Source organism: Vitis riparia, chromosome 11 (assembly GCF_004353265.1).
Source record: "Vitis riparia cultivar Riparia Gloire de Montpellier isolate 1030 chromosome 11, EGFV_Vit.rip_1.0, whole genome shotgun sequence".
NCBI lineage: Eukaryota > Viridiplantae > Streptophyta > Magnoliopsida > Vitales > Vitaceae > Vitis > Vitis riparia.
In genome coordinates, this window is record NC_048441.1 from 11,181,632 (window position 1) to 11,325,810 (window position 144,179).

The 144,179-nt window shown below is 33.9% G+C and overlaps 10 protein-coding genes across 19 annotated transcripts; 5 read left to right on the forward strand and 5 right to left on the reverse strand.

Moving 5' to 3' along the window:
* The first annotated feature begins 8,309 nt into the window (after window positions 1-8,309).
* On the forward strand, window positions 8,310-23,571 carry LOC117925238. Its single transcript, XM_034844192.1, has 3 exons — window positions 8,310-8,506; window positions 8,799-9,241; window positions 22,506-23,571. The coding sequence occupies exons 1-3, from the start codon at window positions 8,413-8,415 to the stop codon at window positions 23,322-23,324; spliced, it is 1,356 nt and encodes a 451-aa protein (XP_034700083.1). The 5' UTR covers window positions 8,310-8,412; the 3' UTR covers window positions 23,325-23,571.
* A 1,686-nt stretch (window positions 23,572-25,257) lies between these two features.
* Window positions 25,258-27,896, reverse strand: LOC117925240. Of its 2 annotated transcripts, XM_034844194.1 has the most exons (5): window positions 27,101-27,896; window positions 26,341-26,411; window positions 25,858-26,176; window positions 25,780-25,788; window positions 25,258-25,676 (listed from the first exon to the last, which is right to left on the reverse strand). In XM_034844194.1, the coding sequence occupies exons 1-5, from the start codon at window positions 27,215-27,217 to the stop codon at window positions 25,482-25,484; spliced, it is 711 nt and encodes a 236-aa protein (XP_034700085.1). In that variant the 5' UTR covers window positions 27,218-27,896; the 3' UTR covers window positions 25,258-25,481. The 2 variants fall into 2 exon arrangements, with proteins under 2 accessions (XP_034700085.1, XP_034700084.1); XM_034844193.1 differs by having other exon boundaries at window positions 25,780-26,176.
* A 5,299-nt stretch (window positions 27,897-33,195) lies between these two features.
* On the reverse strand, window positions 33,196-61,878 carry LOC117924995 (homoserine kinase). Of its 7 annotated transcripts, none has more exons than XR_004652924.1 (4): window positions 60,610-61,878; window positions 55,598-56,154; window positions 54,735-54,877; window positions 33,196-33,563 (listed from the first exon to the last, which is right to left on the reverse strand). XR_004652924.1 is itself a non-coding variant. In XM_034843765.1 (2 exons), exon 1 carries the CDS (start codon window positions 61,781-61,783, stop codon window positions 60,623-60,625), a length of 1,161 nt encoding a protein of 386 aa, XP_034699656.1. In that variant the 5' UTR covers window positions 61,784-61,878; the 3' UTR covers window positions 33,196-33,563; window positions 60,610-60,622. The 7 variants fall into 7 exon arrangements, 2 of the variants coding, with proteins under 2 accessions (XP_034699656.1, XP_034699657.1); XR_004652925.1 differs by having other exon boundaries at window positions 54,735-54,894; XR_004652926.1 differs by lacking the exon at window positions 55,598-56,154.
* Window positions 42,172-42,918, forward strand: LOC117924756 (transcription factor Pur-alpha 1-like). Its single transcript, XM_034843473.1, has one exon. It carries the CDS (start codon window positions 42,172-42,174, stop codon window positions 42,916-42,918), a length of 747 nt encoding a protein of 248 aa, XP_034699364.1.
* A 2,859-nt stretch (window positions 61,879-64,737) lies between the features above and the next one.
* On the reverse strand, window positions 64,738-65,634 carry LOC117924758 (uncharacterized mitochondrial protein AtMg00810-like). Its single transcript, XM_034843474.1, has one exon. It carries the CDS (start codon window positions 65,632-65,634, stop codon window positions 64,738-64,740), a length of 897 nt encoding a protein of 298 aa, XP_034699365.1.
* A 16,093-nt stretch (window positions 65,635-81,727) lies between these two features.
* LOC117925106 (nucleoid-associated protein At4g30620, chloroplastic) lies at window positions 81,728-91,074 on the forward strand. The gene is made up of 7 exons (XM_034843968.1): window positions 81,728-81,880; window positions 83,161-83,315; window positions 87,454-87,554; window positions 87,652-87,691; window positions 88,177-88,248; window positions 90,450-90,506; window positions 90,602-91,074. Exons 1-7 carry the CDS (start codon window positions 81,790-81,792, stop codon window positions 90,674-90,676), a joined length of 591 nt encoding a protein of 196 aa, XP_034699859.1. The 5' UTR covers window positions 81,728-81,789; the 3' UTR covers window positions 90,677-91,074.
* A 122-nt stretch (window positions 91,075-91,196) lies between these two features.
* LOC117925105 (serine carboxypeptidase 24) lies at window positions 91,197-98,047 on the reverse strand. The gene is made up of 9 exons (XM_034843967.1): window positions 97,445-98,047; window positions 94,951-95,058; window positions 94,672-94,767; window positions 94,480-94,572; window positions 94,288-94,373; window positions 93,791-94,194; window positions 93,584-93,679; window positions 91,635-91,740; window positions 91,197-91,539 (listed from the first exon to the last, which is right to left on the reverse strand). Exons 1-9 carry the CDS (start codon window positions 97,698-97,700, stop codon window positions 91,396-91,398), a joined length of 1,389 nt encoding a protein of 462 aa, XP_034699858.1. The 5' UTR covers window positions 97,701-98,047; the 3' UTR covers window positions 91,197-91,395.
* Window positions 98,048-105,915: 7,868 nt separating this feature from the next.
* On the forward strand, window positions 105,916-107,518 carry LOC117925253 (protein YIF1B-like). Its single transcript, XM_034844211.1, has 4 exons — window positions 105,916-106,140; window positions 106,439-106,537; window positions 106,653-106,804; window positions 106,902-107,518. The coding sequence occupies exons 1-4, from the start codon at window positions 105,940-105,942 to the stop codon at window positions 107,281-107,283; spliced, it is 834 nt and encodes a 277-aa protein (XP_034700102.1). The 5' UTR covers window positions 105,916-105,939; the 3' UTR covers window positions 107,284-107,518.
* A 49-nt stretch (window positions 107,519-107,567) lies between these two features.
* On the reverse strand, window positions 107,568-112,225 carry LOC117925252 (signal recognition particle receptor subunit alpha homolog). Of its 3 annotated transcripts, none has more exons than XM_034844208.1 (10): window positions 112,122-112,225; window positions 110,651-111,624; window positions 109,696-109,780; window positions 109,513-109,608; window positions 109,249-109,401; window positions 109,044-109,151; window positions 108,771-108,890; window positions 108,150-108,275; window positions 107,968-108,051; window positions 107,720-107,845 (listed from the first exon to the last, which is right to left on the reverse strand). In XM_034844208.1, the coding sequence occupies exons 2-10, from the start codon at window positions 111,601-111,603 to the stop codon at window positions 107,720-107,722; spliced, it is 1,851 nt and encodes a 616-aa protein (XP_034700099.1). In that variant the 5' UTR covers window positions 111,604-111,624; window positions 112,122-112,225. The 3 variants fall into 3 exon arrangements, with proteins under 3 accessions (XP_034700101.1, XP_034700099.1, XP_034700100.1); XM_034844209.1 differs by having other exon boundaries at window positions 110,651-111,660; window positions 112,122-112,209; XM_034844210.1 differs by lacking the exon at window positions 112,122-112,225 and having other exon boundaries at window positions 107,568-107,845; window positions 110,651-111,603.
* Window positions 112,226-141,850: 29,625 nt separating this feature from the next.
* Window positions 141,851-142,955, forward strand: LOC117925362 (early nodulin-like protein 1). Its single transcript, XM_034844362.1, has 2 exons — window positions 141,851-142,079; window positions 142,400-142,955. The coding sequence occupies exons 1-2, from the start codon at window positions 141,899-141,901 to the stop codon at window positions 142,741-142,743; spliced, it is 525 nt and encodes a 174-aa protein (XP_034700253.1). The 5' UTR covers window positions 141,851-141,898; the 3' UTR covers window positions 142,744-142,955.
* Window positions 142,956-144,179: the final 1,224 nt, after the last annotated feature.

The following is a 144,179-nucleotide window of genomic DNA, read 5'->3' on the forward strand; positions in this document are numbered from 1 at the left end:
TATTTATTAAATTTTAAAATTAAATTTAAAAAAAATAGTTTGAATTATAAGAGTTACTAGTTATAAATTACAAATTCGAAAGGTTGATTTTAATTTAAAAATATTTTTGGAAAGAAATTATGTGTTTGATAATATTTAAAAGACACTTTTAAAAATCTAAAAAATGCTTTCTTTTACAAAAATCATATTATATAAAAATACTGTCAAATATACTCTAATAAAAGTTTAAAAAAATATCATCTTTTTATTTCTACATACCAAATTTAATTCAACTATACCTTAATGGAAAAACTAAAAAAAAAAATTTACAAATTTTACTATGCTTTTGCCTATGATACTATAAAGCTCTATTAGCGAAATGTTTTCTAAAAAGTAGTATATTTGAAAATTTTTTAAGTGATTTAAAAAAAAAAGAAAAACCACCTCTCCAATGCCTTTTTAAAAAACACTTCAAGTGTTTTTCTAAAATTTTAAAAATATTTTTTAAAATATTTCTAAAGTGTTTTTAGGAGTAGAAACACTTTCAAAAACTATCAATCAAACTCTAAAAAGTATTTCTAATTTTTCTAATATTTGAAAATTTTTATCTTTCAGGTATTAAAAAAGTTAAAAACACATCGTAAAATCACTATCAAACATACTTGAGACCAGTGATTTTAAAAAACATTTTTAAGTTAAAAAGTTTTTTTTTTAAAAAAAAATAGATATTAGATAAATTTTAAGAAACACTTTTAAAAGTATAATTTTTTAGAAAAACATTTGATAAATAATTCTCTCAAAAATATTTAATATATATATATATATATATTCACTATAAACACTTAAAATAGAAACATTACCAAACATACTAATCTTGTACTCATGACATAGTTTAAATATTCTTAATCATAAGCTAGCAACCAAAAAATCCTATTGGTTAAATTTCCATAATTGAAATTGATTTTTTTAATATTGGACATTCCATATTTTGGAAGCTTAGAACCTCTATGGTACCACCAAGAAATCAATCATTTTGAAAAAATTTCTTAACGGTTGTCATCATTTATAAGTTCAAGAGACCATTATAGACTTATAATTATTAGTATAAAGGTTGAAGGTCAGAGGTTATATTCATTTAGTACTTGACTACATACCCCCACATGGCATATGTGGGACATATGATCACCCTAAAGAAACTTATGAAAGTTGAAATTATGAAAACGGTTTAAAAACATCATAACTTTTAAGATTAAGATAATATGATGTCGTGAATAATGTTGAAGTGACTTTGCTCATCATTGATTTAAAGGCACATATTTTGTGTCAAGAAATTTAAATATTGTGTATTAATTTGATATTTGATAAGTTCACCAAATTTTCACTTAATATTTGTTTCAATCATCAATTTCACGACTCTTCTAAAGAATTTTGACGAAATATGATTTTTTTTTTCAATACATTTAATATAATCTTTTAGTCAATAAAAATGTCTATAATATTAGTTTCATTTAATATTGTTGAGTTTAAATAGACTTTTACCAAAATTTTAAAATTTTAAAAATTTTCATTACAAGTGATTTTAAATAGCTTATTTTTTTAATTTTAAATAGTTTATTTTTTTTTCTTAACTTAATTATTTATTTTTTTTAAATCACTTACGAAGAATCCCTTGGAGGCTTTTTTTTTTTTTTTTTCAAATTTTCATCACTTTCAACTATGTAAATTGAAAATTTAAAAAGTGTTTTTATAATATTTTACTTTGAAGTCTTTTCAATAAAAATATTTTATAAGTATTTTTGGAAGAATTATTTATCAAGTGTTTCACTATAAGTGAGTTTTTAATTTTTTTTAAATGTTTTTAAACTTTATCAAACTCCTCATTTTTCTTCAAAAATAATTTTTAGGCTAGAAATATTTTTTAAGAACACTATCAAACTTCCATTAGAAGAGTCTGTTTGGTAGTGATTCTGGGTAGTGTTTTTAACCTTTCTAATATTTGAAATTTTTTATTTTTTAAGTATTATAAATATTATAAACACTTCTAAAAATTATTATCAAACGCACTTAAAGTGTTTTTGCAAAAATCCCTTTTAAAGTGTTTTTTTAAAAATCATCTATCAAATGTTTTTCTAATATGCATTACAAGTAATTTTTCAACGTTTTAAAAACATTTTCACTTGAAGTATTGTTGTAAGAATCGTCTATCAAATGTTTCATCAAGAAACATTATAAGTAATTTTAAAATTTTTAAAAAGTATTTTCTAAATTTCATTAAATGTTCAATTTTATTTTTATTTTAAAAAACACTTTTTAAGCTAAAAATATGTTTTAAAAACGCTATCAAATGAGCTCTAAATCATTTCACACTATCTTATAGCTTCGAGTCTCGTTCACTTTCAACAAGTGATTTCAATGTCCAAATTCCTAGATCGATTTTTCATACTTCAAATTTCCTTATATGCCATGTCATTGCTTTTTTTTCTTTTTCTTTTTCTTTTTTGTGTGTTACCTAAAGTTTAAGTTCTTGGATTAGTCGACATTGGGTACATCATTTGGTAGCAGTTCAGCTCAGAGCACTTTTCATTTTTTATTATGGTCATCATCAGAGTCATTTCCATTTTGTTGAGTTCAGTTTTTGATTCATCAGAGTTGTTTTTGTTTTGTTGAGTCTAGTTTTGGTTTAAGGTCATTGTTTATAGTTTCATGTTGAGAGTCCAGTCATTTGTAGTCTTTTTTCGTTTCACACATGATGTACTCATTGGTTCATTTAGTGATATGATCTTTTATGCTGAGTATGTGTCATTTTTCTCATGAGCGTGCCTTACATATCTTGTGTTGATGTGTGTTGTACTTTTGATTTGAGACATATTTTCACTTATACATCATGATCACTCTGGCTTGACCTATCATGGAGGATATTGAGTCTTTTGACCTAGGATCAAGAGATTGACCTAGGGAGCTCGGGATTGTGACCCATTTCACCTTTTGATCAGAGCAGTACCATATCTATATCCATACCCTAACTCTGTGGACTTGATGACCTACCCATTTTGAGTCTGACATGACACCACCCTTTGGTACTACTGTATGACTTTACCATCCATTGTTCACCTTAGCATATTACAGTACCATTGTCTTTCCTTTCCATCATTTCCTTGATCTGACCAAGTAGAGTCTGAGATGGTTTGACCTAAGGTGAGCTCTACACGATGATAGATGGATCACGATGAGAGAGTGGTTTGACTGCTTGATGATATTGTTGAGACAGAGGGGTGATCATGGAACATCCAGTTTTGAGCCATTGCACATGACTTCAGAGAGTCAAGATGATTAGAGATGGTGATTTTATGAGACGATGGCGAGTGGATTATGATGATGGAGTGAGGTGATTGTTAAAGGACATTGATGGTTATCATAAAGCATCAGTGGGAGCTTTCACACGATTTCAAAGAGGTTGATATGACTGTGTTTGATAGATGCCAATCTTTAGTATTGACCATGTGAGATCTTGAAAGCATGATGTTCGAGGTTGTGGTCAAAGGATGGGTGGCCATCATTTCAGGAGCCTATTTACTTTATCACCCTCGCATATAGAGTTACCCATTGCTAGCCCTTTGAGCCTCACACGAGCACATAACTTTTTCTTTCATCACCTCATTTACCTATTACATCAGGTTGGGGACCTTGTAGTGTTTGCATGCTATGATTGGATACGTCATGAGTTCTAGACCTGACATATATATTCAGGCCTCATTCCTCACTCTTCATTGTGATATTTTCCACTTTTACATCATTTCATCACTATTTTCCGATATCACATATCACCACTTGTGATATTCGTTATCTATCTTTTCTTTCTTCAGTGCTTACTCGACATTTTGAGTGGTAGTTTCTCACACGTCACTGCATGGAGGACCATCACGTTATTTTCCACCCGGTTCGCCTTATGAGCAGTGGTTCAAAGATCTTATTTTGAGAGGTTGTCTTATTAGTGAGGATTCATGTTACATCAGTATATGAGGAGAGTTTATTCATTTGGCTATGTATTTCATATGAGATCATTCACTGATCAGAGTATGCGCAAAAAAAACAAAAAAACAAAAAAAAAAAAAAAAAAAATGATGATAACGTATTATTCATTATATCATTCTTCATTAACCATGTGTATGGACGTGTCAGGTTGCTTCATTGAGTTCATGTGTTAGAGAGAGTTCGTATGAGAGCTTCTTTCTAAGATTCTATCTTGGTATATTTTGGGTGAGAGTATGAGTCGTCCATTCGTTTTTGTGAGAGAGGAGGAACAACTTTTCTTTAGTATCTTTGGATCCTTGCTCTATCCATCATCCCATTTGTTTCGGATATGACTACTTTCCATGCTTTGATGCAGGCTGTCCATCACTCACTTTTCTATCTCTTCGTCTTCTTCTATCTTTATTTTATTCCTCCGTTTCACCCTACCTCATCTGATCTCATTCTTTTCTCATTCTGCTTGATGTTTGACTTGGGTTTGGTACACACACATCATACTTGTTTATTCGATGTGTCCATTCATTTATTGTCACTTTTCATGTGGGGACCCCTAGGTCCGGGACTCATGACGTTTTTTTATGCATTGCATCTCATGCATGAGGGGTATGGGGATTATATCATTGAGATCTTTAAGCCTAGTTTCCTTTCATTTCTTTCACCCTATTACTTTAGCCTACGTTACGTCTCGTGTCTGAAGACCACCCTGAGACCATTACTTCACATTGTGTTTGACAGCTCACACATGGGCAATACTCGAGCTTGGTCGGAGATTATTTCCCGAAGCATGATGGATGGAGAGTTGAGATGATGATTTACACTGGGGCATACCTTTTTTATTAGTGATGGATTTTCAAAGGCGACATTATATACACTGGGGCATATCCCGCTCATCGATGACGTTTTCTTTCGGGATGATGCTTTGCACTAAGGCATAGTCAGTTTGCTTCTTCACTTGAGTTATGATGGATTAGGAGTTGTGGGATGACCTTCCATTAGGGCATAGTCATTTCAAAGAACACTTTTATTAGAGATACAGTCACTTCACTCGGTATTCTACATTGGGACACACTCTACTCACTGATGATTGATTTTGAGATGACGATTTATTTTGAGGCATAGCCCTCTCATCGGTGATAGACTTCGATTTATCTTGGAGCATAATCATTTCAGATGGTTTATACTGGGACATAACCAACTCATTCGTACTCATAGAGCTCGAGGATTTTGATTCATATGGACTATGATGAGATGTTTCCATTTTTGGCATCAGGAGTAGAGATCGATTGATTTTTTGATGTGCACTACATGTGGTCATTTTCAGCAGTTGTTGACTCGGATGCACTACTTTACACGGGGGTATAGACGAGATGGAGAGTATTTTTCATTGGAGCATAGTCACCCTATCGGATCATGTACACTGGGGCATATCCGTCTTTTGGAGAGAGATCATATTGATTCTTAACGTTGGAGTATCTGACGAGTGATATGGAGATCATTGGATTATTTCATGTTGTCCTCATTGCATACTGGGACATAGCCACCTTGTTGGAGGTTTTGACATCGAGACTTGATTTTCTGTTTATGATTGCTACTTTCGATGGATTATGGAGCTATTGATGCCTTGGGTCTAGTCTTCTCGGCATACTTAGATGATCTCGGATACTTACATACCTTTCATCTCTTACTCAGACATTTCACCCTGGATACTCTCATGCCTTCTATCATACCAGAGCTTGATCATCACCTTCTTTTATCCTACACATCCCATTGTGACACATGACCTTACCCCTCTCTCGATTTGGAGGAGATATAGATTAGTCCTCGATCACATTGGTTGTGTTTTCATGCATATTTCGAACTTTAGGTTCAACATCTTCCATGATGGTAGGACTTGACAGATTGTTGATTTATTAGTGATGATGCTTTCATTTTGACAGTTAACATGTTGAGTGTTGATTTGCTTGCTCCTTGGGTTTTAAGCACTGGTCATCATTGTTCTTATCCATTAGTTAGTTTTGTTTTGTCGACATGGTATCATGATACATGGTCCTGTTTGGCATTACTTATATGAGGTTGGACATTTTCATTACATGATGATTGAGCATATTTCAAAGCACAATAGTTTTGAGACATTGTGTATCCCAATTCGTTCATCGTCATATACTGGGGCATACCCCCTTCCCTAGGATCATCACACCTTCCATAGGTTTCATTCACTTTTTGATCTAATTGTTGACCCCTCCAAGTTGTCATACAGGGGCATACCCTACATCATTGGGATCATCAGATCTTCCATAGGTTTCATCCACTTTTTTATCTAGTTGTTGACCCCTCCGAGTTGTCATACTGGGGCATACCTACATCTTTGGGATCGTTGGACCTTCCACAGACTTCATTCACTTTTTGATTTAATTGTTGACTCCCGCGAGTCGCATACTGGGGCATACCCTCATTCCTTAGGATCATCAGACATTTCCTAGGTTTTGGTATCCTTCGACCTAGTTGTCGGTCCTCATGAGTTGTCATACTAGCGCATATACCCTCCGGCCGAGTTTGTTTGCATCATTATCTGAGTTATCCTTTGGATTTGGGCCACTTGATCAGGTCATTCATCATCTTATCAGTTCAGTTAGAGTTTGGGGTCGCACCAATATCGATCGACCATTTTTCTATCATTTCCCATGAGTTTGAGTTTTGAGTTGGGACCACACCTATATCGATCTGTCAGTCATCTTGTTAGTTTCAGTTTAGTTTGAGTCAGGGCCGCACTTATATCAATCGACCATGTTCCTATCACTTTTCGTGTTCAGTTTGAGTCGGGACCGCACCTATATCGATCAGTCATTCATCCTATCAGTTTCAGTTTAGTTTGAGTTGGGGCCGCACATATATTGATCGACCGTGTTCTTATCACTTTTCGTGTTCAGTTCGAGTTGGGACCGTACCTATATCGATCGGTCATTCATCCTATCAGTTTTAGTTTAGTTTGAGTCAGGGTCGCACCTATATCGATCGACCATCTTTTTATCATTTTCCGTGTCAGTTTGAGTTTTTCGAGACCGCACCTATATCGATCGGTCATCTTTCTATCATTTTCCGTGTTAGTTTGAGTTTTTCAGGACCCCACCTATATCGATTGGTCATTTTCCATGTCAGTTTGAGTCGGGGCCGCACCTATATCGATCGATCATATTCCTATCATTTTCCGTGTCAATTTGAGTTTTTCAGGACTGCACCTATATCGATCGGTCATTTTCCATGTCAGTTTGAGTCGGGGTTGCACCTATATCGATCGACCATCTTCCTATTATTTTCCGTGTCAGTTTGAGTTTTTCAGGACCGCACCTATATCGATTGGTCATTTTCGTGTCAATTAGAGTTTGGGGTCACACCTATATCGATCGACCATCTCATTGTCATGTTAGTTCAGTTTCTAGGACCGCATCTATATCGATCGGTCATTTATCTCATCAGTTTGAGTTTAGTTTGTGTCGGAACCGTACCTATATCGATCAGTCATTCATCGTCTTGTCATATATTTTGTTAAGCTTAACTTTAAACATTAAAATAAAAAATATGATTTGTGGAAAAAAAAACTCATATATAATCAATCAATAATACAATATAATCTTACTATTTTATTTATTTATTTATTTATTATTAATATTATTATTTGGTATATTATTGTTAGTAACTCAGTATTATTAAAAATATTTTTTTATTGTTAAAAAGTAATGGAAATAATATTTATATCACATTTTAATATTAAATTTATAAATAATAAAGGTAATAAAATAAAATTACAAGAAAAAGGTGAAAGAAAAAAAAAGACAAAAAAAAAAAGAGGAAGATAATTTTCATTTTTTTAAAACTCATAGACTCAAACGGTCAAATATTCTTTAGACCAATTATATACCCAAAATCACAATTCCTCTTATAAAAAGCCAAAATTATTTATTTTTATGGAATTAAAGGTATTTTTTATTATGGAGGATATTTACCTAAAAACCTATGGATGCAAGGTAAGACCCACCTGCCTGAACTAAATTTATATTACGTGTCAGTACACAAGGCATGGTGGGTGTCGTACGTTTGTGCAGAAACGAACCCGACAACAATGAAACCCAGGTTTATACGTGGCAACGTGTGTGGTGAATACTGTGTGACTTCATCAGCACACACTGCACGAGGCATTTGACACATCTGACAGCAATTCCTATGCTCGAGAGGAAACCCAAGGCCACGCTCTCTCAAGGCGCGTGGCATCTATGTTTCCTCGTTATGCTCCATTCTCCCACTCTATTAAAAAATCTCACCCATTCTCCACAGTAGCCATAGTCAAGCACCGAACCCTAAATTTTTTACTGCAGATCACTCTTCTACTTCTCCTTCTGATATCTCTCTATGGAATTCAAATTTCGAGCGGTCGATGATCGGCCGCCGTATCTGTCCTCTTCGCCGAGCATGATCAACTACTTTACCGAACAAGCACTGAGAGGTTTGTGCAGGGTCGTAGATATTTTTGTTTGTTTTCTGAGAAAATTATGAAATGGACGGGAAGAAATTTTTTTACCTGATGTGGTATGTTCTTTTGGTTTCCGAAAATGAAAAACTGAGTTAGTCGAAGCCAGGTAATTGTATTGGCATTGTGGAGTTGACGTTTGTGATTTCTCATGTTACAAACAATCACGACCTAGGACACTGACTGTAATTTCGTACATTTTCCCTAAGTTTCTGACCAAACAAACAAAGTTTTTTCTTTAATTTGATTTGATGATTTACTGTTTTAGCGGGGTATTCGAACAATGGCATCCTATTAAACGAGCTACTGAGTAATCCCTCTGACATGCGAGAAGCGATCCAGCGGGAACTCGAAAAAGAGCGGATCCGAGAAGAGATCATCGCACGGGAGATCGCGCGGAGACGATTACTCGAAGCTGAAGTTCGAAGGGAACTATTGATGGAGCAAGAATTGATGCTGACCAAAACTGAATTCAAATCGCCGGTTTCTTCGGCAATGCGGTTGGACCGGTTTCCGTTGTTTCACCAATCCGATAGTCGAGCACTTGAGGAACGACTGAGTAGATCGCTTGCGCAACGATTGGCACTGCAGGCTCGCCAGGAAATGCTCGCCGCCCTTGAGACTGGGACGTCTTTTCAGCGGGGTGTAGAAGCTGCAGGGCCTGAGGTTAAGCCTTTTCCAGAGGTTAACAAGGACAGGGTGATTTTACTGGTCAGTTATCGGTCTTATATGCTCGCATTTTTTCAAAATTAATTTATTTTGACATTTTTTTTTATCATTTGCTTCCCTGCAAATTTGATGAATTTTCTTTATTCAGGTTCTAAATTGGGAAGTGATAGATGGTTGTCCTTTTCATATTTTGAGCTTTTGTGATGATGGGTTCTGTCGTTGGGTCTAGAGTATATATGCATTATCGGACTTGTTTATTATCTCTGATTTTGGTTGTACTTGTGTCATTTTCAGTTTCAGAGGCAGTCTGTTGGCTAACAAAAGGTTTCTCTCATTACTATCTATAGCTTGAAAATTATCAACAACTTGTAATGTGTGGAAGGGAAAGAAGAGGATGGTTTTATGACTATATAGTTTCAAGCATTGATGTCTTGTGTTGAACTTATGCTTGTTACACACGCACATTTATTCGTTTGTAGATATGCATTGTCTTCTTTCTTCATACACAAAGCTTATACACATAGGTGCACTGATGCATGTGTATAGATAAAGTAAGTTTACCTTCTACTTTTCCACCTTGCTGGTAACTTGCCTTGTTTTCTATGAATTAACAAATTCATATCTCAAATAACCATAGAAACCTTTCCTTCCCACCCAATAACTGATTCCGCCATAGCAATCTTGTTGTAAGTAAAGCCTTGCCTACGTTCTTTTTGGTCTTCCTCTTGCTTCCTCAACTTGAATCAGGTTTTGGTTGCCTACATTCATTGGTTTTATTTCTACATTGTAGGGTCATTTTATCTGTCTTCCTCTCATCTCATCTGAACCCTACATAACTTTAAGGAATACATCCATTGTTTATTATAATTTTTTGTGTCTTGCCTCTCTTCCATCTTAACATCTTCATTTTAGTTGTGCACATTTCCCTGGCAGATTTATTGATTCAAATTCAATAAGGTCATACAAATAGAACATTTTCAGCATCCAATATGATAAAGCTTCATAAGATCTATGGTATAGAGTTTGAATTTTCTTTTTGGTATTTTGGATGGATGGAAAATTTATTAAGAAAGCGGTAAGGAAGAAAATAAGGAAGAAAATATGGGAGGTGACATAAAAGAAGAAGGAAGAAAATGACAGAAAAAATAAAAAAAATAGAAATAAAAAGGCGCAAAAATGAACAAGGAACAACTAACAATTATACCAAAGTGCTCCACTACAACCGTATGAACATGATTGTAAAGGGATCATATCTAGATTGATTCAAAGAACATTTGAAAATGAAAACGTGGTATTGTATATATTAATTTTTTTAGTTTCAAGATATGATAAATGATAGCCATTATATTGGCAATAAGGCATCTTATTGCAGCGGGATACTATTTTAATCTGCAAGGACTTTTTGGAGTCCTTAAGTTTCAATTGGATGACAAATTTAGTTTCAATTCTAAATAGGCATTCCCAAACATACATTTCTCATCAAACTCTGTTTTCTGGCCCAGTCTAACTTTATCTTTGACCCCAATCATAGTCAATGAAATAATTTTTTGCCCATGCTGTGGTTCAATCTTAATGCTTGAGACTATAAAACTATAATATTTATTAATGAAAGCATCATGTTTCACATTGTTTGTTTTGCCTTTTCTAGATAAGAGAATCCTAATTTAGCCCTAGTTTTAATATCAGAAATGGAAAAACTGCTGGCAAATCCATGGTTGTTGAGGTAGACGCTAACTTATATTATTAGGTGATTTTCCCTATGCATAGAACCATAGGCTTGTGACACATGCAGGTGGTTTAGCCTTTTCACTTGTGGACTGCATGTCAGAAGTCAGCCCTAAAGGGGCATCATAGTCATTGATTCATGAGATTATGTGTAGATCATTTTTGCTATAGCATTGTTTGCCATTATAGCAATCTGAGCACAGAATAATCTTACATTAATGGCTTTGCTGCTCCTCTGGTACTGTTTTTTAATTTGCAGAACTACTTGGAGAAGGCTAAGTGTCGTATGTGCAGCAGGCCCATATACTTACCTGTTGTCTGTTTATGTTCTTTCATGTAGAACTGTCCATCACAACGAGTGTGTCATTCTCATGCTAACTTTTTTATATATGCATTCTTGCAAGCATACTGTGCCTACCCACCCTGCCAAACATATATTCTTGCTTATAATGTGACAACAATATGATATTTTGACAAGGCTGCTCATGAGCAGTCTTTATGCCGACTGCTTTTTTGCTACTTGATCAAACTTTTTCAAGTATATTCTTTTGTTGCTGATGTAAGCTTGGACTCTTCATGTCCAAGAAAAGATAAAATATTCCTCGTGTAGTTTTGGTTTTAAAATTAGGAGCTTCCAATGTCTTAATAAGATCATCTGATAAGCTTAGGCAAGTGACAGTTTTCATCAATCTCAAACTTTTTTGAGTGTATACTTTTGTTGCTTATACATCTTGATTTTCATCTTCCAAAAATGATGAAAACACATGACTGAAAGCTTTTATCAATTCAAACTTTGTCAATTATATTTTGTGTTGCTACTATAATCATGATTTTCTTCTCCAAAAAATATGAAGCATTCTTCATGTGGTTATGGTTTTAAAAGATTTTCAATGTCTTAATAAGGTTATCCTGATGTCATCTTGAAGTTGATTAGGAGTGACAGCTGTTATCAATCTCAAAACTTTTTCAAGTTTATTCTTTGTTGCCACTATAATCTTGTTTTCTTCTTCAAAAAATGATGAAACATATGACTGAAAGCTGCTATCAACCTCAAGATTTTCCAAGTATATTTTTTGTTACTAATATACTTGATTTTTTTTCTCCAAGACATGATGTAGCATTCTTCATATGTGGTTATGATTTTAAAAGAAAGGAATGTCTTGAGAAATCTGATTTGGAATAGTCTTTTACCCCACGGCATAACTTTTAACCATGCATTTCATATTCACTTGCAGTTTGGTCTCAGAAATAGTCACCCCTCCCCCATAGGTCAATCATGAGCCTCCTCTCATACCCATGTATTTCTTGTCCACATGAAATTTGCTCTGACAAATATAGTCATCCCTACCCCTCATGTATATCCCACCAGCCTCCTCTTATATGCATGCATTTCATGTTCACTAGGAGTTTGTTCCTAGAACTATAGTCTACCATTTAAGGTCTTTAAAGAGAGGGGGGTGGGGGGAGAGAATGTCTTGATAAGGCTAAGTCTTGAGAGTGAATGTGCTCATCAATAAGGTTATCCAACAGAAGAAAATGTCAAGATCGATACCATTTAGGCAAGAGAATTCTTGAGAGTGTGTGTGTGAAAACCTCCTGGTAAGGGTAAGTGAGACACAATCTCATCACTAAGACCAGTAGGAAACTTAGAAGGTCAAGCATTTTTAGGTCTTTGATGTGTTTGATTATCTGAGTTTTTAGGTAAAGATATTTTTGAGAGAGAGACATGGGGAGAATGTCTTAATAAGACCAGGCAAGAGACTGGTCTCATTAATCTTAATCACGATTGGGACCACATTGGCAACTTGGAAGGTTTAAAATTTAAGGTCTTACAGATGTTGCTCACTTTGGTTGCTAGGTATAGAGAGAATTATTGATGTCCACACTGGCAACTTAGAAAGTCTAGCATTTATGGTTTAGTTGCTAGGTATAGAGGCATAATCATTGTTGTCCATGAGCAATATGAGAGAAATGATGACGAATAAAAAAGAGTGATGGAGAGTTCAATTTCTGATGTTACATCAATTTACAGAGTGATGCATGATTTTTGTGGCGTGCCTTTCAAAAAAAAAAGTGAATTCAAAGATCTTAGACATTTTATGTTGAGAATGTTTTTTACTATTTAGTTCCAAAGGTAATTCATGTCACTTTGTAAAACTCTGATTTGGCATGTTTGAAGAGTCAATACCTTAGCTATCTACTTACTGGCATTGGTCATTCATTTCTGAATTAATCTTTTGGCTTTCACCTCATTGAATTTAAAAGTTTTATAAAATATTTTCTTCATGAACTTGATCACAATCAGAGCATTCCACTGAAGCATCTTTACTCCTTAAATTGACTTCTATAACTGACAATAAAGCTTAAAAATAAGTTTATAAGGAAATGGGTTAGAATTTTATTCGTGAATTATGGGATGGGATTACAATCAACATGATTATTCAACTGAATCTTTACCAAAGCTATTAGAATGGTAGCTATGAATATATATATTTTTTAAGAGAAGATTCCTATTATTCTATTTTGGATTTTGTGATGTATAAATTAGTCATAGGTCATGTCCAGACCTACTATTTTAGTTAAAACCAAGTGTCTGTATTTCAATTGAAATTATGAACCTTTATTCCAGCCTATTTTTAATTTTGGCTTTTGGAATAGTGAGAACTAGCATCATTTGGATTGTGACAAAGATGAAAAATGAATAAAAAGTATGATCACTCAAAAAAAAGAAAAACAACCCTGGAAATTGATGGCTCCATTGTGTTTTATATAGCATTCCAAGGTAGCAATCAACATCTTGAATGGGGCCACTACAGAAAATGATAGCCATCTCACAAGTGATTATAAAAATTACAGCAATGTCTTTTGAGAAAAACTGAAAAAAGTGTCCTATATCATCAATTGTAGTTATGGCTTCCATTTTCCTCACTGGTCTCATTTTGGGTGATGAATATTTTTTGCCTTTAAATGCTACTAACACGATGGGCACATTGAAATTCTATGGGATCCCAATTAGTCATGGAAACTGGTGTATTTTTACTCCTTTATCCATTGGATCTGTTCCTAATTAAAAGGGCCTGGGTCAAGGACATCTCATTTTGGTTGGTTGGAATCTGGTCTGCTTTAATGAGACAGGTTAATGATTGGGTTTGATTCAGGGATGAATCAGGGAATAAGTGATGTATAGGATATATAACTTTTCCCTATAATTAAAATTATTTTTAGTTCTGATTTTCTTCTCTTATTTTGGATGCAGAAAAAAAAATAGCATCACTCAATATCTTTTAATTTAAAGTTTAAAATGAAAATACCCATGCATGTACTGGATCTAGGACTATCTATTTCATACATAGTCTTGTATCCATACCCCAAACCATTTAGGCTCTCAGGTAGGAGTACTTTATTGCCTCTCCTGGACCTGGCTGGCCCTTCAACCACAAGGGTTGCCATAACTGATTTACTCAGATCTTTTTTTTTTTTGTTTGTTTGTTTGTGCAAATATTTGCAACACTTTAGTTGCTAAAAAAGAATTTTGCTTGTTATTGGGCCTAGCGGGGGTAACTATTTTGATGGTTACCTAGACTACATTCTTCTAGGTGTCTTTGTCAGTAATATTTTTACTCCTCAAGTTCAAGTGTGTGTTTTCTTGGAATTGTGGGATTAGGAGTCAGGAAGTAGCTTAGGGGTTTGGTTTTGGCGAGGTAGGCTCTTGGTGCTTGTTTTTCTTGATTGGTTTGGTAGTCTTGTACTCCTTAGCTTTTTAGGGCTTGGTTTTGTCAGTTTGGGGGCCCTTTGGCTTGGGTTGTGGTTTGTTTATTTTCTCCTTTCACCTACTTTTTAGCACTCTTTGTATACTCCGTGTGTACTTGGTGCGTCTTTCTTTGTGCTTTTAATATACTTGCTTATTTACCTATAAAAAAAAATAGACATTGTGAGTTCAAATCCTAACAACTTAAGCATTTAGGAAATTTGGTTGTCCAACAAGTATGATTACATCAAAAAAATGTTTGACAGTCTTTTTGTCTTAAAAAAAGCCAATTATGATAACATCATAAGATGCTAGTAATATTCTATGTCAATATTGTCGTGGAGGTACAGTTGTTTGGCAAAGTTTTGTCTTTGTTTGGGAATGCCCACTGAGGGTTTTGAAAGTGAGATTTTGAAACTTCTTAATAGAATAAGGGAAAGAAGAGACCGATTTGAGAGGGTAAGCGGAAAAAAGAGGAGAAGATAGAGACCCTCGAGATTTGACTGCGAGCTGAAGAAACTTGAATGGTCGGTAAATTACGGTGGGTCAGGAGGGGATCGGGGTTATCAGGAGTGTGTTAGATGAGGCTTCGAATCCTTTCGTGGAATGTAAGGGGGGTAAATGATAGAGACAAGAGAAAATTGATAAAGGATGTGATTAAATCCCAGAAGGTGAACTTAGTGTCTCTAGGAAACAAAAATACAGGAGATGACTAGTGGAATTGTGAGAAGTCTTGGGGTAGGAAGATATTTGGAGTGGTGGGCTTTGAATTCAAGGGGTCCGGGGGGGTTTGTGGTGTTCTGGGATAATAGGGTGCTGCGAGATGGAAGTGGGTAAATATTCAGTCTCTTGTCGCTTTAAGAATTGTGAGGATGATTTTTGTTGGATTTTTTTAGGAGTGTATGGGCCCACTGTGAAGGTGGAGAGAGAAGATTTTTTGAGTGAGCTGGGGGCCATTAGAGGTTTGTGGAATGAGCCGTGGTGTGTAGCAGGATATTTCAACATGATAAGATTCCCTTCTGAGCGTAGTAGAGTAGGCCGTTTGTCCCCGACAATGAGGAGATTCTCAGAGGTGGTTGAGGATTTAGAACTAAGGGACTTGCCTCTTCAAGGGGGGCTGTTTACGTGGAGTGGAGGTTTTAATAATCGGTTTCGGTTCCTCATTTCTGAAGATTGGGAAGTTCATTTTCAAGGGGCCATTCAAGTTGTTCTGGCTAAGCCGGTTTCGGATCACTCTTCAATTCTTCTTGATGGGGGAGGAATGAGGAGAGGGCCTACGCCTTTTAGATCTGAGAATATGTGGCTGAAGGAGGAGGGCTTTAAAGAGGTGTTGAAAAAGTGGTGGGAGGGGATTCAAGTTAGTGGGTCAACCAGCTTCATTTTGACTGAAAAATTGAAGGCATTAAAACCGATTATGAGAAGTTAGACTAAAGAGGTTTTTGGGCAGATTGATTCTAAGAAGTAAAGTGCTTGGAATTTAATGGATTTTTGGGATAAGAAAGAGTGTGTTTGCTCTTTGTCTTTGGAAGAAGAAAAGGCTAGGAAGGGGGCAAGAGAGATGTATAAAAAGTGGGTTCTTTTGGAAGAAGTGTCGTGGATTGGTCGTTTTTTTTAGCGGTGTTGGAGAAGCTGGGGTTTGAGGAAAGGTGGTGTAGATGGATAAAGTGATGTTTATCCACTGTTAGGTTTTCAGTTATGGTAAATGGAAGCCCTATTGGATTTTTCCAGAACTCAAGGGTTTAAGGCAAGGAGACCCCCTTTCGCCTTACTTATTCGTAGTTGTGATGGAAACTTTTAGTTGTTTGCTGAAGAGAGCAATTTCTAGAGGTTTTTTGTCGCCTTGTTCGATTCAGGGAAGAAGGGGTGAAGGGGTCTAGGTCTCTCATTTGTTGTTTGCCGATGACACGTTGATTTTTTGTGAGGCAAAGGAGGAGCAATTGATGTATTTGTGCTGGTTGTTAATGTGGTTTGAGGCAATTTCAGGGTTAAGAGCGAATCTCGAAAAAACTGAACTGATTCCAATTGGTAAAGTTGAGAATGTGGAAGAGTTGGCTAATGAGTTCGGTTATAAGGTGGGAAAATTGCCCTCCACCTACTTAGGAATGTCGGTGGGTGCTCCTTTTAAATCTGTTGCCACTTGGGATGGAATAGAAGAAAGATTCCAAAACAGATTGACTATGTGGAAACGTCAGTACATCTCAAAGGGGGGAGGATTACCTTAATTCGAAGTACCTTGTCTAATTTGCCGATCTATTTTATGTCTATTTTCCAGCTGCCTAGGGTGGTTAGAATGAGATTGGAGTAGATTCAAAGGGATTTTCTGTGGGGTGGTGGGGCTCTTGAGCAAAAACCGCATTTAGTAAGGTGGCCAATTGTGTGTGTAGACAAAAGAAAAGGAGGGTTGGGGGTTAAGAGCCTTGGGACTTTCAATGGGGCTCTCCTTGGTAAGTGGGTTTGGCGCTTTGCAATTGAAAGAAAGGCCATTTGGAACCAAGTGATTAGAAGGAAATACGGGGAGGAAAGAGGAGGGTGGAGATCTTGTGAGGCTAGGAGGCTTATGGAGTCGGGTTGTGGAAAACAAGTAAGATGGGACATCTAGTAACCCCTTCTTTTGGCTTTGTGGTGGGTGATGGTAAGAAGGTGAGGTTTTGGAAAGACAAGTGGTGTGGAACCACCTCTTTGTGCGAGGTTTTCCCTTCATTATTTGCTCTAGCAACTTCCAAAGAAGCTTGGGTAAATGAGGTTTGGACAACTGAGGAGAAGAGAGGGGGAGGTTGGACTCCTCGTTTCAATAGACCTTTCAATGATTGGGAGTTGGAAGAAGTGGAAAGGTTGCTTTGTTGCTTAGATGGGAAGAAGGTTAGGGTGGATGAGGAGGATAGGGTGAGGTGGATGGACTCAAAGGATGGGGTTTTTTCGGTAAAATCTTTGTATAGGGCTTTGCAGCCGGTGTTTCTTGCTTCTTTCCCTTCGAAGATTATTTGGAACTCTTGTGTGCAGCCCAAATTAAGCTTCTTTGCGTGGGAGGCTTCATGGGGAAGAGTTCTAACCTTGGACCGTTTGCAAAAGAGGGGTTGGGCATCGGCAAATAGATGCTTTCTGTGCTAAACGTGTGAGGAGTCGATTGACCACCTCCTTCTTCATTGTGAAAAAACAAGGGAAGTGTGGATGTTGCTCCTTTATTTTTTTGGAGTATCTTGGGTTTTTCCTTTTTCAGTAAAGGAAACCCTTTTAGGATGAAGGAGCTCTTTTGTGGGTAAGAAAAGGAAGGTGGCGTGGCAAGTGGGACCGTTATGCTTGTTTTGGGTCATTTGGAAGGCTAGGAATACAATTGCTTTTGAGGATTGCGTGTTGTCCATTCAAAGGCTGAAAGCTTTTTTTGTGTATTTACTTTGGTTGGAAACCAAATTGTGGATAAAAGATGGTCCTTCGACCTTAATAGATTTTATAGATTGGGTATGTTTGCGATGAGGGAGAAGGTTTTTTGTTTTTTTCTTGTTGTTTGGGTCCTTTTGTGAGGGGGTGAGTTTCTCTATACTGTAATTCTGTGGGTCTCTATTTTAGCGCCTCTTTGCAATACAATTTTTTGTTTATTGATAAATATATATATATATATGTATATTGATGGTAGGAAATGAACCATGTTATGTCTACCTGCCTTTAGATATTTAATGCTTCTCTTCTTTATGTACATTTTTGTATTTTTTATGATAGAATAACAAATTGTGATACATAGAGAATGGAGGAAGTTAGGATTTGAATCCTACTTTAGTCGCAATTACTTTCTCATGTCATTTCTGTTTTATCCATGATATGCACTTCAATGTGTGCGAATTGATCTATCAAAATTGAAAGTCAAATTGTAAGGTAAAAATTCAATTTGTAGATGTAACGACCTATACTCAACCGTGTAGATATTATTCACTCTGGGTCTAAAAGGGTCTTTACAACTTTAAAACGCATCTATAAGGTTAAGAGGAGTTCATACTTATATGGTGTTAGAAACTTTCTCCCTTATCCAATGTGGGACATCATAAACACCCCATCATGCAAACATAACGTCTTTGTTGTGTCCCACAAGATTACGAAGTCAAACAGACAAACATCTCCTACGAGGCCAAACAAACCCTTTCACTGGGGTTGGGGATTAACTGTGATACCTTTTATAACAATCTGCACCCAATCGTATAAATATTGTCCGTTTTGGGTCCAAAGGAGCTCTCATAGCTTTAAAACGCATCTATAAAGTTAAGAGAAGTCCATACATATATAGCCACAGTAACTTTCTACCTTATCTGATGTGAGATATCACAAACACCCCCTCATGTAGACACAACGAGGATGTTATGTCTCATGAGATTACAGGGTCAAATAGACAAACATCCCCTATAAGGCCAAACAAACCTCCACACCCGTGTTGGGGATCTGCTTTGATACCATTTATAACGACTCGCATCCAATCGTGTAGATATTATCCGTTTTGGGGGCTCTCACGACTTTAAAACGCGTTTATAAGGTTAAGATGAGTCTATACATATATAGTATAAAAAACTTTCTCCTATTTAATGTGAGATACACAAACACCCTCTCATACACACACAACATCCTTGTTGTGTTCCACAAGATTGTGGGGTTAACCAAACATACACCTTTCATAGGACTAAACAAACTTCCACATTGGGGTGAGAGATTAGCTCTGATGCCATTTATAACGATTTGCATCCAACTGTATAGATATTGTCCGCTTTAGACCCAAAAGGACCCTCATGGTTTTAAAACACATCTATAGGGTTAAGAGGAACCCATACATATATAGCCCGGTAACTTTCTCCCCTATCTGATGTAGGATATCACAATAGACTTATATGATGTAGGTTATCAGGGTTCTAATCTTGTTATGGTATAGATATTTGTCATTTTTCTTTTCAGAAACATTCAAGTTGGATTTGGTGACTTATCATGTGGGTCCCATATCCCAATTCAATTCTAGCATTACTAAAGATAATTAGGCTAGTATCAATAAACTGGCCACCAGTAGTGAATGTTCTGGTACTGTCTTATGAACTTTGTGTAGGACAGCAGATAGTTTGAAACAAAACAACTCAAGTCTTTGCATATTTCAGTTAAAATTCCAGCACTCTAACATTTGCTTCCCTTATTCTTTCCCCACAAAAAAGGAGGAAGAGAAAAAAGAGTTCTTCCCTTGTTTTAAGGTACGGAAAATCAGTAGTAACAATCCATATCCTTGTTTTTCTTGCATAAAAGCATCCTTATGCTTGATGAACTTAATTGATTAGAGGACCTATGTCTGAAGATTGTCTTTTTTTTTCCCTTTTCTTCATACGACAGTGTTTTTTCCATTTTTCCTTCTCTTACATGTGTGATTTTCTTTATATGTATATAGGCAATTTCTTTTATGCTATTACACATTTTAAGGTTTTTTTTTTAAATTTAAAAATATAGTTTATTTATTTATTTATTTATTTTTCCTGCTTTTACATGTTTGAAGGTTTTTGAGTCTTAGAGTCATCTTCAATTCGTGTCTTTCTTCTCTTTTATAAATAAGTTTAAGATATATAAAAGTATGGATTTGAAGTTAACATCATCACTTTATATTTAAACTGAAAATATTGTTTCTGTTTCCCAAAAATAAATGTTCTTTTGTTAATAATTTATTTATTTATATTTTGAACTTATAAAATAAGAATAATATTAATACCCAAGAATAGTGATAATGTGCTGTCACTTGGGTTCTGATGTCAAAACTGACATCACTTAGTTCTAAGTTTTTTATTTTATAAGTTCAATATAAAAACATATAATTGTTTAAAAAATTGAGCATTTTATTTTTTACCAAACAAAAAATGACACTTCCACTTTAATTATAAATTTATGAAGTTAATTTTATGTCATATATATATATATCCTAATCTTATTTCAAAAAAAGAAGAAGAGCATACAAACTGAAGATGGCTTGTAAGACTCAAAAACCTTCAAACATGTAGGAGCAGGAAAAAAACAAAGAAAAAAAAAGTGAAAAGAACCTTTGCACATGTAAGAGCAGAAAGAACATAGTAAATCATACAAGGAAGAGACTGAGAGAGGAAGCAACACACATGTACACACAAAGCTAAGAAGTCTATGTTTTGACGGGTGACATCCTTCTACCCCACAGGGAATCAAACCTGGAACATGTAATCCTGTTTTTCACTCTAAGCTATAGTCTTATGTTAGATGTCCTTTCTGTAAATAAGTGGATGCATTCAAATTTCCTGATATGCTGCCTCATGCCTTTGCCTTTTAAAACATTGGTGCAAATTGTATAGGTTTATCTCCAATTCAATGTTAACTTAAAAAATATGAGTAGATAAGGAAAAATCAAGACCTAAGTGATTGATCATAAAACCCACTGCTTCTATGTTGTTTATGGGGCCCCTAGAAACTGTGAGTTTTAGGACCATGAATGACATACACTTAAAATGGTACTTTTTTTTTCTCTACTGATCAATCCTTTTCCTTTCATGAAAGGCCATGTAGAATTATACATCCAGAACATTCCTTTGCTGTCAATAATATTCTCATTTGCCTATATATATGTCCAGATCATTCCTTGGATGCTATTTAAGATCTAGTGTTGATGATTAACTCACTCTAAATATGAAAATCAATTTTTCTTTGACTGGATTTCAAATGCTTGCGTGCTGAAAGTTCAATACATGGACCATGTGATCAAGGGTTTACAAATGATACATGATTTAGCAGTTCAGAAATGGGAGAATTTCCATGTTTTTTTTTTCTCCTTTTGCATTACTGAATGAATTTCTCTGGTTGATATGGGGAATTTTTACACTTTTTTATCCCTATCTTGGGTATCAAGTCTTGTTAGCAAGGTAGGTTTCCAACATTTTAAACATTCTGAAATGGTTTTTTTTTAATGAATATTTTTTGGGCATGGGTTAGAGTACACATAGATGATCACTCATTGACTACGATGGACTTTGTTGACTGCCTCCTCTCCAAGTAAGGAGGGAGATGGGTTCTCTCTCTCTCTCTTCTTTTTGCTTGCCTGTTGGTGTCTATTGTATACATTGTGTGTACTTCGATACACTCTTTGCTTAATATTCTTATTACATATCCACCTTTTTCCCATAAAAAAAAAAATCTAAAATGGGATTATGTTCTACATGTTAAGGCAAGGAAAATAAATTTAAAAGTTCATTAGGAAGGAGTTGAAAAGATGATATGGTCTCTAAGAGCTCAGTAATTGTGTTAATTTTGTTCAACGCGTGATTGTGCTTATGTAACTCATTGTTTTAATTTTTTCAAAGATGGTGCTGATGATGATGATGATTATTATTATAACTAGCTTGTGACACAGCAGTGCCTTTTGGTTTACATGATTCCAGTTCAATGTGCCTTTCAGTTCATATGATTCCTTTCAGCTTTGTCCTATTTATATCCATGATTGATTTGTCTATTCTTGAAAAACTATTCCTTGGACCTTGCTTTCCAGTATGTCCATATGAGATTCTGTTAATGGGACATGTATGCATGAAATATATATCTATTCTTAAAAAACTGGACCTTGGACCTTGTTTTCCAGTACATCAGTATGATATTCTGTTTAGGAACCATATATGCATGAAATATATACTGCACTTGTTGTATTCAAACTAATGCTAGTGAATATTATCTTCCTCCATGCTTGTAAAAGCGGAGGGTGGAGTTTACATGGGAAAATGCCCTTGAAGCTTTCACAATTTATGAGGTGGTCATTAATTTATTGTTACATGTGTGACTGGTTATGGACTGTGTTTGAGTATTCTGTTGCAGCCTAAACCTGGGCAAAACCTTTCTGGAGCAAAGCGGAAAGCTACAACACCACCCACAGTGGGTGTTAATGAGCTGTCTTCAGTTGGTTCAAAGAAGAAACTTAAAGAGGAATGGAGTTGCGCTCTGTGTCAGGTTACTGCCACAAGTGAGCGAGGTTTGAATGAGCACCTTCAGGGAAAGAAGCACAAGGCCAAGGAGGCAGGACTGGTAGCTCAAAGGGCAGGCAAGAACCCTGCTCCTTTGCAGAAGAAATTCAGAAAGGCTAGTAAGCTAGCAGAGATCACTGATGCACCAGGTACAGGGCAGGTGGAAAAAATAGTTGGAGAAACACTTCAAACTGATATTGTTGGGGAGGCATCAACATCAATTCTCAAAAAGCACAATGCAGAAGATGGAGATAAGAAAAATGATGAATTACTGTTGCAGAAAAATGAGGTGGGAGAAGATATGACGAAAAATGTGGAGGCAACAAAGCCAAAAGGTCAGAAGCCAGTGGATCCCAAACTCAAGAAGAAGAAATTTAAATTTTGGTGCGAATTGTGTCATGTTGGGGCCTACTGCGAAGTAGTGATGTCTACCCATAAAAATGGAAAGAAGCATGTGGCCCGACTTCAGGAAATTAGTCAGCATGGTTTACCTGTTCCAGTCTCATCCACAACCATGACACCATCACCAGAGGTTATTCAAAATACTGAAACTGCAGAAGTGATAGCTAAAGAAGTAAATGCAGAGGTGATAGCTGTGGAAGCAGATGAGAAACCACTGGAAAATAATGAAGCAAATGAAGATGGATCAGGCCCATCCCCCAGTGTGAAATGACTATAGGGAAGATGCTGAAGGATGAACAAACTCTCTGGTTTTCCACAAAAGGTATTGCTCTCCTCCAGATTTAGACCTAGAGTCAGGTAGACGTCTATGTTCCTAATTTTTGGTTTGGCTTTTATTTAGGACTCTTGGATTTTCCTTGAAAGTTTTTAAATGTTATGGACTGATGCAAAAACCAACCAATCCTCCAAAAATCTATAAGGTAGACTGGTTTCCAGACAATGATTCAATTTGTCTTGTTGATTGGTTTGAAGGACTGATTGATTGCAGGGAATAAGGAGGAAACGGTAGAATAACAAATAACAGAATAAGCCTTAAATTAACAGAAGAATTGGTTGCATAGAAACCATTAAAACCATAGATTATTCTATAAAACAGATTTGCCTTCTAAATTAGGTGTTTGAAACAGAAATTGGAAATGGTTTAATCTAGTTTGAATGTGAATGTATCACAGTTTTGAAAATGAGTACTTTCCGGTTTGACTTCGGAGATGAGGTTGTGATCAAAATAAATAAATAAATAGCATTTTCTAATATGAGCTTATTGGATTCATATTCTAATCTGGAATTACTGTATTCCCAAATTTTCCGTGTGAGAAACGATGCGCAGGGAGACATAAAAAGGGGTAAAGGTGGTAGCCATGGAATTGAATTTAGAAGGGTGCGGTGTGGGTGGGCGGCATTGAAGAGCGATTGATCTAGTGGTTGTAGTTGTGGTTGAGTAATAATGAAGTGGTGTTCACTGTGAAGGAAAGGTGGAAGTATTGGGCATGGCTAATGATGGGGAAGGTGGTCCAGGTCGAAAATGGAGAGAGCAGAATTGAGCCGGGTTTCATGTTTGAGACCCGAAATATTGAGATTTAATATCGGGAATGATGCAGTGAAGGAGATAATATTGGTAACCCACCCATCAAATACAATACCGAAGAGGAATTAGGAAGCGATAAGAGGCCCACTAGGTTTGTTGCAATCTAGAAAATCCTAATGGCTGTTCATTGTTGTTGCTGCCCTGTCCATGTAAAAGGCTCCACTCACCCACCACAGGCCACAAAATTCTTCTTTATCATTTCTTCTTCTTTTCTCTTTTGGGTGCGTGGTTTCTGCTCCCAGTCTCAAAAGCTTCATTTTCAAGCTTGTATCATTCATTTGTTGCCATTCTTTTCTTGGGACGGAATTTCCAATTTGGTGTGCTCTTCCGCCGGTTAAAATACAAATCCTAACCCACCAATTCTGCCGCACCCCCATTGTTAAATTCGCTCCCAGTACCGTAATATGATCCCTTTCATTTAGCTCTCAGAAGGGGTTTGGGTAAAAACCTAAAGGGAAAAAGCGAAAAAGGCTTTATATCTCAGCAATTTTTGTTTCAAAATTCAGATCTCTTACTGTTAGTGCTCATCAACATTTCCTATCAAATGACTTTCTTCAATTAAGCATTTCTTTTGAAAAGGTACCTTTTTCCCCAACAAGAACAAGTCCTTAGCCCGAGAAAAGAGAAGAATAATTTTAACACGATGGGTGGGTATTCTCCATGCTCAACAATGGCATAGAAAAGTATGAGACATCAAAAAGACATCTTCACCCATTAGAGACCCCACCCGCCCTCTGCCTCTCTCAATATCAATCCCTTTCACCACATACCTCTCACTCCAATTAAAACAGCATCAACTCCAGCTCCTCCTTCCTGTTACAAGATTCCCCAAGTTTCCCTTTTACCCCCCCACCTCCAGCTGAGCCTTCCTCATTAAACAAACTCTCATCCTTTTCCCTTCTTTCCTCAACTAAAAGTTAAAGGAAAACAAACAAAAATCTAGAATTTTATAACCCGAATTCCAACCCCAAGTGAATGGCAAGATTCCAAATGCCTTCTGCTGTGGTCTCCTCCATGCCCACCGCCCCAACCACAAAATTTTAAAATTTGAGCGACCATGAGAAAGAAACACCCAGCAGAATCTAATTCCTAAGCATCATTTCCACCATTCCATGTTATATGCAAATATATGAAGCTATTTTTCCTTTACAAAGAAAATTGGAAACAAGAGAAGGGAAAGGAGAAGCTACAAAGAAAGGGGAAGAGAATCAGAATTGACCATAACTTCCAAGCCCCTCCACTGAAATTTGCATCATCCTCCACTCCAATTGTGGTGACAATGACTCAAACCCGCAAAGCTACCTGATCCTGCCATGATATCTTTCTCTTTCCCGCCCGGTTTGGCCCATTCCCAATGTTTCTACAAACAGATAATTTCATATCACTGTGCTGATCATCATTCCCACCTCTAATCACACTCTTCTTCTGCTCCTCTACCCCCACACTCTCAACATTAACCTGGACTTCCTCTTCCTCTCTCTGCAAAACATCAGCATTGAGGCATAAACAATTAGCCCACTAACACAAAGTAACTCCGAAAATTTTAGGTTTTTAATCCACCAAAGTTCTTCCACTTGCTTACCGAAATCTTATTCAAGTCAAAACAAGGAACTGGATTTCTCCCTGCAGCTTCCTTTCCACTGTAAACCCTGTCTTTCTGGTTCAAGTCAAAAACAGGAACCGGGTTCCTCAAAGCAGCTTCCTTTCCACTGTAACCCCTAGTTTTCTGGTTTAATTCATAACCGGGATCTGGGTTGGGCAAAGCAGCCACTTTCCCCTTGTGAATCCTTTCCTTCATATTCCCGCCAAAAACCGGAGCTGGGTTCCTCATGGCAGCAGCCTGTTTTCCACTGTGATTCTTTTCCCTTGTGATGTTCTTGAGTTGAGTTACTGAATTTTGTGGTTGCTTAAGCTCTGGTTCAGGTGGGGTTTTAGGAGCCATGTTTTTCAATAGGTATTTGTACCTCCGTCTCAAAAATCTGCCAAGACATAATCCAAGTTACAGTTTTCTATTGAAATTTGATCCACCAAATACATGAAGATACAATATTCTACACAATTCTCAATTTGCAACTACTGAGCATTGCAAAGAGATTTCCAAAATATAGAAATTAATCCAATACATGTAGAAAAATTATCATACCTAACTTCAGCCAATAGGGTCAGCTTGTTCTGGTTCACACTCTGCAATTTCTTATTCATGGCCTCTGTTTCCTGCAAAATACTTAATGATATAAATCCATCTGTTGCTTTATCTAGAAAATTAGACCCTTATCTTACAAATTGATCAATGATCATTCCATGTAGATCAGAATGAAAAAGAGAAGGGAAAAAAAAAAACCCATCTAACATCGCACAATAAGAGTAACAAAAATAAGGGAATTATTTAAAAGGAATATAGCAAGAAAATCATATAGACCATAGGAAGCAGGGGAAAAATAACTATATATTTCTCAAACCCAGCCAAGGAAAAATAAACAAAAACTATTAAGGGCACAGATTAGGAGGAGAAAAAGAGAATTATGTTTATCCAAAAATAGTAATATTCCATTTTAAACCCATGACGACGATTTACTACACAGGCTATCATCGGGATAACTGTTTCTAAAATAAAGAAATTGAAAAAACTTTTGAATCTTGTTTGGGATCCAAGAAAACAAAGACTCCCCCCTCAACTAAGACTAAATACAACTATTCCGCCTAGTTTATACAAGATTTTTCAATTTGTGGAAACAAAAGAGCGTAGAACATAAGATCCAAAACTTTCCTTTTCTTTTCCTCGGTTTTCTCAGCAACCAAACAAGGGTAGGGAGCAAACAAGAAATATCAGGGAAATCTAGAGAACCCCACAAAGGAAATTCAAAGGAATACCCAGATCTCCCAAACCCACAAAGAGAAATTACCTTCTGCAACTCATGGAAGTCCTGCAGAAGACTCTGGTGCTTAAACCTTGACTTTGCGTCCTCGTACACAGCATGAGGAGAAGACTCCATAACCATCCGCTTCATCTTTTTCGACATGAGATCACAAAGAAGAACCACAACCCTCAAGCCAAGATTGATGAATCTCTAGACGGAAGGAGAGGAGATGAGAGATGAGGATAGGGAGAAAAAGGCAGGGGAAGAAACAATAATAAAGGAAGGGCAAGGAAGGTATAGCGATAGAGATAGAGACAGAGATAGAGAGAGATATAGAAGAAGAAAAAGGAGAGGGGGGAGAGAGAGGGAAAGTTCTTGTTTCCTGTTTTCTCTGTGAAAGTCTGACCAAGACAAACCCAAAAAAGCCCACATAAATCGGGAAAAATGGTCTTTAGAGACATTGATGAAGATGTGATTTTTTTTGGGGGGTTGCAGAAGGGCAGTTTGGGCAGAGAGTGGGCTTATTATTTTGGTATTGTGAGGTGGGTTTGGTTGGAGGACATTTGAAGACATCTTCTCTATCTTTCCCTTCTCTTTCTCTTTCCCCCTTTCTCTCTCTCTCCCCCCCTCCCTCTCTCTCCTTTGGTTTTTCTTCTACATAAATCTTGGTCCAGCTGGGCCATTTCTAGAGAGAGAGAGAGAGATGATGTGTGGACTGTTGCCAGTTTTAGAGAGAAGGGGGTTGTAGGAGTAGTTTCTCCGTTTCTTCTACCTTCCCTTTTTATTCTTCTCTGAAGGCGCTGCTGAAAAAAAAAGGCTGGAGGTAAAATGGCTTCTGTTTTTGCAGCTCTTCTTCTTCTTGGCGGTACCCCCTTATATTTTATGCCCTTCCCCCCAACCCCAACCCCACTCCTCTTAATTAATTTTCCTTTTCTATTTTGGCCTTAAATATCTTAATTTACCTAAACACCCCTCTCTTTATCTTCTCTCCCATCAACCATTTCTTTTCATCTCTTTCCAAACACAACCCATTTTCCCATCCAAAATTATTTATTTTCTTTTTTTTTTTCCAAGAAAATTATGGTATTTTATGCACGTGTAAGATTGGAGCACTACTTGAAATTGGGTAAGGGTTGGTTGTTTTGTTTTTCAAATCAAAAAAATTAGGCCGAAGTTTGGTTTTGCATGTGATGATATGCATTATGATCATATCAACGATGTAACAACGTCTTTTTTGAATTTATACAAAAAGTCGTTATAACTAATCTGAAAAACACGTAATTTTATCCACAAAATTATTTCATATCTCTTATATAAAAATTAAAAATTAAAAAAAAATAAAAATAAAAATTAAACTCAATCAAATCTTACTTTCTCTACAAAAACAATGGGAGTAAGATGAGTAAAGAGAGTTGAAAGAGACATTGTGACTGCCACCGACAATTGCAGCAACTCCAGAATACATAGGGAGATTTGAAGGTTGCTTTCATTCTTTTTCACTTACATTGTTACATTTCAATCTCCTTGTGGATATGGGTTTGCTTGATTACTGTTTTTTAAACAGATTCGGAATAGACAAATATTTTATAATAAAAATTGTTCTTTATTTTTTAGTTTTAAAAATATTTTTAATTATTTTATATTATTTTTATTTATTTTTAAAAAAATGATAAAAATTAAAACATTACGTATAAAAATTATTTTTTAAATATTAAAATAAAATTAAAAATATTTTAGATTTTTAAATAGACTTTTATTAGACACAAATCATATAATAATTTTTAAAAACTATTCTCAAAAATATTTTTTTTTTAAATATTATCAAATAATTCCTATTATTTCCAAAAAAAAATTAAAATAATTTTTAAAAAACAATTTAACAATAGTATCATGATATTTTATTAAAGTAAAAGTTTATTTGGAATAGAACATTCTTCCCATATTTTTTAGATTTTAAAATATATTTATTTAATATATTTTTTTAATTATTATATTTGTATAATTATTTTTTAAAATAATTAAAAAAATAAAACAATTTAAAAAAATTCTTAAAAGCGTTTTTGAGTTAAAAAAAAAAATTTTAAAAACAAAATTAAATATTTTTTAAAATAATTCCCGTTCATAAATGGTGGAGGAAAACCCTTTCTCTCTCTTTGTTCTTTTTTTTAAAATAATAATAATAATAATTTTTTAAAAATAAAAATAAAATAAAATTGGGGGTATTGAGTAAAAGAGACTAAGAGAGATGGTGTGTGTCTACTTGACATGGACACGTGATCCTGATGCTTCTCTTTCTCTCTCCACGTCTTGCAGCTTGCTAGTACTACCCCTCGCTGTACGTCAATTCCGTACACTCTGCCCCTGTTTTCGATACCTCCCCCACAGTAGACCTAAATGATATCTATGCCATAAAATTGATTATCCTATATATCAAAATATCTCTTTTGATTTTATCACATTTTAAGTTTTTATTTTAAAAAAAATTAAGTTGAAATCATATTTTCAAAATAATTAAAAAAGAAAAAGAAAAGATAAAATGATTATATATAACTATTTTCTATTTTGTTTTTTAATTAGTATTATAATTTTTAAAATTAAATTTTATTTTTATATCTCACATCTAAGCAAAAAAATAAAAAATAAATTAGAAGCATATGTAGACACTTTTATATTAATTTTTATTAAAATTTTAAACAAATTGTAACATATTTAAACTTATAATATATATAAAAACAATTAAAGTTTTGTTAGAGGATTGTTTTTAAAAACAGTTTTAAAATTTTTTTTGTAAAGAAGATGTTTGTTTGGAAATTTAAAATATTTTTAATTTTTCTTAAAAAAGTAACTTATTTTTAATCATTTTCGGTATTGGTATATATTCAAACATAATATGTAAAAAAATTAAGGTTTTATTTAAGAATTGTTTGGAAAACAGTTTTACAAAATAGTTGTTAAGAACTATTTTTAAAAATTGTTTCTAATATTTTGTAAAGTAAAATTTTGTTTGAAAATTTAAAATATTCTTAACCTATTTTTATGGTTTTAAATAATTGTAAAAATAACTTATTTTTAATTATATTTCATATTTTTATAATTATTTTTAAAGCTATCCTTAGAGAGTAGATAAAAATAGTTAAAATATGTTTTCAGAAAATATCTTATTTTATGTTTTTAAAAACAAAAAATTATTTGAACATTATCAAATTTATAGTAACAAAAAAAAATTATGATTTTGTTTGAGAGTTGTTTTTAAAGATTATTTTAAAAAATAGTTTTTAAGAACTATTTAAAAAAAAAATCAAATATTTTGTGAAGTAAAAGCTTATTTGATAATTTAAAGCATTTTGAATCTTTTTTTATGTTTTTAAAACTTATTTTTAATTATTTTCAATATTTATATAATTATTTTTTAAAACCATCCTTAAGAAACAAATAAAAATAGTTAAAATATATTCTCAAAAAGTATTTTATGTTATGTTTTTAATGACAAAAATTGTTCTTTATTTGTTTGTTTTTTTAAACATATTTTCTTATTTTTTATTTTTAAAAACAAAAAAGTGGCCTTCAAAATAGTTTACAAACACACCCTAATTTATGTGCAGTAAGATCATAAGTCCCATGGCAATGATTTGATCTCTTTCTTCTCCCTCAAATTTCATAACTTTTTACATCAAGAATGATATTATGATAAATTTTTTTTTCCTCATTTGTCTGAGATCCCAAACACAACCTTTCATTTATGTCTTGTCAAATAATTCAAACAATATCTAAGATTGGAGCTACATTTTTTGGAAGTTAAATTTCATTCCCTTAAATATTTTGCATAAATTGATGATTTAATATGAAATTAATTTAATTTAATTTTCAATTTATTTTATTATTGTAATAGTTGTACTTTTGTTTTCTAAAATAATTATGAAAATTGTATTTTCCTAAGGTGATTTTATTTTTGCTTTTAAAATTTAATAGTAATTTTTTTTTAAAAAAATAAAATATTAAAAAAATATTTCAAAATTTTAAATAAAGACTAAAATAAAAAAAATTAATAGGTAGGATGAACCTGCAATTATTTTACCAAACCAACAACATGCGATATGTTTTCATTTTTATATTTCAATTGAAGAAATAAAATTACAACCACCAAACATATTTAATATTTATAAAAATTAAAAGTATAATTGAAAACATTTTTTCCCTTTAAAACATAATAAAAATGTGTATCCAAATGGTATCTTAAAAAGATATATGAAAAAATATGTTTTCATACACTCGTATAAAAATAATCATAAAATATTTATCAATCAAAAGTAGTAGTACTCTTTGAACGGTGAAAGGTAACACTTATATCATTTAAAGATGGTACCCGAATGATGAAAGGTAGTATAATTGAACAAAAAATTATATGAAATGTTAATTAATTTTAAATGATAGCTTAAATTTTGTATTTTATAAATTTAGGTTCTATTTTATAGTTTTTTTTTTCATATGGGTGTATGAAAACATATTTTTCCCGAAACATGAAAAAACCCTAAAATTTATAAAATTCAAACTTAATATATTTAATTAAAAATAATCAAGATTTTAGGATTATTTTTTAAATATTTCCTTTCCTTTCAAAAATATGTAAACTCTTTCATTTTTTGTTATAAAATTTCTCAATAATTACTTACTTTCATTTCAAAGGATAAAACCCATCATTTATCATAATCAATACCAATGTTTCTTAATCTTATTGATAAATGATATTGCTAAATTTATTTATTAAAAAAAAATAAAAAGGGATGTAGTGAGGGCAAGGCATCTTGGGAAAGATGGTGGGAAGGAAGATCACACCATGCCATCACCCTCTTCATTTCAGAGTGCAAAAAGTAAAAACATGTCATGAGGAATTTTGTGGGGGGGTATGTGGAGGGGTTCAGACATACCCAAATACAGAAAACCATATGAACCATCACATTTCATAAATAAAAGAAATGGAAAGAAGACAAACTTCCCAATGGAGGGTGAAACTTCATTTCAAATGTCTCTCAATACTTGCTTTTTCGTTCTCTTTTTCTTCCTCCTTGCCTCCTGTCTTAATTCTTACGACTCCCATCATTTCCCAAGACCAAAGGTTTGTGTGATGAAGATTCATAGAATGTAACTCTGTTGTTGGGGTGGGTGTCTAGGGTTTCATGTTTCAGTGGTTTAAGCCTTTTATCAAAGATTTGACCCCAATGCCTAATATGCAGCTGAATCCCACTCCCAACTCCCTTGAAGGGGCCATACCAAAGACTGAAAAAGACGTGAAATAACTCAAAGCCATTTGTAGCCCATGAACATGTGCCATGCCTGCACCCATTCTATCCCATAGAAAAATAGAATTTTGAAAGACAAAAAAGGACTATAATATCAAAGCCCCATACCTTGTGAAAGACCTTGAACAAGCTTAAGATCCCAGAAAAAGCTCCAAAGATGTAGCTATAAGATGTCTTCATCCAAGCTCTCAACAGTTTTGGAAAACATGACAAAATGAAATATCAGCACTTGCAAATAAGGCACTTCTGGAAGGAAACTACACATGGTAGGTAAGTGCAGGCAGCTCTCTTTCCAAAACAGCAAAGTTCCTTGAAACAAAAGCAACCCTTTGCCCAGAACCCCTTAATCTAAAATGGGTTGTTGAGTTTGCATGAAAGAAATTCTGATATCAGAAGAGAAGTCCAACTTGTATACAATAAATGTCAATCTTTTCGTATAGTGATGCTCCTGGATGCATCTTTTGTTGGGAGATTTGGATAGGAAAACCAATGGAATATCCTCCATTCAAATTCTTACTGGCTCTAGAATCTCCAAAGTGATCATTCAGATCACCATAGAAGAAAGTAGATAATCCAACTCAAAGCCCACAATAATAAGCAAAGAATGATACAAAGTTTATGTTGCCTATACAGGTTCGAAGAAACTTGCTACAAGACACGATCAATAAACATCATCAATTTTAATATATGTATTTCATTGTATACATTCAAAGAGCACTTTGAACATTGTTAAGTCCTTTGAAATAAGATAATCTCCGCATATAATCATCATCCAGTGATTTATGGGTATGTGTATGTATATATGTTTCATTGTATACGCTCAAAAGATCACTTTCAACAGTATCAAGTCCTTCAAAAGAAGCTAATTTCTACATATAGTCATCATTCAATAAATTTAAACATTCTGTACAATTAACTCATTTCAAAGAATTTCATAGAGACACCAACAAGGGGGAAATGGATGTGAGCAACACTAGTAGTGTCCAGGTACAAATGAAGTTACTCACCAAAAATGTAAGGGCACAAATAGGTATGCAGGGGCCTCAAACCCAGGTGGTGGAGATCATTGAAAAGAGTATGTCTGACATAATTCCCATGACAAAGAAGCAGAAATTCCCGCTTGCAGAACAGTGCACATATTCACAACACTTCCAAGGACTAGAATGATGAGGGATATTAACAAGACCCAGATTGTGCTGAGTAGCAGACTCCTGTAATGGGGGAAAAGAGGTAAGCAGTAAGAGAAAAGAACTAAAAAGACAAACGCAAATGAGGTAGAAGGCACATGAATTTGCACTTCAAACCCAAACTTCCTTAACCTTAGATTAGCAGAACTAAGTAGACATGCTTTTATTAACATGCCCTTACCTACATATGGTGGTGTTTCACATTTTGACTCTAGAGGAATTAGTGACACAAGGTTGCTGTCAACATTCTTCGCAAAAGGGCATTACTGGGGAATGAAGGTCAATTGATGAAAGGTCGTGGAGGTTACCAATTCAAATACTTAACAAATTATGTCAATATAAAAAATGGTTAAAATATCAATAAAAGAATCAGTCTATAAAAGGCTACTTGCAACTTTTACAATAGAACTGATCAATAGCCACCCACAAAAAACCCTTTTTCAGGAATAAAAAACTTGCTTTATCACCAATATATGCATGCATACATGCACTATTGGGTATGTACTCTTTCACCATATACTACAGTGTCCTAGGTATTTATGGTATCAGAGCCATGGGTATGGCTATTAGGTTTGTTTTATAGCTTCCTCTATCTCAGGAGAAATGGTTTGCCTAGAGGCAATCCAGAGGAGCCCGTGTTGGCCATTGAAGGAGGTGTTTTAGGGCAGGATTTCCAGTGATTACTCAGTTAGGTTTGTAAACCCATAAATAGGCTTTAGATTAAGACCTAAAATGAATTCAAGCTTCATATCCATGTCTAGGAGATCCACTTATCCCCAAGAAGCTATAGTAAACAGTGAAGAAGCAAATTATCCTAAGATTCAAAATAACTTGGAAAATTGGAAATTACCTAAGGTTTCCAACCAAGAAATGAAGAAGAAAGGATCTTTTAAGTTTTCCTCAAATTACATGGTTAAGACAACTGAACAAACCATAAGCTTGGAATAAGATGATCAAGTAATAAGACTTCTAGATAGCAAATCCATAAAAAGACATAAGAAAGATTTACACATTTAGGAATGGTGAAGTAGTTGCTAAGGCATTGGTTAGAGTAAGCTTAAATACGTCAATTGTTATGTGTCTAAGAGATAATAAGCATCTTGATTACAAAGATTCTACCATCGAAGCAATTCAAGCAAGATTAAATGATGGACCTGTTTATTTTCAGTGTTATCCTAATTTCATGGTAAGATTAAGAGATGCTTACATCTTAGATTTAGTTTTCCTTCATGTTAAGACTCGTGGATTTAGATTTAAGAAAGGAAACAGTTCAGTTTCCATAATTACCAGGTTCGCTTATAAGAGTATGACCACCCATGTAAGATCCAGAGTTTTATGCACTAGTCATAAGGGAGAGACAATTCTCTTTCAATCAAATTTAATGAGTAAATCTAACTATATCATTCCTAGGAAAATCTTGTGGAATGAAGTTGAATTCCTAAATCATGGCATTTCTCCCATGTTGTTCCACCCACAAAACAAAGAACAGAAAAAATTGAACAAATAGTTCAATAATCTTGTGGATGAGGAGATTTGATCTTCTCTAATTCCTTTAGACATTCTAAAACTCCTAGAATTTTAGAATATGAACTTTCTAGAGCATCATGCTCATCTGTTCCAACTAGAACCACTAAGATGAAGGATCCACATCTTCAAACCTTAAGAATATTAAGTTATCAAGAGTTAAAAGTCACACAAATGTAGCAAAAACCTACTATTCCAAAGATAGGGAGTCTACTCAAGAATCATTGGATGTGTCACCCACATATTCTTAGATGATTAATATGATAGATCAAGAATTTGTGATTAACAAGGAATTATTAAGACAATATTTTTTCTTAGAAGAAAACAAAGAAAAAGGAATACAAATTTTAGTTATGTGTCCTAAGTGTCTAGGACCATATATCAAGAAGAATTTTATGATTATCTAAGAAAAAACCAAACCCATGTTAAGTTCTAGAAATGGTTTGAAACTTTTAAAGAAAATGAATTCCTTAGTTATCCATTCAAAGATATCAATAATAATTAAAAAAAATAATAGACAATGGAAAACTAGTGACAATAGGATCATAAAATTCAATCCTCCAAAAGCTAAGATAGATCAAAATATTAATGGAACATTAGTAAGAGCATCACCTTTTAAGATTAGGATTGATGATAAAGGAACTGTTAGTGTAACAAATATTAAGAAAATTATTGGACAAAATAATTATACTAATGACACGAAATATGGGATGAAAAATAGTAAGTTTTGTATATTAGATTGACTAAACACACAGTTTATATAGGAGATTACAAGAGGAGAAATAGGAAACAAGAGACATAATAGGAAACTAACTTAGTCCTAAATCAGAAAACTATCTAACTGAATCCCTCAATTTAGGGGATTTTAAAATAATTCTCCTATTCTATTTACAGCTCAATTATAGCCTATTTACAACTCGACACTCCCCCTCAAGCTGAGGAATAGATGTCTTCCATTCCCAGCTTGAATACAAGATCGTGAAACATTGAACTGTTCAGCCCTTTTGTTAGGATATCAGCTAATTGATGTTCTAATGGAACATAAGACATACACACTACTCCTTCCTCCAATTTTTCTTTGATGAAATGCCTATTAATCTCAATATGTTTTGTCCTATCGTGTTGCATAGGGTTATGAGCAATATTGATAGCTGACTTGTTGTCACAATAGAGCTTCATAGGACCATCCTATTTGATTCTCAAATCATCTAGAATAATCTTCAGCTAAAGTAGTTCACACAACTCCTGAGTAATGGCCCTAAACTCTGATTCTGCAGACGACTTTGCTACCATATTCTGCTTTTTACTTCTTCATGTTACCAGATTACCTCCAAGAAAAGTACAATACCCTGTAGTTGATCTTCGATCCACTAGGGAACCTGCATAGTCAGCGTCGGTGTATGTTTCTAGAGCAAGAGTATTGTTCTTCTTGAACAAAATTCCTTTCCCGGGGTTGCCTTTCAAGTAATGCAGCACCCTGTAAGCAGCTTGAAGATGAGGTTCTCTTGGATCATGCATGAATTGACTGATCACACTCATCGAGTAGCCGATGTCTAGCCAAGTGTGAGCAAGGTATATGAGTCTACCAACCAACTCCTGGTACATTCTTTTATCCACCACTGGTTCTTCTTTAGCTTCTCCCAACTTGTATTTTGGATCCCTTGGGGTAGAGACTGGTTTACACCCAATCTTCTATGTTTCTGCCAATAAATCAGTCACATACTTTTGTTGAGAGATGAAGATCCCTTGTGTGGAATATGCCACCTCAATACCGAGGAAGTACTTCAGTTTCCCTAATTCCTTTATCTCAAACTCTGTTGCTAATCTCTACTTCACTTCATGCTTTTCTCTCTCATCATTTCCAGTCACTATGATGTCGTCAACATAGACTAGAAGAGCAATTACTCCTCCCTATAGCTGAGTGCTTAATGAAGAGAGTGTAGTCACCTTGGCTTTGTTTGTACCCAGACTCTTTCATGACTTTTGCAAATCTCCCAAACCAAGCCCTAGGAGATTGTTTTAGCCCATAAAGAGCCTTTTTCAGCTTGCACACCTTGTTACCTGTGTTTTCCTCAAATCCCGATGGGATGTTCATGTAAATCTCTTCATCTAAATCACCATGAAAAAATGCATTCTTAACATCATACTGTAAGAGTTGCCAATTGTAGTGGGCAACCAATGACAGTAGGATTCTTACAATATTCATTTTTGCAACTGGAGCAAAAGTCTCTTGATAATCAACTCCATAAGTTTGAGTATATCCTTTGACTACCAATCTTGCTTATGTCTCTCAAGAGATCCATCAGCCTTATATTTCAGTGTAAAAATCCACTTGCAATCAACAATGTTTTTCCCTTTCGGTCTTTTAACAATCTCCCATGTTTTATTCTTTTCTAATGCACTAATCTCCTCTCTCATAGCATCCTTCCATTCCCTTTTTGTCAATGCCTCAAAAACAATGTTAGGGATGATAGTGGTGTTTAGACTCACAATGAAATTCTTGTGGGCTAGTGATAGGTGCTTAAGAGACACATAGTGTGATAGTGGATAGAGTGGTCGGTTAGTGCATTCTTTGGTGCCTTTTCTGACAGTAATGGGAAGGTCTAGGTCTAGGTTGTCTGTTGAGTCAGTGGAAGTTTCACCAGATTGTGTATGTAAAGGTGGGCTTGATCTTACCGTGATTTCATTCCCAAGGTCTGAGTTGGATTCTTGGACCTACTTTTGTTCTAGAATGGCTTTTTCCCTTGAATAAACCTTAGGAAACTGTGGAAAATTGCGAGTGACACTGGCTAGAACAGGGGATGACACGAGTTCAATGGTAAAATTGGGTGACTCAAGTGTGATTGGCTCGGATGACTTAGGTTCTTCATCACCATGGGTTGAGACATGAGGAAGGTCAAGAGGTTTAAAAGACTCACAAGGACTATCTTCCATCATTGAAATCTCCCCTTGAAGAGAGGACTTGGGGAAAAAAAAATTATTTTCTGTGAAGATGGCATCTGCAGAGATGTAAAATTTTCTGGCTGAGGGATTGTAATACTTGTATCCTTTTTTAGTGGATGAGTAACCAAGGAAGACACATTTTATGGCTCAAGGGTCTAGTTTGTCTTTATGTTGGTTGTGGACATGAACAAATGCAATGCACCCAAATACCCTAGGAGTGAGCCCATTTGAGGTTCTAAAGTGTGGATAGAAACTCTTAAGTATCTCTACAGGGCTTTTGTTGTCTAACACTCATGAGGGAATTCTATTTATCATATATGTGGCAGTAAGAACAACTTCCCCTAAATAGGACTTAGGAACATTCCCTTGAAAGAGTAAGGCTCAGGTTGTGTTGAGTAAATGCCCATTTTTCCTTTCGGTTACCCCATTTTGTTGAGGTGTGTTAACACATGATGAGTCATGAAGAATGCCCTGTGATTGAAAATAGGGTAACAAAATCTGGTTGAGGTAATCTCTAACATTGTCTATCCTAAAGCTTTTTATTTTAACCCCAAATTGGTTTTGAACCATTGAGTGGAAATTAGGTATAACAATGCTAACATCAAATTTTTGTTTAAGAAGAAAGATCCATGTAACCCGAGTGCAGACATCAATTAAGGATACAAACCAACGAGCCCTAGAAACATTAGGTATAGTCGAAGAACCCCATATGTCACTATGGATCAAATGAAAAGAATCAGAACTTCTTTTATTGCTAATAGGAAAAGATACACGAGTATGTTTTGTCAATTCACAAGTTTCTCAATAAAACTCAGAAATATCTAATCCTTGAACCAAATGAGGAAACATGATCTTTAAAACCTTAAAAGATGGATGACCTAGATGTAGGTGATACAACTAAATGGTATCTTTATTTGAGAAACTGAGAAAAGACAACGACAAATTATTACTAGTTTTCTGAGATAATTCAAGGTGGTAAAGACCGCTCCTTTCCTTAGCAAGTCCAATCCTCCTCCCCGAGCCTTATTCTTGACAAACACAATAAAAAGGGAAAAAAAATAGCATAACATTTAAGATCATGGGTAAGCTTTTGAATGGAAACAAGGTTGGCCGACAATTTTGGTACATGGAGGACATTTTTAAGAATAAGGGTAGGTGTGATGTATATGTCTCCGAAACCTGCAACGGTAGCTAAAGAGCCATTGGCCACTGCAATTTTCTTGTTACTTGGACTTGGGGTATAGGTATGGAAAAGATGAGATTTTGAGGTCATATGGTCTATGGCATCGGAGTCTATTATCCAAGAGTCATCATAAACCCTGTGTGAGACATTTATGCAAAAAGAGAATGAAGGTGTACCTGAAAGAGCCAAAGAATAAGTTCCAGTAGGTTTGTCAAGGGATCCTAACAAGCTTCTCAGCTTCTCCATTTCTTCACTATTAAACCCGCTTGTTGCTGAATTTTGCTCAGTTTTGGGCTGCTCTGCCATGTGTGCTTGAGGCCTTTGCTGCCCTCCACGGTTTTCCCATTCACGACTTGGTGGCTTACCATTCAGCTTCCAACACTTCTCTTTTGTGTGTCTTGGTTTCTTGCAATAGGTGCACCAGAGACTGTCCTTATTCTCCTTCCAGTGATTGTCTATACCTAAGAGTTTAGGCAGATCATTCTTTCCTTGCTTTGAATATTCTGTTTTTGCAATTAGGGCTGATCCATCCAAGGTTTGTAGTTCAAGCATAACACTCCTTCGGCTTTCCTCGCCTCGAATAAATGCCACCACCTCATTAAAGCACGGAACCTCCTACTTGCCAAGAATCTGGATTCTCACTTGATCAAATTCTGGGTTAAGCCCAACAAGAAAATCATAGACTCTATCTTGTTCAATGAAATCCTTTAGAACAGCGACATCCTCAAGACATTTGGTTTTTATCACCCTATAATGATCAAGTTCTTGCCATAAAGCTTTCAATTGATTGGCATACTCAGTAACTGTTTTACTTCCCTATTTTGCAGCAATCGTCTTCACCTTAACCTCACATACTTGAGCTGCATCTCTAGCTTTTGAATACGTCTGTTGGATTGCGTCCCAAATATCCTTAGCCGTAGCCAAGAACATACATGTGTCGCTAATCTCAGGAGTCATAGAATTCCACGGCCACGCCATAATCATAGAATCTTCTTCATCCCATGCTTCAAAACGGGGATCTCCTGGTTTTGGCCCTATACCCATAAGATGGTTGATCTTCCATTTCCCTTTCAACATAGTGCAAACAAGTTAAGACCATTTAAGGTAATTTTTTCCATCCAGCCTATATGCAGCCTGAATGTTTTGCAATTCCCCAGGTTGTTGAGATCGAACAATCTCCTCCAATTGTGTTGCAGTAGTTGTCTCTGCAATCTTCGACATCTTCCACGAAAAACCTTCTCTTGGGAATTAAGGCAGATCGCGAAACAAAAAACTAGCAGCAATGAAGGCTGGTAAAAGAACACGAGAAATACTCTGTTTTGCCTTTAGAAAACAGAGCAAAACAAAGCAAAGAAAGAAAACGTGAATAAAAAAAAAATTAGCTATGAAGGCCAGAAAAAATGGCGATGAAGGCCAGAATGATGCCCAAGTTTTAAAAACCTACTGCTTTGCTACCATGACACAAAATATGGGATGAAAAATAATAAGTTTTGTATATTAGATTGACTATACACACGGTTTATCTAGGAGATTACAAGAGGAGAAATAGGAAACAAGAGACATAATAGAAAACTAACTTATTCTTAAATCAGAAAACTATCTAACTAAATCCCTCAATTTAAGGGATTTTAAAATAATTCTCCTATTCTATTTACAACTCAATATTAACTTATTTATAGCTCGACAACTAGTATGTTTCTTAAGATCCTAGGAGATCAACTCAATAGGGTAGAAGAAGTCATCTAAAATCAACAACACATTAAGACAACCTTTATTAAAAAAAGATGATAAACCTTTATTTAAAATCTTTGAAAAAAGATGAAAAACTAAGAGTAACTAGTTATGTTTTCAAGCAAAATACCAAGGTTAAAACCCATGGCTATGGACCTAACCTTTAGCCATGAGATTGGCCATCAAAGTGAGCTTCAAGTTCAATTAAAAATATGTTGAAAACAAGAGTTAACAATCAGTTTTGAAATGGAAGCAAAGATTAAGGAAAAGGGCTATAAAGAGCATTCTCAAGGAAAAATGATTTTGGCAAAACAACAAACACATGTAGCTCTTTATCTTCCTTATCAAAATCAGTTAAAAACGTTTCCAAAAGGCATTGGAACAAGAGAAAATCGAAATCCACAGTGGATAAACAAGAGAAAATCAGTAAATGACAAGTCATAATGAGCCCCATATCATACTCTTAAACTTAATGGACTCCAAAAAGGTAAATCAATCCAAGAAATGAACAAATCAAGGTCAAGCAAAGCTTGAAGAACATCTAAACATTAATTCAGGCATATAAATAAACATCTAATAAAGTACCCAAAGTGAGAAAAATGAAGAAAATCACATTAGATCCAAAGATGAAGAGAAATAACCCAAAACCAATCATATGATCTTTCAATATCCACAGCCCATATAACCATCATCCAAAGATCCAATATAAAAAATAAAAAAATAAAAATAAAAACAAACAAACAAACTAAAAGCAAACACAAAAACTCAAAATTAAGGATTTACCAAAGAAACCCATTCCTAAGTATGAGACTTAACTTATAGTATGTAAAAATCTTCTTCTGTAATCCAGGTTCACCTTCAAACTTCAAGCATTCTCTTCTCTTTCTTCTCTATCTCAAAATGGTTAGAGTTCCCCCTTAGAAGTCAAATAGAGTCCTAAAAAATTGAGCTCTAAGGCTCATATTTTTAAGCCAAGGAAAGGTAGGGATTTTGACACATCTCATCATTTACACCCAAGCTCTTTCTCTTTAAAACTCTCTCAAATTTAAACCTAACTAAGGAGACCCAAAGCCCCAAGTTTAGGCTCACAAAAAACTCCCCCAAAACCAACCTAACCCTTTCCTCCCCCAACCGAGAAAAAAATAAAAAGAAGGATAAAAAGTGTTGGGCAAAAAAAAGAAAGATATGCCATCCTCCATGCTTTCTTGCAACCCTTACCCATAAAGTTACCATGCCAACCAAAGGTCGAGGATGTCGGTGAAGGTTTTCGTGGAGAGGAAGACCTTCTTGGTTAAGTATGAAGGCGAGCAAGGAGGAACGTGGTGTTCGATCACAGAGCACAGTAGAGGCTCTGATTTCGTCTTAGGTTTTGAAAAGGAAGCAGTGGGGTGGATGATCAAACATTTGACGAATGCCATAGAAAGGGAGGGTCATCTAGGTTTTAACAGAAAGATCAGGGGAAAACGTTGTGTCCACTTGATGGAAGTTGGTTTCAACGACCATGGAAGGTTCATAAGGATATCAGAGTTTGCTACCAAGAGAAGATATTGCTGTTTGATTATTCCAGAGGGCAAGGAGGGCAGAGGGTGGGAGAATATTAGAAGTGCGCTGTCTTCAATGTTGGTGGTCCCCTCGTCGAAAACAGCTGAGAAAGGAAGGCAACACAGAGGAGAAGGTTTCCCACAAAATCAGGTGGGTCCCTTGCAAAGGTCTTTTGCGAAAGTGGTCAGTGGCGAAGGAACAAGAGAAGGCGGCCTTATTTCTATCGGGAGATGGGCGCGTGCAGTGGTGTGTGAATGCAATGAGGATAGGGTCAACTGGGTTGAGGTTGGCCGAGTGGTGGCGAGAAAATTAGGGAAGAAAGGCGTAGTCACGATTGTACCATTCTCAGGCGGAAAAGGAGTTTTCTTCGTCGAAACAACAGAGGAAGCTATATTTCTCCAAGACTTGAGGAAGTTACGGGTTGAGGGAAGGATTTCAGTACAGATGAGAAGATGATCGCCAAAGGAAAATGCGGAAATTGAGGGGAAGTTCAGAAGAGGCTGGATCGAACTACGGGGGTTACCATTTCACCTCTGGACTGAGATACACCTGAAGAAAGTAGTGGAGCAATGGGGGACAGTGACTGAAATTGATTGGCGCACGTTAAAATTGTTCGATCTTAGCAAGGCGAGGGTAAGAATAGCAATGAAAGACAGGTCAGTCCTCCCAGCTTTACTCGAGGTGACAGATGGCGACTGGGTGTTTACAGTTGCCGTCGTAGTGGTCGGAGAAGAAGACTGTCGAGGAGGTAGCGCAAAGGGCGAGTCGACTCGGGAGGCCTATGCATCTAACTCGGGGACAGGTGGAGGAAGGTGGGTGGAGAAATTCAGATCAACGGCTGGAGATAGATGCCGTGTCGAGGAGGACAATAGAACGAGGAAGGGGGAAGAAAGGGGTATGGCTGTGGCTGTTGCAGAGGGGACACGTAGCAAAAGAGAGCAGGCACAGTCGTCGCCCAATTCGAATTCAAATAAAAAGGACGATGGGACTGTTGAGAAGATGGAAGGGGGCGGGGAAAGGGCCGGAGGGGACGAGGCCTCTGCTGTTGAGGACAGCCGGGCCTATGAGAGGAAGGCCCAGAATCCATATAAGTTTGGATCAAAAATTGAAAAAGTGGACTGCTTTTATAAAGGCCCGTCGGGGATGGGCCTGAGCCCAAGAGGAAAAGATACAGTGGAGGTGGAGACGTCGTCAGGAAATGGAGATGATTCACCCGCAGCGGGAAAGGGGAGAAAAGATTCTGGATATGGTCTTGAGGCTCAGACCAGTAGTCCCGCGAAGAAGAAAACGACGATCGGTTCAAAGAAGCTGTGGTCTACCCTTCTCCCTCCAAGCTCTGAGCGCCGACAAGGTCTTCGATGTCGCAGCGAGACCATTTTGAGCGAGAAGGACAAGGTCGGCATCGAAGAGCAACCAGAAGGTGCGGCTTTAGGGGCCGATTACCTGGCGGTAAGAGGATTCAGCGCGAGTCCTCTCGTCTCTCGCCGTTATTCAAAGATTTGGAAGCTTCGCTGTGGGGAAGGGGCTTCGACATCAAAAAACGAAGCGATCATGCACAATTTCCACTCCGACGAACAAAAGGAAGGATTTTTGGGCCGAGTGGGGTCCGATCCTCGCGGCGCAACAGTCATGGTGTTGCCTTCTACGCCAAAAATCAGAGGTAAAGGGCTAAGAATTTTGGGGAATTGTGGATTATTGGCTGCGGAAAATCTGGAGGTAACCCCGTCTTCAACTTTTCAGTCTCCCTCGTCTCATTTCCCCCCTTCTTATGGATCTTTTTCTCCCCTCTTGAGTCCTGCTGCCCCCACTCTTCCCAGTTCAGACATTCAGCCCCTGAATTCTTTGGAAAACCGAGAGAACTCAAAATTTCTTTTCAAAAAAGATGACGATGGTACTGTGGGTCAAATTAGTGTTGGTTTCCCTAATCTCGGTTTGGAGGTGAACCAGACTAATTATCCTAGCCAGGTGACCGACAGAGTTAGCCCAGTGATGCCTAATACAAATCCATCTCCCAATCAAGCTATAGTCAGTCCGGGTGTTTGTGCGGGTTCCCCATCAGGTGAGTTTCAAATAGAAGGAATTTCTCCTAGAAAAATGGCAAAAGTGTGCGATGTCTTAAAGACTCTGGATATAAAAGTATATTCCAGGAGGAAAAGCAGATGTACCAAAGGTTTGTGAGATGAGCTGAAGCTGGTTTGGAGGATTAGGGTCCGTGTGTTTAATCCATGAAGATAATCAGTTGGAATACCAGGGGGTTGGGTTCAAGGAAAAAGAGAAAGGTAGTTAAAGACTTTTTGAGATCGGAAAAACCGGATATAGTGATGATTCAGGAAACAAAAAAGGCAGAGTGTGACAGGAGGTTTGTGGGTAGTGTGTGGACATCCAGAAATAAGGAATGGGCAGTCCTTCCGGCGTGTGGGGCTTCGGGGGGGATTTTGGTTATGTGGGACTCTAAAAAGTTGCACAACGAGGAGGTGGTATTAGGTTCCTTTTCGGTCTCAGTCAAGTTTGCAGTGGATGGAAGCGAACAATTTTGGTTATCAGCCGTCTATGGCCCAAATAGCACAGCTCTTAGGAAGGATTTTTGGGTGGAGCTTTCAGACATTTATGGACTTTCGTACCCATGTTGGTGCGTGGGTGGAGATTTCAATGTCATAAGGAGATGTTCAGAAAAATTGGGTGGCGCTAGATTGACCCCAAGCATGAAGGACTTGGATGACTTTATAAGAGAAAACGAGCTGATTGATCCTCCTTTAAGGAGTGCTTCATTCACTTGGTCAAACATGCAAGAGAATCCCGTTTGCAAGAGATTAGACCGTTTTCTCTACTCAAATGAGTGGGAACAATTATTCCTGCAAAGTCTCCAAGAAGTTCTTCCGAGATGGACGTCGGATCATTGGCCGATTGTCTTGGAATCCAACCCGTTCAAGTGGGGTCCAACACCATTCAGGTTTGAGAATATGTGGTTACATCATCCAAGTTTTAAGGAGAGCTTCGGAAGATGGTGGAAGGAGTTTCAAGGAGATGGGTGGGAAGGTCACAAGTTCATGAAGAAACTCCAATTCCTTAAGGCCAAATTGAAAGAGTGGAATAAGAATTCTTTTGGTGACCTAATTGAAAGGAAAAAAAGCATTTTGTTAGATATAGCTAACTTTGACTACATGGAGCAAGAAGGGGGTCTTCCCCCTGAACTTTTAATCCATAGAGCCGTAAGGAAAGGGGAGTTAGAGGAGTTGATATTGAGGGAAGAAATTCATTGGAGACAAAAAGCTAGGGTGAAATGGGTTAAGGAAGGGGATTGTAATTCAAAATTTTTCCATAAAGTGGCTAATGGCAGGAGAAATAGAAAATTTATCAAGGTGTTGGAGAATGAAAGAGGCTTGGTGATGGATAATTCAGAGAGCATCAAAGAGGAGATCTTAAGGTATTTTGAAAAGCTCTATGCTAGTCCTTCTGGAGAATCTTGGAGAGTTGAAGGCTTAGATTGGTCTCCTATATCTAGAAAGAGTGCGTCTAGGTTGGAATCCCCTTTTACTGAAGAAGAGATCTATAAGGCCATTTTTCAGATGGATAGGGATAAAGCACCGGGGCCTGATGGTTTTACTATTGCAGTGTTTCAAGATTGTTGGGATGTGATTAAGGAGGACTTAGTGAAAGTGTTTGATGAGTTTCACAGGAGCGGGGTAATTAATCAGAGCACTAATGCGTCCTTCATAGTTCTGCTACCTAAAAAAAGTATAGCAAAGAAGATATCAGACTATAGACCCATTAGCTTGATCACAAGTCTTTACAAGATTATAGCCAAAGTGTTAGCAGGGCGATTAAGAGGGATACTTCATGAAACCATCCATTCCACTCAAGGAGCTTTTGTTCAAGGGAGACAAATTTTGGACGCAGTCCTCATAGCCAATGAGATAGTGGATGAGAAAAAACGATCAGGGGAGGAAGGAGTTGTCTTTAAAATTGACTTCGAAAAGGCTTATGACCATGTGAGTTGGGATTTTTTGGACCATGTGATGGAGGAAAAGGGTTCAATCCTAGATGGAGGAAATGGATAAGAGGTTGTCTGTCATCGGTGTCTTTTGCAATTCTAGTGAATGGAAACGCTAAAGGGTGGGTTAAGGCATCTAGAGGTTTAAGACAAGGAGACCCTTTATCCCCTTTTTTGTTCACCATAGTAGCAGATGTTTTGAGCAGGATGTTATTGAGAGCAGAGGAAAGAAATGCTCTAGAGGGTTTCAGGGTGGGTAGGAACAGAACAAGGGTGTCCCATTTACAATTTGCAGATGACACCATTTTCTTCTCTAGTACTCGAGAAGAGGACTTGCTAACTCTCAAGAGCGTTTTGCTTGTGTTTGGGCATATTTCTGGCCTGAAGGTTAACCTTGACAAAAGTAATATTTATGGCATCAACCTTGGTCAGGATCATCTTCATAGGTTGGCCGAGCTGCTTGATTGCAAGGCATCTGGGTGGCCCATACTCTACCTGGGTCTTCCTCTGGGTGGGAATCCCAAGTCGGGTAGTTTCTGGGATCCTGTAATTGAGAGGATCTTGAGCAGATTAGATGGGTGGCAAAAGGCATATTTATCGTTTGGAGGTAGGATAACTCTCATTCAATCTTGTCTCACTCATATGCCTTGTTACTTCCTTTCATTGTTTAAGATTCCCGCCTCCGTGGCAGTAAGAATTGAGAGGTTGCAAAGAGACTTTTTATGGTCCGGGGTTGGGGAAGGAAAAAGAGATCATCTAGTCAGTTGGGATGTAGTGTGTAATCCGAAGGCGAAAGGGGGTTTGGGTCTCGGAAGGATTTCCTTGCGGAATTCCGCTCTCTTAGGGAAATGGTTGTGGAGGTATCCCAGGGAGGGTTCAGCATTGTGGCATCAGGTCATTTTAAGCATTTATGGATCACACTCTAATGGTTGGGACGCCAACACTGTTGTTAGATGGTCACATCGTTGTCCTTGGAAGGCTATTGCACAAGTTTTCCAAGATTTTTCCAAGTTTACTCGGTTCTTGGTAGGAGATGGGGAAAGAATTCGATTATGGGAAGACTTGTGGTGGGGGGATCAACCTATGGGGGTCCGTTATCCAAGACTACTTAGAGTAGTATTGGATAAAAATATTCCTATTTCTTCTATTCTCGGATCCACTCGACCCTTCTCTTGGAACTTTAACTTCCGCCGTAACCTTTCCGATTCCGAGATAGAAGATTTAGAGAGTCTCATGCGGTCTCTTGATCTTATACATTTATCACCTTCGGTTCCAGATAAGAGATCTTGGTCTTTATCTTCTTCAGGACTTTTCACAGTCAAATCTTTCTTTCTTGCCTTATCCCAAAGATCTGGTTTGCCTTCAGATTTCCCTTCCAAATTAGTCTGGAATTCTCAAGTCCCCTTCAAAATCAGGTCCTTTGTCTGGTTAGTGGCTCACAAGAAGGTTAATACTAATGACATGCTACAGTTGAGAAGACCCTACAAAGCACTTAGTCCCGACATTTGTATGTTGTGCATGAAGCAGGGAGAAACAGTAGATCATCTTTTTCTTCATTACCCTCTGACGATGGGGTTGTGGTACAGGCTATTTCAGTTAACAAAGATAGATTGGGTCCCTCCTAGGAGCATCCGAGACATGCTTTCTACCAATTTTAATGGGTTTGGATCTTCTAAGAGAGGAATTGTATTATGGCAAGCTGCGTGCATCGCTTTATTATGGGTGGTGTGGCGGGAAAGAAATGCAAGGATCTTTGAGGATAAAACAAGGAATTCAGAGAACCTTTGGGACATGATTCACTTCCTTGCTTCTCTATGGGCTTTTTGTTCTAAGGTTTTTAAGGGGATTCCCCTTAATGTGATACTCCTTGATTGGTTAGCGGCGTGCAACTCCATTGGGGTGGCCTAATTCATAGCAGTTGCCTGTATCTACCTTGTATTTTCTCGCTTTTGTTTCATTGTAGACTTGTTTTTCTTTGGTGGGAGGATTCCTCATCCTTCTCTTGTACTTTCCTTTTTATCAATATATGCCTTTGTCGTTTCCAATCAAAAAAAAAAGTGTTGGGCAAGGAAAAGGGGGCTAAAGGGCTTGTTTCATGCAGATGAAGCCCAACTTAAGCTCCAAATGCGCTAAAACTTTGAGGACTCCTAGGGTGTCATTAAAGTCACACTATAGATGCTAAACTCCCTCCAAAAGGTCTCCAAAAATAGCTCAAAAATCAGTACCAAGGCCAAGTATTGTTCAAACCACTAAGGAGTACGAGAACAAACATGCAAAAGGTGACTTGTATGCATACTATGCAAGGGTGCAAAGCAAGGGGCACCATGTGCGATCAAAACATGTACTACAAGGAAAAAATGGAGGGTCTACAGGTTCACCTCACGAACTTGGAATCAAGCCCAACTAAATTATAACACTATCAAAAAAGAGATTTTAAGCATTGTTTTATGAATTTCAAAATTTCAAGATGATTGTTTAAACCAAAAGTTTTTAGTCTGTGTTGATTGCAAATTAGCAAAATCAATTATGTAAAAAAATGGTAAAAATATAGCTTCTAAACATATTTTTACTAGATGACAAGCTATTTTAAGTATTTTTATTTTCAAAATGAATATATTAAAGGAGAAAACAACCCGATATCTGATTTTCTCAATCATGAAGTTTTGCAGAATTCATAGGATCATGGCCCCTAAGAAAGCCACTCAACCTTCTAAGTCCTCTTTTCAATCTTCTAAGAAACCTCAAGAACCTAAAGACTCAAAGAATTCCCATGAAATTTCCAGCAGTTTAAGCACTAGAAAACTCCTTTGAAGCATTCAAGTAGAACAAGAAGAAGATGAGAGATAACTTTTTCTTCCTTGTTCCATTCCCACACCATTTAACCCTATTCAAACTCAATTCTCGAATAGGTTTCTATCCCTATATCATGACCCTTTGCATCATTCAAAAACCTTTAAGACTGCCCACTTTCCAATAATCTCAGGGTCTCAAACCTTTAAGAAAGTAACTCGGTTTTCTTCCTCCCAAAAGAGAGTGGTTTCAAATTCTGATTTAAGAAAACAAGTTGTGGAGGTTATCAACCACACACCAATTTCTAAAAAGTCACAATACTGAAAAAGAATCTTAATCAACCTAATATGGTTATGGAGAGAATTTTTCACTGAAAACCCAAGAGCAATTGACAAGAAAACTTTTCATGATAATTTTCATTATCCTTCTGGCGATCTTTTAAAAAAAAGAGAATTTTATGAACTTATTCTTGTGGATATGGGATCTGTCAAGATTAAGCACAATTCGGATAAGTTTAAATAGTCCACTTGCCACATCCTTAAGATCCTCATAGTTGCACAATGGGGAGGTAATCCTAACTTTCGAAGGGAATTTTCTAAACCCTTTAAGCCTAGATTCTTTTATTATTAGGATTATCAAAGGGCATGTTTATGCTTTCCTCTTTTAGAATAAAAATGTTTATCATTCATAGATGTTCTATTTCTAGTCTAAGCGCTCCTTTCCATTCTAGTTCCACAGTTGGTGGAATTATTTTGGTCCAACCATCAAGATCCTCCCAAAACCCTTTCTCCAAGGTTTCAAAATTTTTCAAAAACTTTCATTCCTCCCAAGGAACTATCAGTTTTTCACAAACTTTAAATTTTCTTTAGTGCGTTTGCATTGGTTTGGATAATCCAATGGGATCACATCATTGTTGAGGATACTTCAACAATCTTTCTCTCTTTAGGAAGGACTTTCAAGACTAAATGGTGGGACGGCTTGAAGAATGATGGTTCATCCCTTGGTGTTCGAAAGTATTTTCAAGATCATCCTCAAGTTCCATCCATATCAGAAGAAATGTCTTAGTGTTTTCTTAAGAAGCAACAACCTCTTCATCCTCTCTCAAGATAATGATGAAGTTGTTGATTCAAAATTTGAAGCTCAGTCAGAGGCTTCATCAACATTCTACCTACAAGAGAATGAAGATGATTACAAAGGAATTCTTCCTTCTATAAGAAGATCAAGATAAAAAATGATAAGCAATGACCTGGTTCAATCATTAAGATTTTAAGATACAAAAAGAAATAAGAAAAACTAAGCTTCATACAAAAGTAGGCAAAAGTTAAAGTATCTGAAATCTTCATATGGCTACTGTAAGTTCACATGCCTTCAGAAAAGTCTCACATGGTGACATTAGATTCTTCAAACTTCACATAGTTATAGTAAATTCATATGCCTTTAAAAAAAAAAGACCCTCCACAAGACCACATTAAGATTCTTCAGACAAAAACTGAAGACTCCACATGGCTACAAGAAAGATTAAGACTCTTCAAGAAAAAAGTTAAAACCATTTCAAATGGCTACAAAAGACTTTAGGCAAAAGCTAAGACCTCTTCATATGGCTACAAAAGACTTCATACAAAAGTTAAGACCTCTTTACGTGGCTACAAAAGACTCTTTAGAAAAACATTTGAAGAGTTCACATGCCTACAAGAAGATTCATTCACAAGGACCCTTTAGTCTTCTATTTAAAGCTATTATAAAGGAAAGAAGAGGCATCTCTTCCTCCCGCTCCTACTTCTCTCATTTCTTTCTACTCCATTTCCTTTGATATAAAACCTCATGAATTTTTAGAATTTCCATTGTAAGTTATTTTTCTTTGTAAGTTTGTTATGCTATATTATGATGTTTTCATGTTCAAGTATTTTCATATTGATGTTTTAAATTTTGTTTTCACTATCCTCACATGATGTGTTCATTTACCTAGCCACATTTACTCTTTCACTACATATTACAATGTCTTGAATATCTTAGACTTAATTAGTCTTTGGAGAAGATCCTTTTTGTTATGAATAGGATATCTAATCTATCTTAATGCACCATTAAGAGGTTTATAGTTAATTACAAGCCTAGGTGTTCCTCTTTTTAGTTCTACTTATCTTTTTAGTTTGGATTTTCTTATCAGTTTCTTATTAAGGAGGTTTTGAATTTCATTTTTACAGTATTTTAATAACTCCTTATTCATTTGAATTGGTCTTGCCTTAGTGGGAATATCTTTTTCCCTAAATTCTAGATTATAAAGTAACTCTACCTCATGCTCATTCCTATGTCAAAATGCATTAGGGAATTCTAAACAAACTTCTTAGATCAATTTTTCTTCAACCCTTTGAATAGCTTCTTAAGTCTTCTTAATATTTAACTGATCTTCAATTCCCTTTTAACTAACTTCTTGGATTAGAAAGTTAATATGGTTTTCTTTAGTCTTGATTCTCCTAGAAATAGTTGCGGATCTTAATTCATTTAAGTTTCAGTTTGTCTATATTCCATATGTTCCTCTCTTATTATGGTGTAAGAAAACCAACTAAGGAAACCTCCATTTTATCTGGATTGTGCTTAATCTTGACAGATCTTGTATCCACAAGAATAAGTTTGTAAGATTCTCTTGATATATGGTCCTAAACACTTGGGACACCTTACTATAATGCCATATTCTTTTTTCTTTGTTTTATTCTAAGAAGAAATCTTGTCTTAATATTCCCTTATTAATCACAAATCATTAATCTATCACATCAATCATCTAAGAATACATGGGTAACATATCCAATGATTCTTGGGTAGACTCCCTATCTTTAGAATGATGCTACATTTTTGTGACTTTTGACTCTTGAGAACTCAATATTCTTAGGGTTTGAAGATGCAGATCCTTCCTCCATCTTAGTGGTTTTCGATGGAACAATTGAGCATGATGCTCTGTAAGGTTCATATTCTTAAATTCTAGGACTTCTAGAATGTTTAAAGGAATCAGAGAAGATCAAATCTCCTCCACCACAAGGATATTGAACTATTTGTTCAATTTTTTCTACTCTTTGTTCTATGGGTAGAACAGCATGGGAGAAATGCCATGATTTAGGAAAATCAATTTCATCCCACAAGATTTTCTTAGAAATGATTTAGTTAGATTTACTTATTAAATCCAATTGAAAGAGAATAGCCTCTCTCATAGGACAAGTGCATAAAGCTCCAAATTCTACATTGGTGCCCATACTCTTATAAACAAACCTTGTAATTATGGAAACTGAACTCATTCCTTCTTTAAATCTAAGTCCATGAGTCTTAACTGAAGAACAATTGAATCTAAGATCAGCATCTCTTAATCTTAATGTGAAATTAGTATGACACTAAAAATAAATTGGTCCATCATTTAATCGTACCTAACCTGCTTGGATAATAGAATCTTTGTATTCAAGATGTTTATTATCTTTTCGACAAATAACAATTGAGGTATTTAAGCCTAGACCAATGGCTTAGCAACTATTTGAACCATTCCTAAATGTACTATAATCTTTCTTACGTCTTTCTATGGATTTGTTATCTAAAACAAACCCAATATCCATACCCATGGCTCTGATACCATAAACACCTAAGACATAGTAGTATATGGTGAACGAGTAAAAGTGACTAAGTAAATGAAAACATCATGTAAGGAGAGTGAAAACAAAATTTAAAACTTGAATATGAAAATACTTGAACATGAAAACATCTTAATATATCATAACAAACTTACAATGAGAAATAACTTACAATGGAAATTCTGAAAATTCTTGAGCTTTTATATCAAAGGAAATGGAGAGGAAAGAAATGAGAGAAGTCGAAACAAGAGGAAGAGATGCCTCTTCTTTCCCTTACAAGAGCTTTACAAGGGTCCTTGTGAATGAATCTTCCTATAGGCATGTGAACTCTTCAACTTTTTTATGAAGAGTCCTCTATAGCCATGTGAAAAGATCTTAACTTTTGTCTGAAGTCTTCTATAGCCATGTGAAGAGTAACCATGTGAAAAGGTCTTAACTTTTGTCTTGAAGAGTCTTATCTTTCTTTTAGGCATGCGGAATCTTCAGCTTTTGTCTAAAGAATCTCAATGTGACCATATGAAGTCTTATTTTTTTGAAGGCATGTGAACTTACCGTAGTCCTGTGAAGTTTGAAGAATCTTAATGTGGCCATGTGAAGAGTCTTACTTTTTTGAAGGCATGTGAACTTATTGTAGCCATGTGAAGACTTTAGATACTTTAACTTTTGTTTGCTTTTGTTTGAAGCTTAGCTTTTTTTAATTGTTTTGGTATCTTAAAATCTTAATGGTTGAACCAAGTCATTGCTTATCATTTTTTATTTTGATCTTCTTATAGAAGGAAGAATTCCTTCACAATCATTTTTTTTTTATCAGAATTCCTTCACAATCATCTTCATTCACTTGCAAGTAAAATATTGATGAATCCTCTAACTTAGCTTCAAATTCTGCATCAACAGCTTCATTGTCATCTTAAGAGAGGATGGAGAGGTCTTTGAGGAGCTTTCAATATTCCTTTATGGTCTTAGCTACAACAAGTTCTGCTTAGATCCGCTGCTTAAGAAGAAATTAAGACATTTCTTCTAATATGGATGGAACTTAAGGATGAACTTGAAAATACTTTTTGAACAGCAAGGGCTGAATTATCATTCTTCAAGTCATCCCACCATTTAGTCTTGAAAGTGCTTCCTACAGAGGGAAAGACCGCTGAAGCATCCTCAACAATGATAGCCAAAATATTTTGTTTTATCACCAAAATATAAGACGACTACATCTTCACAACCCCATCAGATGTCAAAAATATTGTCTCATTGGAGTTGAGGTTGGATGGATAAGAGCAGATTACTTGATTAAGTTGATTAAATATGAATATCCACATAACATTGGTGTCTTGGTCCAGTGTTAAGAGTTGACCACCATAAAACTGATGCTATGGGTTCAACCACACCTAGTGAAAGAAAAAAAAGTTATGAATATCTACATCTAAAATGTATTGATGCATGTACTTAAGTATTAAATCTGAGGTGAAATTACTAAACAGCACAAGACATCTACCCAAAAACTGACCCAAACACATCTGGGTATCTAAACAGAACATATTCTTGTGTTAAATACAATGAGCCATCAAATCTATACCCCAATCCAAACTTGCTACATGGATCCCAAAACACACCCAGATTGTGATGGGATGGATAGAGGTCAGTTGCCTGGTTAACTCATCTTGCTTGTTATCATTTCTAACCAACTAGGCATGAAAAATCAACAAAAGCCATTATAAAAGGCAGATGGTGCATCTTAAACAAGGGTTGCAAGTATGGTAAGAAAGGATATAAAACATAAAATTTAAGATATTGCCCTCTGCTAGAGATATCTATAAACCTCATGGAAACAGAAATTTTCAAACAATAATTATGCCAAGATAGATAAAAGATAGCAGGAAAGAAAATACCTTCAGCTAGAAATGTCCATCAGCCTCATGGCAACAGCTATAAAAGGGCACGTCAACAAGGTTGTCATGGGACTCATGAGCAAAGATGCAGAAGCTGACTAAAGCCCATGTAAACAAGTACTCCAACACCCACCTAGAGAACCCTATTTATGACAGAGAACTGTATAAACAACCAACAGCTTGAGAAGACAGCTAGACAACAAACATGAAAAAGAAAATGAAGTTTAGCCAACACACTATAGACTCCATTATCTGTCTGGTTAAAAAACAACTGATTCAGTTTGATAGTGCTTTGTTAATAGTTTGGATAAAATTCTTATCAGAAGCAGAACCACATCTAATCCTGGCTGTATGAATTGGCTTCATGACTTCAACCCACCAGCATCAGAAACATCTTTCAAGTCAAATCTGGTTAATGGAGAAGAAATAAATTAGAAGCAACAGTCCTTAGATGCACAAGGAACTTTCTATGTTACAACAAATCCAAGATGATGCCCACATCACGATAAGAACACACTAGAATGGGCTCCTGCCTTTACTATATAATAGACTTGATCGAGTATCCCAATCAAATCATAATCATATGACATCTACTTGGTAGTCCAGATTTGATGTGAGCATGTGTACAGAAAAGGCACATAGGATACACTGTACCCAGCCAATAGCACATTCAAAATCGCTATGAATTATTACCAGGAGGGAAATAAGACCTTATTTTAACAAGATAAAATCAAAGGATAACAGGAAACATAAACTGCATGTAATGAGTTAAAAAGGCAGATCAATGGAATGGCTTTTAGTTAATTTAATAAGAGAAGAACAACCAGCAGTGTAGACATTTGTCAATATATTATATTTTTTACCTGTTTAAGTATCTGAATCCCCAGCCCAACAACCACTTCATGATTGATACCTGGTTCAAAAAGATAACTCCAAGTTGGCACTTTTCAGAACTTTCAGATGAATGAACCAAAGTCGGCCCAACTGGATGCTGATGAATAAGTTCCCTGGAGTAAAGAGCAGGGCTGCAGGGACCTCACCACTAGGAGCAGAAACTAAAGATGTACACCAAGATCTAGAAACACCTACTTGCGGCTAATAAATTCTTTCAACACCTCCCTGCAATTTCCATGCCAGCTTCCAACTGCCACCACTACTACTAGTGACTTGCTTTCCACCATTCCCTTGCATAAGACTGTCATGGCCCATGCTTCAAATGCTGCCATGGGAAGGAGGTGGACCAAGTTCTTATCTAAGCTTGCAGTATGATGCAAGATCATTGAATTATGAAAGTTGTCATCAGAATCACCACCAGTGGCATCAAATGTATATATCTTCATCCCCTCTTCATTTTGGGTTTGATGCTCTGACATGCTGAACATACTGCCAAGGAACTGTCTCAAGGAGCTTGTTGTGAAAACTGTTGAAAAGGATCACAAGAGGATCCATAAGTGGCACAGTCTAGTTTTTTATGCTTCTTGGCAAGACATAGGTCCAAGAACACTCTGGCAAGTCACAGGTAGCAACCCTAGAGGGACCTTCTGCAGGCCTATAGCAACCAGGCATGGGGAAAGGATGTAACACACACAGCAAAGAAAAACAAAACAAGAAAGGAGAAAATGCTATCATGCATGGTGAAATAGTCATGTTTTAAAGTTTGAGGATGATCAGTACTTTCCTGCTATGTATCTGATAATATGCTAACATTTGAAGAATATGCCTTATTTGCATTTAGGTGCTCCTTGATAAGCATGGAACCTAACTTTCTTATTCCAGGAAAATGAGAGGACTAATTAGAAAACAGTTAGTTACAGACCATAGTTATCAGTTCTTTATTACTGGATGTAGATTATAATTACAGTAAGTCAATTAGGAGCCTTACTGGCATCATACTCAGAGAAAAGTTTCTTCAGATCAGGGGATGCTGTGGTAAGTAAACCAATACATGCATACTATATATATATATATATATATATAAACAAATAATATTTCCAAATATTTTGTTCTTAGTCAGATCAGAATTTTTTTTGATAGAAAACAACAAAGGGATATATTGATAGAAAAAAAAAAGTACAAGAGAAGGATGAGGAATCCTCCCACCAAAGAAAACTAAACTACAAGAATACAAAAACATGAAAATACACAGTAAAAACATACAAACTCTCTAGATTAGACCAACTCTTTGGAATTGCACACCGCTATCCAATCAAGTTGTAACACATTAAGGGGAATCCCCTTAAAAACCTTGGAACAGAAAGCCCAAAGAGAAGCAAGGAAATGAATAGAATCCCAAAGATACTCTGAATTCCTTGCTTTATCCTCAAAAATCCTTGCATTTCTTTCCCGCCACACAACACAAATTAAAGCAATGCTCGCAACTTGCCACAAAACTATCCCTCTCTTAGATAAACCAAAATCATTATAATTGATGGAGAGCATGTCGAAAATGCTCCTCGGGGGAACCCAATCCATCTTGGCTAATTGAAATAATCTGTGTCACAACCCCATCGTCAAAGAGCGATATAGGAAAAGATGATCTGCTGATTCTCCATGCTTCATGCACAGTTTACAAATATCAGGACTAAGAGCTAGTCAGATCAGAATTTTGTACATGCTTATATCATTATGGTAATTATGCAGGTTTCTTCAGCTGTTAAGTGGGTTCTTCTAATGTTTAACAGTAGCTGCAAGAAGCATGGATAGTTATATGTTCCAACTAGATGATATATGCTAGTGACACATGCCACCATTAACACAAAAGGTGAACATCTGTCTCTACTTAAGCATGATTATGGCTAGTTGGTAAATTAGGTAGTTCCAGCATCTGTTAATATTTACTATTTTGTGCCTTTACTGTACTAAAATGTGAGCAGCATTAGCATTGACTTGAAGCAATATTTTCCTACAATCTCTCAAAGTATCACATCTGTTAATATTAGGTAGTTCCATCATCTGTTAATATTTAATATTTTGTGTCAATACTGTACTGAACATGTGAGCAGCATTAGCATTGACTTGAAGCAATATTTTCCGACAATCTCTCAAAGTATCACATCTTAGATGAACTCTCCAAGTTTTCAAGTTTCCATGTTTTTGATAAACTCTCCAAAAAACCAGGACTTCAAAAAGAAAACATAATTCTAGCCTTTTAAACAGGAAACTCTAATGCAAGCACTAGATCACTTCACATAAAAAGTCTGCCAGTCAGGAAGTTCTTCAAAACCTAAATAAAATAAAGCCATTTTAGAATTTCAACACATGACCACCTTTATTTTTTATCAGCATGGTGAACCATAAAAAGGTGCTGCTTCCTCCTTCCCCTTATTCTAATAATCAAATCATGTGGGACCCAGTTCTTCCTCAACTCAAATCTAATCTGATTAAAACCAGTTTCAGCACATGAGTATATCAAGATGGAGGGGCAATGGGTAAATCTATGTCATCCCTCACCCATCATCATGTTGTAGCCTCAAAGCAATCATAATTCATCGATAACAAATTCCCCATCCTACAAATTGACATAAAACAATTACATTCATTTTCTTGGGAGACAGTTTTATACAATGATTTAAAAACGGGACCGGACCAGACTGCTGGTCACCAATCCGATTCGGTTGGCTGTTTGAGCCAAATAGCCTTTGAACTAGCATCAAACCGACGGTCGGACCAGTGACCTGGCTAACTCGATTGGTTTCGGGTGAACCAAATGGTTCAAAAAACCCCTCTCTCCGCCACCCCTTCCAGCTCCTGCCTCAACCACATCCGCCCCATTCCTTCTTCCTAGCTCTGCAACTACGCCCCCACCCTCCCTTTCTTCCCAATTCCCAGAGTGCCCCTTCCCCCCCCCCCCCCCCCCCCCCCGCCCCCACCCAAAAAAACTTTCTCTCCTACTACAACCCATCTTCCCCTTCCTTTTCTCTTCCCAGTTCTCAACGTGCGCCTCCCCATATTCCCAAGTTTTTTATATTTTTTTATTTTTATTTACTTTTTTAGTTCATCTCCATTATTATTTACTTATTTTATATTTTTTATTTTTTTAACTTTATGATTTTTAAAACTTGTGATTTTAATTTAAATTAATAAAAACATGATAATTTTAAATAAATTTATGATTTTAAAATTTTGATTTTAATTTCCAATTTGAAACTAATTTTATGATTTATCGATAGTGCCAAAGGAACAACACACACTAAGTACACAAGACATATACAACAAAAACCAAATAGTCATGCCAAAAATGGGAGAACACATGCGGGGCATGTACAAAAAAAAAAAAAAACTCTTCCTCCATCAATAAGATGTCAACCAATCTACAAAATCAATAAACATTATTGGGTCTTTGTCTATGTACAACCTAACCAACAATAAAAGGTTACTTAGGAATGTGCAGTTCAACATTTGGTTAGACTTCACCTCATGTTCGAAGGATTTTCCATAAAAAGAATGCACAAAGGAGTGGCTCTACATACCTTCTTATGTTTTCTTTCCATAAAAGAAACACATCAACTTAAAAGAGTCTCTCCAACCCTTGAAGGAAGCACCCAAGCATTTCAAAACAAAGAGAATAGCAACTGCACAAAACCCTAGTTTTGCAACTATAAATAAGAATGTGATTAATTGATTTCTCTTCATCTTTACAAAGGAAGCATCTATTCAACAACAACCACTCTCTCCTCTAAGGTTAATCCAAAGTCAACATCTTTCCTCCACTGGCCTCTCAAGCAAAAAAAAAAAAACCAGTTTAGATGGAACCATGAATTTCAAATTATGCCAATTGGGGAAGGAATTGAACTCCCTATATCCAAGATAAAATAGAAAGATTTGATAGAAAACTCCATTCCTCAAATCCATCCAAGCCACCTCATCATCCTCTTCACTATTCATCAACTTTTCTTGCAATCTTGAGAAAAAAAAATCTTTATATTGTTCAACTCCCAATCATTCAAATGTCTAGGGAAACAAGGATTCTAATGACCCCCCAATCCTGTCTCATGTTATAAATTCACCATTCAAACCTCTCTTGACAAGGCTAAGGCATACAATGAGGGGCAGGGCACATACAAAGGCACTTCCCCACACCGCCTAGCTTTCCAAAACTTCACCCTCCCTCCCATCACCCACTACATGCTTGATCGTTGAAAAGGTCCAATCACATTATCATCATAAATCATACATCATGCAAAATCTTCAAAAACTTAGAACATGTTAATCCCAATACAGATCATCCATCAGCAATGATACTTATCAAGTAAAACAAATGGTCCCAGAATTTTGTATAGAGGGCTGGAATGATGTAGCTCTAGATAAACTCTTCACATGCCTTACGTGCAAACCAGGAACCAATCTAAAACTAGCAATTTCAGGATCATATTTGGAGAAGATGGATATTACCAAATTATGTGGGAGACAATTTTCCTTGACTCAAATACAATTTGATTAAAATGCCAATGAATGCTGTTCTTACCAGACTTCTTCTAACTGAGGCACAATTGAATCCCCGTTATTCTTCTACACAAGTTCAGGTAACGATTGTTGAGAAGGTGGGACTTAGGAGAGCATGACTAATATATATATATATATATGGTAACAACAGTTGTTATTTGTTTGCCAATCACAAATACCTTTTTCAGGTAAGATACACTAATCTGAGAGGCCAACACTTCATAGAAAACAACAGCAGCACTAAAATCAACAACGTAACAACAAAAGACTAATAGCTTCACTAAACAAAAATGCAACATTAAAGGCGAGGGCATCTTTCAACACAAAGGACCAAACTTAGCTTAAACTATGAGCCAATTTTCATATCAGTCAATAAGCTTTTTGCCATATCTTGGAGCTCAAATGGCACCACAACAGCTAAAATAAAACATACCCCTAATTTTTTTTCATCTGAGGTTGCTACTCATAAGCCTAGCACCAACCCTATCGAGTTGCTTCACCATTGCTACAGCCTTCAACTTCCCGTCCTCCAAGAAAGCTTCTACCATCCGTTCTCCAATATCCCTTCCCTTCTCTTCGTCATCTGTAATTGCAACTGCAGTCGGCCCTGCTCCACTAATTGTACAGCCAAATGCACCAGCCTCAAGAGCAGCCTTTTTCACCCCTTCCATCCCAGGGATCAAGGGTGCCCTCCTTGGCTCCACAATTCTGTCGGAGGACAATGCCTTGCCCAACCCCCTCAAATCTCCTTGCAAAATCGAGGCTACCAATGCAGCGGCCTGGCTACAATTCCACACGTGATCAGACATCCCGATCTCCGACGGCAATGCCGCCCGCATTTTCTTGGTGGGAGCTTCAAATTCCGGATTCACCAACACAAAAAACAACTCCTTGTCGCTCGGAAACGTCAAAGGAATCAACTCCAAAGGATCATAACTCCGAATCAACACGAATCCTCCCATAAGAGCCGGCGCCACATTGTCCGCGTGATAACCCGAAACTTTAGCTTCCGAGTCAAGCCCAGCAAGGACAAGGTCATCAACTCCCAATTTCCGCCCAAAAATCTCATTCACCGCCACAGCAGCCGCGGCGGCACTGGCGGCGCTCGACCCAAGTCCACTTCCCAATGGCAACCCCTTCTCGAGGGAAAGGGACAGCCCCACCGATCGGACTCCGAGCATTTTCATGACGGAGATAGCGGCAATGCCGGCGCAGTTCCAGAGGGGATTTTTACTGAGCTTCGTGGCGCTATTCCCAACACCATCGATATCGACAATCGAAATCTCCCCGGGCCGAACATCAGGATCCACGCGAAGGGAGACGAAATCGCCGATACCATCAACAGCAGCACCGAGGAAATCGAAACCGGGACCGAGGTTAGCAACGGTTGCGGGTGCGAAGGACTTCACAGAGGTGAAAACTGGTTGAGGATCAGCAGTTAGTGTTTTAGAGAAGTTGCATCTGAAGGACCGAGCATGAAGATTGGGTCTGTAATGGTTTGATGAGGGAGAAATGCAAGTGGGTTTTGAGGGGGATTGGAAGCAAATCGCCATTTGAGCTTCTGCACCTGCAGAGAAAAGAGCATGAGTTCTGGGGTTTAACGGCATAAGATGGTAGGCTGGTGGCGCCTGCTGCTCCAAGCAGTGATGCCGAAGAAGGACTGCGGCGCAGACAACCTAGTCTCGATCAGACAAAGGATACATACTATTCACTAGGTTTTACTTTTCACCGATTCATTTGATCATTTGTTAATATGTCAATGGCATATTTCATAAACACGAATAAATTTACTTCCAAGAATAAAAATGACTTAAACATATATTTCCCGTTACTAAAGCGGTTCCAAGTTTTTAACAAACTACTGATGGCATGTCACGCATATTATTTTTGTTAGGAATAATATGTTAAAGAATTATGGTCTTTTAACTTCTACGGCAACTTTCAAAAATAATTCTTAAAAAATGGTAGTTGAAAAAATAGTGACAGATTTTATGATACTTTTTATCGCATCCAAAAAACATCTTCCATAAATTTTAAATCTATGATATACGTTTAAAAGAATTGAATTTAAACTAATTGTATTTCTTGAAATGACAGGTTTTATAATTTCAGAAAATTAGATTTATATTAAAGATGTCTTTTGAAAAGATATTTTCCACGATTCCATAAAATTGTGAAGAAACACATTTCACAATTTCACAAATTTTAATTGATACTACAAGTGTTTCTTGAATTTGATTTTATATTCGAGGTGTCCCCGCGTACAACGCCTTCTACAATTTTTTTTTTTAAAAAGAATTCATACTGAAGACGTCTCTTCAACGATTCTACAAAATCCAATATATACTAAAGGTGTCTTTTAAAGAGGCATTTTTCACAATTTTTTTTTTAAAAAATGGATTTATACTACAAGTGTCTCTTGAATTTGATTTTATTTTGAAGGTGTCTCTTCACAATGCCCAAAAAAATGGATTTATACTAAAGGTGTCTCTTCGAGAGACACCTTAAAAAAAAAAATATTGAAAGCATCTTTTCAAGAGACACCTTACAAAAAAAAATATTGAAAGCGTAAAAAATATTGAAAGCGTCTTTTCAAGAGACACCTTCCACAATTCCCATGCACGATGGAAATTTTTGAATTTATGCTACAAATGTTTCTTCAAGAGACCTTCTACAAAAAAAAAAGTTTATTTCTTAATTAGTATTACCCTGTATACAATCGGATGTTTAAAGTTTATCACCTGTACATATTATAATAAATATTTTGACATTTCAATCCAAAACCAATCAAAACAAGTAAACTAAATGTCAATTAAATCGTCACATTTCCAAAATAGTAATAATACTATTTTGTGTAAAATAAGTCCAAAATAGGTAAAATATTATAGAACTTATGTTAATAAAAAGTCATTCCAAAATATAACAAATATAAATATACATTATGAGTATTTGTCCAAAATAATGATATGCAAAATACTAATAATATCCAAAATACAAGTCATATATAGTAACATCCTCAATGTGTACCACACAAATGAGTCTTCCTCTTCCTTTGTGGATGTCCATGATATGCATGTTCCACTATTGGCTCTATAAGGTTGACACGTACCCTCCCTCTTCAAACCCCAGAGCTTGACAACCACGTCTTTGACCATGATCATTCTTTTGTCCTCATTAATCATCATTTGCTATATGAACTAACTCCTCATCAACCAATGTAGCCTTTATTGGTTGTGGTAATGATGTAACAAGTGGTACTACAAATGGGGTGAATAGCACCTCCACAGGTGTAATAAGAGTCTGCTCAATAGGTGGCAGGTTGATGTAGTCGATGGTGCATATCTAAGAACAGATGTATGTTTAGTCCCTCTCCTATGAGTCATTCCTCCTCTAGTCCATACACCTCACAATCGAGGTTGGAGTTGTGTAATAGCAGCAACACTAAATGGAGTCTGATCCTACAAAGGTGGAGCAATGGATGATATCAGTTATTGATGAGGTGGTGGACTAATGTCAATCGATGGTCGCACTTAGACAACAACTGGTGTATGCCTAATCTCCCTCATACAAGCCCCTCATCTTGTAGGTCGTATATTTCCTGATCAAGGTTGGAACTGTGTAATAACATTAAACGAAGCATTTAACTGATCCTTCTCATGTATGGTGTCTAATACAGTAGTACACAATCTACGAATGTGCAAATCATTTGGAGATGCAATGTCATATATTTGGATGTATCAAGGTAGTCTATAAGTCAAATAGAAGATAAATTAAATTCTCATAAAAATAAAATAAAATTTAATAAAAATATAAGACATGAAAATTACCAATAGCTCATGGAAGGACCTGGTTCGAGTAAGAAACCGAATAGTAATGGAGTGATATCACACCATGTATAGATCATGATACCCCAATGGACCTATAGCCATCTCGCCTCTAATAATATGTTCACGCTTAGAGCTCCAACGTCAAATGTAGTCTCCATGTCAAGTAGTCCAATCAACATTATGTCTACCTTTCAAATCACATTTATCTAAGATTGACTCATTATCACATGGCTGAGGAATCTCTTGACGAAATCCAAACTACCGTAATACTCGATCAAGTCTATGTCATTCAACTATGTGGAAACATATCAAATGTGAGATAGTGCACCATATTTCTTTTCAATAGTATAATAATCAGGAAGACCAACATTCATGTCACCAACATTCTATCAAAATATTGTGTGAATGGTCGAATACCTTGGCCTTGAGTTTTGTATATTATATATAGACTTTACAATGATGTTATACATGAAAAGCAAATAAAAGCAAATAAATTCTCGCATGATTCTAGCCCTATACATGTAAACTATAATATGTCAAATAATATATGCTAACTGTACAGAATAATAAATGGAGAAATAAGGAAACAATTGTGGGCTAAAATAAGGAAAGAAGTGTGGACAGCAAAGCTGTCCTTTGACAGCCCCCCTCAAATTGATGCAGGTTGATCAACAAGCATCAATTTGCTACTTAGCAAGCAATGTCGATGACGAGGGAGAGCCTTGGTGAAGATATCAACAATTTGTAAGTCCAGTGGAAATATGTGGAAGAGTGATAACACGAGCTTCAAAGGTTTCACGGATATAGTGACAGTCCACTTCAATATGCTTTGTGCGCTCATGATAGACAGGATTGGCCGTGATCTGAATAACACTTGTATTATCGGCATGTAGAGGTGTAGGATCGGTCTCAGCAAAATCTAACTCCGCTAGCAAACCTCGAAGCCAAATGATTTCAGAACAAGCAAGAGACATCGCCCAATACTCAGATTCCGTAGATGACTTAGAGACTCCGTTTTGCTTCTTACTTTTCCAAGATATCAATGCATCACCTAAGAACACACACCAACCAGTGATGGAATGACGGGTATCCACACAACCGACCCAATCAGCATCACTATAAGCAGCAAGGCGAGTAGAATTGCTTGCAGGGAAGAACAAGCCACGAGTAGAAGTGCCTTGAACATAGCGTATGATCCTACAGACAACAGCCAAATGAAGATGACGAGGAGTCTGAAGGAACTGGCTGACTTGCTGTACAACAAAAGAAATGTTCGATTTAGTAATGGTGAGATAAACAAGGCTACCCACCAACTTCCTGTATAAACTGGGATCAACAAGTAAGTCGTCCTCCTCTTTGCGAAGCTTGACATTTAATTCCATGGGAGTATCAACAGAAGTAGCCCCTTGTAGACCAGCTGTAGCCACCAAGTAATTTGCATACTTATGTTGATTGAGGAAAATACCAGAGGGACTATGATGCACCTCAAGACCAAGAGAATATGTGAGAGACACAAAATCTTTCATATGAAAGGACTCAGAGAGATGAGTTTTGAGCTGACCAAGTAAAGCAGAATCGGAACCAATGATCACAATATCATCAACATAAACCAAAAGAACAACAATACCCATGTTTGACTTCCGAAGAAACAAGGAAGTGTCATACTTGCTTTGCCCGAATGAAAATTGTAATAAAGTGGTGCGGAATTTATCAAACCAAGCCCTCAGAGCCTGTTTGAGACCATAAAAAGAGAGACGAAGCTTACACACATGTGAAGTTGGAGAGGGAAACAATCCCGGGGGTGGCTTCATATAAATACACTCTTTAAGATCCTCATGAAGAAAAACATTTTTTACATCCATCTGATGTAGTGGTCAATCACTAGAAGCAGCAAGAACTAGAATCGTACAAACAATAGTCATTTTAGCCACATGAGCAAAGGTCTCTTCATAATTGACACCATATTCCTAATTATTCCCAAGTGCAACAAGCCGAGCTTTGTAACGATCCAAACTTCCATCAGATTGGACCTTGACTGAGTAAACCCATTTGCAACCCAGAGGAACAATAGTGGGAGGACAAGGCTCAATATCCCAAGTGTGATTGGCCTCTAGAGCGGCAATTTCTTCCTGCATAGCTTGTCGCCAACAATCATGCTTGACAGCATGTGAGTAGCATGTGGGAATATCAAAATTGGATAATGCAGCAGTAAGGACTGAAATAGAATTGCCAGAACTAGAATAGGGAAATCATACCTATTCAGAGGTACAGACACTCGAGAAGAGCGACATACTGAAGGTGCTGGAGGTGCTGCAACTGACTGAATCTAGAGCGTGGTAGGATCAGATATCGAGTGAGCCACCGAAAGAGACTGTGGGCGGGAGCATCTAGTATACATAATACCTGGTTGAAAGCGAGAACTGACTGGATGAAGATTTGAGAACTGCTGCTCAAAGGAGGAGAGGACCACAGTAGAAGAGGATGACACAGTAGAAGAGGATATAGGAAAGAAATGTTGATTTTCAAAGAAAATAACATTCCTAGAAATACGTGTACGATGTAATATAGGATCATAGCAAACAAATCCCTTTTGACACATATTATATCCCAAGAAAGCACATCGAACAGATTGAACAGATAATTTATGTCGCTCATGAGGAAGTAAATGAACAAAGCATACACAACTAAAAATACGAAGGTGATCATAACTAGGTTGCTTAGCAAATAAGCGGAAATAGGGAGACTCCATATGTAGGACTTGAGAAGGTAAACGATTAATCAAGTGAGTAGCAGTTTTTAGAGCCTCTACCCAAAACATGGATGAAACAGAAGATTCTAACAAGAGAGTACATACCACATCTAGAAGATGACGATTTTTGCGTTCGGCAACTCCATTTTGTTGAGGAGTAAAGGGACATGAAGGTTGATGAATAATACCCTGAGAAGCCAAGAATACTTGAAACTCAGTAAACAAATACTCACCACCGGAATCTGTGCGTAATGTCTTAATAGAAGTAGAAAATTGATTGTTAACATACGCTAAAAACTCAGTGAAAGTACGAAAGACCTCAGATTTAGAGCGAAGAAAGTAGACCCAAGTAAATCTGCTATGATCATCAATGAAAGTCACATAATATTTAAATTTCTCATGTGAACTAACCGAGGAAGATCCCTAAACATCACTATGGATAAGATCAAAGCAGTGAAATGCTCCACTTGCATGCAAAGGGAAGGGAAGAGTTTTATTTTTACCAAGTTTGCAAGAATCACACTCAAGAGATAAAGAAGAACGATCCTTATTACCAGGTAAATTAGAGTTCAATACATGAGATAAGATCTGAGTATTGGGATGGCCTAAACGACGATGTCACACCATACTAAGATCTTAAACATTATTACAAGCAAAAGACTTAATAGAAGAAATTGGAGAAAAATCTGGAATAGGTAAAAATAGTGGAAACAAGCGCCCCACTTTAGGTCCCTTCGCGATCGGCTCCCCCGTTACCTGGTCCTACACAACACAACCATTACCGAAAAAATTAACAGCACAATTGTTATCAACTAATTGGTCAACAGAAATAAGATTCATGGAAAGCTAAAGAGCAAGAAATACATCAGTGAACTTCGAAGAGGCATCGCTGATAGCAGCTATGGGCAAAGAGTTGCCATTGGCAGTCTGGATGGAAGATTGACCAGCGTAGGGCCGAACATGACACAAAACAGTGGGATTATTAGTCATGTGATTAGAGGCCCTCGCGTCTACGTACCAGAGTTTAGTAGAATTGTTACCTTGAAACCCCATTGCTGGTAATGCTGAAATTAACATCCGTTGCATCATTTTTAGGGTGCAGTAATCTGGTGCAGGAGGTGCAGGAGATGCAGGAATAGAGCACGCAGCTGAAGGAGAGTCGTGTGCTGCAGAAGTTGCTACAGGAGAGACAATAACCGAAGTCTGAAATGCTTGGGTCTGACGATTCTGGGGGCGAATACGACATTCTTTGATAATGTGACCCTTCTTCTTACAATAAGAACAAAACTTCTTAAGGCAAGTGGCAGCAATATGCCCATATTCCTTGCAGCAGAAACACTGCAAGTTTTTAGAATGCATAGGTGGTCTGCGTCCTTGGGCAACATAAGCTACAGTTGTCGTCCCGAAACTGCCATGAGATTGCTCCAGAATAGCTTGAGTACTAAGGCGTTGCTCTTCGCGAAGTAACTCACCAAAACAAATATCAAGAGAGGAAACAAGAGATCTATTCAGTAAAGAGGAGCGGACAGATTCATATTCCGAACATAGTTTCATAAGAAATTGATCACGCCAGGTAGTCGCTTGAATAGTCTAAATAGTTGAGAGAGCGGCAATAGGAACATCCACTATAACCAAATCAGCATATTCATGCCAAAGAGTCAGAAATGCTAAGTAGTAGTCCTGGATGGAAAGACTACCATGTTGAAACATGGAAATCGCATGTTCTAACTGAAAGCGACGAGCATCGTTATCCTGATGATAAACTTTCTTCAAATAAGCCCACATAGATTGAGAGGAGTGATGGGGCCGCAAGTGGGTGACAATATGAGGCTCCACTGAACCAAGAAGCCAAGACATGATGCGTGCATCAAGCACAACCCATGAAAGAGAAGACCCAACATCCTAAGATTTGTCAAAAGTGGATGGTTTTTCAACATCTGTGCCATCAATATGACCCCAAAGGTCTTTTCCCTTAAGAAAAAGTTCAAACTGAAATGCCCAGGTAGAATAATTTGTGCCTGTAAACTTAACACACAGAGATGTAGAATCCATAGAAAATAAATAGAACCCGAGACAAAATGATGGACCAAAAAAATCCCAAAAGAAAACTGACCCACGACAGCCACAAAAATACCGAGAAAAATGGTTGTAGTTGGGTACAGCACGGATCAACACAGACTTGACCGAAAGACACGAGAGACACCTCCGAAACTGAGAAGACATAAAAGAATTTGAGGAAAGAAAAATTAACAACCTTGCTCTGATACCATGTCAAAATATTGTATGAATGGTCGAATACCTTGGTCTTGAGTTTTGTATATTATATATAGACTTTACAAGGATGATATACATGGAAAGCAAATAAAAGTAAATAAATTCCCACATGATTCTAGCCCTATACATGTAAACTATAATCTGTCAAATAATATATGCTAATTGTACAGAATAATAAATGGAGAAATAAGGAAACAATTGTGAGCTAAAATAAGGAAAGAAGTGTGGACAACAAAGCTGTCCTTTGACACATTCATGTCATCAACATAAGGTTTTCATATAATTTGTACTCAAGAAAGGTTAAATATAATTAGTGGTCTAGAATTTATTTAGAGAAACAAGTATAAGAAATGAATCACACTTCTATCACCTAATTTGTTGTAAGTCGATTAAGATGGTGCCTATACTGAGCTAAGATGTGCATGCTAATTGAAGTAGTACGAAACTCATCTCTTCAACTATAAAAACCAAAAGGCTAATGGAGTTAGAGGCAGTTGGTCATCATGTGAAGCTATATGTAAACGATGAGGTGCAACAAATGGGAACCTATCCCATACCCATAACTGGAGCAAAATCAGTGGGCCAAATATATCATGTGTATCAATTTGAGAGGCTCAACACAACTGTCGATAAAGTCAGGCTAAACAAGCACTACCCCGACAATACCTACCAGCAACCTCAAAATCCTTTAGAAGGGGTAAAAACATAAGATGTAAAGATCGCTAGAATTTCCTAAAAATAGAAAACCTCCAATGAGTTGTAAGATATAAGCTCTAGTATAACGCCGAATATACTCCTCATCAACATTTAGTACCAAAGTAGGGAAACTCTAACTCAACCATGTAAGATGAAGGTGTTGTCTATCTATGTCTGTATCCCTAGGAGTGAGTCATAATAAATAATAACATTCACATCTTCTATCTAGACATGTGCTACCAGTAACTACAACTCCATCTATTGGTAGTCCAAGAAGAATAACAATGTCCTATAGTGTAATTATGCACTCTCCCTAAGGTAAGTGGAATGTATGAGTCTCAAGTCGTCATCTTTCAACAAATGCAGTAATAAGGTGTCAATTGAAGGAAATGAATCCTAAGCGTGCAACACCATAGAAGCATGTCTGTTGCAGTAATGAAATAATACGCCTATTGAGTGCATTGGTGTGATGGAAAATTGCCTCACAACGTCAATAATGAAGTTCCTTAAAGTCAACACTTATCCATGCTGGAGATGAATGTGTGTGCCCTATCCATGTAGAACTGTAGAATCCAATGGTCTTGGCTCCATCATGTGGTAATAACTGCATATAGTAAATAACCATTAATTCTTGTTAACATTAGTATAACTAAAAATTTAAAAACATTACATAAAAATATCATTCTATCAAAAAGGATAATCTTTCATACTTTAATTGTCATGAGAAAGGGGGTTGGAGGATTACTCTCCATCTTTTGTGGGATAGTTACAATGATTATGCCCCTCTATTTTACATAAGCCAAATCGAACCCTAACGTTTGGTTCCTTCAAATCCATTTCATTCATTATCTTTGATGATCTAGGATGCTCATTATCTCTCATTGAAGTAGGGTCAAGGTGGAGAATAGGAAAATCAAGAAACGACCAATAAAATTCATGTGGAATGGGATTAAAATTTAGGGGTGTAGCTATTGGCATAGACATCCATCTTGTAGTATTTTTCAACAAATTGTCAACTATCAATCCTCATATGAGCACAAACAACTAGCACATATGAGCATCAAATGCCAAATGATTGCCACTTATTACAACTACATGTACCTTCGTTCAACTTAACAACTTGTTTGTTATGTCCTTTATCCATATGAAACCTATGGAGAACAATAATTACTTCGAATGTTTGATTAATTCGATATAAGATAGTCACAGTATGTCCACTAGCTTTAACTTTAGCTCTTCTAAATTTATCAACTACATACGCAGTATATACATCGCTAGCTACCATTCTAACATGTATCTCTACTCTACAAGTCTCAAACTATGACACACATCAATAGAAAGTTAATTAAACAAGTGCAACGATAAGTAACATTTGTGCTCCCTTAAGCACCCCATTTATGCATTCAACGATATTTATTGTCATTCACCCATACCAATGTCCTAGATTATATGTTTGAGTCCATTTTTCAATGTCTAACTTTGAAAACCAGCCCACACTTTTTTCATTTAATCATTTTAACTTTTCCATGCATCTCTCATACTTTCATAGTTAATGTTGAGATCCAGCTCTCTACACCAACTTTTTTAAGACCTTATTCCTAAATTTATCATTAAAATTGTCCACTACATGTCCAAGACAATATCGATGTTGCGCATGAGAAGGGCTCCATCCAACCTATGGATTTTTAATAGCAACATTTATTGCATATGCCTTTATGCAATAAAAAGCCATGACCAACTATCCTGTGATTCCACCTTGACAATTACAAATGCAAGGGGGAATATATGACCATTTGTATCAATTGAAGTTGCAATTAAAAGCTTCCCCATGTATTTTCCATATAAGAATGTACCATCAATTTGTATAATTGGTCTACAATACTTGAACTCTTCAACACTTGGCCCAAATGTCCAAAAAAACACGCATAAAACGCACGCTCCCAAAAATCCCTCTTAAAGGTACTGCCTTCTAAACAATCTTTGTTCCAAGATTAGTTAGCTTAAGGATGTTCATCCACTTCGGCAATGCTTGATAAGATTCATCTCAATCACCAAATACTCTAAGTATTGTCTTTCTCTTAGATTCTTAAATTATTCTATGATGGATATTATATATAAATTTATTATTTACTATCTGATGCAATGTAGCAATAGAGATGGTGTGATCCATTTGAACTACATTTTGGACCTCTCTTGCAATCAATGTAGAGTCCAATTGAGAGTGATCTTGTGATAATTTAGGATAAATACAAGTATGAGGACCTACATACTTGGTTATCTTGAACATTCCATGGTTTTTACGACGACATGCATGAAGCCTCCAATTACACCTTTCCTGCCACTTCTTACATCTTATTGCCCACACCTATGGTTCTGATTCACAAACAACCAAATGTTGATTCCGACGTATTGAATAACATTTTACTTCATATTGCAAGTTTTTTTTACTCTCAAATCTCAATCCTTTAAAAAACTCATTGGATTCATTCCACAATCCGATACGTGATATGAGAAGCTCAACAATCATGCTATTTAATGCATCCTAATTCAATTGTTTAAACATTATGGAATATAGAATATGTTCACTATAATCAAAAGAAGCCTTATTTGTTGGAGGTTCATCACCATAATTCTTATTAATCTCATCTTCATCAAAAATTCCATGTCACCTTCATTTGTAAATGAGATGTCAACATAGTTGTTTGTTGCGATCATAACCAATCGAGTCACCATTGCCAAATTCTCTCACCCTTATCCCCAATTTCATCATTGTATACCAAATTCCCCTTCATATCATCAATGTGCACTGCTAAATTCCCCTTTGTTGGTACTTCCACATCATGACCCATAATTTCTTGATCAAATGATGGACTTAGCCCAACTGAGTGATCCCTTAGATGTGTCTGTAAGTATATTTCAATAGTATTCAATGGTGGGATTTGTATTACACCAAGAAACATTAACCTTACATCATCATCATCTTTAGTTGGTAATTTTATATAGTTAATGTTCTCATTTCCAATCGACATACGAATTGGATATTGAAATATCATGAATAACATGGCATGCGTGCAGTCAATTAACACAACATGACACAACTTATCCTCCAACTCATCATATTTTATCAAATTATTCACTAAAACACCTTTTTGAGGGGGACAATTGTAACACACCTCATTTGGGCCATTAATTTGTAACACACAATTGTAATCAAACAATCCATTCATGTACCTAAAAATAATTAAATAAAAGATATATAAGATTGAATTGACAATAACGAAGAAAAAAAAAATAGTAATGATGATGATGATGGTGATGATGATGATGATGATAATAATAATAATAATAATAGTAATAATAATTATAATAATAATAATAATAATTATAATAATAGTAATAATAATAATGATGATGATAATAATAATAATAGTAATAATAGTTATAATAATAATAATAGTAGTAGTAGTAATAATAACAATCATAATTGAATCCCAATACCTTATTTAATTAAAATACCAAAAATCTTGTATTTACATAAAAAGAAATTTAACTTTTAAAAGGAATAAAATAGTAATTTTCATATGATCATTTTCAAAAATCAACCAATTGTCAACATTGGATTTGATCATATTATTTTGAAAAAAATTATTCACAATTGCCAAGTAATCGAAATATCTAAACATATCCTAAAAAGGATGTCTAAAGAATTATAATTATTATTATTATAATTATTATTATTATTATTGTTATTACTAATAAAAACAAATTTAAGCAAATTTAGTTAAATAATTTTATCATTAGTATTAGTAGAAGTAATTTTATTTTTATTAATATTATAACTATTATTATAATTATTGTTAGGGGTGCAATTTAAATGGGTTGGTTTGAACCAACCTAATATTGCAAAGGGTTTGAACAAGTATTTTTTATACTCGATTAGGTTTTAGTGAACTTTTCTTAATGTTAACTCATTTTTGAGTTAAATTTGGCAACTTCAACCTAAACCAAAGCTGGTTTAATATTTTATAATAGTTTTAATTTATTTTATTATACCAATATTTTGTTTATATCATTTAAAGTTAAAATATGTCACATTTAATTATGTTACTTATTATTTTAGTTTTTAGATAGATTTTTTTTTTTTTGTTATTATTTCAAAATGATATGTTATTTTTCATTTAAAGTTTGGTATAATTGTATGAAAGATAAAGTTAAAAAGACCATTACAAATATGTTTCATCCAACTTGTGTCCTAGCTAATCAAATAGGTTTTATCCAACCTATGCCCAATCTAATCCATCTAAACTTAATTTGTAACTAAAAATGTGGGAATAGGTTAAGTTTGGATTGAGCATTTTTAGGTTTTATCAAACTTGTCCAATTTAATCAAATAGGTTTCATCTAACCTGTGTTCAATCTAATCAATCGAACTTAATCCAGACTTAATTTGTGACTAAAAATATGGGAATGGAATTCAAGTTAACTCCAATGCTACAATCACTCTCAGGAACATGAAATAAGGCTTCAAGGCTAGCCAGTCCATATGAACCAAACTAAAATCCAAAATTGTTGGATTTATAATAATAATAATAATAATAATAATAATATTATTATTATTATTATTAATTTTCTATATGTTCTTTATTGTAAGTATAAACTAGCAAAAAACTATATGCAAACTACATTCAATTCACTAAAAAAAACAATAAAAAGAGTTCTTCAAATTAGCATTCTATGTGTAAGTATAAACTAGCAAAAAACTACATTTGCATAGAATCATTTGCAAACTACATTCAATTCACTAAAAAAATAAACAACAAAAATTGTGAATTACCACTTTCAACTCCACTAATTCACCACTACCCTGTTATTCCCCTTCTCATTTTCTTTTCCTTAAAATAAAAACTGCAACTTTCTTAACAACCAAACAAAGCCACAATACTAAATAGAAAAAAAAAAAACAAACAAACAAAGAAATAAATAACTAAAGCATACAAAAAAAACTCACTCTTGATGGCCTCCCCTACATCTCTGAATCTCTTATCATAATCCTTATTACATTTTATTATATATTTGAATGATTAATGTGCCTAGGGGACAACTGAAGGATGGACGCTTCTAGAGTTGTGAGTAAATGGTATTCTAGACTCATTTTTTTTTTTTCTAGGGGAAGAAGAAAATCATGACATAGGTGAAATCAAATGAAAGAAATGGGTAAGGGGAGAAGAAAGGTTGTCCATACTCTCATTTTTTCTTAGAGGAAGAAGAAGAGTATGATAAATGGTGAAAATCAAATGAAGGAAATTGGAAAGTTGGGAAGAAAATGACGACTAAGGCTTTTTTGGTTTAGGTAAATAAGGAAATGAAAGAAGAAAAATAAGATTTTTAGGAATATTTATCATACTTGTTAGTTTATTCTCCACATAAGCAGATGATCTGGTCCAAATTGTTGTAGATTTGGAAATACTTTCCAATCTACCATATTTTTAAAAAACTATACTTTTATAAAAAAAAATCCTAAAGAATGCAAGTTTTTTTTGTTTGACACAATAAGTTAAATTTTGATTTGACGTTAAACCTGTTATTTGAAGAATGGGTTACCAAACATGTTTTTGCATATTTTTGTTCTTTAAAATTTAATAAGTGTTATTGAGTAAGAGAATATTTGAAAACAATAGCATAGCCCACAAATGACTTGAGGGGACAACATGTAACTCTTTATTTTAAAGTGACAAAAATTAAATAAAAAACATTATAATTTAGTGGTAACAAAGAAATTCCCCTTCTATCTATGAGAAGGGATTTTAGATCTTGTTTTAAAACAGTAAAATGTATTTCACTAATTGATCCAACTTGATAAATATCTTACAAGATAAAGAATGTCTTTGGGCATATGCTAGATGATGTTTGAAAATAGTAGAAAGTATTTCATTTTGTGGTCAAACTTGATAAGTGTCTTAGAAGATAAGGAATTCTTTATGTGAAAAAAGTTTCTATTGTGGTAGCTCCTATTTTCTTTAAAGAAATAAAAATTTTCCTTGAATCAATTACTAGGGAGAATACTAGTAGTTACATGATGTTAAAAATTCACAATAAATATATTAAATAAATATTAATTCAAACAATATGGCACCTCAAATCAAACAAATATTAATAATTTAAAATTAAAGTTATAAATTATTCAAATTGAAAGCCAATTACAAAATTTGTCAAATATTTCAAACTTTACTCCAAAAGTTCCTATTTTTTAGTAAGAATCTACTCATTCCGATAGTCACACTTTCCATGTAAGTACCATTAAAAAGCATTATAATTATAAGAAATTTCCTCCTTTTAGTTCCTAATATTGAATGGATTAAACTAGATTATTTATCCCCTTACAACGATACATAAATATATTACATTAAAACTCTCAAACCTCGAGTTATAAATGCTTTACATAAATATATATATATATATAAAAACTACATGCAACAAATCAAAGTGATAATTCCCTTTTTCCATTAGTTTTTTCAAATTTAGGAAACTTCTTAAAAGAATTATAACATTAACTAGAACAAGGAATAAAAAATATTCCAAATAATAAACTTTTTAATCAACAAAATTTAAATTTTAATTAAGAAAAGTCAAATTCTAATAAAAATGAAACAAAATTTATCAAATATTTTGTTTGATAAATAAAAATTGAAAAAGTTGAAACAAACAAAAAAGAAAAAGACAAACCAATAGGAGCAAAATCTTTAAAAATCAAAAAAGAAAACCAATAAATAGTAACATGAGCAGAAACAAATAAAATTTCAACTAATAATAGAAAGAAAACAACAAATAAAATTTGAACTAATAATAGAATGGAAACAATAAATAAAAATCAAAAAAAAAAAAAAACAATAAATGTGATCTCTTAAAAAAAAATAATCAAATATTTTTTAATGTCACATATAAAATAGATGATACAAAAACACAAAAACAATATTTACAAAACTTAAAAAATTTAATCCTTATAGAATATACAAATAAAGTTCAAGAATATAGATACCCTATATTAATTACAAACTTTTAAATACAATATTGCAATGGATTAAATACCCTATACCTAATAAACAAAATTTACTTAAAAGATTTCATAGTGCAGTAATATATCCAAAATTTGATATAAAATCTAGATTTTGTTAAGTACAAATTAAAAAATAAAATAGATACAAAATTGTTTTTATTGTCAATTTTGGTCATTATGAATGGAATTTTTTGTCATTTGATCTAAAAAATATCCCATTTGAATTTCAAAATATAATGAATGATAATTTCAATTCTCATTTCAAAATCATTATTGTATACATTGATGATGTTTTAGTATTTTCTGAATTATTAGAAAAACATTTTGTACATTTAAAAAAGTTTTTCAATTTAATCAAAGAAAGTGAAATAACATGCACTGCTCTAAAAATGAAACTATTTCAAACTAAAATTAGATTTCTAAGTCATGAGATTTATCAAGGGATAATAAAACTAATTAAAAAATAAATAAAGTTTGTTGACAAATTTCCTGATGAAATTAAAGATAAAAAACAATTACAAATATTTTTAAGATGTTTAAATTATGTTTGCGATTACTTCAAAGATTTAGAAATCATTTGTGAACTTTTATATAAAAAATTTAGGAAAAATGCACTTATATGAACCATACTAAACTAGTCAAAGAAATTAAACAAAGAGTCAAATATCTACTATGCATCAACATCTCGCATCCTAATGCCTTGTTGTAAAATCAAATGCATCTAACATAAGTTATGAAGGCATATTGAAACACGAGTGCAATAATTAAGTGTATATAGTTAGATATCATTTAGGGATTAGGTTGGGTGCTCAAATAAATATTCAACTACTAAAAATGAAGTTTTATTAATAGTTTTGTGTATATCAAAATTTCAAAGTGATTTGTTAAATAAAAAATTTCTTTTAAAAATTGATTCAAAAGCTACAAAAGATATTTTACAAAAAGATGTTAAAAATTTAGTTTCAAAACAAATTTTTGCAATATGACAAACTTTACTTTCAAATTTTGATTTTGAAATTGAATTCTCTTATTGACTTTCTTACTAGGGAGTTTTTATAAGTTAGGGATTCTCAACCCTAATAGGTGCTCCCATTAGGCCCCATTTTCATTATTTCTCAAAGAAAACAATGCCCTCATATGCAATGACTTCAAATGTTTGTCTTTCATTTCCATTGACAACTTCAAACTCTTTTCAAGTACCGAGTCCAGATTTTCCTTATCTTCAACATTTAAAATTTTTTATTCAAGCTTCAAAATCAAATTTTAAAAAAAAAAATCTATTCAAGTTCAATTTTCCAAAAGTTGCAATCAAGTCAAATTTCCTGCTTGGTGTTGAAAATGGTGCACCTTCTTTGGTCTAATCAAGTCAATCTTTTCTCCAAAAATTCAACACAAGTTTAACTTTACAAAAGTAAGACTTCTACAAAGTATCTTTCTCAACCAAGACTCCTGATATTTTGTTCTAGATTAAAAATTTCCTGAAATCTTAGCTGGAATTAAATCAAAAACCAAGAACAACCTCCTTAATTTTTTTTTCAAGAGAATTCAATGTCAAATGGTAAGACAAATTTAATCAAGATTTTGTCTGTCAACAAAAGATTTTGCACATAATTTCAAGACCCGTATCTTCAACTTCAAAAGCCTCAACAAGCATTTCAACTCAAGCTCCAACTCAAATACAATTCCTAACCATGAAAAGTAAAAGCTTCTTTAGCTGTTACTTCATATATATAAGGATATTGACAAAGGCTTATTTAATCTCTCAAGTAGATTAGTGATAATCAAGATAATGAAGAAAATGAAGAAGTAACTTTTTTTTTTTTTATAATTCATATGTAGACCCATAACCATCTTATATGGTGGGCCTATAGACCAATCTAGATAATTTTCCTCCATGACTTGTATAACATTTGCATATATCTAATGTGGTAAAAAAAAATAAAAAATAAAAAAAAGGTGTAAAGTTGAGAATAATAAAAGACAAAATTCACTATTTAGTCACTATTTCAACAGTAACATATAGTGAAGATTCTAGACAAAAATCATCATTCATAACTATTCAAGTACTATGCTGCACTATTCCTAATAAGCTTACATAGAGCTTCAATTTGTAAGAAAAGTTGTCGGTGAACTTCAAAATTGTTCAAATTCATGGATTTCAATCAAATTTAAGTACATTAAATTTTCCCATAAATAAAGTCATTTAGTTCATCTCAAGACAAAGCGAAACACTATTAGAGCAAAAAGAGCAAGAAAAGCTAAGTTAGTGTAAGAAAAGTGATAAAAAAAGCTTTCTTAGTGTTTCTCTCCTCTCAAATATATATATATATTTTGTAACTTTCCCTTATAATCAAAATCTTGTATCAAGTTTTAGACTTTCTATACCAAGGTATCATTTTTAAAATAAAATTTCATTTTAGACTCAATTTGTGTGATCTATTTTATGCTTTAAATTATTTATTTATATAATTTATTTTTTATTTATGAACTATTTTAAATTATTTATTTGTAGAATTTATCTTTGATTTATTAACTATTTTATGTTTCTAATGATGTTGATGTCTATCCTACCTCTCATGAGGTAGAAGAAATTTTAACCTCTCATGAGGTAGAAGAAAATAAAATTTGATTAAATTTTGTTTCATTTTTGTTAGAATTTATTTCTTCTTGATTAAGATTCGAATTTTGTTAATTATAAAGTTTATTATTTGAATTATTTGGAGAATTTTATATTCTTTATTATGTGGTTAATATTATAATTATTTTAAGAAGGTTCCTAAATTTGAAAATCCAATGGAAAAGGGAAATTGTTATTTTGATTTGTTATATGTAGTTTTTATATTATTTATGTAAAATATTTCTAAATTGAAGTTTGAGAGTTTTGAAGTAATTTCTTTTTGCATCTTTCTAATTTTCAGAAGTCAACTTTATATTTTTTATGTTATTATTTTCAGATAACTCAATCATACTTATCTGTTTAATTTGATTGGATTTTGCAATAATGTTGAATCTTTAAAAGAATGTAAATTACAAAAGAGTTTATATAATCCTAAACCAAGCTGAAAATTGTCAATTTAATTTAAATAAGCTAATGCACTAAATATAAAAATATTACTTATTTTTGACGACTTAGGAAGTCATCTATAATACTAATTAATCATTTTAAAAAGTTTTATTTATGAATATATAAACTTAAAGGACAAAAGTGAATATCAACTAAATGACAAGGTCATTTTGGGGAAAAAAGGGTCTACTTTAGATTTTTACATAGTACATAATATAGCTAATAATAATAATAATAATAATAATAATTTAATATTCCCCAACAAGATTTGAATTTTGTTTTATTTTTTTAAATGAGATACATAATGAAAAAAAAAAAAAAACTTTTTCAAAAGGTTTGGTGGTATCTACCTTTTTTCCTGCCTTTTCTTAAAAAAAATTAAATATATAATCTTAACAAATTTGTCATTTTCTTCTTCGTTAAAATGATTGTAGGTGACACTTTGATGATAAAATATGAATTAAACATATAATGACCCATTCGGGATTTAATGAGTCTTAAGGACTTTAAAATATGTTTATATAATTAAAATAAGTTCATACGTAGATCATATTATGAACTTTTTTATTGAGAAATCACAAAACAAATATTTTTTTTCCTTATTTTATATCAAAATTTATTAAGTCCAATTTTAAGATCACATTTTACAAAACTTTATATGAATTGATGATAATTTTAAAATAAATCATACTTAAATTATTAAAATTAATATTGCCACTTATTTTAATTCTTCTCTATAAAGATTAAATAATTATAAGTTTTTAATTAATTTTAATTTTCTTTTCCATTTTTCATATTAAAATCTAATATTTTCTTAAAATCATCTAAGTTGATCAATTATTTTTATATATTATTTCAAATTCGTTTAATTTATTTTAAATATTTCATATAAAAATTAAATAATTTGAAATTGCCTAGTTTTTTAACTTTATATATATATATATATATATATATATATTCATATTTTTCAGAAGGAAAAAATCATCCAGGAGAAAATCTTTAATACTCCCCGGATTCAAGCATACTAAGTATGCTTTGGAAAACTTAATAGAGTTTTGAATTAAAGTAATCTATTTAAAAATTTTCAAAAATCATATTTTTGAACAAAATAATTCTCAAATTTGTGCTTCCTCACCATGTGGATATTAGTGAGTGTTTGGTAAATCAACTTAATAATTTAAAAGTGACTTAATAACTTAATTTAAATTATTAAATAAATTAAATATGTTTGTTAAAATAACTTAATAGTATGATTTAAAATTAAAACAATTTTAAGTAATAAGTAAAAATAATTAACTTATTCTTAAGTCTGCATCTTTATGTTATATTTTTTTTTCACCATTTACCTTTATTAACCCCACCATATGTTTTGCTTTTCCATGATCTCTTTTATTCCAATTATAATTTATGAGAATAAATATATCAATTTGATGACTTAGAATAAATTTTAAATTATTTTTATCAAATAATATTAATACTTAAAATAAAAATTAAGTAATGAATTTTAAGTTAATAATTTCAATATAATTTAACTTAAAGTCAACTTAAGTTATTAAGTAATAAGTATTAAGTTTTACCATATACCCTTTAAATTTTTTCGAGGTGAAACCTTATATAAAAATTACTATTATTTTTTAATTTGAAAAATGAATAGGAAATGCATATAAATTGATACCTGACGGCATGGATTTTTATTTTTATTTTTTTTTAAATGGAGTATTTAGGTTGGAAATTTCAGTTAGGAGTCCTAAATGATTTATTTACAATTATTGTTTGTAAAAGTAAATATTAGAAAATAAGCAGATGATTTTTTTGGGTACGTGTTGCCCGGAGATTGGTCTGTCGAATGCAATAGTTAAAACCTGAGGTGAGATGAGGCGGCGAAGATTGCTGAATCGATACTCCCCATTATCCTCTCCTTTTTGCTCTCACGGGCTCAAGCTCAGACAATGGCGTCGACGAGTGCTCTGACCACTCAGATTTCGAACTTGTGCGGATTCACTGAATGCAAAAATACTACTTCTTCATCGCTCTTCTTCTGTAATTCTCTTTTTCTCTCTCTGTGTTCTTTATCCTATGTTTGCTTTCTAAGAAAACTCAGCGAAAACGCATTTATTGAAATTTCGATTTTGTGCTTTGTTTTTTCAATTGAGTGCAGCTCTTATCTATTAATGAAAAATCCGGCGTTAATTGCTTTCGTTAATCACATTTGCCTCGGCAATGAAACGGAGTGTCTGTGGTCTTCTTGCACTTCGGTTTTTGTGGAGCCAATGATCATCGTAGGGTTGAAATTTAGGGTTTTGGTTGGAAATTGGACCAGCGTATGTGGTTATTAGGATATTTCAAAATTCCGACGTGTATTCAGTGAGAAATTAGACAACTGTGCAATGTTTTGTATTTGGTTACGTTAATGAATTGCTTTTCTTGGAAAACCTTTAGTTTGATTTGCTGTATGAAATTGTTCTCAAGTGAATTTCTGCAGGAACTATATTTCATTTCTTCCCCCCATTTTCTGATAAGTTTTGGTTTGAGAATGGTGTTGGTTTTCGTTTATTGTTTTTTCTGATGTATAAGAAAAAGTTGATCCACATGTCTTTGCGTGATACAATGCCAAGAAGCAAAGGAATGTTATTATTTTCTTATCATTTTGTTTTCCCCATCTCTTTGCCATGAAGTAAACGGAGCCTTGGTACATAATTTTGCTTCTGCTCAAAACATCTTCCTTCAGAATATGCAAATATTAACTGGTGGTACTTCCTTCTTACCCTTCAATCAGCACCTTTATATTTTTTATTAAAAAAATAAAAAACTTGTAGATCTGTTAAATTCTTTGTGGAGAAAAACATACTGTTCATTCTTTCAATCCTTGAAAATGCTGTTGAGCATATTGCTTGTTGTTTTGAAAGGACTGTGTATGGATGTGTGAGGCTACTAGGTTCTCCTTTATTGCTGTGACTGATACATTACTTTGACCAATGAATATATAATCAGAATGCTGATCTAATTGATTCTTAATTGATTAAGTGTGATGCTTTCTGTTTTCTCTAGTGTAATCTGGAGCCCAAGATTATAGGGTTCGAAGCAATTGCTAAAAAACATAAGGAAAGAAAGAAAGAAAAAGAAGAAGAAGACAAAAAAAAAAAAAAAAGAAAAAAAAAAAGAGAAATGAGGATCAAGAGATGTTATTTTGGCATATTATTTTCTTATGAAGGTTAATTTTCTTCATTTTGTTGTTGTTATAGGGTTGCCTAGTGGTGGCTTATTTATTTATGTTTTAAAAAGCCTATGTTGAAACTTACTATTCTCCTGATATGCTACAGGTAAACTGAGCCCCAACACGAATCTAGTTAGTACACGGATGTTTTGTCAGTATGCTGATAGTAGGATGGGGAATAATCGTAGATCTGTTCGTGTTTATGGTCTATTTGGAGGAAATAAAGAAAATAGTGAGAAAGGTGATGATGCACGTTCGAAGGTGAATGAAACAAACTTATGTTCTGTTCAAGAATATGTTTTATATGCAGGACTGGTTCTTGTTTATCTAGGCAATGTGTGCATCTATCTTTGATATTAAGTAATAATAAAACTTCTCAATGTGTATGCTAATTATCATGTTCTCTTATGTCACATTTTTCAGATAGATACTTGGGTGTCATTTTAGTGCACTTTTGATCTATGTTTTGTTTAAAGAGGCAATTTTTTTTTTTTTCCAAGTGTTTGGTTGCTAAATATTTAATTTTTGTTTTTAAATTTTTCAATAGTATTTCAGACATATATGGAAGCAGAAGAGGTGATTTCTCATATTCCAAAACAGTTCTAAAAAACGTGAACATTGAACTTTAAAAAAGAGGAAGAAAATGTTTATTTGTGCTATGAACTTCCTATTATTTAGATTTTTATTTGTAGGAGAGATTGATGTTTTTTTGATAGGTAAAAGCAGTTGCTTTTTGTGTATCCCTCTTCTTTTTTGGCCTTAGGTGCCTTGTATACATTGTGTATACTTTTGCGCGCCCTTGTATAAAAAACATTTGTTAATGTTTGAAAATAGATGACTTTCCATAATTACTTTTTACTTCCTGCATTCACAAGATATACTCTTTTATTTACCCTCTTTTATCTATAACACATTTTCTTTCATCTATCTATTAAACAAAAAAGAAAAAAAAGAAAGATATACTCTTTTATTTGTTTCTTAGAAACAAGTAAAATCTTACCTTGCCAAGCATGCCTTCTTTTTTGAAAGAATTGGAAACGGAGTAGAAAGTGTTTGTATTTCTTGTTTTTGAAAAATTGTAAACAGTATATCTAAGTGGCATCTTAGTTTCTTTGTTTTGGCTGGAGATAGTCTTTTCCTATACATCTCCATCATGTGAAGATAAAACTTAGATCCTGCTTAAGCATGATAGTTTACAGTAGATTTATAGTTGGAGCATTTTAAGGAATTTCATGTGTTGCATGGAGAATTTCTTGAAGAACTCTAAACTAAATATGAGTGGTAGATTCTGGTGCAATAGAAAATAGTTCTAGAACATCCAAATACAAAATTCTTACATAATGGCTTGTCAAGAAATCAAATAATATGTATTGACTAAACCCCAATTATAGTTTCCACTGTTAAAATGTCCATTTTCTAACCAGCACATAGTGTAACATGTGGAACCAAGCAAGGGAGAGTAGAGATTTGTAAGTAAAGCACTGGTAAGGAGTGAGGTCATTTTGTATGCATAACTTGGGAGATAATGATTGTGAATATCATGTGGAGAATACATGATTGAATGACCAAAAAGTTTAATGATCGTGAATGAAAAAATGAGATTTATTTTTAATATCAATTCTTTACACTCTAAGATGCATCTTTGCTATGCAATTTTATCATGTCATGTTAGTAAAATGAACATTTACAAGTTTCATCATTCTAATATATGTCTTCAAATATTTCTGCTCATTTTGTGATTTTCTGGATGCACACATATTTATTTGTGAAATATCATGGCATGATAGCCATCTATTTTACCAATAAAGGAAAATGAAAGAAAAGAATTGTGGTGTAATAGCTGATGTGAGCCATGACCTAATGTGTTACTTTCACTTTGGAATGTTCTTTAGTGTGTTGAAGACACTTATTCTAGTAATTATAATACTGTCAAGGATTAAATGTGGGCTACTTGTTACCTATCAAAAAAAAAAAAAAAAAAATGTAGGCTACTTGTTAATTCATGCCAATGGTTAAATAGAGGGTAATGATGCCAAAGAATCTATAATGAAATTGTGCATCTTCTGGATATTCAGTTGCCAAAGAGGTGTGTGTTTTAGCTCAACTTCCTATCCTATTTATATATGAGTGATTTAAGACTTGTGTGAAGATCTTGCTTACCAAAAAAAAAAAAAAAAAAACTTGTTTAACGATCCTGTAGGAAAGAATAGGCATTGTTATGCAGCAGACATGCTATCACATATATAAGAAATTTGTATGTTATGACAGATGATATATTATGAAAAACTGTTGTGAAGAACATCATCTGCCTGCTTTACATGATGTCATATGAGAACCATTTGAAAATTTTAAAGTTTTTATGCACAGAATCATATCTTGCATCATGAGAGTTCAGAATAAGGGGGAGGACTTTGGTGATTCTAGTAAACTTTAGGCTTAAAGAACTCTGGTAGGAAATTAGTCAAATGGCAGAAATAATTTCCTTTCCTAATTGATCATGAATTCTGTTGTTAGTTTTGTCTGCTTACTGGCAGAACTGAACTATGCATCTTCCTGAAGCAGCTGTATCAAAATTGTACTGGATTTTGATGCAACAGCAGAATTTCCAAAGTTTTCTGTCTGTTTATGATTAATATATTTGTTAATTTTTTGGCTAGGAATATAAATATCCCATAGATCAATAGGTGAAGCAGGATGTAGATTTTACAGCAGAGTAGTAGCTCATTTAAGAATTTTTATAAATCAGAATGCTGTTTATTTTTCAGTGTTATAATTTCCTGGAGTATGGAAATCAAGGATAAATTTTGAGAATTTTGGCAAAACTTGTTTAGTTACTAATCCTGTGACTTCTCTAGGTTTTTATTCTCCTTTGCTCCAAAATTACATGTATATCCAAGGCACAATCTTGCTGTAAACAGCAGCAGTGCAGGCAAGGAGAGCTGAAGACTGTTTCTCATGCCAAAACTATCCCACATTCTACTAAACCTAGTATGTTTCTATACTAAGCATGTGGGATACTTCCAAACATCCAGCATCACCATGTAACATAACTTTTCAACAAAATAAGTGATATGCCACTCTGTAAATAAAGATAGCCAAAAGGTTAATCAATACAACTTGAAATTCAACTATAAAATTCTAACCATACACAAACCAAAACATCTAAAAGCCACAATACTTACAGATAGACAAGTGTTCTTCAAGAGATTTAAACAAATACGTCTAAACATAAAATAAACTCTCTCTAGCAAACATCTTTCTCTAATATGGATTTACAATCATAAAAAGTTATGCCTGAGTCTTCATCACAAGGAATAGAGCAAGAATTTACGTAAGTGAGTCATTGAAGAGCTGCTACAAGCGATTGTCTTTGTCAATGATCTTCATGTGTAACTGTATACATATCATCAGCAGCAAATATACACATATGTTGACAATCAAAACAAACTAAGAAGTCTGATGTTGTCCTCTACCTCAAGTTCTGGTGAAGTTCTAGCAGCCTTAAGGTTCTCAGGCAGCCTTCCCTTGCAATTCCTTTCTTGTCCTCTCTAGCTCTCAAACTTTGTTAAAAGGTGGGCTTATCATGGAGAAATGAGTTTATAGAATGTAATGTCTGTGAATCGAAATGAGTTATGGGGTATAAGGGCTGTCCTTTAGTATGTAGAACCGATAAGAGAGGAGGAAGTTGCATGGCTGAATTAAAAGAATCTGAAAGTCACAGGTGTAGATGAGTTGTGATCCTACTTATCAAAAAAAAAAAAAAAGATGAGTTGTGGTCCGGGTCTGTTTTTAACAACATTCTGGTTTATTATAGATTATTTACATTAAACTCATTTAAGTAAATGGATAATAAATTTTAAATTGATTATGTAATAATGTAAATCTAGGAACAACCCCCATTTGAGATCAACATAAATAGTTGGGCAAATTAATTCCTCCTAGCTAACAATTTTAAATATTCACTTTTAGTTGAGGAACAATTTTCAGGTGCTTGTTAGTAAAATGGGGAGGGGGGACCAATTCAAGGTATTTGTGACTAAAAAGGTCAGTTAGATATTATTAAACTTGAACTTTTAAATCCCAACAAAAATGATTTCAAGATTACAAAATTTTGAAAATCACATATGAAAATGCCTGTGTTAGATATTACAGTTTAGTACCCTGCACTTGCAAACTAACGCTATTATGTAAAATAATTGAATAGACAACTGGGGCTTTATTCATTTATAATATCCATTATATCATGATTCATATTGTACTGCAATATAAGTTTCATTTCATCAACATGTACTTGAAAGGAAGCTCTTTATGTTGGATTTGTATTTATTTGCGTGGATGAAGTGGGTTTGTGATTCATATTTTGCACTTTGGGACTAACCTTATTTCCTACTGATTCTAGGCAGGATTTCTTGGCAACATGCAAAATCTATATGAGACTGTGAAGAAGGCACAGATGGTTGTACAAGTTGAGGCAGTGAAGGTTCAAAAAGAACTTGCAGAGTATGCATTATTCAATCAATTCATTTAGTCCAAGCTTATGTTTCTATCCTTTATGCGGTAATATCTTAGTTTGGATTTCTTCTGTCTTTGTTTGTAGGGCTGAATTTGATGGTTACTGTGAAGGTGAGCTAATAAAGGTATGTCATTTTATTACTTTGCTTTGTTCATAATTTAAACACTAGCCAGGTGGTGTTGGTTTTTACAATGTCAAGATTCTGTGTTAGCTTTGGACAGGATATGGTTTGCCTTTGATTGAACTGGCTTACAAAAACTTGGCCAATTGGTTTATATCGGTTTTCTTAATGGGATTTAAAAGGCACATTTTAATCTTCTCAGCTAGGGATGCTGTAGAAGTAAAAGCGGGTTCACTGCAAAAGGATGGAGTCATCACCAAAAAAGAAAATATCTCTCTTTTTTTTTTTTTAGGAAAATGATAAAATCCTGATACGAGTCTATGCATTTTAAAATGTCACATACAACACTGGAATTATTTTGTTTCTCATGGGATTTGTGGGTCCTACAACAGAACCGTAATAATATGCTACTTAATTTTTAATATAGTAAACTTTCATGTAATCTTTTTTCAGAACACAAATTTTTTTTTAACTGAAGTTTTCTTTAGGTCACATTATCTGGGAATCAGCAACCTGTGCGAACTGAAATCACTGAGGCTGCAATGGAGTTAGGACCAGAAGTGAGTATCCTCAATTAACTTCATTGAGTTTTTACTAGATCATGCCAAATATATTATTCCATTATGATTTTATCACTCTATGTGTGATAAAGATAAAATGCATGAACAAAATGTATCTTTTCTGTTTGTTATAATGAAAAAACTGGATGCATTGAAAAGTATCACCTTGTAGATGTACTGAAAAAGTTAATTCAGTCCATTGCATTTCACATGTTATGTGATGCACAAGTGGTTATGTAATATGGACTTTGGGCATATCCCATTAATCACCAAGCTAGCTGTATGTACTATAATTTATTAACACTATGTTCAAAGAATTTGTTCTATAAAAAAAGGTATATTTCAAGAATTCTACTATGATTCTGCTGAAATATTGACTTTAAGGTAAAGTGATGTTTCTTAAAGGAAACAACTACGAAGATTTTGCCAAAATGTTGACTTCACAATAGAAAAGTGATATTTTGTCTAAGGAAACTACTAGGAAATAACATACTTATGAGTCTGTTTGGCAATGCTTTTAGAAAACACTTCTAATATAAAAAATGTTTTTAAAAAATTTTTAGACATTTTAAGCAAAGTTTTTCCGGCCAAGTTTTTGTGGAAATCAAAAGCCCCTCAAAGGTTAAGGCCCTTACTTGGTTAGTAGCACATAGGAAGGTAAACACCAATGACATGCTATAGTTGAGTAGACCCTACAAATCCCTTAGTCCTCAACGGTGCATTTTATGCAAAGGAAATGGAGAATCAATTGACCACCTTTATCTACATTGTTTAGCTATCTATGGAACAAGCTCTTCAGTCTAGCAAGGATGGATTAGGTTCCACCAAGGAGTATTGGAGACATGATGATTATTTCTTTGAGAGGTTTGGAGAATTCAATCAAAGACAAGACTCTTTGGCAAATTGCTTGCCTCACTTTATTGTGGATTCTGTGGCAAGAGAGAAAAGTTAGGATTTTTGAGGATAAGGGGAGGTCGGAAGGGATGTTGTGGGATTTACTTTATTTCTACTCCTCTCTTTGGGCCTCTTGTACTGTTTCTTTTAGAGGTGTTCCACTTAGTGTTGTACAACTCAATTGACTTTTGGTTTGTGACTCAAAAGTTTGAGATAGTTGGTGGTTGCTTTGTATATAGTTTTGTATAGAGGGGTGTCTTCTTACTTTGATCAGAATTTGTATTTTGATGGAAGGACCTCTCATCCTTCTCTTATACCTTTATTCATATTAATATAATATATTTCTTGTTTCTGATAAAAAAGAAAAAGAAAAATCAGACATTTGGTAAAATTTAGAAAACACTTTTAAGAAGTTGAAAAATCACTTGTAGTGTTTCCTAGAAAACACTTTATAGGTGAATCTCCCAAAAACGCTTCCAGAGAAAACATGTCCACTAAAAGCACTTCGAATAAAAACACTCCTAAATGCACTTGAAATCTTTGATCAGGAGTCTCTATAGATGAAGAGTATCAGTCTTATAAGCTAGCTGTGAACACCATGTGTTTCGCCTATCTCATCTGCAATTCATTGCTCCCAGTCCGTGATCTAAGGTTTGGCAACTAGTTTGGGTTTGGTCGAAGTGCTGCTCAAAGTCATGGAAGATTTGGGGAAAAAACAAAATTGGCCAGCTTTCTGGAACTTCAGACCATTATTTTGCAATTTGGGGCCAAGTTAGAAATTTAAATTGTTTCCTTATCATTTCTTGGGAGGGCTGGGATGGAATTGGATAAAAATGATGGAAAATTTTCTGGGAGGGGGTGGGTGCAAATTACTAAGAGAAATTATGAGTAAGTGGTGGTTACCAAAAGATTGGACTATTCAGATTTGGTCCCTGTTGGGTTTGACTTTGCCATTTTTTGATAAGTTCAGCTTCACCCCCAAAGATTATATGCCTGCTAATGCAATCTCTTCATGTGTGCTATAATGACATTTCCTACTGATCCATACTGTTCTCCATAATCTAGATTGTGATCCAGCAATTTATCAACTGCATGTCTTGAAAAATCACGGAAAACTGTTCGGAAAGGATATATAGCCTTGATTATCCTGTTGGGTTGAAGTTGGGCCCTTGTGATCTCCCTTGTGGGGTAATGAATAAATATGCGAATCATGTAAAAATATTTAGTTTCCTCTTATCTTGTGGTTGAAGATGCTAGAATTCTGGTTTTTTCGAACGTCAAAGTATAAATGCATTTTCTTTCTGCAGAAACTTTCACTTTTGGTTACTGAGGCGTACAAGGATGCGCACCAGAAAAGTGTGCAGGTGAGAATCTTCCAACATTTTACTTTTATTATAGAAATTACTCTTTTCCCATCACTATTGTTGAATTGGAAGCTTTGGCCTAATGGTTTTCTCAGGCTATGAAGGAAAGGATGAACGACCTTGCTCAAAGCTTAGGAATGCCTCAAGGCCTCAGTGAGGGATTAAAGTAGTGACATTCCACCAGCATACTGGCATCTCCAACACCGCCCTGTTTTGTATACAGGGCTGGGAGGCATTCCCTCTGAAACTGGCATATCTCTGGACGAAATTTCAGTTTTGTATTCAAGCTTTGGTAGAAATACCCAATTGTAGTATGACCTGGAAATGTTGTCTTTTCTAAGCATGGTTTAAGTTACCCTCACCCCCACAGACAAAAAAGGAAATGTACTTGGAGCTGAGATCTCTGTCATCTTAGTCATCCTTGTCATCCTTGTCAATGTCATGTAATGAAACTGCCCCATTTTCCAGTTCAGTTACGTTTAGTTGTAAGGTTCTAACTCTTTTTGAGTTTTTTCCCTTATTTTCTCAACAACCAAATACAGTGCATGAACATAATGCATTTGTTAAATAGTTGTTGCAGACTGAAAAGCTCAGAAAAGATTCTCCTCCTGCAGAGCATTGTACTCCTCCCGGAAAGGAGCAGCCAACGAGGAAAATTTGAAATTTGGTGGGCACTTTTGCATTCGGGAATTGAATAACAATGTAACATTCAATTTATTTCCTGTTGGAATCAGTGTCTATAATATGAGATAAAGCACACTTGTCTCAATAATTTTCATGCTAAAACTAAATGGAATGAATGATGACTAGTGTAACTGCTCCTCCCACTATTTGGTCTAGGTGCTCAAACCTAATCAATTTCTGTGAAATGGGTTTCCTGCCAATTTTCTCAGGAACTTGGTAGTTGCTTTCCACCCAAGAATGATCTGAAGAGATGGAAAGCTCGCATCGGCTGAAACAGAGGAACTTCATGCCCAGCACCTCTTACAGTGGCAAAGGTTAGCCCTTCATACACCTCTGTCCACCCCCCTACCTGTTCAATTAATTGACTTTTAAGCTCATATATAGTCCTTAGAAACAAGGAAACCGCCAATAAATAAAAACAATAATAACAATAAAATGGTGTACCTGGCCACCCGAGTACCATGGATACCATGGAGTCTTGACGGTGAGATTGAGATGGTTGAGGGAGAACCTAGTTGCAGTCACTGGGACTACAGCATCTGTGTCCCCGCTGTATTTGATGCATCACAAGTATAACAGAAAATTGTTTGTCAATTAATTAATAAACTAGTGTATTAGCGTATGAAATGAAGATAAAGCCAATGATCATAATATAGGCTGTTGAAAGGATTTAATTAAATCTGGTATCCACTACCATACAATTTTCCGGTAAGAAGTTAAATCATGACACTTGTTTTCAGAGAGTTAATTAAACCATGGAATATCAACTCTTTCGAGAATTGAGATTGCCATACAATTCCAGTGGAGTCAAATACTTCAATTTGTCACAAACGCAATCTCTTTGAAGCAACATCTCTTTTAAAATGTTCTGTCCTTCACTGTGTTTACAAATGAAAAGGATATTGGATATGGGTTGGGTTTGAAAAGTCCAATCACAGCCGAAAGGGTGAGTGGAAGAATGAATGGTTTTGGTTAAGAGTGCAGTGAAAAATGATAGATGAGGTGACCCATCAATCATCATAACGGAAGACCGGCTCTTCCTATCAAAATCCAATGTCTTCTGCAACTCCCCTTGTTAGGGTAAGTGCACAAAACTCCATGAAAATTCCCCCGCTCAAGCCAAATAGCCCTACTGTTTAAACAAATTCAATCTTAACTGGGTACGTTGAAAACTAATGTTCAAGGCTTACACAAATTAATATTCAAAGTGGCCCCTTCTACCATGTAAAAGTCATTTCATTAATTTAAAAAAAAACTTTTTAATTTTTTTTAAAATTTTTTTAAGATTGAAACTGTATTTACAAAATGCAGTTATATTTTTAAATTGAAATCGCATTTGATATATACGATTTTATTTTTGATTTTATTTTTTCTTATTTATTTGTATAATTTTATTATTTTCAGATTATTAATTTATTTATAAATAAACTATTAATTGATTATTATTTTTAAAAAATTATTTTTATTAAAGTAATACTAGACTCTTAATTTTAAATATATAATTTTTTTTATTAAGTAATAATATTTAATATATAACTTTATATACTTTACTTATTTTATAATTTTAATTATATTATTTGTGTATACACAACATATAAATTTATCTTCAAGATATATATATGTTACTTGTATACAAATAATATCGTTATTTATTTAAAATTATAAAATAAATAAAACATACAAAGTTATATATTAAATATTATTACTTATCAATTGACATTCTTATTTATATGAAATTAAAAATATATGTTTTAATAATAAAAAATTCTATATATTTAAACTTAAAAATATAGTATTATTTCAATAAAAATATTTTAAAAATAATAATAAATTACTCCTTTATTTTTCAATAAATTAATAAATTAAAAATAAAAAATCTATATGAATAAATAAGACAAAATAAAAAAATAAAATCACAAAAAACATTTAAAATTGTGAAGTTAAAAGTGCAAAAAATTTAAAAATGAAACTATATTTGCTAAATATTAAAAAAAATAAAATTAATGAGATGACTCTTAATTAACAACTACATAACTTCAACATTGGTTTGTCAAAATGCCTTGGTTGATTTTTTTTTTTTTTTTTTTTCTTTCAATGGGCTATTTTGTCCCAAAACTCTCAAGCCTCCACCTTTTGGACTCTATTGGATTCACTCTATCCTTGAGCTCTTATGGTGGTACAGCCGTATTGTTGAATTTTGGGTCTCTTTAGGGGCATATTGGATTTTTTTTTCCCCCTTTTAAATTGAAGAATATTTTTGCTAAATAATTTTTTAGAACACTTAGAAAAGACACGTACGTATAAAATATGTTAGATAAAATTATGAATAATTTCTTAAGAATTACTTTGGAGAGACTGTTTTGAATCTTCTTACTTTGTAGTCGGAAATGTACCTGAAAACCCAGATCCTGAGACCAGCTTCAATTAGTTCCTTGTAAATAGGTAGCATGGAGGCTTCAGAGTCATTCCAGTACTTTATAAGAACACCACTGCCCAACACAAAAAAGATCACCAAACCCTCTTTTATAAACACATCATATCTGCTAAGATCTCTCGTATATGATAAATTCAGAAAGATCAAATTAAATTGTGAAAACAACCTGCAAGCAGTCCATTTGTAAGGAATTCCAGTCGAATTTGCATGCATGGCCTTCTGCACATCAGGTCGATTATAGTATTTCTCTGCATAATTCTCAGTACATGGATCGTATCCCGAAACCCGTCTACGTACAAGACTGTTCTTGAAGCGTGGAGACCGTATAGTACTACTATTTGGCAATGCCATGCAAGATGGTGTGTAAATGCTGTATTGATCAATGTCTCCGAACTCATGGTTTATAGCATAACTCACTGCCTCATCACACTTCTCAGAAGTTCTCTCTGCAATGAAATCGCAATGATCCATGATTGATCGATAGCTTCTATCTGAAATCATGGAATGGCTCCACCAGAATGCGACAGTCCCAATGCTGTCATAGTAGTTATCTGTTACTGCATTGCCCACCTGCATAATTTCAACTTCATATATATATATATATATACCAAGTTCAAATGCATTTGAATTCTATACGTATATATATATATCATGAGTACTTACCATGAATCCTTTAAGATTAATGATGGGATGGGACGATGCTTTGTTGTAATCGTGGATTTTCTTCGCTAATTGGGGGACGTAATGACCTAAATTGCAATAAAATTTCGTGGGTTAAACTTGTGATCATTAAGTAAACAATTAGGGTTAGAGAGTGATTAATTAATTAACTGCATGTGTTCTAGTTTTGGTTACCAGCATAGCTCTCTCCAGCAATGTAGAATTCTCTGTGTTTGTATTTTGGGAATCTTGACATCCATCTCACCAAAAAAATTAAAGCATCCTGAGCTGTGTACATCATGGAATTGGTGATTCTATAAAGATCAGGCACACGAGGCTGAATGCAGCTAGCTACTAATGAAAAATTAATCTGCTCAATCTATGTACCTGTTCGTCGATCACCGGAGTTTTTGAGATTGGAGCTTGTATTTGTGTAGGAGAAGCCGACACCAGCAGGTGATTCCAGGAAGAGAATATTTGCTACTGCAAACATAAAGAAGAAAAGATCGAAAAGAAGTAGAGGGGTTTAAGTGGACTGTTAATTCATCAATTAGACCTATGTTTTACACAAGGGCATGACACACTATTGTCTGGTAATATGTGGATCATCAACTAGCATTGTGTCATGTAATTTAAATAAATATTGAATTATGGAATTTTTGGTACCTCTGTTCCATGAATACTTGTTGAGATAAAGAGATGAACCAGTTCTGTTAAGCCGAAATGGCCCAATTTCCTCTGATGCTCCATATGCCACTGATGAACAACCTGGTCCTGCAGATACCATTTTTTTACCAGGAAACATGATAATTTAGTGTAGAGTGGTCTGTAAGTCACAATCCAACCTTCTTACTGATGAAAAAACTAAGTAGAAAAATGCAAATGAGAAGATACCCATAAGGAAGTTAGCAGTTAATTAATAAGTGCTTTTATATAAGGAGGGATACTTATATCAGTTGTTGGCTCATTATCTAATGGATTAAAACTTTGTGTCAAATTGGTAGCTATTAGATCTAAAGCTAGCTAGCTCTAAGGCCTTAAGATGGAATTTTGAAAAAGCAATCCAACTGCACCCATATCTTCTCAATTAAAACATGGTCACATGCATCTTTTTCACACCCCCACATCCTTAAAAGTTAAGAAAGTGTCCTCAAACTCATAGAATGTGATGATTCATATAAGATTCAAGAAAAAGATAACAATAAGTAAAACAGGCTTAAAAAAGAAGGGTTAAAGAATCATGGTTGTCATCTGAAAAGAAGACAACTAACTACTTGTAGTCTTTTCTCTTTTCTGAATTCTAGGTCGCCATCAAAACTCTGGGGACAAAAGTGAAGAGGTGAATGGAAGTCCACTCACTTTTTAGTCTTTAGTTTTGTGGTGGGCCTAACAAACGAACAAGCTAGCTGTTATGAAAAACACAGGCTTGGTGGAATATTCACTGTGTTTCAATTTTCAACCTGAGGGGAACTATATATGTCCATGACCAATTCAGGTGGGTCTCTTGCATCTTAACACTAGAAAGAAAGAACTCTCACCTAACCCTTTCATTATATAAAGATAAAGCTCATCAAAACAAGTCACTGAAAGCTCAATGCAGTACTGGTTCATTGCTATATCCATATATATGCTATGATGATCAGTAATTTGTTTTGTCTTTGTTTTGCATATGCCCAGCTAAATTACAAGAACAAAAAAGGAAACCCGACTCTAGTTCCATTGCTTGGTGCTCTAGATAGGTCCCTTTGGTAAGAAAGGACCAACATACAGTGGAATATATGGGGGCAAAACAGCTATATTCATAATGATTCAAATAAAGTGGGTAGTGGAATACACCACATTATTTGATTGCTGGAGCCAAAACAAAACAACTACACTGATTATCATTTCTAGTAAATTAATGAAAGCAACAAAAAGAAACTGCAGGAAAACACCTACCCATCTAGTGTGGTAATAAATATTTTCATTTACTTTCTTAGGAGTTGTCAGCTTCCACTATAAATACACAAGAAAGAGAGAGTATATGTTGTCTTCTCAACATTAACAAATCACAAGACTAGATTCTGTTGTGTTTCATTTATGGGTGGTCAGAAGAGAAGCAAGTGGAACTCAGGAGCCCCACCCCACCCAACATTGCCATCATCATATCACCACATTTGAGCTCTGAATGCGCGTGCTTCAGAGAGGGAACTTAACATTGAGATGCCCATAGACTATAAACCATGAACTTTCTCACTCCTATATGTGTGTATATATTCCCTCTTTCTCAAGTCAACTCAGGAAAAAAAGAAAAAAGAAAAGGGCATCTTTTGGTGCGACAATTTGGAAAATTGAGGACAGTTCCTTCTGGAAAAGTTGGTTCACTTTGTGGTTTCATTGCGTTCTTCTGATGTGAATCATCGAAAACCCAAAGGAATGCGACGAAAATTCAGAGCTTTTGTGGAATAAAAGTCAGTAATGGAAGGGAATACAACCATAAAACGATGGAGACAGAGAGATCACGAGGACACAAAGTGGGCTTTTTTCTCCGGTTGTACTGATGCTGATGTTGACGCATTTTAGTGTGGGTCAGTACCGACCAGTTTGCTAATATGCGCCTCCGGATTCTAAGTTTCTTTTCTATGTGTGTGGAGGACTTGGATAGGGGTGGGGTACTGCAAGAGATGAGGATGGGAGTGGGAATAACCACCGGCCATTGCCCATATTTGTTTTGTGCCTCAGAGTCTAAGACCGAGAGAGAGAGAGAGTTAAGAGTTGAGGTGTCTGCTTTTCATTTTGGAATCAGTGCCATTTATAAAACAAAACCCTAATTATTAATCAAATTATTATAACAAAGATGAAAATTTTGGTGGAAAATGATCCATGGGTTCCTCCTAGTTGAATGAGGATGCCAAAGTGTAGTTGAGCACTGCAGGAGTTGATCTATATATGGTCAAATCATATGCAGAAGTAAATAATGTAGGCTATGTAGCAAGATATTAATGCTAGTTATGATTAAGTTGATGATGTAACTCCATGTTTTGGGTATCAACGTTGCAGATTCTATGATTTGGAAGGTTAGTTCCTTAGTAAATGGTGTTATATGTGTATCTTTTCACTGAAAGCTCAGTTTCAACCACCAATTTTAATGAAGAAAGGACTAGTTGATGGTGGAACTGACCTCCATTGAGCCAAAGAACAAGAGGTTTTTTCTCCGGATATGTGGTGGCTTCGGTTAGCCAGTAGAAGAGAGCTCGGCCGTGGTGCTCATTGACGGTAACGTAGCCGGAAAACTGGGAGAAGGTGACCGGTGGTTGTCCGGGAAGTGCTGAGATTCGATCGAGGGATTGTTGTTTAGGGGCAGCATCAGCATCGCTGGTGATTGAAGAGAGTAGTAATAAGGACAACAAGAGTAGGGTCCTCCTTTGGGCTGCCATGGCACTCTCCTTGTGGGTGAAGGCTCCTCTCTCTCTCTCCCTCTGTATGTTATTGTGGATATGACACACTAGTATATATCTCTACTACTCTCTTGAGCTAGCAGATATTAATGCAGTGATGAAGTTAATGAAGTGGATGAAAATATTGATGCACCAATAATGGGTTTAAGTAGGGTGCCTTACAAGTTCAATGTAGCTGCATTGCTCCAGCCTTGCAGGTTGGGCAGCTAATAGTTATGTGGCCCTCCTTCCTCTCTCTCTCTCTCTCTCTCCCCCTCTTTGAGATTTTAGAATAGAGAAACAGATTGTAGGAACCCACTCGAGCTTCATAAATGCACCACAAGAGTGTCCACCTCTCTTGGGAGCTCGGTGGTCCTAAATTTATATGAAGATGGAGAGGCACATAGAGAGAGAGAGAGTAGATGTGGGGTTGAGACTCTTGTGAGCCTTGTGATCTATACACCTCATAAGGCAAAGGGTTGCTCCTCTTATCATGTAAGTTGTGCCCATATTCCAATCTTCATCAAATCCCTATCCACCTCAACCTATAGCGAAATCATATGATGCAAATCATAACAAGCCCCTAGATTCTTCCAAGATAGAAATATCCAATGATTAAGAGAGTTGACCAACCTTTAAATGTGATTAGTTCATAAGCTACATTACCACTTTCTAATTGTCAATGAAGTGGGTAGAACTTGTTCACCCAATATCATCCAATATCTTTAAACCAACCTAAATATGTCTAATAATTAAGCCCATATTTTTCTATAACGACACATTTAGTCAGTTTTTATCAATATATATAAGGGATCACATGAACCAAAAGAGAAATAAGTAATTCATTAATCCATATAATTCTTTTTCAGACATTGCAATTTGTCTTTTCTTTTGAAATGGAACACTTCTCCTGGCCCCCCTCTCCTTGATAACAATGGACACTAGAATCCAAGCCTATGCTACAATCTTCAACCAGACCACTGTAGCATTGCGTGTAAACATTCAGTAGCTGTATATTTTCCAGGAACAACACTTCATTATGGGGATCTACCACTAATAATAAGACATCCAAGCCCCTTCAAACCTGAATTTAAAAGAAATGAAGAAAAATGTTGGCAATAATCATTTCCTCGTGCACACATGAGGAAAGGTTGTAAGTACTATTTCCATTTCCATCAGCATGACAATTCATCCCAAGTGCGCATGCAATGTATATAAAAAAGTCTTAACTATGATACAATTTTTTTTTCTCTATTTATCGAAAAGATACCATCAATTAAACGATTATTTGTACCCGAATCTTATTTATCCATAACCTTATACCTTGAAGTTAATTGGTTTGTACAATCATGTAACGGGTTAGATTTCACCATATATATTAAATGATTTTTTCTTTTTTTCTATAGGTACCATTATGGTAACTTAGCAAATTAGCTGATTAAATAGGATACTAAATCTCATGAGTCAGTCAGTGAGCTTGAACTAATCACTGCACTTGAGGTATATACCTTTGCAAAGACTAGTGAGATCTGCCCATGATTTCCGAGATGTGTTTCCTCTCTTACTCTTCAATTTTCATTAATGTTTTCGAGATATGTTCACAAATTAATTGAAACCCCCCATGTGAACGAATGCTTGCAATCAAACCTCACTCCCTCTATCACCAGCTAACTCTCTTACTTCTCATTACAACAACTGCACTCTCCTGGAATCTTCTCCTTCCTTGTTAATTTATATAATATATATATATATATATATATATATATATGTATATATATATATATATATATATATATATATATATACTTATTTATGTATAGAAGAGGATGTTCCCATCACCCATAGAGGCAGTGGCATACACTCAGCATAGTCAAAGCTGAAATCATATGTACATATATAAAAGCTTTCCGCACTGGGAAGATGTGCAAACTCATCACCAGTCAGATCCATTTACCAATTGATGCTAGGCCTCCGATAATATTAATTACACTTCAATAAATGAATCAAAATATTCATCATCTTGGTATCATCCGCAAAAGGCTAATATTTAAAGGATGTTTGATGAAGTCTGCTAAGTTAATGTTATAACTTAAAGTTCAAAATGATTTTGATAAATTAATCGACTTAATATGACCCAATAACTTAAACCTAATTTAATTTAAAATTTACTAAAATGCCCTCTTTCACTTGGTTGGATGCCATTTTTTTCATTGTCTAAAAATCTTTTTGGTGGTAAATTAAAGTATTTTATAAGCACTTTAATTATTAAGCCTGATAAAATAAGTTAAAAGGTAAAAATGATTGGGAAAGGAGAAAAAACATCATGCTTTCTTTAAAAATGAAAATAGTTGATAGAGAAACTAGGTCTTATTTGATAATTGTTTTTTACTGAAAACAATTTTTTATAATAGTTTTTTAAAATTAATTTATGATGTTTTGTAAAATAAAGGTCTGTTTGGGAACCTGAAAATTTTTTAACCTATTTTTAATATTTTTAAACATGTTTTAAAATATTTTTTATATCAAATACTTTATTTTTAATCATTTTACATGTTTTTATAATTATTTTTTAAAACAATCTTAAAAAACCAAGAAAAAATAATAAAAAATATTTTATGAAAACACTTAGTTTTTTTTTTATTTTTAAGAACTTGTCAAATATGTTTTTTTATTTTATTATTTTAAAAAATAAAAAATTGTTCTCGAAAACAATTATCAAACTAATCCTAAGTTTCTAACCTAAGAATTATACAAACAGATCTTACCCAAACCATTATATTATTCAATCTAAAACTGCACCAATCAATAAAGAAATGAATGAATTCCACGGAAGTCATAGAAGAATATGACAAGTGAGAAATGAGAATTGAGTGCGACGGCCCAACGGCTACGGCATCGGATCACTTTGACTCCATGCATGCATGCTTTCGACATGTATTAATTTTTTTTTGTGACTTGTCCACATTCAAAGAGTAGCTAGGTAGATGAGCATCAGCAGTCGGCCAGTTATATTATAAAGTTTTTTTTCTTTCTTTTTTCTTTAATTTAATTACGGCCCTATCGCATTGCTCTTGTCTCAATAAATACTAGTGGGATGGTGGGATGGTGGGATTGTTTGATGGATTTTCTGATTTGGATTGGCTTCAAATTTCCACATGGTCAAATCTGGCTTGCCAACTTATTTGGTCCACCCAAGTATCAGCATTTACAAACTACCTACAAAATGTGGTTCATAAATTATTCAAATTTATTTGTGATGGGGTTCCACTTTGATTAAGACTATGATTTTTTCTTCAATTGCTGCTTCATTGATTTCAATGTCCATTGATGTAATTTTTAGTCAAATAAAAAATAACTTATATTATGTATATAACTCAAGAAATATAAGATTGTCCATTTTGTAAAATCCACAAATATTTTACTTAATATTTGTAAATTTAAAAAGTGTTTATACATTTTCTAATAAAGATAAAATTTAAGTGTTAAAAATATTATGTCGCTCTTTTTAGAATTACAGTTAAATGTACTCTTAATTGATAAACAATGCTCCAAAGGAGTTTTATCGGAATAAAGAAATATAGGTATGTCTATCATCCACACCAAAATAAACGGAATTTTTCGAAAAAACCTGCTAATGGAGGAAGATCTCCTAGAGATAAGAGACAGGGTTAAAGATATAGTTAAAAAAGAATCTTTTATGTATAATCCTACATGATATCGAATGTTATCCGTTATACTACATAGATCAAATTATACAATACAAGTAAAAATGAGGAGATTCATTTTCACTTAGAATGGAGTAAGGGAGCATTACCTTTGAAAAATCCTAGTAATCAAGCTAAAAGTTTGAGTGAGTAATTTAAAAAGGATTGAAAGCACTTTTAAATATTTGAAAGTGCTTTATTTATTAAAATTAAAGTTTCATAAAATACTTTTATTAGAATTGGTTATTTTATTAATTGATATGATATATAATTGATTTTTGACATATAATTGCCACAAAACCAGAGAGGAAAAAAAAAAAAAAACAAAAAGATGGGTTCAAATCTAGAAAATCCCCTATAGAATGGAAGAACCCATCCTTTCACGGGTCACAAAAAAAAAAAAGAAAAAAAAAAAAAAAGAGCCCTTTGGTCCAAAGTAAAATATTAGTTCAAGTAGTGGGTGGAGACTTTAGCCTCCTACAAAAATCCATATTAAAATAGTGAAGAAAATTTGAGCTTTCGGGTTGGTATTTGCTGACATATGATTAGGTTTTATTATGAAGTTTAGTCAATGGATTTTGGACCAACAATAAATGTCACGCCCCAAGACCCACTCCAAGGGCGTGACGGTCATTTCACACTTCAAACCCGAAGACTTACGGTGTAACCTGATCCAAACAATTATCTTGTAATCGAAAGTTACCAATTACCAAATACCTATTCAGAGTAGCGGAACAAAATCTAAAATCCTCAACATTCAATTTCAAAACTAGAACATCCACTATCCAAAATCCATTGTCCAAGTATTTGCAAACTTAAACAATTCAAGTAACTAGAACAAATTTCAAAATCTCCAACACTCAATTTTGATCTAACATAAAATTTGAAGGATCAATATCCAAATAACTTCTAAATACCAAAAGATTCAAATGAACACAACTAACAGTTAAACAAAATCCAACATAAAATCCTAAGTCAAATCCTAATGATGATTATTTCTCAGTCTAGCCATCACTCCTCACCCAAACTAAGGGTATTTGAAAAGTAGTCAACAAATGGGAATGAGCTCACAGCCCAATAAGGAACATTAATGCAGTCCATGGATCAAATATTTCAAACTCACTTGCAAAATAGGAGATATTGTAATCAATCATTTTCATAAAGCTGTGAGTATTTTTTTTTATTTATTTTAATTTTTTTGTTAATGCATTCAAAATTTCTAACTGTATGCATTTATTTTTGATTCAAACAATTTCATATCAAATTTAGTCAAAACATTCCAATAATTTATTTACTCTGGTCATCAAACATCAAAGGATGCCTAATTAGGTGGGACTTTTCAAATGGGTGGCTAGCCTCAAATTGTTCCTTTAAGGTGGACGGAACCAAACACTACTAGTACTAGTAACCTCTAATCGAAACCCCTAGAGGCTGGGGTTCAAATCAATTACATTCCTCACCAAGAAATGTAAAGGTTAACTATTATATCCCATTGACAAGGGTCAAAAGTCAACTATTATATCCCGTTGACAAGGGTCAAACAAACTAGAGTCAAATATTTATTTCATTTATTCAAATTTACAACATATAATATCTCCATATTTATTTGTCAAAAACATAATATAAAATTCTAACATACTTTTCATGCAAAACAAGTTTGATTCATACATAAAACGGAATATAACTCAAACGTTTTCAAATAATGTATATATATATATATATATATATATATATATATAAATTGTTTAAAAAAAGAATTTAACAACTGCAATAATTTCCCTTACCTCAAAAGAAGTCCTCAAAAACTTTGGAGAGAAAAATAATCCTAAAAATCTACTCTTCATCTAACAAAATATAAGAGGAATAACTATTACTATTTATCTATAATTTAACTAATCTATTCCTTATTGAAATAAATTAATAAATTCCCAATTTATTTCTAATAACAGAAAGCCTTGCTGTTATTAAATAATACAGTACTCAGTACTCAAGTATTCATCAAAGTCTAACAATACAGAGTCCTGCTACTATTAAATATTACATACCCAAGTATCCATCAAAGCCTAATAATAGAGTATGTGAAAATCCACCAACTAGAGTTCAACCATGAAATCCTTACAAAAAAAAGTAGATGCACAATTCCCATACGCATGCAACCAGTGCACACGCGTTTTTTTTTTTTTGTTAAAAAAAACTTAAGATCTCCCAAATTCTAACAATAAATCAAAATCTTAAATTTGCACTATTTGATATTAAAACGAATTAAAAAAAATAATAAACTAAGCCTAATTTAAATCGAAATCTTCATAGGAATCCCCCCCCCCCCCTTTTTTTTTTCTAAAAAAAACTTAAAATCTCCCCAATTCCAATAATAAATCAAAATATTAAATTTTCACTGTTTGATATTAAAACGAATTAAAAAAAAAAAAAAAAACTAACCCTAATCTAGATTTGGGGTTTTCCAAAAAAAATATATCTAATGTGCTTGAAAGTAACTAATGAATCTAAAATAATAATCTAGGGGTTAGAATCTTATCTATAGAGGTTTATTCTTCAAACCTTGAAATCTGACCTCAACTTCACGTTCTTTGAAAACTCTCTACGAACAGGAATGCGATTCAGAAAAGAACAGGAAGAAGTGAATTTTCTATTTATACCTAGAGTATTATTCGTAACATTACCTTTTCACCCCTCTTCCATTTTATTAAATTAATTAATTAATTAATTTAATATCATTATTATGAATTTCCTAAATTACCCTTTTAAGAAAAACTTGGGTGTTACAATAAAGACTCTAAAGTATCTTCTTATAGTTCAAATGACAAAATTACAGATTGATGTATATATATATTATTAAAATATTTGGGTCGGAATAGAACAACAATTTGGGCGGGTTGGTCAGGTTGATAACTAACCCAAACCCAACCCGTATTAAGAAACAACCAACCCAAACTCAATCCAACCCGATCTCTAACCCGAGATACTTAATCTAAGTCCAACCCAACCTCATTTTTTAAAATTTGGGTTGAACTCGGGTTGGTCAAGTTAGATTCGAGTTGATTAGGTTAAACTTAGGCTAATCAAATTACAATTAGCTTGATTGAATTGATTGAATTGCTTGATTCAAAATTTATATATTGTGGTTTTTAATTTTTTTTTATATTTAGACTAAAATTTAAATAATAAATAACACATAAGTTCAAGATAATAAAATAAAAATAAAAATGTGTATGATATAAAAATAAAATAGACTTATGTCCTTTTAAAAAATGAAAAAATATATGATATAATTATAATTTGATATTTAAAAAAAAAAATTAAAAAGAAAATGAATATTACCACATAGGATAATAAACATCATAAATATTATAAAAATATTAAATTGAGTTCAAGTTAGACTCGGGTTGTTCGAACCTTAATTCGAGTCCAACCCAAATTAAGATAGGGTTGAGAAAACCTAGCTCAAGTTTAACCCAAGTAATGAAGCCCAAACCTGCTCAAATATCGGGTTAAATTCAGGTTGGGTTGGCCCAACCCATTCAAGTCGATGGGAAAGAGAAGGAATATTTAATTCTTGAATTTCTAGCAATATTTTTCTGCTTAAAATTTTATTTTCTTGTTCATTTTAAACAACCCCCCACGTTCCAAAAAGAAAAAAAAAAAAAAACCCTAAACCAACTCTTCAATATCAATTTCATTACGTAATTGATGAGATTGGTATTCCAAAAAGGGAAAAAATGATTGTTTTTGTCAAGTGGGTTTGGCTCCTTTTCTAATTATTTGACTTTAACAATAAATTTTACCTATAAGTACAATTATTTCTATTTTTTTCAATGGAAAATAAATTATGTTATATGTGGGTCTCAGGTATAGAAGTTCTTCATTCAAACATTTTTGAAAAGTATTTTTAAAATTCATATTTTTTGACGTTTTAAGAAACTTTCCCAAACACATCTTACCCACAACTAGAGCAGGCTTCTAATTCATACTTGGGCTTTGGATTCAATCCATATCAAAGTTTTAACCCACCTCTTCTCCCAAGTAAAGCCCAATGACGGAGGCCCATTCTAAATCTAGCTCTCACTAAAGCTTAAATTCACAATGAAGTAGACATAAGCCCATTCCACACTATGACACCTGATCAAAGAAAACTTTAATTTCTTAGGTTACTGCCATTGTTGGGAATTGGGACCCTCTGGATTTATTGGGCTCATATTCTGGACGCTTGGGCCCTACCTACAGATTGCGACCCAACATTGCTTGCCTTAAACAACGGAATAACGGTAACGGCGGTTCCTACCCTTGGGTAACAAGTTCCAGGAAGGCCCAATCAGAAACATCCACAACAGTGCTGAGGAGGATGAAGGTGAAATAGGAAAGATTTCATAGGGTAGTGGGAGTGATAGAGGCAAAATTAGTAGCTCCAAAGACCAAGTATCAAAGTCTGTATTCCTTCACTAGCCAATTTCAATATGTTGAATTTTGTGTGCATGGGTTCTGGTTTTTCCTAAGTGATTTTTCATACTAGTTCTTTTATGCTAGCTTCAGCAATGTATGAGAAGGTGTGTGTGCCCCAATCATGTCAACACACAAACACATTTGGTGGGATGTCCATACCCCAAGCATCTCCATTTGGAGAGGCACTGTCTGGAGCTGGGTCGCATCTCTTGAAAACTGAACTGGGTGCTTGTGGTGAGAGGATATTAGGCTCTGGCTCTGCATATATGCAAACCAATGTAAGACACTTTCTTATTCATCTCCCATGAAGATTGGATGCCTTCTGATATGTCTGAAGTCTGGGAAACTTTTGAATGTCAAATATCATACTTTTTCCACCAACTTCAACTGAATTCTTCCTTCAGAATACCAATATTTATGGTTTTTCTCTTCCTTTCTCCTAAAACCCCAGTTGCACCTACCTAGTATTTTGTGTTACTTTTTGATTGAATTTATTTTTCAGAGGTAAAATGGTTGATGAAAACTTTGCTACTGCCTGTTACCAGTTGTTGAACACTAATATTGAATTTGTAACAGATTGGCAGGTATTTCTCAAACCCCCATTACTATTTTCAGGTGAATGATGAGTACGTGAAAAACAAATTGAAAGTCATCCTCTTCCCATTTCTACACAGAGTATGTAACAACTGAGCTTGAATCGTGCTATTTTTTTTTTTCTTCAATTCAGTTGTTATAAGCTTTTATTTTTGGGGTTCCATGCTACTACAATTGCTTGCTCACACATGTCCAGGGGCATTGGATGAGAACAAATGAGGCATCAGGGGGTGAATTCTCCTTCAAACCTCCAATATATGATATAAATGCACCAGACTTGTACATCCCTTTGATGGCATTTGGCACCTACTTAGTTCTTGCTGGCTTTTTTTTGGGCATCAATGGGAAGTAAGTCTAATTTAGTTTAAAAGCATGGAGATTCTTTATAGTCTTATAGAGAGTAACCCTGAAATTGTCTTTTCATGCTTTTGAGACAAATTTGTAGGTTTAGCCCGGAAGCTTTGGGAATGCAATTTTCTGATGGGCTTTTGGGTTGGTTTTTGGAAGTCCTCCTCCTTGAAGCTACATTACACTCCTTAGGAGGGGGAGATGTACCGATCCTGGATGTAGTTGCCTATGGTGGATATACTTTCACACCCTTATCCGTGGTCCTGCTGGCTAAAATTGTGTCAAGTTACTGTTTTTATGCTGTCACGTTATGGGGGTGCTTCTGTACTGGAGTGTTCTTGGTGAAGACCATCAAGAGGATTTTGATTGCTGAGGTTACAAGTTATGAGAAGAACTCGAGCAAGCGAAACTACCTCTTGCTTTTAGTGGCCATGACTCAGATGCCTCTCCTATTTTGGCTTGGAAATATTCGAGTCTAAGCTTTACTAAGCCTATGAACCCTATTCAAAATGTTTAGCATCCTGGTGTGGAATTTCAAACCAGAACACCAATTGCATATTTGATACTATAGCAAGCAGGCTGGCCTGCTAGACTGCTAGCCTTTGGTCCTGGCTTTACCAAAAATCAGGTGTTCCATTTAGGATTATTCTTCTCTTCAAGAGACAATTTCCAATTGCTATGTTCACATATTGTTATAAATTTGAAAATATTTCATCCTTCTGCGTGCAATTTGGGAGAATTTAAATTTTTGAACAAATGAAAATAACTTAATGTCACAGCGCATGCAGCTGATTCGCCTTCATCATTATCAAAATAACCAAGTCATAACAGCAACACAGAAATGTAGCACAAGCAGAGATATAGTGTGACAAAGGATAACAACCCAATTACAAACTCAACCTGCAAACCACACTCTTATTTCAGAAGCGTCTTCACAATGGATTTCACGTTCAGTTTCTTCAGGTCTGTATATGACTGCCCACATCCAACGAACATCACTGGTGCTCCTGATATATACACCATCGACAGTGCTGCTCCAACCTACAATACCCCAATTCCAGTTATACCACCCCGGTATGCAAGTCATGATCAACATAAGTTGAAATGTGTATATCAAAATTGTTTGATTTCAAGATTCCTTCCAATTCATGGGGGTTGCCTACCTTATCATCAATTGTATCAAACTTAGTGAGCAGGATTCCATCTATCAATTGAGAATTTGGTGAGGTTGAGAGATCAGCTAATTTCTGCAGAACACCATGTTGCTTAGTAAACTCAAAGTTTTGAGAGGCAAAAATGACATAATAGGACAATAATGGATCAAAGCCTGAATATCAACAGTTACCTGATTGAATTTTGATAGCTGATCCACAGCATCATTCCCAACCAGTGCCTCTCCAACAAACAGGACCAGGTCTGGATTGTTGAGGTTGACTAGTTTTGAAAGTGCTCGCATCAAAGGTTCATTATCCTGCATTCGACAAGCACAAAACACATTTGAACACCCACTGACATTAAAGATAATGTTCAAGGCAAATCTGTAGCCCTAATCAATAAACATTTAGGGTGCATTTGATACGCAAGGATGAGAATGGGAGTAGGAATTTGAATGGAAGGGATAAATCAACATCTCCAGACAAGTGCATTTCAATTTCCATGGCAATGATTTTTTGTTCATATTCTCATTTCCAATAAATAATTCAAACACAGTAATGAATTAGTTTCCTATTCTCATTCCCTATTCCAGCAGGCAAATTTATATCCTTAATCTATAAAACATTTATGAATAGGTCCTGATCTTATATTGTCATCCTCAATGCGCGCCACCGCATAGTATGAGAGAACAATTATCATCTTTACCGCCAACAAAATATTTCTGCATACATGCTGCAATTTAACCAATCAACCTTACAACCTTTGAGATATGGCATATAAATATATATATATACATACACATATATATTACCTGCATTCGACCAGCTGTGTCAACAAGAACCACATCAGAACCATTGCGAGTGGCCTCCTGGATTGCTTCCTTTGCTACAATAGCAGGATCTTTCTCGTATCCCTTCTCAAATATAGGGATCTGACAAAGATGGAGAGTTACTCATCAGTTAAAATTGTACATATTCATATTCATATTAGTTTTTATTCTCTTCCTTGGGTGACAATCATCGCTCAATAAAGAGGCCTGGTTGAGAACCCTGAAGAAATCAAGCATTTGGCGGTCCAATGATACCTGGAGTCTGCGTGCATGTGTTCGCAACTGCTCAACAGCTCCTGACCGGAATGTATCACAAGCAGCCATCATAACACTTACATTGTGCTGCAGAAGCCAGTAGGCAACCTGTAGAATTTTACATTTTAGAGCAGAGAGCTGATCAAGAGGCACGCCCTTCAAATACCAAACTTCTTAAAGTATAAAAACAGAATTTTAGCTCTACCTTGGCAAGATTGGTGGACTTTCCAACTCCATTGACACCAACAAAAACCACGACATATGGTTTCCTCTGTTCCTTGGCAGCATGCACATCCCTCAGTATGTCAATGGAGCGTCTAGGAGTCAGAATACGAACAAGAGCCTCTTCCATGGCTGCCTGTAGTCATTAATTCATCCTATTATAATGATCTTTTCCAAATAAACTAAGAACAATTGGGTGACAATAAGATGGGTTGAAAAGAAAGAAAATATGATCAAGCACACAAACCTGTACTGTTGAGGACACCCTTGTAAATGAGGCTAGCTTCTTCCCTTCAAGACTTGCTGCTACAGATTCACAAAGCTTCTCAGCTATCTCCTCAGCCTGCAAGTGCCACAAGGAATCCCATAAGCAGGGTTTCATAAAAAAATCAAACTTAAGCAGAAAGAAGTACTGGATAGCAAGACATACCACATTCTTGGTCATGAGTCTATCCTTCAGAGCCTTCAAAGCTGGTTCAAGGTCTGCCTTCTCCAGATTTGACTTCCCTGCAATACTGAGCCCAAGGAAAGTGCAAAAACATCAATACAGGTATCTAATAACTTCAATGACACAGAAATGGAGAGTCACTTTAACAGAAAACACAGCCACACTGCAAGTAAAAGCAGAGTGAAATGCCTATTAATCCATTAGTGGACTAAATAGATTCCTTTTATGCAGGGAAATCAAAAGGTGCTTCAGACAAAATAAAAAATAGGACAGAGTCAATTAATCAGGTCCAACACAACTCAACTTGTTGGTAGCCTACGGTTATTTCAGCTGATTTAGATGACAGCTTATAAACCAACTTCATGGAACCAAACAGCCATTGCTTGGTCTAAGTTCCTGCCTAAAACTCAGGACTTCCCTCAGAAAAGTCTTAATATCACCCAACATTCAAATTCTCAAAATAAGCTACAAATATATAAGAGTGCAACATCACGGAATCAGAACAAAAATTACAGCTTCCTGATGACCAAAGCTTTAGCCAAAACTGGAGTGCAACACCTAACTAATATGCTCCTTAGATACTCACAAAATATTAAGTGTTGAAGCATGCTGCCTCCATGGTGTGTCTAAAAGAACATTAACTAATACTCCCATTGAAGGAGAATCAAAGGTAGCAATTAAAATTCTCAGGAAAACCCGCTACAGATGGTGACACTTTATCATCTTAAATGATATCAAGGGGTATAAGATAGTTTAGTACTATGTTGAGTAGCATAAACACTTTCAGGATTAGCTGAATTAATTTTATCTTCAATAAAACCTTGCTTAAGGGACTAAAAGTCTCATTAGTGAACAAGATATTAGCAACCCAAAAAAAATCACTACTACTCTGAGCAGTGAATGCAATAAAAATAAGGACAAAGAAAAACATTTTTACCTTTGGAACATAGCGGAAAACCATCCCTTCTTTTTGGTCTCCATCTTGCTGTCTTTCTCCATTTCCTCATCTTCCTCTGTCTCACTTTCACTGCTGACAATCTCTTCTTTATCCATCATACTCTCACCTTCATCTGCTGCCACAATCACTGCATTCTCATCCCCATTCTGATCTGCTGGATCAGTGAAATCCAATTTTGACTCCGTAGGCGAAACATCCCAAACTCTATTCTTCTTTGTTATCTTTTTATTGGGATCCACTTTGGATCCCTTGTTAACAACAGTATCTGGTTTTTTTCCACCTTTAGCTCTTAACTTCTGAAGTTTATTTACATCAAAAGCCCCAATATTTGAACTAGCATTCTCTTTACCATTAGCAACAAGTGCAACCTTAGTTTCGTCAGTATTACCATTAGCATGTCCATTTTCCATTTTCCGACCATTGCCGTCCCCACCATCACTTCCTGGACCACTGCCCCCCTTTTTTTTATTCCCCCCTTCAAATCCTACCTTCTGCACTTGCCCTTGCTTCTTACTATTGTTCACAGGCTTGGCCACCGGCTTTGATTTCTTCAATTCCTCTGCCCTCGCCTCTGCCTCCATCCTAAGCTGCCTAAAAGTCTCATCAAAATCATCATAGGCTGTCCGCTTTGGATCATAAATCACTGAAAACTCCCGCTTTAGCATAGCAAGCAAATCATCCACATACAACAAATGGAGGATCCGCTGATACACGGCAACAAACACGAGGCCGAGTTCATTGTGGAAGGTCCATTTGAGGGTGTAGGCCGCACCGGGAGCATCATAGTTGTATGATGCTGCACCGGATCGCTCCTCCAAGAGGCAGGATCGGATCAAGGTGTCAATCGGCGATCCCTTAAGAGCATTTCCAAGCTCCTTACAAGTCCAGAGGATCAATCCTCCTCTTGTAAATATCAGTAACTGCTCTAACATCTTCAAGTCCTATATGACTTCCTGCAATCAAATTCATTCAATCTCAAATCCCAAACCCTAAAATTTAAAAAAAAGAAAAAAAAGAAAAAAAAAGTAAATTCAATAAAAACGAATTCAAATTCTTCTATAATCAAGAGAAGAAAGGATCCTTTAGCAAAAATCACAATCTACCATTAACGCAAGAAAGCAACGAGAAAGATAGGGAAGATCAGATTATTACAACAGCCATCTGGATTTAACCCTAAGTCACATGATCCGTACAAAAGAGCACCACTTTCTCACGATCAAAATGCTCGCAACAGAAAATATTTTCCATAAAAAACACGAATCTTCGTGAAAATGAAAACCTCCTTTTCACAATAAAAATTATACCTCCTTTTCACAGAGAAAATGAATAAATAAATAAAATAAAATAAAAGAACATATCTTTCCCATAAATTTTTTTCTGCGAAACAAACAGAACCCCAAGAAAATTTGGCGATCAGCGGAAGAAGAAAGAGGGTTAGGGTTAGCCTTACCTGGCTGTGACTGATTGATTCGTTCCCCTTTCTGTCTTCAAACCAACGGAACGCAGAGAGAAGGAAAAAGGGTAAGAAAAAATAAAAGAAAAAAAACTAAAACAATGAGAGAATTGGGAATGAGGCCACATATATATAGAATTTTGACTGGTCTGCGAACGCCGCGTTGACCTCCTTCCATTCTTGAATGGTCAGACAAGGTAAAAAAAATGTGGAATATTCACCCAAAATATCAAAGCAAAAAGCAATTCATTCATTTAGATTTGGGAACGGGAGAAAATTGTGATGAAATTGGATCTTGGATTTGATTTTATTTTTGATATATTTATGAATGCAAATTTCGCAACCCAAAATGGAATCATATTAACTTCAATTTGGATTTCATTTATGATATTTACATTTTGTGAGAGAAATGTTACTCAAGACGGTTTTAAAAAATAATTTTTTATTTCATAACATATTTTATAAAATAAAAATCGGTTTAGAATTCTAAATATTTTTAATATGTTTTTAATATTTTTTAAATATTTTAAAAAATAATAATTTATAGATATAATGTTTTATTTTAATTATTTTTTATGTTTATATAATAAAAAATTAAAACAAATAAAATATTGTAAAATGAAAGAATAAAAAGAAGAAAAGATGAGAAAATAAATGAGAATATTTAGAAAAAAATAAAATACTATCAAAGAAATTGAATCCATAATTTCGATAAATTATCTCATATGTTATAACGTAAAGTATACTATTAAAAGAAATCGTATCCTATATTTTTTTAATGGAATAATTTTTTTTTTATTTTTTAGTTATCAAATACATTTTCTTATTTTTTGTTTTTAAAAATAAAAAATTATTTTTGATAACCTTTTCAAAAAGACCCTAATATTTTGATGGGGTTGATGGTGGGAGTATACAAAATATTACTTAATTAATTTTACATATTTTTTAAATTTATGGAAAATTTAAGATAATTTTATCATAATAATTATATTTACTTTTATTTTAAATATTAAAACAACTTGCTTTAAGATTTTTGTGGATAATCTGGCATAGAAATTAATGCACGGGAAATCTTAGGTGTTTGGACTAAATGGTGCCTTCAAGTAAGGAATCACCAACCCCAAACTGTGTCTTTTTCTAGGAATATAAGGTCACCACCTCCCAATTTTGTGATTTATTCTACCTATTCAGAAAAAGAATGTGGTATTTATTGGCAAAGAATATAATAACTCCTTTGTAGAGATGGTATAAGTATAACCACAAGTTATTTATATTTACATATGATGGAGATTTCGTATTAATGGAATAATTTAGGCTTGTTTGGTAATTATTTAAAAAAATAGGTCTAATTTATGGTGTTTTATAGGACAACAATATGTTTGGAAACCTAAAATATTTTTAATATTTTTTAAATATGTTTTAAAAATAATTTTTATATATAGGGGTTTATTTTTAATTGTTCTACATGTTTGTATAATTATTTTTTAAAACAGTCTTTAAAAAACAAGTGAAAATATCATAAAACAACTAAATGACGTTTTCTAAAAACACCATGTTTTTTGTTTTTAAGATTAGAAGATAGAAAACAGTTTTTGGTTGTCAAATATGTTTTCTATATTTTTATTTTAGAGAACAAAAAACTGTTCTAAAAAACAATTACTAAACAGACCCTTACTCTCTAATTTATTTTCATAAGTTTTATTCTCTTCAATTAGTTCTCTTAATGAATTAGTCAAATTACATCAACATGCTAATATGGTATAGTATTTTATCATAATTGTATTACAAGAGTACTTTTGTAAAGCTTTAAATTAGACAAGTGAAGACAAGAATTTGCTCATCTCTCAAAATGAGTAAAAATAGATAATAGTTAAATGAAGATAATCAACACTCTCTTAATGCATTTATTTGGATGTCCATAATACTCGGCATAATATTTCTCATTAAAACTTTTTTAAAAAACCTTGTAAAGAAAAATCTATTAGGATTGTTTCATTAAACCTTGTTAGAAAAAATCACGACAAGAAAAAAAGCTAAGAGAAAAAGAGTAGGATGCACTAGCATTCTTTAATAAATATGTTTTTCATCATGATAATATGAGTATAATTTCTTTGAAAATTGATCATGGAATAGCTTTGAATTGACTTATTTGAATATTGTCTATTAGCCTCTTCAATGTCACAATTAGCAATATCTTCATGAGTAAGTTGGATTCTCACTAAACATACTTATTGAATATTAATGTCCCAACTTTTCTAAAGTACATGTGTACATAAAAACTTTGATGAAATATATTTGGTTCAATCATCTTTAGCACATTATCCTTTCACCTACTTAATTACAATATATACAGTCGTATAATATTATTAGGATATCTTTGATTGAGAGTAATATACATGATTATCGAATATGTTAAATTATAAATCTTAATCATATGCATTCACCATTTGTTTCATAAATTATATAAATATTTGAATTAATCAAAGAAATGACAATCATTGTTTATTTTGTAAATTGTCTTAATATAAAGGTATTGTCACAAGCAAATACATATCTTCTTTAAAAAGTTAGCCTGCATCAGTATATTCGAGTAGTTGCTATTTTGATTTCCTTAAATACAATAGACTCATATAAGTTTTATAACAAAGGTAATGTAATATATGCTTGACTCAACTCCAATATCTTCAAGTTGGAGCATAATTTTATATTACCAATAAATTGATAGAAACAATAAGATTATGCATATTGGATGGTATGCTTAGAGAACCACTCAAGAATTACGTTATTTTGGTAACAAAAGGATATATATATATATATATATATATATATATATATATATATATTTATTGCACAAAGTAGGTAAATATATTTATTTTAATATATAAGTAATGTATTAATATGTCCCATAGTCTAGATTCTATACAACATAGATAGCATCAAACATGTGCATGAGGTAATGATTGTTAGATCCTTCAAGCTAGAACATTGTTCCAATTGTGAATGGAATTTAGCTTATCCATTTGGTTGATTGCAACACATAGTTGCTACTTCAATAGAATCACTTAACTTGGTCGTAGGATGGGTACTGTCGAGCTCAAAACTAGTGTGTTGAATGGGATTGTTAGCTATATGCTTTATTAAATGACTGTCATTAGAGTGCTTGTATGATTAGCATGACAGATAACAAAGAATTCTTAATCCTGAAAGGGGTTTTCCATGTCCAATAATCTTGCAATATGCACTTTGACATATCCTTATGCATGATCCCAATATGATTGGGTGTATTATGTATTTAGTCTATGGGCATGTTAATTTAATGAAAGAATTCATGTAGTAAATATACTATTGGTTGATCATATTTGAGCACAATAAGTTTTAGGTGGTACTATATATATATATATATATATAGATAGAGAGAGAGAGAGAGAGAGAGAGAGAGAGAGAGGTATGTAGTTTTCTTTTTATCATTAGTAAGGGTTGAAAATTTAGTAAGATACGTTTCACGAGGGATTTAGCTAAATTAGTTTAGGTACGAGTATGAAAAACATAATGATCAACATCAATCAAAATTGATATGTAATAGTTGATAAGCATTTGGGATATAGATATAGTAACATTGTTAAGATGCATTGTTTTGATTAAGTGATAAGATAATTGTTAGCCCAAGGGTTCTCCTAATCAGGTTTTGATGATAACAAACCATGGTTAAGTGACTAATTGTTTTAAACTGTTAAGAATCTCAGGCTTAATCTAAAAAATTCATCAAGGACCAAACGAATACGGGATCGAGATCATTTGGAAGACTTGTAATCATAGGAAATGAATGTAAGATGATAGCATGAGTGCACTTAGGATGTTCATACCTTTTCATGCATCTTAGAAAACTCGGTTTATTCTCTAAAACTTGTTTTTCTTTAAAACTCGAGTTTTATCAAATATACCTTAGGCAAATTGATTCAAAATTGGCATATTAACTCTCCTAAAGACTTTACCTAAGTATTGGAAAAGAAAGAAATAAAAAATGATAGGTTTTCGGGGCCAAAAGGCTCAACCGGTCGAGGCTATGGCCAACCGGCTCAATCGGTTGGGGAATCGGTCGACCGGTTGCCCTTGTCCGATCGAGGTCCGGTCGAGGGAGACACAAAATTTTCTCTCTCTCCCAGTAGCTTTCTCTTCCCGGTCGAGCCTCACCCTTGTCCGGTCGAGGTCCGGTCGAGGCAACGGTAACCTGTCATGCATTAAATGTACCAACGGCTAGTGATCCGGTCGACCCTTTGCTCGTCCGGTCGAGACTACTTTTCTGCTGTTTTTGTCTCCCGAGCCTAGAAACCTATAAATTGAGAGCTCCTCTTCATTTATGTGGAAGAGAACTATTGCATTCAAAGCCTACCTACCTGTTCTTGATCAAAAAGCTCTCTATTTCTTTCTAAGTGCATCAAACCATCACTTGCATATTCTTAGTGCACTCTTGCAATTCATCCTAGCCTTCTCTTGTACTTGAGCCATCCTTAAGCTAGGTTGAGAGTTTCATCCTTGTGTAAACTAAGTGTGAAAGCCTTCAAGTGGTTCAAATCTTGAAGAGATTGTGTAAGAGCCTATTGGAGCCGGAATCCAAGTGTAAGACGATTGAAAGCTTGATTGAAGCTTCAAGTTAGTGGAACCCTCACTCGGTTAGGAGATTGAGGAGAGTGGACGTAGGCAAGGAAGGGCCGAACCACTATAAACCCGAGTTTGAATTCTCTAACTTTATCTTTTTCCTTTATTTATTTTGTGCATATATTATTGTGTGGAAAAAGATTTTGAAAAACCCAATTCAAGCAAAGTATATAAAGGATCTTCTCAAGAGGTTCAACATGGAAGAAACCAAGGTGATGAAAACTCCAATGAGCTCATCCATCAAGCTTGACATGGATGAAAAAGGTAAATCTATTGACTCAACTATGTATAGAGGCATGATAGGATCTTTGCTTTATTTGACCGCTAGTAGACCCGATATCATGTATAGTGTATGCTTGTGTGCCGTTAAAAGAATTCTTAGATATTTGAAAGGGACAATGAATATTGGTTTGTGGTATCCTAAGGGTGATAATTTTGAATTGATTGGTTTCTCGGATGTCGATTTTGCCGGTTGTAGAGTTGAAAGAAAGAGCACTAGTGACACTTATCATTTCTTAGGACACTCACTTGTCTCATGGCATAGTAAGAAGCAAAATTCGGTAGCTTTGTCAACGGCTGAAGCCGAGTACATAGCAGCCGATTTGTGTTGTGCACAAATCCTTTGGATGAAACAAACACTTAGTGATTTTAACTTGTCTTTTGAGCATGTTCCTATCAAATGTGATAACACTAGTGCCATAAATATTTCAAAAAATCTCGTGCAACACTCTAGGACCAAGCATATAGAAATTAGACATCATTTTCTTAGAGATCATGCACAAAAGGGTGACATTACACTTGAATTTGTAAGCACAAAAGATCAACTTACCGATATTTTTACAAAACCTCTAAGTGAAGAACAATTTTCCGATATTAGAAGACAACTAGGGGTTATTTCTCTTTGATCTGATGTTTGTTTAATGAATTCTTGTTGGAAATGCATTAGGATTGCATAAATTTCATCTCATACTCATCATATAGCAATCCCTTAGGAAATAGGTCAATTTTTGACCAAAAATACAAATTCCCGTGGCATTGGACATCAAAAATTGGGGATTTCAACTGAAAAGGGCAGGGGGAGGATCACAAGACAAGAAAATGCAAGAAAAATTGGAAAACGAGAACGTTGACCGTTGACCAAGCGGTCGACCGGTTGGGGAACCGATCGACTGGTTCGTCGGGGCTGGGAATTTAAAGAGCCCCCGCACATCAGTTTTTTCCACTGTTCTCTGGTATTCCTTGAAGCCTCTTTATCTTCCCGCCTTCAGAGACCTGTTTGGACTGTTCCTTGGATCGATTTCGGGGTTAGGAGTGACTTTTGGAGAGATTTTGGGGCTAGGGTTCCATCTTTGGACGGATTCGGACTTCGGATCTGGACTGGCTCCTCTCTGATTGCGTGCCATCTTTTGGTTTTGCCCCTTTCCCGCGCGCCTAGGGCTGATTCGGGTTGGTCTTCTCTCTTTGCCTGCTCTCTTCATTTCTCCCAAGTTTATCTTCATTTTTGGATTTGGATGGCTTCTCGAAAGGAGACGGGTACTTCCAGGGCTCAGGGCAAGCGCCTTGCTGAGCCCTCTCGGCAGCCTGAGCAGACTGAGGCTCGCCGAAAGGCGAGGTACGACACCGCCCTCTTCGGCTCAGTTGAGGATTATCAGAGATACAAGACTCATTTTGCTAAGAGAAAGATGGTTCCAAGGAGAAACATCAATTTCTCCCAACTTCAGAGCCTCGGGTTTGAGAGACTCTTCATCAGGATGGGATGACTACCAGTTGTGATGATTTCTGAGCCTATTTATCCAACCTTAGTGCGTGCATTCTACTCCAGGATGACCTATGGACTTGGAGGACCAATTAGGACCACTGTCCGAGGAGTTGAGATTGAGCTGAGTCCGAATAGCATCTGCCGCATCCTTGACATTCCCCCTGTTGGTCTCCCAGCATATGAGGCCAAGGCATGACCTACTATCCCAGGGTTCGAGCCTAGAGAGGCTATTCAGAGGCTGTGCGGACTTGTAGTTGCCCATGGGACGGGCAAACCTTCAGCACATAGTCTGACCGTGCCTAGCTGAGTCCTTCACCATATGATATGCTCCATCTTATTGCCACGTGGAGGACATCGGGATGAGGTATCCTACTATGAGGCCTTTCTTGTTGACTCACTTATCACCGGGAGACGGATACACGTAGGATATGTGATGATGAGGCATATGATGACCTGCTGTGAGAGTACCACACGTGTGCTTCCTTACGACCACTTCCTCACTCGTGTCTTCAAGGATGCAGGGGTAGACTTGAGTAGAGAGACAGAGTTTGAGGCACCCAGCATCTATGACACGTATGACGAGCATTCTCTGGGACGCATGAAGCTTGAGAAGGCCCCCAATGGCTCCTGGGTTAGGAAAGCCGAGCGACAGGCTCGGGGACATGATCAGATACACCCCAGAGTAGAGGAGGAGGACGAGATCAGAGAGATGGAGGATGGGTTGGACCCTCAGAGGGACCTTGAGCAGAGCGGGCCCGAGCTTGACATTCCACCTCCACATCAGTCAGAGGGCATTCATGTTGAGGCGACCTTCTCTGAGCCTATGATGACTGAGCCATCCTTCATCGTAGGCTATTCATCTCAGCCATCGTTTATCGAGCTACCATCTCAGGCTCCTCATGCTCCTGATCATCCACCTTGGATGGATTTGTCGGCACAGATCAGCTCTCTCGGGTCTCGTATGGAGGAGTTAGCAGTGGTTCATGATACTCGCTTTTATTCCATGGAGGATCGCATTGATCAGTATCAGGCCGGCTTCACCTCTCAGTTTGAGCATCTCGTACAGAGGATTGAGCATCTTGAGAGCCGTTAGGAGAGTCAGCACGAGGAGATGATGGCTTACCTCCGTTCAGTGTTTCCACCACCACCTCCTCAGCCTTGATTTTGTTTAGGATCCCCCTTCGTTTCTTTTTGATGTTGCCAAAGGGGGAGATATGTTAGGATAGGGACATTAGGAGACTTTTTCATTTCCATGCATATCATACTTATGCTTTCATGTACTGTTGCTCATGCTTATATATGATATGACACTCTTATTGATTCACATTGTCTTCTCGCTTTAAATTTCCTAAATTTTGTGTTGATTATTCCATGATTGGTTTGAGGGGGAGATTTCTTTGTCTCCTAGACAACCAAGGTTTGTCATCATAAAAAAGGGGGAGATTGTTAGCCCAAGGGTTCTCCTAATCAGGTTTTGATGATAACAAACCATGGTTAAGTGACTAATTGTTTTAAACTGTTAAGAATCTCAGGCTTAATCTAAAAAATTCATCAAGGACCAAACGAATACGGGATCGAGATCATTTGGAAGACTTGTAATCATAGGAAATGAATGTAAGATGATAGCATGAGTGCACTTAGGATGTTCATACCTTTTCATGCATCTTAGAAAACTCGGTTTATTCTTTAAAACTTGTTTTTCTTTAAAACCCAAGTTTTATCAAATATACCTTAGGCAAATTGATTCAAATTTGGCATATTAACTCTCCTAAAGACTTTGCCTAAGTATTGGAAAAGAAAGAAATAAAAAAGGATAGGTTTTCGGGGCCAAAAGGCTCAACCGGTCGAGGCTATGGCCAACCGGCTCAACCGGTTGGGGAACCGGTTGACCGGTTGCCCTTGTCCGGTCGAGGTCCGGTCGAGGGAGACACAAAATTTTCTCTCTCTCCCAGTAGCTTTCTCTTCCCGGTCGAGCCTCACCCTTGTCCGGTCGAGGTCCGGTCGAGGCAACGGTAACCTGCCATGCATTAAATGCACCAACGGCTAGTGATCCGGTCGACCCTTTGCTCGTCCGGTCGAGGCTACTTTTCTGCTGTTTTTGTCTCCCGAGCCTAGAAACCTATAAATTGAGAGCTCCTCTTCATTTATGTGGAAGAGAACTATTGCATTCAAAGCCTACCTACCTGTTCTTGATAAAAAAGCTCTCCATTTCTTTCTAAGTGCATCAAACCATCACTTGCATATTCTTAGTGCACTCTTGCAATTCATCCTAGCCTTCTCTTGTACTTGAGCCATCCTTAAGCTAGGTTGAGAGTTTCATCCTTGTGTAAACTAAGTGTGAAAGCCTTCAAGTGGTTCAAATCTTGAAGAGATTGTGTAAGAGCCTATTGGAGCCGGAATCCAAGTGTAAGACGATTGAAAGCTTGATTGAAGCTTCAAGTTAGTGGAACCCTCACTCGGTTAGGAGATTGAGGAGAGTGGACGTAGGCAAGGAAGGGCCGAACCACTATAAACCCGAGTTTGAATTCTCTAACTTTATCTCTTTCCTTTATTTATTTTGTGCATATATTATTGTGTGGAAAAAGATTTTGAAAAACCCAATTCACCCCCCTCCCCCCCCCTCCCCCTTTTGGGTATTTTCCTTAATTAATTCATAGCCTTTGTTTTATCAATAATTAAGACCATTATTGGATTATTTGAGCAAAAAAATATAGCAAAGGTAATGTCACAAGTAGAAAGTAATCAAATTAACATGTGACCATCTAGTTGAGATATCTATTAAAACCATGAAATAACAAAATAACTCACAATTGGGGGGAATAAACCCGCTTATGTCCCTATGCATTCTTTGTAAAAATATGGGGATGTCTAGAAGACTCTAAAGCATACCTTGGATGTCCCTTTCCACCATTAAAATCTACAAGTTTCAACAACATGAATATACATATTATTTTGGATTTTCCTTTCTACTAAATTGTTGAAACAAAGGGGCTTAATAGCTTTCAAGCGTGTATAAGTTATCAATAGTCTAGCATAGCATCTAAAGTAGATGGATGTAATATGTGATAGACCAACAAACTAAGATGTGATTGTACTTGTTACAGGTATAATATAATGGGGCTATTGAAATGGGTTCAATGTTTTGACTTCCAATTACTTTGTAGTAAGATTAGGAGATTTGGTAAGTTATTTGCTTAACATTGCAATGTTTTACATTAGAGACTTGCTTATGAGGAAGGTGATGTGTAAGTCCCCCTCAACAATCTATAGGTTTGGTTATGGGTCATTTTGGCCATTTGTATCTTTCACCAAAATTGTGTTACTTGTCTTCACTAGCATAAGCCATAGAGTATGAAGAAGCAAAGGAGTTCAATTTTTTTTTTTAAGAGGTTCACCCTCTTACATTCTTGTTGGATATTTAGAACAATCCAATATTCAGAGTTAGCATTAGATATGGGATGAGAATACTTATCCCATGAGCCATTTAGAAACAATGGAATAGAGCTCTACTATGGGCAACTTGGCCCTTGTCTCCAAAAGAAACTATCTTAGAGTAGGGATATATATATATATTAGTACTTTTTTTGAAAATTTCTCTAATATTTCTGTATTTTGGGGAGATCGTCATGATATTATGATTGATTCATTAAAATTTCAACAATTTATCATAATCCAAAGTGTAGGGAAAGGTGGATCGTTTGCTACTTACGCTACTTGTCCTTATTGTTTACCCTTGAATATCCTATATTTAAGATGACAAGAAGGGATTTTCCTTTGATTCCTTTGATATTGATGAAGATTTCCCTATGCCCTGAAAGACTTCCCATCTTTTCCCTCAAAGAAGCCATTCTTGAGTTTATCTTAGATAGGGAATAAAAAGTATTGTCCTCTAAATTCTTCACCCTAATGCATATCTCTCTACATGAAGGCAAACCTTTTTTTTTTTTTTTTTCGTCACAAGAGAGGCCAATGTGTTGGAGCTTGCTTTAAAGATAAAATGAAGGGATTTGTTCATTGATTCTCTCAATGTTAAATATCTTTCCATATGAGAGACAATGTGCTTCTTTGACCCTAAATAGGCTAATTGTTGCTCTCTATTTTTCCATTAGTTTTGCTAGTGTTGAAGGCAAAACAATGATCTTTGATTTACATTTGAGTCATATGGCATGTAAAGGCGTTAAGAGTCAATAAGGTAGTTGTGATCTTTATATCATACTCGTTAATGTATGTAATTTGAATCTTGGAGACCATTGACTTGCCTGTAACTTTAGATAGGCAAAGAGAGTTCCATCGAACAATGCTTGAAATTTTAATGAATAAAATTTACTTCTTGCCAAATCAAGTAGACAAGAATAAACAACAAATAAATTCAATTTTATTAACTTCAATAAAAATGCTTTTGAATACAATTTTCTATGACGTATTTTTCACAAAAGAATATGGATATCATCTTATTTGATTACCTATTTGATTTTTAACCAAGGGCACATAGTTGTACACTTGAACTTAGCATTCTTTCCCATGCTTATTGAGCTTTTGAAATGGATAAACCTTTTTTGGATGTTCATTTTTTTTCGAGTTTTGTATTAAAAGAGGAAAATATATTTAGAACTTGAGTTGGGAGATTTAATTTAATTTTCCTAGTTCAAAGAATTTGACCCATCAATTTTAGAATTTTAGTGCGATCCTCTATAAACTTAGCTATTAAAATACTATATTTTTAATTTTAATTTTAGTTTATCTTGAAAGAAGCAATTTTGATCTTTTAAGAATGTGTTTAACAATATTTTTATTGGAAGTATTTTTAATGAAAGTATTTTATCTTGAAGTATTTTTAAGAGAATCATTTTTTAAATGTTTTTTCAAAAAATATTATAAGTGATTTTTAAAATTTTTATAAGTGTTTCCTAAAATTTACCAAACATCTAATTTTTTTTTTCCTAGTTTTTTTTTTTCAAAAACACTTTTTATTTATTTATTAAAAACGCTTTTTAAAATCATTGCCAAATAGAGTCTAAAAGTGTGTTTGATAATGATTTTAGGAAACGTTCATTCCATTTTTAATACTTGAATGATAAAATTTTTTAAATATTAAAAATGTTTGAAACATTTCCTAAATTTACTACCACACAAGCTCTAAATGTCCCATGTGATTTTGATACCAAGATTTTGAGCTATCAAAAATTTGATATTCGTAATATCTCTTATGTAAGAATTACAACAAAAAACCTAGTATAATTTTGCATACACTTCTTAATTAATTTTTGTTTCTAAAATTAAAATGTAGTAAAGAAACTAATTTTTTTTTATATACAAAAAGTGAAGATTTACCTTAAAATTTTGAACTCACACTTAAAAAATTTTAAAATATGACATAATAATTTTTTTTGAGTCAAATATATTTAACCTCCTCAACTTTTGCCATATTTTATGCTTACCATCTCACATTCGAAACTCATTATTTTGCTCCCAAATTTTGTTGAAGAGCAACACTTAGCTCCCCAATTACAAACTTTTGTAAAATCATAAAAAAAATAAAAATTACATTTTTATTTTTATTTTATCCGAACACACCGGTTTGAATTTGAGTAGAATCAACTTTAAATTGGTAGTTTTAAAATGGAAATTTCTAAATACCTTCAAAATATGATAATTTGGAACTTTAACAATAAGTGTTTTTCTTTATATTTCAACTTTATATCTAATATATTATTTATTGACTTTTTAATAAGTTGGGGATAAAATATTATTTATTAACAAATTTGAAAGAAAAAGCATTGAGTTTTAAATATGATGAAATAAAATATAAAACACGGGAGCTAAAATTTTTTGATAATCAATTATTAAAAATAATTTATCTTATATAAAAGTTAGTACTATTTTTCAATTTTAAAATCAGAAAACAAATATATGAACGGTGCACCTAAAATATAGACTTTTCGTTTGCCAAGAATCAGAAAATGGCCAAACATTTGCCTCGTGGAGTTGAGATCTTATTGTATAATTTCCTCCTCATGCAACCAAAAACTTCAAATTTATGAAAATGAAATCCACAGTGACAGCCACCAGTCCAGTTGCCTTCCACCTGGAAAAGATGTATCAACCTCTCCCACTAGCCTTTTGTAGCAGTGAAAGCATTATCATCTCTGATTGAACATCTACAGCTAAATGCAATGGTCTGCTACTTGCCAATTATTTATATATAAAATATGTTATCCCTTTATTTGATGGGTATGAGTTGAGGTCTACTCCTTTTTGGTAAATTATCTTTTACCACAGTTCTCTGACCTCCCTAACAAAGGAAAATAGGAAAATATATTTCACCAAAAAAAAAAATTGTGTTAAAAATAGAAAATAAGATATTTTTAAAGAATATATTTAATTTATTTTAAAAATAGACTAGAAATAAAATATTATATAAAAATTATTTTAAAATATATTTAAGAATATAAAAAATAAGTTAAAGATATTTTAAGTTTTTAAATAGAATTTTATTTTACAGTTTTAAAAAATGATTCTTTGAGACTGTTATTGAAAAGACTTCTCAAGGAAAACAACAAACCTAATTTTCTTGTACACTTTCTTGACCTTTCTTCAATGCACAGGTTGGAAATTTTCAAACATAATGGGATGATGACACTAATGGCAATTGGTGTTGGAAAGTGGACTCATGACTCATATTTGTTCCACTACATATCCTAAATAATGCTTCATAGTTCAAATGGATCTATGACATGTGCATTACGAGTGGAGTTTCTTATGACCTGGATTTTTTTTAATGAAATATTTGCAAAAGTGGTAGTTGTAAAAACAATTTAAAATTTATAATAGTTGAAAAAAAATATTTGAACTGATAATAATTTGTAAAAAGTTATTTTTTAAAAAAATATTTTTTTTTTCCAAAGATAAATTCCTATTTGACTCCTAAAATATTATGCTTAAATTTGGAAAAAAGTACAATAATTTTAAAAATTATTTTTTCAAAAAAAAAGTTTAATACAATGTAACTATAATGCAAATAATGTCATCCTTGCTTCGTTAGAACATATTTCATCTACAATGAACCTTGCTAACATTCGAGTTGTGTCATTGATTTTGGTAATCTTTGTAAGGAAAATATGTATTTCATAGCAATATATCAATCCTTTATAAAATATACTATTCATGCCTTCTTGAAACATCAAATTGACTAAATTAGAGAGTAAGATTTATTTTCTTTTTACTTTGTTAGAAGGTGAATATTGTACCTTTTTTTATTTTTTTATTTTTTATGTAATAAAGTTAGACACCCAATGAATTTTCAACAACATCAAACAAGGTTAAGATAGTTTGGTAGGTCCCATTAGTGATGGTAATTCTTAGCATTTACCTATATTAATGTTCACAAGAAATGTACTAAAAGAAAGATTGTCCTAAGCTACAAAAGAAGAATAAAGGCAAGATGATGTTCAATGCTTGTGTGGCCAATTTTGGAGATGATGAGTCAAACTTTGCTTTGGATCTTAGTTTGTAATTGAGATCAATGGATTTTGGATACTAGATTCACTAAAACGTTTACACATGTTTGGTATGCTCTTAGTATGAAGAAGTGCTTCATCTTATTGGGAGTACTATAATCCATGGGGTTCGCTATTATTGTGAAAGATGGGATTTTGAAAGTTATGTCAGGTAAACTTGTAGTGATGAAATGGATAAGAAATGTTAATTTTTACGATTTTCAAGGGAGTACAATTGTTGGATTAGCAACCACAACCATTGACGATGAAGAAGAATTAGAAACTAAAGGCTATTGCATATGGATTTGGGACATGTAGGTGAAAATGCTTTACAAAATATGATGAAGCCAAAGTTATTAATGTTAGGATAGAGCCCTTAAAGACATGACATAATGTAATAAACTTTTGTATTTTATTATTTATTAATAAATTTTCAGTTCACTTTTATTTATACTAATTTCATTCATAATACCTTGTAAAAATACTAATTTATTTATACTACATTTCTTATATTGTATATGGCTTGAGTGTATTAGAAGTTACACAGAAGATCCAAGTCATAGATTTCTTTAAAAAAGATGTCATGTTCACAACTAGTTCGCGGGCTTAGATAATCTATTAGAGGTTGTAATGTACTACCTCTTAATTGGAGGGATGATTGGCCTTGACCATTAGAATGAGTTTCTCATGGTGAATGCACTAGTGTATATGGTTATACATTGGATAAGATCTACGATAAGTCATGACATAGGACTATCAAGTAGTCATGACTTCACCAAATTGTTTTATTGTGTTGTCTCTCAACTTTGAGAGAATATTGAGCTTATGCTAAAGTTAACAATAGCTTTGATATATAGGTGAAATCATAAGTTGATCATATACTCTCTATGGATTGAGTCATTGTTGATGAAAACTAGTAGTAATATGTATTCTTAATAGAAACACTATGATATCTTATGAGATTGAGATAAATTGTCTCATTGGGTGATCATAAGGGGGCGTGTTCATGTAAATTATGGTCATAGTAGTTCTGTAAGTGAAACTTGAAATAAGCTCTTCGAGAGTTAAGATATATTAGTTCAACATACATTAGGAGGATCTATAACTCAAGGATAGTAGAGGTAGGCTTGAAAGGTTGATAACTTTCACCTTATTAGACTATGGACACCAATTCATGGGAAAATTGAATGCAATAGATAGCAGGTCATGGACTCGACCATTTAGTGTCTCATTGTTATTTATAAGTGACAAAACTGAGCACTTAGTGTCTCATTGTTATTTACATAAGGTATTAGAGTGTAATTGATTTTTCTATATATGATTGTTGAATCAACCTCAAAATTAGATTATAAGGGAGTCAATATTGTCTTATAGGTCCTAGTGGTCCCCGCTTGAGCTCATATACCTAGATGACACAACACATTAGGGTTGAATTGGCTCTAGGTTCACTTTTGTACATAAAGACGTTTTGGTAATTATGTAAGGTTGCATAGAGTTTATTGAACAAAGTCTTTGGATTGGGCTAATTGATTTATTAGTAAGGTGACATTTATTTTTTTGGCTTTTTGCTGAAAACAATTTGTTTTTAGAATTTAGGTTGTTTGTTTTTTTAGTTTTTGATAACTTATTACTGAATTTTTAAATTTTTTGGCTAAATAGAAAAAACCAGTATTTTAAACCTCCCCCAAATATGATTGCAACCCGACGCCCAACCTTAGCCCACCCATCCCTTGTAGCTCTCTGCAACCGGCGATCCTCAACTCTCACCTCATCCCCAAAGAGATAATTTCTTCATTCTCCTCCTTCATCGCTCTTCATCTGAGACTACACAGTTGGAAAGACGCTCCACTTTCACGAATTGGTTGAAGATGTTGTGAGATTGACCTAGGGCTATGATTCGATCTTTTTCGATGATGATCGCGCCGTTGTAGAACACTCGAGTCTCGGAATCCATTGTCATGATCAAAGCATTGTGGAGTAACATGACTGAGCTGCTCTTCGTCTTCATCGCTTCCTCTACTTGCTGCTTTTGCACAAATGACATAAAACAGGCCGTTTTGACCCAACTCTGACTGACGACCAGAACTCAAAAAGCACCGTTTTGGCGTGAAGCTCACTACTCACTCCAGGCCAAACTGCAACTGAGGTGGTGCGAGTAAAACGCAGCCTTTTAATGAATTGTTATGTTTTTTCTTTAATTTGATTTAGGTTTTATCAATCCATTATTTTTCAGATTATTAAGTTTAAATATTTTATTTTAATTATATAAAAAATAAATATATTAATTATTTTTTATAAGAATGATAATGATAAATTATTTATTATAAAAATTTTATTATTTTGAACTTTTTAGAAATACGTTAAATTATATATATTTTTTAATATATCACAATATTAAGATATTGATTTTTAGTATATAAAAAAACAAACACCTTAATACTTAATAGAAATAAAATATTAAAAAAGCAAACAACTTAATACTTAATACTATTAAGCATTATTTAGTATTAAGTTAAATATAAGTTCTATTTAGAATTAAGCCAAAAAAAACAAGCGCTGCCTAAGCCTTGTTAGATTAATTAATCCATTATGACCCATTTTGGGCTAGATTAATTAACTCAAGCCCTTAGTGGGCTTAATTCACTTAAGCTTAGTTGAAGAACTCAATAAATGCCCCTTAGTAGGCATAAAAAGAGAACCAAAGCCTTCACTCTTCATTCTTCTCCATTGGTTGAGTGTCAAGATCAAGGAAGAGTCATTAGATGAAAGATTTTGGGTATTTGAGACCTTTGACAACATCAATCTTCAACTTCACCACGTAGAATAGATTTGGGAACATCCAAATCCAAGGTATTGGTTTCTATAACACTTTCTAAATCCTGTTTATGATTAAAAATGCAATTTTTTATTTTATTATTATTTTTTTTTTTTTGTTGTGCATAGGATTTAGAAAAGCCTAGGGAGATTCACATGTACCTAACCTAATTTTGGGATAAGGAATGAAGAAATCCGAGTATACCTACAATTAAAAAGTACAAAAACTTGTAAACTAAGATTTTGTGAATATTATGTTTTTGGATAACAAATAAGAGTGAAATTTGATATTGCAATTGATCATAAATCTATGTTGTAAATAAAATATTAAAGTCTAAATACATGACAACTTTGACCAAGAAAAATCAGAGATAGAGTTACCACGATTTTGTAGTATTCTGGGTTGTTGTCATTTGAGATCAGCTCTAATATGTTTATTTGTTCTTATATTCAAAAAATTAATTATTTACTAAAGTTAAAAAAGCATATAATTCAAATAAATCATAATAAAATATGGATGAAATTTTTTCAAATAAACCTATTTAAATTATAGAAATTGATTTTTAATTCAATTAATCAAGATTAGGGGTCCACAATCCAACTTTGAGTATAAACCTTTTAGGCGAAACAAGAGTATATAATTTATTCATCTTAGGATAATCAAAATGCATGGTCTAACGAGATTAGCCTAAGTTCCACACCTCAGAGTTGATTCGTATCCTAACTTTTAATATTTTATTCCATTGAATTACCTAATAGATGAATAGACATGGAATCTAGATTTAGATCTAAGGTTTTTTACCATTCTGTGTAGATTTTTCTTAGGGTAGATAAAAATGACAAAACCTTTGATAACTAGAAATCAAGAATTACCAAGAATCCCTAGTATCAAGGAATATGTGATTGTACCATTTCCTAAGTTAAACTAACTTTAGAGGGCATTTTGATCTCAATACTAGTGTCCTAACCTTTCATTCAATCCATTATTAATCCGATTTCACCCATTATTTCCCTTTTGATCCCACCATAGTTTTCATGTTTCACCCCAGGATGACTTTTTAGCCTCTTATGGGCATGTCCTCACATACATAGGGCATAAAAGAATAAGAAAGAATCATTCTTGATTTCAAAGAAGTTAAAAACAATAATGTATTCAATAATAAAAAGAAAAAAGAAAAAAAAAACAAACCAAGAAAAACCTTCAACAAAAAACTTTTTTTAAAAAAAAATCAAGAACTCCCTAGAAAACCTAAATATTGAGTTTTTGTGGTTTCCAACAAAAAACCTAACACAGCATGTTCCTATTAGCCACTTATTTTACAAATAATGACCTAAAATGACTAAAATAATAATAAAACCATGATTTCTAGTCATGTGGGGCCCACTTAGGGTGGATGAAGTGCTCAAGATGCAATTCTTGAAGTAGAAAAGGCGAAATATCAATGTGTTAGTGTGTGAATTCGAAATTGGGGTCATTTCGAATTGGATTTCCTAAGTCAAACTAACTTTAAAGGGTATTTTGATCTCAATACTAGTGTCCTAACCTTTCATTCATTCCATTATTAATCTGATTTCATCCATTATTTCCTTTTTGATCTCACCATAGTTTTCATGTTTCACCCCAGGATGGCTTTTTAGCCTCTTATGGGCATGTCCTCATATACATAGGCCATAAAAGAATGAGAAAAAACCATTCTTGATTTCAAAGAAGTTAAAAACAATAATTTATTCAATAATAAAAAGAAAAAAAAAAAAACAAACCAAGAAAAACCTTCAACAAAAAACTAAAAAAAAAAATCAAGAATTGTCAAGCCATCTCTACTCCTAAAAAAAAATCAAGAACTCCCTAGAAAACCTAAATATCGAGTTTTTATAGTTTCCAACAAAAAACCTAACACATAAAATGTTCCTATTGGCCACTTATTTTACAAAGAATTACCTAAAATGACTAAAATAATAATAAAACCATGATTTCTAGTCATGTGGAGACCCCTTAGGGTGGATGAAGTGCCTAAGATGCAATTCATGAAGTGGAAAAGGTGAAATATCAATGTGTTAGTGTGTGAATTCGAAATTGAGGTCATTTTGAATTGGATTTCCTAAGTCAAACTAACTTTAGAGGGTATTTTGATCTCAATACTAGTGTCCTAACCTTTCATTCATTCCATTATTAATCTGATTTCACCCATTATTTCCCTTTTGATCTCACCATAGTTTTCATGTTTTACCCCAGGATGGCTTTTTAGCCTCTTATGGGCATGTCCTCGCATACATAGGCCATAAAAGAATAAGAAAGAACCATTCTTGATTTCAAAGAAGTTAAAAACAATAATTTATTCAATAATAAAAATAAGAAAAAAAAACAAACTAAGAAAAACCTTCAACAAAAAACTAAAAAGAAATCAAGAATTGTCAAGCCATCTCTACTCCTAAAAAAAAATCAAGAACTCCCTAGAAAACCAAAATATTGAGTTTTTATAGTTTCCAACAAAAAACCTAACACATAGCATGTTCCTATTGGCCACTTATTTTACAAATAATTACTTAAAATGACTAAAATAATAATAAAACCATGATTTCTAGTCATGTGGAGCCCACTTAGGGTGGATAAAGTGCCCAAGATGCAATTCCTGAAGTGGAAAAGGCGAAATATCAATGTATTAGTGTGTGAATTCGAAATTGGGGTCATTTCGAATTGGATTTCCTAAGTCAAACTAACTTTAGAGGGTATTTTGATCTCAATACTAGTGTCCTAACCTTTCATTCATTCCATTATTAATCCGATTTCACCCATTATTTCCTTTTTGATCCCACCATAGTTTTCATGTTTCACCCCAGGATGGCTTTTTAGCCTCTTATGGACATGTCCTCGCATACATAGGCCATAAAAGAATAAGAAAGAACCATTCTTGATTTCAAAGAAGTTAAAACCAATAATTTATTCAATAATAAAAAGAAGAAAAAAAAAAACAAACCAAGAAAAACCTTCAACAAAAAACTAAAAAGAAATCAAGAATTGTCAAGCCATCTCTACTCCTAAAAAAAAATCAAGAACTCTCTAGAAAACCTAAATATCAAGTTTTTATAGTTTCAAAAAAAAAACCTAACACATAACATGTTCCTATTAGCCACTTATTTTACAAGTAATTACCTACAATGACTAAAATAATAATAAAACCATGATTTCTAGTCATGTGGGGCCACTTAGGGTGGATGAAGTGCCCAAGATGCAATTTCTAAAGTAGAGAAAGCAAAATATCAATGTGTTAGTGTGTGAATTCGAAATTGGGGTAATTTTAAATTCATAAGTTGAATTTTAAAATCAATTTGGAAATGGTCTTTTAACTCTACACAGTTATCTTTAAATAGTCATAATTTCTTTGTTTCAACTCTGATTTGTACATTGTTTGAAGCTTTGGATTTTTTATTTCCATAACTTCTAAACGATATATAGTTTGCCTAAAATAGACTTCAGGAAGTACTCCAAATTTCACTTCAAAGTCAAAGTACATGTTACCACCAAATTTTACATTCCAAATTTCCATTCAACTTGATGAATTTGCTTCATGCCTCATTATCCATGTTCACTTGCCTTTCCTCATAGTCCATGAGTCTTGACTCACCCATTTCCTCGTTTAAACCCTTTCTTGATATTTTAAAATCTAAAGTGATTCAACTTGCACCTTTTCTTCCTTAAACCTAAGATAAATCTCCAAAATGCAAGTTAAACTCATGGCTAAGGTCTTAGCAACAATTTTGATCAAGTCGGATGATTTGAGTGTCTTATGGTGCATAAATCATATCAAATATGTGCTATTAGAGCACATATTTTGGTTCCAATCATTAAGCCATTGTGCTAAAGGCATTTTAGATTTCTTATGTTATATCCATACGGATTTTTAAGGACTGACTAAAGTAGCTTCTTAAATAGTGGTAGAATGGGATTAAATAACGGAAATCAAATAATGGTGATGAATATAAAAGTAATCCATTTTTTCAAGTATGTCAAGATGAGGACATTTTTCAACACTTCACAGTTAGAGATATAACATAGTAAAATGGGGTTACAGAGAGTATGAATCAAACTTTATTGGAAAAGGTTTGATGTATGTCGTCAAATGTTGGATTAAGTAAAGAATTTTAGGTTGAGGTGATTGTTTACACATGTTATCTCATCAATAGTATTACATCAATTTCACTTGATGACAAAACTCTTATTAAGGTTTGGTTTGGAAAACCTAGAAATGGTTATGATTCCTTACACATGTTTTGTTCCATTGCTTTATTTCATGTGAAGGAATTTGAAGAGCAAAAGAGCATTATTCATGGGGATCATTGTAGGTGTAAAAGGATAATATGTAACTTTTAATGAATTTGATCTCTAAGACGTGTGAATAATAATTGTTCTCAAAAGGTGAAGATTGTGAGTACTTCACAATAGGTGGAGCTTAAGATGACAACATTTGATTTAACAAACATAAATGAGACATATAATAACCTTTGAATGACAGAATGAAGATGTTTCCACACAAGTACATGCACAACAACAAGATTGTAGTTAGTAAACCAAGAAGATAAATTCAAATGTCGATCCGATTTTTTAATAAGGTAGCATATGCACTTCTAATGATTGGTAATAATGTACCTTTTTATAAAAAGTCAATAACAAATACATTTAATGAACATTGGAAGCAAGTAATGGATAAAGATATAGAGTCAATTCAAAAGAATAAGACTGGAAAGTTATCTCAACTAGCTAGATTGGTGGCTAAGGGCCATGCTCAAGAAGAAGGCATTGGATATAATGAGTTGTTTTCTTCAATGGTGAAACATTCCTTCATTTGGATTTTATTAGACTTAGTTGCATTATTAGACCTTGTATTAGTTCAATTGGATGTAAAAACAACATTCTTACTTAGTGATATGGAAGAGGAGATTTATACGACTCAACCAGATGGTTTCAAAGTTATTGAAAAATAAAATTGAGTACGCAAATTAAGAAAGTCACTATATAGATTGAATCAATCTCCAAGTCAGTGGTACAAGTGATTTGATTAATTTATGAGATAGCAAAGCTACACAAAAATCAATTTGATCATTATGCGTATTTTCTCAAGCTACTTGATGGATCTTTCATAGACATGTTCTTAGTGTTGATAGTATCTAAGAGAAAATGGAAATTAAAATGTTGAAAACTCAACTAAATCAACAATCTAAAATGAAAAATCTAGGTGAAGCCAAAAAGACTCTTAGTATGGAAATTTGTAGAGATAAAGTTAAAGGTAAGACTAGTTTGACAAAGAAGCTATATTTGAAGAAACCGGTACAAAGATTTGGCTTTACTAAGAAATCAAAACCTATAAGTACTCTACTTGCTTCTCATTTCAAACTTAGTGTAACTTTGTCTCATAGAACAAATGTAGAACATGAGTATATGCCGTAAGTTTTTTTTTCTAATGTAGTAGGTAGCTTGATGTATGATATGGTGTGTATAGGGCTTGATATTTCATAAGTTGTTAGTTTGGTAAGCAAGTATATGCATGATCCTGATAAAGAACATTAGCAAGTAGTGAAATGGATTTTAAGAAACATTATACATACTTTGGACGTTAGTTTGGTTGTTTAGCGGGATGATGATCTTGGTAATCGTGTGATTGGTTATGTTGATTATGATTATGAAAAATCTTTTTAGCTTTTGCATTTGAATTCTTTTGAGAACTATTTCTTAAAAGGCATGTACTATTAATGTGTCTTCCTCTTCCACAAAAATTGCAAGTAGTGGAAGGATTTGCACTTATGGATTTCTTTACAAAATAGTTTTTAAAATACTTTTGATTTTTTGAAGATTTGAATCTTAGCTTTTGTTTGTCAAAAACACATTTTTGGCTAGCTAGAATCATTTCAAATGATTTTTGTTCACAAGAAAAGATTGAAAGAGAGGAGGTCAACCATTCATTTTTCTTTCTTAGAATCTCATTTTCTTTTTTAATATGAGTTTTAGAAACTTCAACATTTGAGAAATTTTCTTTTACATTTCAAAAGATTTTTATCCACAAGAAAATATTGAAAGAGAGGAGGTCAACCATTCATTTTTTTTTCTTAGAAATCTCCAAGTTCTTTTTCAAGTTGTTGAACTTTCTTTTTAAGAGAAATATTTTTCAAACTAATTTTTTCAAAATCGTCATACAATTCTTCAAATGCATCATGCATATCTTCATCACTAATGTTAGAGTTTACCTCATCAAGTTCATCTATTGCCATGAAGCACATGTTTGCCACTTCTTTCTCCTTTTTCTTATTCGGAGGATTCATCTTCACTTTCACTCCAAGTGACCATCATTGTCTTCTTATTTCTCATCTTGGCTTCACTTTTGTAGAGAGGACAATCATATTTAATGTGTCCCGGTTTCTTGCACTTGAAACACACCAAGTCTCTTTTCTCTTTCCATCTCTCCTTGTCACCATGAGATGAAGATTCCTTTTTAGAAAAGTCTCTTCTAGAAGTGAACCTTCTTCCTCTAAACCTTTCACCTCTCATGAATTTGTTGAACTTTCTTGTGATGAGGGCTAAATTTTCATCTTCTTCACTTTGTTTTTCTTCTTCAACTTCTTCTTCTTCCTTAGTTGTAGCTTTGAAAGCCATGCTCTTCTCCTTTTTGTCTTCACTTTCTGGTTGCTTCTTTGCCAAATTGATCTCATATGTCATCAATGACCCTATGAGTTCCTCCAAAGGTAGCTTGGTCAAGTCTTTGGCTTCTTGAATTGTGGTGACCTTTGTATGCCACTTTGATGGAAGTGATCTCAAGATCTTCATCACTTTTTTGGATTCTTTGTAGCTCTTTCCCAAGGCTTCAAGACCATTGACAATGTCGATGAACCTAGTGATCATTTCAACAGTAGTTTCATTATCTTTCATAAAAAACAATTCATAGCCATGAACAAGTAAATTGATTTTTGACTCTTTAACTTGATTTGTTCCTTCATGAGTTATTTCAAGTAATCTCCAAATTTCTTTAGCCGATTTGCATTGACATATTCTATTATATTCATTTCTATCCATAGAGCATTGCAAAGTATAAATGACTTTAGCATTTAATTGAAAACTTCTTCTATCACGCTCATCCTATTCTTGCTTGGGTTTTGGAACCATGACTCCATTAACTAGTTTTGAAGGAAAAGTTGGGCCATCTTTAATGAGGTCCTATTTGTCTAAATCGGTTGATTGTAAAAACCAAGTCATTTTAGTTTTCTAATAGGGATAATTGGTTCCCGCAAAAACTGGAGGTTTATTGGTTGCAAAACTTTCAATATGAGATGAGCTTGATGGATTATCCATTTTCTCTTAGACGATTAAGTCTTAAACAAGAGGCCTACCTCTGATACCAATTGAGAAAATAAAGACTAATCTTAAAAGAGAAGAACACCCAAGAAGGGGAGTGAATTGGGTTTTTAAAAATTCTTTTTAAAAACAACAAATTTAAACACAAGAGAAGCAAATATAAAAAGATAAGGTTAGAAAAATCAAACTCAAAATTTATAGTGGTTCAGTACTTCCTTTCCTACGTCCACTCTCCTCAAGCTCCTAACCGAGTGAGGGTTTCACTAACTTGAAGTTTCAACCAAGCTTCTAATCAGCTTTACACTTGGATTCCGACTCCAATGGCCTCTTACACAATCTCTTCAAGTTTCAACTCACTTCAAGGCTTTAACACTCAATTGAAAAGTATGAATCTCTTAACCTAGCTCAACAATGGCTCAAATACAACTCAGGGCTAGGATGAATCACAAAAGTGCATTAAAGAGTATGCAAATGGAGATTTAATGCAGTAAGAAAAGAATGAGAGCTTTTAAGGCAAGAACAAGTAGGTAAACAAATAAATGCTGGTGTTCTCTTGCTCATAAATGAAGTGAAGCTCTCTATTTATAGGTTTCTAACCTAGAGAGCCAAAAAATAAAAATAAAAAAACAACCTTAACCAATCAAGTTAGGGGTTGACCGGTTCACTAGCCGTTGGGGCATTTAATGCTTGGCAGGTGACCGTTATCTTCGACTGGGAATTCGACCAGGAAGGAAAGACTACTGGAAGAGAAATAATGTTTTTTGCACCTCTCGACCGAACCTCTGTCGGGAAGAGGGAATTGGTCGACCGGTACCCTGGCCGGTTGAGCCGATTAGGACACTGCCTTAACAGATTCACAATTTTTTGCCCAAAAACTTATCTTTTTTTTTTTTTTTTTTTGTCTTTTTACTTCTAAAACTTAGACAAGGTCTTTAGGTAAAATTATATGCCAATTTTGAAATATTTTGCCTAAGGTTCATTTGATAGATCTAGGATTTTGATGGAAATGTAACTTTAAAACATAAATCGAGTTTTTCAAAGATGCATGAAATGATATGTAAATCCTAAGTGCACCCATGCATTCATCTTACATATGTTTCCTATGATTAAAGGTCTTCCAAAAGTTTTGATCTTGCATATACATTAAGTCCTTTGATGAATTTTCAAATTAACACCTGAAATTCCTTATAATTCAAACCAATTAGTAACTTAACCATGTTTTGTTATCATCAAAACATCATTAAGAGAACCCTTGGGCTAACAGTTTGGACTTGAATTGTGCTATGGGAGTTTGAACACCTTTGATTATAGGGCATGTAGAAGGACATTTAAAGGAGATGATAGTGTATTTATCAAAGAATGTGCTGAATGTTTTAGAAGTTGAAAGAAGATGGTTGATTCCCCAAGGTGGAGATTTGTTGGTTTTTGCATCAATTAAGAGTTTAATATATTTTAGGAATCCTTGTCTCATAAGGATTATAATTTGGTGATTTATTATATATTAGGAATCTTCTTCCCACATAGATTATGAATTGGTTCTGCCTAAGCTTGGGGTCATGTAAATAAGTCAAAGTCCATTAGTTAAAGAATTAGAGCGACTTTAACTAGCTTTACTCAATTTTGTGTGGAGAAAACTCTCCCAATTTAATTTTGTAGTTTTGATTTGAAGATTAATGGATTAATCATCATTGTCCAAGGATGTAGGTAAGACATCCTTACCAAACCTTGTAAATTTTGTGTCCCCTCTTTTATTTTTATTTTTATCTTGCTATGTTTCTTTATATTATGGGCTAGTTTAGTATATATATATATAACTTTCAATTTTGCGAAACTTTGTATTACTTCATTTCCTATATAAAAAAAGAAAAAAAAAAAGGCCAGGTATTTATAGAGTTATTATCCTATTTGTACTCAAATTAAACTTTTTGCAATCCTATTTTGAATAAAATAAATATAAGTTCCAATTCAAATTGGAAAAACTTGGAAAGATAAAAATAAAAATAAAAATAAATTATTTTAGGTTATAAGTAAAATTTGTGACTTGGACCAATTAAAGTAATTTTTTACAACACTAGGATTGTAAAATTTAAATCAAATTAATTGTTTTTTTTAAATAAAAAAAACTAGTTTTTGGTGTTTGAATTTCTAAATAACGAATTAAATTTATTAGATCCAATTTTTTGGCCCATAAAAAATAATAATAATAATAGTAGTAGTAGTAGTAGTTGAAATCTTTATGGCAATAAGATTTCTAATTGCACATTGATTTATGTTTTAAAAAAGTTTTAAACTCAAAATACATAAATAAATAAATAAAATAAAATTATTTTCAAAAACAAAAAGTTCAAAAATTGTTCTCTCCAGGTGTGTGCTTTTCAAAGGAACAAATTTTGGCCATTCACTAATTGTCATGTACCTACGGACGGATGACTTTAAATTGATGTGTCTTTAAAGCCAAATGCAAATTTCTTATGTGATGAATAAAAGGATATAGCATCATGTAGCAAGAACATGATACACAAGGCATACAATTGTGATCTATGTCACACATGTTGCATGTGTCACATAAGAAAGAAAAATTATATCATGATAAATATAAAATGATAAATTATTAAAATTAATAACCAACATTATTATCAAAATTAATTAATTTATTAGAAATTAAATAAATATTATTATTATAATAAAAATTAATTATCCCTAGAAAACTATGAGATAATATAAAAAATACGGGTAGTCCAATTGGTCAAGGTGAGTTATATTTGAATCTGCCTCTAATGATATCCTAAATTTACACAGGGCTATTACTCATACAATTTCATAATAAAGAACTGAAGTTCAAAATTAAGAGTGTATTTGATTGTAATTTTCAGAAGTGTTTTTAACTTTTCTAATATTTTAAAAATTTTATCTTTCAATTATTAAAAATATTATAAATGTTTTCTAAAATTATCATCAAATTGTCATTTTCAGAAGTGTTTTTAACTTTTTTAATACTTTAAAATTTTTATCTTTCAAATATTAAAAATATTATAAACGTTTTCTGAAATTACCATCAAATACATTATAAGTTAAGCATTAAAGTTGAAGATTCAACGGGAAGTCAAAGATTAAATGAAGTTTTGAAACTAAGCATTGAAGTTGAAGACGAATTCAGGATATGAAATTGATGAATTGAAGTGACTGAAGTTTAAGAAAGGATTGAAGCTTAAGATTAAACTGAAGATTGAAGTTGAAGATTAATCAAGAGATGTAAATTGGAGTTGAAGATTAAGCTAAGGATTGAATTGGAAGATTAAGTCGAAGTGTGAACCGATGAATTGAAACGATTGAAGTAGAAGATTAAACAAAGGATTGAAGTAGAAGATTAAGTTAGGGATGTAAATTGGAATGTAGGAATGAGGATTGTATTCCCAATTTCTTTGTGACATCGAAATTCTTCTTTAGTAATTCATGAATATTGTCATCTAAGAATGATTTGTTATGGTTGAACAAATTTAAGTATTTGAATTTAAAATCATTTAGAAAATATTATTCATGAAGCATAATGCTCCCGACAAAATAGTTTTGAATACATTTTTCTCAATTTCTTAAGGCTATTTATTAAAAAAAAAAAAAAAAAAAAAAAAAAAAAAAAAAAAAAAAAAAAAACCAAGAATGAATCCGATGTCAAAATCATTCAAAAAACGTAAGTTTTTAAAAAGAAAGAAAGAATTATTTTTTGGGGACATGTTTAATAAATAAGTCTTTGAAGAAAAAAAAAACAAACAATAATTTTAGGATGGAAAACATGCTTAGCTTGGTTGTATAAATTATGTAAACGTTTTTAAATTAAATAATAATTTTTATATCTTTTCTTAATTAATTTTTTATAATTTTTCCTAACAAACTAAGATTTTTGGAATTCTTTATTACATATTTTACTAAATGATTTTTTAATGATGGGTTCTCATCTAAAAATTAGAAGTTTTTCTCTAGAAAGTTCTATCACTATTTTTTATAGGTTATGTTTGGTTCTTGAAAAGTTTGAAGAAAAATATGACAAAAAATAAAATAATGAGAAAAAGTTGAAGGAAATAAAAAAGACTGAAGGAAAATAAAAATTAAATTTAAAATTAATGAATTATTTTTATATGTTACTTCAAACTCATTTAACTTATTTTAATTATTGAATATAAAAATTAAGTAATTTGAAAATACATAAATTTTTAACTAGTTTTAATTATATTTGATTTTTTTCATATTTTTCATAGCATCATTAAATATAAAAAACCATTTTTTAAATATTTTTTTCTTTCTTTAGTATTTCCCAAGAAGCAAACAAAACCATAATCTTTTCATAATTTCTAGTTCCATCACTGATTGGATACATGTAAAAGCTAAGATAGTTGATAAATTCTTTTTATTTTATAATATTTAATTAAGTAGATAATATTTTTTACTTGAAAAACTATTATTATATATTTTTTTATTTGAATTTAATTATAATAGAAAAATAAAAAGTTAATTTTTCCTAACAAACTAAGATTTTTGGAATTCTTTATTACATATTTTACTAAATGATTTTTTAATGATGGGTTCTCATCCAAAAATTAGAAGTTTTTCTCTAGAAAGTTCTATCACTATAGGTTATGTTTGGTTCTTGAAAAGTTTGAAGAAAAATATGATAAAAAATAAAATAACGAGAAAAAGTTAAAGGAAATAAAAAAGATGAAGGAAAATAAAAATTAAATTTAAAATTAATAAATTATTTTTATATGTTACTTCAAACTCATTTAACTTATTTTAATTATTGAATATAAAAATTAAGTAATTTGAAAATACATAAATTTTTAACTAGTTTTAATTATATTTGATTTTTTTTCATATTTTTCATAGCATCATTAAATATAAAAAACCATTTTTTAAATATTTTTTTCTTTCTTTAGTATTTCCCAAGAAGCAAACAAAACCATAATCTTTTCATAATTTCTAGTTCCATCACTGATTGGATACATGTAAAAGCTAAGATAGTTGATAAATTCTTTTTATTTTATAATATTTAATTAAGCAGATAATATTTTTTACTTGAAAAACTATTATTATATATTTTTTTATTTGAATTTAATTATAATAGAAAAATAAAAAGTTAAAAAATAAAAATATTAAGAATTAATTTTTGAATGATTTATTTAGTTAAATATTAATTTTTATAAATAAATAAATAATTTTAACATTCTTATTTTCATTATTATCTTTATTCAAAATTTAATAAAAATACATTTGATAACAATTTTAAGAAGTATTTTTAATTTTTTTAACACTTAAAAATTTTTATTTTTTAAGTATTAAAAATATTATAAACACTTCTCAAAATCACTATTCCGACTCACTCTAATTCAATTTATCAAATATTTAAATATTATCGTTTCAATCATTCAAATTTTAAAAATGTAGTGAATGTAAAGCGACACCTTTTTATTTCTTTATTATTATTATTATTATTATTATTTGGGTGAGTTTTATTTCAGCTTAATGTATACTCAACTTTGAATTTCCATATTTGGAATGCCCACGTCGCCACGTGTTAGCCGCCAGAAGGTCCGGAGGCTCCGAGCCTAAACTGGCGCCACCAAACCAAACTGCTATATATGAAACCCAAATCCTATTCCGCTATATCGTGCAGTACTGATACAGTGATACATTCATTAGAGACTTGTTGCCGGAATCAATGGCTTCTTCAGGAGTTTTTCTTCCATGTTTTGCTCTCATTTCTCTGCTTTTTGCTTGCTCAGATGCTGCAGATTACGTGGTTGGAGGGACTGAAGATGCGTGGAAAATTCCATCTTCTCCGGGCTTTCCTCTCACCGATTGGGCCAAGAAACAACGCTTCCAAATCGGAGATTCTCTCAGTAATTTCATTACTCTCACTTTCGTCTTCTTCTTTTTCTACTTTCCTGTCTGGATTTTTTTTTCTCTCTCACGTTTCTTTCCTTTCCCAACTCTTTTAATTTCGGTTCCATCTGGGGCTTTCCTATTATTCAACTCACTGTTGCTTTGATTTTCTACCGGTTTTTGATTGGGTGTGTTGTGTTCTTTTGTTTCTACCTTTTTTTTCTCCCTCCAATCCTCCTTTCCATTTCCTTCTGTGTTGCCTTTTCTTCTGCTTTTTCATTTTCTTGCATTGTCTCTCAGTTCTAACCCGGATACTCCCTCATTTTCTGATCTGCAGTCTTCAAATATGACGGCAAAGTCCATTCAGTGCTGGAATTAACTGAGGGGGATTACCAAAACTGCACCACTTCAAAGCCGATCAAGAAATTCACAGATGGCAATACAAAGTATGAGTTGGACCGATCAGGGCGATTTCACTTCACCGGCGGAACCGAAGAACACTGTTTCAATGGCCAGAAACTGTTCGTAGACGTGGAGCCTGCAGCACATTATTCGGAAAATGAGCTGTCGACAGTTTTCGCTCCGGCTCCTGGACCGTCCAAGGCTGATGGTTTGAGAGTTGGGTTTATGGGCTTTGTAGCGGTGATGATGGCTGCTTTATTTGGAATTGTCTTGGTGTGAGAGAATACGAATGAATTTATGGATCATGGCCGATGAAGCCATGAAGAAGATTTCATATTAAATATATGGTTTTATATTGTGTAAGTTTTATGTTTGTTTGGCTGGTAGGAAAATTTGGCTGTGGATATACAATTTGTACTGATGAATTTGAGAAATGGAAATGAGGGAGGTTGTGGTTCCGCTCCGTCGGACCCAATCTATTTACTTTTCTATGGGACCCAAAAATGCCCATCTTCTAGAGTTGCCGGAGGCAGCAATTCAAAACTGTCCATCTTCTAGAGTTGCTGGATGCAGCAATTTTGACATAGACGATTCGGACTAGGAATAATAATGTTGACGTAGCAATCGTTTCAACTAATAACGGATATGCCCGGGAAAATTTACTTAAGGGGCTGTTTGATAAATCATTTAGTGACTTAAGAAGTGATTTAATGACTTAATAACTTAATTTATATTAATTTTAAATTATTTTATAAACATAATTTTGGATTTAAGTAAGAATAAATGAACTAATATTACTTAAATCTAAAATTATGTTTATAAAATAATTTAAAATTAATATAAATTAAGTCATTAAGTTATTAAATCACTTTTAGAAATAAATTGATTTACTAAACACTCTTTTAATCATGTTAAAATTACTTAATTATAATAAATTTAATTCATAAATTTATTAATTTTGTATTTTTAAAAGTTATGAAAAATTAAAAGTACATTTTAATTAGAAATATCATATAATATCATATGTAACAATTTTTTTTTTATATCTTGATTTTTTTAATAGTTTTTAATATCATTACTTCTTCAATGTATAAGGAGCTTTTTTGTATTTTATATAAAAGTTAAAAAGAAAAAAACAAAAAAAAAAAAATAGAAAATGTATCCGAGCTTATGCTAGCTAAGAGGGTGTTTAGTAAACTAACTTAATTACTTAAAGTTACTTAATAACTTAATTTAAATTATTAAGTAAATTATGTATATTTGGTAAAATGACTTAATGGTATAACTTAATGTAACAATTTTAAGTAACAAATAAAAATAATTAACTTATTTTTAAGTTCATATATTCATTTTGCATTTTTATCCTCATTTATCCTAGTTACCTTCATGATCTTTTTTGTAACTTTATGACCTTCATTGGTATTTGACCATCTTTGCCTTAGGTATAATTTATGATGATAAATATGTCATTTTGATGATTTAAAATAAAATTTAAATTAATTTTATCAAATAACTTTAATACTTAAAGTAAGAATTAAGTAATAAGTTTTAAATTAACAATTGAAATATAATTTTACTTAAAGTCAACTTAAATTTTTTAATAATAAGTATTATATTTTACCAAACACCCCCTTAAATCAAATAACATATATTTCACTATAAATAGTAAAAATATTTAATAGTTAAAATATTAAATAAAATTATAAACAAGTGTA

Bases quoted from the DNA above. Each gene is read 5' to 3' on its own strand.
- LOC117925238 (XM_034844192.1), top strand. From the start codon at position 8,413: ATGGAATTCAAATTTCGAGCGGTCGATGATCGGCCGCCGTATCTGTCC. The intron at 8,507-8,798 runs GTTTGTGCAGGG...TTACTGTTTTAG, and splicing joins TACCGAACAAGCACTGAGAG to CGGGGTATTCGAACAATGGC. The intron at 9,242-22,505 runs GTCAGTTATCGG...ATTCTGTTGCAG, and splicing joins AGGACAGGGTGATTTTACTG to CCTAAACCTGGGCAAAACCT.
- LOC117925240 (XM_034844193.1), bottom strand. From the start codon at position 27,217: ATGTCGAAAAAGATGAAGCGGATGGTTATGGAGTCTTCTCCTCATGCT. The intron at 26,412-27,100 runs GTAATTTCTCTT...AGTATTTTGCAG, and splicing joins ACTTCCATGAGTTGCAGAAG to GAAACAGAGGCCATGAATAA. The intron at 26,177-26,340 runs GTATGATAATTT...ATGTCTTGGCAG, and splicing joins ACCCTATTGGCTGAAGTTAG to ATTTTTGAGACGGAGGTACA.
- LOC117924756 (XM_034843473.1), top strand. From the start codon at position 42,172: ATGTCGGTGAAGGTTTTCGTGGAGAGGAAGACCTTCTTGGTTAAGTAT.
- LOC117924995 (XM_034843765.1), bottom strand. From the start codon at position 61,783: ATGCCGTTAAACCCCAGAACTCATGCTCTTTTCTCTGCAGGTGCAGAA.
- LOC117924758 (XM_034843474.1), bottom strand. From the start codon at position 65,634: ATGGGTATTGTTGTTCTTTTGGTTTATGTTGATGATATTGTGATCATT.
- LOC117925106 (XM_034843968.1), top strand. From the start codon at position 81,790: ATGGCGTCGACGAGTGCTCTGACCACTCAGATTTCGAACTTGTGCGGA. The intron at 87,555-87,651 runs GTATGCATTATT...CTTTGTTTGTAG, and splicing joins GTTCAAAAAGAACTTGCAGA to GGCTGAATTTGATGGTTACT. The intron at 88,249-90,449 runs GTGAGTATCCTC...TTCTTTCTGCAG, and splicing joins CAATGGAGTTAGGACCAGAA to AAACTTTCACTTTTGGTTAC.
- LOC117925105 (XM_034843967.1), bottom strand. From the start codon at position 97,700: ATGGCAGCCCAAAGGAGGACCCTACTCTTGTTGTCCTTATTACTACTC. The intron at 94,573-94,671 runs GTACATAGATTG...TGATGTACACAG, and splicing joins CTCCGGTGATCGACGAACAG to CTCAGGATGCTTTAATTTTT. The intron at 94,374-94,479 runs GTAACCAAAACT...ATTGCAATTTAG, and splicing joins TGCTGGAGAGAGCTATGCTG to GTCATTACGTCCCCCAATTA.
- LOC117925253 (XM_034844211.1), top strand. From the start codon at position 105,940: ATGCTAGCTTCAGCAATGTATGAGAAGGTGTGTGTGCCCCAATCATGT. The intron at 106,141-106,438 runs GTAAGACACTTT...AATTTGTAACAG, and splicing joins CTGCATATATGCAAACCAAT to ATTGGCAGGTATTTCTCAAA. The intron at 106,538-106,652 runs GTATGTAACAAC...ACACATGTCCAG, and splicing joins TCTTCCCATTTCTACACAGA to GGGCATTGGATGAGAACAAA.
- LOC117925252 (XM_034844210.1), bottom strand. From the start codon at position 111,603: ATGTTAGAGCAGTTACTGATATTTACAAGAGGAGGATTGATCCTCTGG. The intron at 109,152-109,248 runs GTAGAGCTAAAA...AAAATTCTACAG, and splicing joins AGTCCACCAATCTTGCCAAG to GTTGCCTACTGGCTTCTGCA. The intron at 108,052-108,149 runs GTAACTGTTGAT...GGTGTTCTGCAG, and splicing joins AGCTATCAAAATTCAATCAG to AAATTAGCTGATCTCTCAAC.
- LOC117925362 (XM_034844362.1), top strand. From the start codon at position 141,899: ATGGCTTCTTCAGGAGTTTTTCTTCCATGTTTTGCTCTCATTTCTCTG. The intron at 142,080-142,399 runs GTAATTTCATTA...TCTGATCTGCAG, and splicing joins CCAAATCGGAGATTCTCTCA to TCTTCAAATATGACGGCAAA.